General features: G+C 39.2%; 2 protein-coding genes across 2 annotated transcripts; one reads left to right on the top strand and one right to left on the bottom strand.

The window, feature by feature from the left end:
* Positions 1–23,502: 23,502 nt before the first annotated feature.
* On the bottom strand, positions 23,503–26,438 carry LOC129735227 (uncharacterized). The gene is made up of 3 exons (XM_055700644.1): positions 26,219–26,438; positions 25,241–25,292; positions 23,503–24,511 (listed from the first exon to the last, which is right to left on the bottom strand). Exon 3 carries the CDS (start codon positions 24,223–24,225, stop codon positions 23,512–23,514), a length of 714 nt encoding a protein of 237 aa, XP_055556619.1. The 5' UTR covers positions 24,226–24,511; positions 25,241–25,292; positions 26,219–26,438; the 3' UTR covers positions 23,503–23,511.
* A 9,285-nt stretch (positions 26,439–35,723) lies between these two features.
* KIAA0232 (KIAA0232 ortholog) lies at positions 35,724–107,415 on the top strand. The gene is made up of 9 exons (XM_055714201.1): positions 35,724–36,099; positions 54,871–54,912; positions 70,861–70,998; positions 85,212–85,278; positions 86,676–86,757; positions 87,986–91,283; positions 101,583–101,664; positions 103,706–103,803; positions 104,770–107,415. Exons 3-9 carry the CDS (start codon positions 70,951–70,953, stop codon positions 104,947–104,949), a joined length of 3,855 nt encoding a protein of 1,284 aa, XP_055570176.1. The 5' UTR covers positions 35,724–36,099; positions 54,871–54,912; positions 70,861–70,950; the 3' UTR covers positions 104,950–107,415.
* The last annotated feature ends 2,086 nt before the right edge of the window (positions 107,416–109,501 follow it).

Raw genomic sequence — 109,501 nt, 5'->3', positions numbered from 1 at the left:
TTAGGTAGCTATTCACTGTTGCAATCAGAAAGAACAAAACGTTTCTGAAAAGAAATGGGTAAGAAAACTGAGCAGCAATGTGCTGCAGGAGCCAGGAACTTCCTCTCCAGGATGTAAGTACAAGCACAGAGAGACTGAAGCAACCTGCAGATAACTGCCACGGTTTTAGCCTTGCTCCATTGTAGGGTTTAAATCTGATGGTTTGGAATCCCAGGATGGTGGGTTTGCTTTGGAAGCATTTTAATGTTCAAATATTTATTCTCTCTTAGTGCCGTGAAATCCTTGTTATAGTGATTGTAGCTCCCTTCTTTCTCTTCATTTGCAAACCCTACTCTGTAATTTAAGTCTGTGATGCTTTGACCAAGTAGCTTTGGATGAAGATGTTCTGGAAGCCACCAATACATCACAAAAGTAAATTTTGTGTTTTTAAATTAACTTCCTCACCTATGCTGACCTTAGACAGTTCAATTTCCCCATACTTTCCATGAGATTTCCTCTGTTAGTGTCAAGTTAATAGGTTTAAAAGGCCAATCAGTAAAACCTGCAGAACAGGTAAAAGGGCAAAGACCCTGTGCCCTCTGCTGCTTTTTCTGCAGGTACTAAGAGGCCTGTCTGAAATGAATATTTAATCTCCCATGACAAAACCAACTTCTTCCTCCCCATCACTGATATCCCAAAGGAAACAGGTGAGAGAAAGAGAAAGCCCAGAGATGCAGCTATAGGAGAGCTGGAAATGATAGAATAATATTATATATTTTATGATAATATATTATATATAATAATAATAAATAATTAAAAAAATAAATCCCAAGTATATCAGGGATGATGCTAGTTGGTCTCTGAGAGCCCTGTAGTCACAGGCAAAGATGCATGTCTTACCTGGGGCTTAGCCTGCAGCTGGGGCTGGGAGAAAGGGAAAGCCCAAAGCTGCAGTTTTAAGGTGCTGGAAAGCACCTTCTAGAGTTAACTTGGGGCTGCTGCTTGATTTCACTACTGCAGAATATGTGGTCTGAACACAGAGCTGGGTGCGCGGCCAAGTGCCACCTTACACTCCAAATTCACAGGGATGCTGAAAGCCTCTCACTTCTTAGGCTGGAGTTGTTCCCAGCCACCACCTCAGAGGCAGGAGGATTTTAGTCCAGTTTTGGCCAGGGTAAGTGCAATTCCTACAAGCCCAGCTACTGCCCTACTGGTCTTTCAGTACGAAGACTGTCGGCTTTCTCACATCACGAGGCAGCAGCAGATCCTCGCTGACAGTCTGCCCTTGCTAGCAGACTCTGCAGGCACATTGCCTCATCTCCACGAGCTGGAGAGGCAGGGAAGATAACAAAGGGCAGGATAAAGCCAAGGCAGTGCAGCGGGGTGAGGCAGACTGCAGAAAAGGGCCCTTTCCCCCAGCTCTATTTGAGCTGTATCCTTGTTTTACCCTGCTTTCCACATTTCCCCTCCTTTTCCTGTTTTCTTCCTGCCCAAATAGGAAGGAGCTTTTTAGTGGAAAGATGCTCTGTGGTGTATTTTGTAAATAATAAACCAAAGCATTTCGCTGCTGCTAAGTCCCCCAAAATCAAGTAAAAGAACTGTCCTCTTCTTGACAGAGGCGGCTGCTATTTTGGCTCACGGTTCAGGCAGCACAACGTAGTCCTTTCTACCAAGTCTTGCACTGCTGTGTGGCAGCTCAGTCTTTCAGCTCTCAGAGAATGAACACATTAGGAACTGAATATAAGCAATGTTTTCTTCCAATTTGCTCAGGCTATGCCCAATTACTTTATTAATGGACTGGTTTGCAGCAGGGTTCAGATAAAACAAAGCTGTGCTTTAGGTTTGGTTTTGCAGTCCTCCCAGTTTTTACAGCAATAAGAACGAAGCAATGTTAACTTTCTTTCTGTGGGATATTGTCTGCAGAAGCATTAGCTAAAGATCTCTCTATGGGCAGCCTGTCCTCTGCAGAGCTCAATGCTAATGAAAGCGGAAGGACAAATAATTTAATTTCTCTGATACCTTTGATTAGGAAAGGATGGCTCTTCAAGAGACAGTTCAAAAGCTTTGCATATCTGTTTAATAATTTTGGGGGTGATAATGAGTGCAGTGCTTCCCTGCACCAAGCAGGTCCAGGGTCCATTTGGTTCTCCTCCTGCAATCCCACTTTCAGATTAAATTCTCCTCCACAGGAGTGTTTCATACACTCGGGAAAGCTGTGGGAAGGCTCTTTAGAGAGATGCAGGGGATCTCTCGACCTGTAGTCTGGTGTATCAGGAATGTGGTTGTGAACAGCAGCATGCAGGCAGTGATAACTGTGCCTCAGAAAACATTGAGCAAGGCTGCTAACCCCTAAACGGGAAGGGGAGACAAGTATCACCCCCACCACCCACTGCCCAGATGAGGCCTTGAGAGTCTGGACAACATGATAGGAAGAGGAGGTAGCTTGACATAGGTTTCTACTTTTGTAAAGCAAAATTTTGGCCACTTTCATACTTTGCCTCTCAGAGATTAAAACATCCAACATGTGCTTGGAAAAGCTTTCTGTAGAAGTCAGTGCAGGCAGAGCCATCACATGCAGAGCAGTAAAAGACACACTGGAAGGCTGCTGTCTTGTGAGATGATGTCTGGAGCCTGCTATGAACTGGCCCCATGCCTGGATGGAGACTCAGCAGTGCTGCATGCTGTCCCCTCCACAGACTTCTCTGTAACTCGAGGAGGTCATCTTCAAACCAAAGGTTTTAGCAGTGGCTACTAGCTGCTGGGCTCTGTAACTGGTGGTGTGATCTCTACCTTTATTAAAATCTACCTGTTCTTTGAAAGAATCATCTTCAAATAAACATAAATCAATTATTAGTGTATTTACTGTCCTGTGGAGCTTATTACTGTATTTCTTATGCTTTTTTTTTTTTTTTAAGACTTGGGCTTCATATAGCATTGTAAAAATAAACCAGAAAACTGGGGTTTTGTACTGTCTGGGGAGAGCTAATAGGTCTAGCTGTTTTGCAATATCTTTTTTTTTTTTAATTTTTTTGCAAAAACAATTTTATTTTTTTGCAAAAACTTCCCTTGAATTTTTCTTTTTTTTTTTGTTTTGGCCTTTGAAAATGTACATAGTACTGAAGCACAGCTAGAAAAGAACATAAGAAGAAAAGGAGAACGCACAGAGCTGGTAAGTGTCACACTTTATAACCACATGATCTTCTCAAACAGCATCAAATGTGAGCTATATCTGGGGACCAGAGGCAGTGGCCCTCCTCCTGCCCGGCTACAGGAATGTTTATATACGGTCATCAGACAAGAAGTGGACCTTGGCAGAAAGGTGTGGGGATTAAGATTCTTGCTGGGAAAAGCCCTCAAAGTGATTTGAAAAAAGTGCTGCGTCCCCAATTCCAGTTGATAGCAATGAGTACTAAGTTTCACAATTGGTCAACAATATGGAGTGATAGAAGACAATTCATAACACACAAAAGAGCCTTAGATGCCTTCTTATAGGATATCTTTTGTTCTCTATTTACATAGTGCCTTTGTTTCAAAGTACAAATGAGGGATAACAGCAATGAAACAGAAAGCAATACTTGACAATGAAAGCAAACAAGCCATCAGCTCTGGATCTCAAGTGAGAACAATAGGTTGGGCTTGCAGAGGAAAAGAAAAGATCAAGACAGAGAAGCAGCATAAAAGAAAGAAAATAGATTCCTATGGCTATATTTTGAGATGAAATTGTGAATGATAAGGAGGTCCTTTTTTGCTGCATCACCTTGAGGTAAGATGCAGAGACCACATCTACTTTTCTTTGAAAACCACCTTTGCTGGTGATGATGCCTCAGTCTGCAATACCCCATTGTGATGGATGCTGCAAGTTTTAAATCATCTGCAGAGTACGTCTACCTTGCACTGATGTGCCTGCCCTTCTGCAGTACTTAGCAAAATCATTTTGCTTCGGTTTTGTCCCTCAAATACCTGAATCGTCCATGCCCTTTGCTCCCCTCCTTCCCCAAGGAGATTCTGCATCACCTTTGTCATCATCTACCTACCACCAGGAGAACTGGTACCCCTTTTCTCCCCTCCATGCTCTCCTATATGGTGTCTAGGGCTTATCTTCCTCTTCCCCAGGAACAGTCTGCAGCTGATGGAATCACTGCAGCAGCCAGGAAGACAGCAGAAGATGATGTGGAAAAAAGGACTTTTCTAGAGAGCATGGGGATGAGATGAGGATAGGGATGAGGAGGATCACCTTTCAGGGCATTAAACTAAGACAGCAGTCAGGAAGGATCAAACCCCTTCATTGTTGTCCAAATAAAACCAAATCATTAATTTCCATAGGCCACAGGTGAAGAAGTGCTATGTACAACCAGCAGCTGAAGGACTGAAGGCAGTGGCCTTGTTGTCCTGCAGTCAGTTCTATCCTGACACTCCGGATAGAAGTGGACTCTGTCTTCCCAGTCCACCCTGGAAAACCCTGAAAGCAAATGCTTCAGGACACATGGAGTAATACAGGGCCTCAAGATATGTGAGAGGTTCTGCAAAAGACAGGCAATGTTAGCAGAGACATTGCTGACTTCGGCCTTCTAAAAGCCCAGGAATTAAAATTATAATTAGTAGCTGTGCCAACAGGTTTTGGCTCCACTTAACAAGACCACTCCAACAAAGTCCTGAGCCTTCATTTTCTTTCCATACTGTCTTCTGCAAGATCAAGGACTATTTGCTGCAACAGGCTGGCCACTGACCTACATAGAAAAGCAAAGCTCGATGCAAAAAAAGGCAAAGCTGAACTTCCTTTTTAAAAATAATCTAAGTTTAGAAACAATTTAGATGCTGGTGTAGCCATATGACTCCAGAGCCTAAAGCCAGTGGTTTAATCTGTACCTGGCTCTTGGCAGACTGTGTGCTACTGCTAATTTTGCATCTAAAAAAAGCCTCTATTTAAGGTATTACTAGTTCTGAATGGCAGAGGCATAGATGGAGGCACAACCCCCCCCATATTTCTTAATATGTAACAGTCTCTAAACCCAGTATTTTGTATTAATTTAAAGAGGTCTGCTCTAATTTATGCATACTGCCCAGCCCAAAGGAGGTTCAAGTTCCCGACCTAGGCCTCCAGGCAGTACAGCAAGATAATGTTAATAATATCTCTCATTATATGTCTTTTAACAGTTTTCAGGGCTGAGATCTTCCAAACTGTTCAGTGTTGGTCTAACTCTGATCTTGTTGCTCCCAGTGACAGAGGCATTCATTTAAAATAGATCCCAATATGAATATATAATTTGGGACATAGAAGTACATTTTTTTCTACTCTTATGGAGTAATATTTTGCTTGTTAAATGGCATTAACTCAGTCTTCTGCCAGCCCTGAAATTATTCCTGTAGATCCTATATTCATCTTGCTGTTCTTCGAAGTGGTTGATGTTTGATGATCCGAGCATATAGTCAATCTTATAATTTCTTAATTTGTATCTGGAGATTTTTAACTGCAACTTATGACATACCTAGTCAAAAAACTCCTTACATGTGAGAAACTACTGGCCATCCATTTTGTGATCGAACACATAAAGCAAGATTAGTGATCATCTGTAGCTCAGCTGTTATTTTTACTGGGTTATCAAAGCCCTGGGGAGGATTTTGTAAAGCTATTTAGCCTGAAGGAAGGGATTAAAGAGGTTTCTCCCCATGAAACATCTGTTGCAAATGTACTTTCTAATATTCAGAGCAGAATGGTAAAATTAATCAGAAAGAAGAAGAGTGTCTTCGCTGTTCAGCAGCTGTACTCTCTGCCCAGCCATCCCATGGGTCAACCCAGTGTTTCTGTCCTAGCCCGAAGCAGAAGCTTGCCCCACCACTACAGAACAGAGGACTTCTTTGGATGCTGTGCCCCTCAACACCTTGATGGATTACTTCAGCTTTTCCCTCAAGCTCTCTTCCCTTTTGTCAATTAGTGAGAAACTAGGACTTAAAGTGACTGTTATAGTCAGAAAGGCCAACCATCCATGATCTCTTTCTCTTCTTGCCCTAATTCCCAGACTCTACACTCATGCTTTTGTGGTATATGCATTGCACACACGTCTTTTTCCCCAAACAGGTACCTGCTGGAACAGTGCAAAAACATGCCTACTTCAAGCAATAGCTGATTATTTTCCCAAATAGAGCCCATCATCTAAATCCCTCTATTTGTGTGATTTTAAAAAAAAAAAAAATCTGTGCTTCTGTGCTCACTAAAAAACCAAACATTAGAATAGAATGTTAAGCAAACTTGGGTACTACCAGTTCTGATACAGATGCAGCTGTTTCGTGTACCTTTTTTCTCCTCTCATATGGCTCTTTCAAGCCCAGTTATCCCAGCCTCAGGATAAAGCTTGTACTCTAGGGGCAAGGATAACTTTTTTTCTCCAGTAGCAGATAGGACTAGGTTGTGCTATGCTTTTACTGCTTATAGTATTGCTTTCTATAATATGTCAGGGGAAAGGAGATATCTAGTAATAAGCAAGCAGAGCAATATATACTGTGCAAACTTAAGTGCTAAAAAAAGTTGAATAAAACCAAATTCTTAGTTTATTCTCCTGGTTCGTGTATAGGAGATTTTCAGAGACATTGAGAAGATCAGATCTGACGATTCTCATTCTTAGTGCTTTTTTATTATTATCATGGAGTTTAAGGAAACAGTCTGATTGTTTTTTTTTAAAGCAAAAAGAGTAATTTAATTCTTCACCTCTGTGTAAAGGGTGGAAGAATGATATACTCACGCTTATAGATGCTGGAGTTAGTAAACTGAAGATTTAGGATGGTGGAGGAATGGCTTACTGGTAGCATCAAAGTAGTGGCCTAATCAGAGCCATAAGTGACACTGATCACACTCCATTTCTGTCCTCAGTTTATCCAGACAGGTGACAGAACCCTTAAAAAACACATCATTGTCGCTGGTGATGATGATATTCCACCAAATGCAAGGAGTAACACAACTATGGTGGCTGCTGAATGCTTGGCAGGACATACCTAGCCTTGTCACTCTGGGATCCCAGCTCAGAGGAAAAGGACTGAATTGTCTCATTTTCCTGGGCCAAGTTCACCTGCTCCAGGTGAGCTGCTGCCAGCAGACATGAGTGCAGCAGCAGTGGTGAGGCAATGATGCACCTACTACGCATGTGCTAAGAAATAATGAAGCAAGGATACTAAGGCAAAAATACTAAAGATGAATACTTGGGGAGCTCCCAGGAGGGCTCAGGACTTACACCCTGCTGTGATTCAGGAATGGAAGAGGTTTCTTCTTACAGACCCAGGCTGTGGCAACAGAAAGGAGAACAGAAATTTTTAAAAGGCTGTTTCAGGTTGATATATAGAAGAGTTAGAGAAAGAATTTCTGGTGCTGAGTATGAGGACAAGGTCATAAATAAGAAGGCAGACAGTAAAACAACAGCAATTGCCTGCGCCTAATGGTATAAATTGCAACTCAAATATTAACTGGTATAGGTATACCAGCCAAGCTTTTCTACTATGGCATGGGCTCAAAAATGTTCTTAAGCACTTCACTTGGTTGAGGTTGTACCAGAAATCCTGGTGAATACATCCTGAAACCTGAGAGTGGATACAGGGATCAAATGACCAGGATTTCTTTCCAAGGGAATGAGGAAGGGGTGACCAGACTTTTCCCATCACTAGTATGCACAGGCTATGTCACGGTAATTTGGGAGTCTACTTTCAGCACCTTTTCAGACCTTCTGGTAGAGAATAACAAAATAGTGAAACATGTGAGCTTTTGCCTACTAAAAACTGGAGTAAATCTGGACTAATGTCTCGGGAGCCACAAACCAGCCTGTAAATAAGTGCTGAAAACCTGGGCTATATTAGAACCGGTGATACGTGATTAAAAAAAGCTATCATTCCCCTCAGCCTCTGTGCCCACGTCCAGGTGACAAGTTCCCCCCTCTGCGGTGATGGCTGGGACACAGCAGTTGACTTGGCAACTGCTGCTGCAATAAAATATTTTCCCTCCAAATCAGAAAGTATGAAAAACATACCGGCAAAATGCACCCTGGATTTTTCTCATGTAATAAATCTGCTTTTGTATTTAAAGACCATACTTCTTCCCCTGGCAGAACATAACTGTGGAATATTTCTTTCCTCAGAAGACACTGTACCAGCCCGATTTCTGGAGAGCCAGTGAAGGGGCCATGCAGAAGTGCAAAAGAGGAGCTTTGTGCAGGTCCCTGCTGGTGGAGGCACAGATGTTCAAGGGACATCCATGGGCTTTGCTGAAGATACTGCCAAGAGCAAGCCATTATACAGGTTGCAGAGTCAGCTGGTTAATGGAGGATAGAGGTCTGCCAAGCCCTCCCTACCCTGGGAAAAGGACTGTCACTCAGTCATGTCAAAAATTTCCTGCATTCCCCACAGTGCATGGGCTCCCACTTGGCCCAAGGCAGGTGAGAGCATTTACTCACACTGTAAGACCCCTACAGAATCTACACAGGCTGTTGTGACCTGCTTTTAAAGTAATTTTCACTCAAGCTATTCAGATAATGCCTTCTGTTGAGGGGTGTGTCTATAAGAAAGAAGCTAAGACAATTTCCAGGTACACCCTGCCTTTTGGGGGCTGCTGCCTGGCTTTAGAGGACATGGAGCTGTTCCCTGAAAGGAGTAACCAGAAATAACTACAGCCTCACATGACATTTGCAGCCAAGCCTCAAACACAGATGACAAATATCTTGCCTTGAATATAATCTTGGCTTTTCTATTTAATAAATGCATCTATTAACTAATTATTGGCTGGTGGTTACACAGCACTCCCAAGCACTGCAGAATCGGGATTCGTGCTGTGAATGGTAGCTGCCTCTTTTTCCTACATTTTTTGCAAAATAACTCTGGGGAGGCAGGCAGAGAAGCAAAACATCTGAAACGCATTTAATTAGATAAGCTGAATCTGCAATGTAGAATTTGGAAACTGGCCAGGTTCAGGATGGTTAATTCAGTAATCTGGCTGGGTGATAGCAGACTCTGCTGATTTATGTGTGAATCAATTGCTGCTCTTCTGGGTTTCCCTTTCCCCTCCAGCCCAGTAATTCATCCGACCACCCCTTCTCCCATCTAAAGCTTCTGGGGTTTTTCACATTGCCATCCCTCTGCCCTGAAACACGCATACACTTGCTTTTTCAGGACCGGTTTTGCAGGGGTAGAGAAATACAGGTGCACAGATTAGCCAAGCCATTGCACTCACTGGGTAACAGGGCCACGGAGGAGATGACTTCCCAGGTCCCCAGTCCTATGGGATTTCTGCTGTAGCTTCTGAACTAAGAAGCTCCCTTTTCAAAGGGAGGGAAGAGGGCTCTGTATATCTCCTGCTGTTCCCCTCACTGAGACTTATTTCCCTGTAAGCGGGCTGTAGAAATAAAGAAATCAAATGAACAATACAACTGGCACAAGCTGAGAAGCTTCTTAAAGCAGCTCCAGGGCCAATCACAGTCATTGATATAGCCTGAATTAGCAGCACCATGTGTGTGTCAAAGGGTACCCTGACAAACAAACACCGATTATCCTTCATGTTGGCAAAGTAATATCTGGGAGAAGTTTGCACAGTATTATAATCTAGAACTCAAGGCGTCTGTGGCCCTTGCCTAGGTAATTGCATCCAAACTGTAGACTGCTCACAGGCTGAGCTTAATTCACTAGAAACCCAGTCACCATCTTTTAATATTGTCTGAAAAGTGCTGGAAGTGTGTCACATCCCCTGCATGCTCATATCTGGGGGCCAGAGACAAAACCCAAGCTGGTCCCTCAGGCTGAGGGCAGCAGGGAAGGGGCAGAGCTCCCAATGAGCACAGTGATGACTTCTGCTGCTGGAGGGAGGAGGGAGATTGGGAGCTTGGGGTGGGGGGCAGGGGGGAAATGTCTTTGATGGAGCACAGAAACCGAAGAGTCTTCAATTCTTGAAGCTGCACAACAGATTAAAAAGAGGACTCGCTGCATGGCATTTTTTCTATCAACAGCAAACTGCTGGCCAGCCACTGTGAAAGGAAACTCATCAGTTTGCTTACAGTATCACCTGGAGCTCTAAAATAATTTTTCTGTAGCTAGAAAATATTTGGGCTTAACTGACACTGGTAGTGCTGCAACCCCAGGGAAAAATATGATGAGGGAGGGGGAGACAGGGCTGAAACTGCAGGAGGCAGAGACGTGCTGTGTTTGCACAGCAGGCTGCTGGTCCCTGAGCAGCCTGTAATCACTCCTGCTACCTCGCAGAGCAGGTACTCGATGTGTGCGTGCTGAATGTGGCTTAGTAACACATCTGTGCTCCAGAGGATGCTTCAGTTTCATTGGCCTATGAGCAAGAATCAAGTCATGTCTTAAAAATAAATATTTTTTGAATGACAGAACATGTGAAGGCTGATTTCAGAGGGCTTTGTGTGCTGGGTTGGGTTATTATGTGTGTAATAAGGTGCAGGCAGTGACTGAAGCATTTCCTGCAGCTCTCTCCTCCCTCACATGAATTCCCTGGTACATACGTATATGCTTTCACAGTGTAATCTGGCTTTCTTCGAGGAGTACTCATTTTTGTCTGTACTCTTGCCTAAGTTTTGCAAAGCTGTAGAAGCAGGCTGTCTTTGAGACGTCTAACACTCAATTCCTTTTGGTTTAAAAGTTTGGGTTTCCATTTTGGGGAAACAGTTGTGGTGTCGCTCCACTGAGGGAGGGCTTTTTAAAAGCCCGATGTCTGACATCCCTTCAATTAATCATACTTCCCAAAAAAGTTTATTTAATATGTCAGAGCTAAACAAAAGTGCAAATATGTCATGCACATGCAATATAAATCACCTATTCAATTCTAATAGCATTCAAGCCTCATGAAATTCCTTTGCTGGTAACTGGACCTATTAGCTGAGAACATTCTGCATAAATCTAGTTTCTTCAAATCAGAACTGAATCCATTCTTTGGTGACAGGGCAGGGAAGGGAGCCTATATCTTACCATTTTTAATAACAGAACAAGAAATAACTCTTTTTCTAGGATTCTCCAGTATTTTTCACAACTGATACCTTTTCTTCTTTCAAAGTAAATATATCGCTCTTTTGCTGGTTGAAATATGAAGCCAAAGAATCTATATTAATTTCATAATTTAAAGCTGAAAAAACCACCTGTAATCTAAGATGCTAACAAGAATAGATAGTGGACCAGCATCAAGGTTTCCACTGTGATTTGACTCTTGCTGTGTGCCTGCTCTCCAGGCAGTTCTTTGACTACAAAGGCTGGAGTGAAAGCATTGCCTTTATACCACCGTGTATGAGTGCACTTCTGCTCAAGCGAGTTTAGCTGTGAACACATAGTGACTCCATTTCTTCTGACAGATGTTTCACTATTTGTCTCACCAACATATACCAGCATCTTTTCTGCAGAACAGTCACTCCCATTCCTGGTCCTGCATGTGATGTGCACATGTATGCAGCCCAAAGCAATAAACACCCCAAAGCAAGAAACTGATGAAGTAATAAGCAAAACCAAATGGCATAAAATGCAGGTACTGTAGGAATACACTGAGATTGGAATTCTTTAATTTGCAGTTCATTTACAGCCAATTCTGGCTAATTTCCATCAAATCTGAGAAGCAGCTCCAGAAGTCACTGGTGGGACTGACAGAGAGGTGAACAAGCAGACAGCAGGATCCTTACAAAACCAGAACAAAAATAAATTCATCCAGGGACTGCTTTGTCCTTTTAGGAGTCAGCTTAGAAAGCACCAGGGAAAGTTCAGGTTGGACATTAGGAAAAGGTTTGTCACTGAGGGGGTGGCTGGTCACTGGAACAGGCTCCCCAGGGAGGTGGTCGCAGCACCAAGCCTGTCAGAGTTCAAGAAGTCTCTCGACAACGCTCTTAGTCATGTGGTTTAGTTTTAGGTAGTCCTGCAAGAGGCAGGGAGTTGGACTTGATGATCCTTATGGGTCCCTTCCAACTTAAGATATTCTGTGATTCTAGAGTTTGTATGCAAATTTGGAAAAGGGCCGGCAAAACTTCTCTAGCAGGCGGAAAGTCATGCTGATATACTGCTTGGCTTTCTATTGCGTCCCCAAATCTTTTCCAAAACACAACCACTACCTGTGCTCCCATATGTATGGGATAGAGGCTTGGTCAAAGCAGCATCTTTTGTGCACAAGTCCTGTTTTCACCCCACTGAATTTACCAAGGATTAGAGTTTTAAAAGTCGGGGGGGGGGTGGGGGTGGCGGGGTGGGTACTGGCTGCCAAAGACTGGGCTATGGCCATGTCACTCCTTTGGGACTTGACTACCTTTGAAAATGGCCAACTGTATAGTCAGAACAGTCAGAAATATAAACTGCATGGGATGTGCTACAGATGTTTTTTACTGCTTACTCAGAGAGCATGAATTATAAAACAAACATTTAGGATTTTTACAGGTCAGAAAAGGTGAGCGTTAAAGACAAATGAAATATTATTGAACAGGTTTTTACATTTCTTAAATCCTTCCCACAGTCTCTTCTGCACCAAGATCAGACTAGTAGTGTAAGGCACAAAAAATATTTCCCATGAAGTCCAGAGGAAAATCCTTACATCACATCCAATGTAAATGTGTAAATCTGGGCAACATGCTGTCCTAGATATTTCCAGGCACAAATGTCTCATTTACACTAATATCTGCTCAGTGTCTCAAGGTTGCACCTCTAGCAGTGGCATATTCACTGGATTTGAATAGTTTAGCATGATTTTAGAGAAACCACAAAGCTTTTCAGGAATATCAGCAAACCCATATAACGTTAAAGGTTGTGTCGCACAAAGAGGCAACAGTGGAATTCAGCCATCAGAGGATCATCCTGGTCACAGATGCAATTGTGATTTAAAGGACAGTTTACGAGAGACCCAAGACCCATCATAGTGAAATTCAAAGAGAGATGTACTTCAGAGGAGTTAAGAACTTATTTAATATAAAAAAATAATGCAAATTCTATCCCAATACTATGAATAAAAAGATACTAAGAAGTTCAGAAGATCTCTGTTAAGAAGTACAAAGGTCGTAGTCTGGAGCCCTAAACTAATACATGTTAACAGTGGTTGGATGGTTACTATGTGCTTCCACAAAAGGATGAAATTATGTTGAAAAGTTTCAAATGCTGTCTACTGATGTATTAGTATGTGGTTTAGAAGAAATAATTTATTTTTAAAAGCATGCAATGGAGAGGCAATGCTGGAAGGCAAGGTGACAATCAGGCCCCAGCTGTGTGACACTTTCTCTGGATACCCTACCAGGATAGCTTTAAGATTACAGCCTTCCCTCCCAGATTAAAGATGGATTGATGGACTGTCAGACTAGCCCTACCCCTGAGCAGATTTGCCTTTCCCTTTTATCTCCCAGCTTTCACTGCCTTCTGCCTTTCTCCATCTGATCAGATGAATTATCGAGAGTATATTTTTGTGGTGAGCAGAAAACCCCATTCAAGTGTAGCATGGATAGATTTTCAAAAGAATGAGGCTTTTGATGAATGGAGAAGACGAAGCCTGCTAGTCCATGCAATGGGTCCACCACTCCTGGAGGTGAAACAATGGGCATTCATTACTCTGCAAAGCCTCCAACATTTTTACTTATTAAACTGAGGCTCCACCACTATCACCTCTATGTCTTCACTCCCTCCCCTGCTCCCTCCTGCTGCCCCCCTCCCCAGCCGCCTTGCCCCACATCTCTCCTGCTCCTGCCTGGATCTCCTGCAGTCAGGGCTGGAGCCAAGCCAAGCAGTCTTGGTGGAGTTTATCAGCTGGGATCTGCCAGCAATAGGTCTTGTCCCCCAGCCACGTACCTCACCACCAAGGCAGCCACGTACCTCACCACCAAGGCGTGCCTCTGCTGCCTAAGGCAGTGTGGGCATTGATGAGACTCAGTGTCACCCAAAGGCAAGACGGACCCACAGCACCATTCCCTCCACCATGCCATGCCACGTCGTGCAAATTACTACGTCTACATATCACAGCAATCTGCCTGTCAAAAATAGTAGCTATGGTCTTGAAGTCGGTATGAGGATGATTGATGCTGCACCCAGATTAATGAGCACACTCGCTCTCAGCAGGGCCAATTAGCCTGGTGGGTTAATTCAGTTCCAGAGCTGGCTTGTTTTCTAGCTGTGACCTTGTTTGCCTCTAATATGAGTGTCTTTGCATGCTGTCACACTACATCTTGAGACCTGGCAGCAGCATCTATGCCACTTCTGAAATGCCGCTTAGGCGTTTAGTTCATATAAGCCTTGTCACACTCAGCAGAGCTATACATAAATATGTTTTACATATCTGGATAACAGCACGCTTCTCAGGTGGTTGCAGGAATCTAGCCCACACAGACATTTAATGCCAGCCTGAGGGCGGCTGGTTGCTGCTTCATGCAAAACCTGGACTGACGCAGTTTGATGTATCTATCAAAAAAGTAATTTGAATTGTAGCAAAAAATGCAATAATCAAATAAAAATACCACTGATCACCATACTATCAGTTCACATGAAGCAGGGACAGCTAGAATGGGCACTGGGAAGACTGAAAATCCACCGGAAAAATCTAAGTTCAGCGACAAGCCCTGAGAACTGGTTATGTTTATTTGAAGAATAAAATCTGTTTCCCTCGTTTGCTCTTGAAGGAGGAAACTAACACTTAAAAGGTGTACATAAAGTCTTGAAGAAAACAGTTTAAATGAGTTGACTGTCTTCTGATGTACTTTGAACACAAACTCCATTTCACTGGCCTCGTAGTCACAAGGCTCAAGGCAGTGGCAGCAAAAAATTTATTAGGCCTTTACCATAAAGATACAACCTTAGCCATAAAAAGAGTTTACATTTTAAGAAGTCAGGAGAAAATTGCTTATTATAACTGCAATAATCTGAATTACTGTATCATAGCCATACTGTAGTATTACTTAGCCATCGAGGCTGAAATATCTTGTTGGTGCCATAATTCTCCAAGAAGCAATTGTATTACTAAAAACATTATGAGGGAAAAAAAAGTTTTCCTGATTAGTAGGAACAATGTAGCAGGACCAAAAAACCCCTGGTTTTACTCAGTATGTTTGAGGGATAGACAGAACCAAATTTCTGAAAATTTGTCTCTTTCATCGCAGAAAATTGAGCCTGTGATTGTACCTTAGGCCTTGGTACAGACTTAGTATTTGTATCATTGTTATGCGCTTCCTCTTTATACATATGTTAATGTGCCATTTTTTAAGTTTTCATAATTTTTATGTATAGATGATTCATTCTGAGCAGCAGCAAAGGAATCTTAAAAATTTTCATCTTTTTTTCCACACATTTTTGCAAATCTGGTCACAGCTTTGCACAGACACAAGGCTGTAACTGAATATTTTCAGTCTCCGTATTTACAGGAACTGTTCCGAGTTCACGTGAAGTAACCACAGCAAGCTGCAACAACCCTCGCACTCCAGCAAAACTGGAAGGAGATATTGAAAACGAGCTGCTGTTAAGAATAACTCTGTTAAATGGCAAATGCAGATGTCATGGCTGTGCAGGGCGGGTTTTGTCGGAGGCTTTGGGAAGGCGGGGGAAGGCGGGCAGGGTGGGGAGGTGCGATTAGCCAGGGTGTTGGCAGGGACAGGGTTATCGCCGGCAGGGACTCCTGCCAGGTCACGGGGCAATATTTCTCTGAAGCGGACAACCTGCAGGAGTTTAGTCGTAATAAAACAGGATAAAGCGTGTTTTCATAAACACGGAAAGGATGCAGGCTCGTGCCGTGAAAAGAGCTGTGAAAACTGTCGGCGTTTCGGAGTCTTTCTCAGTTGCAACTTTGAAGATATTTAATTCTTCATAGAAATTTAAACCAGGAACTGTGACCAGGAGTAGAAATTTAAGGTCTGAGTGAGGGGAAAAAAAATATTTGCGAGGGAATATATTGTTTGGGATTTTGCTTGTGCAAAGTTTGGCAAAAACAGAGGAAACAGAGGGAAAAAAAGGAAGCAGACTTTTTTCACCAGATGTACTTTCCCATGGAATGATCAGTGAGGCAGAGACATTCATTCTAATTTGTGCAAATCTCCAGTTTAGGGAAGTACATTGCTGTCACAGGGGGAGTTTCAGAATGAAGCATCTGGACCTCTCAGACCCAGACTCTGAACAGAGAAACCAAAAGGAAAACCTTCACTGCTGCTAGCACTTCCCAGATTACAGCAATAACTGCATTGCTTCACTCACCTTATACTCACTGTAGGGTGGCTATTTTTGCCTGCAGTTGTAATGCCGCAGCATAGTGATAGCTCACTATGAAAGTGCGTGGGGCTTTGCTGTGCAGTTTCAGCTGTGCTTGGGCTGATCTCTCAGCCTGAGCCCCACCAGCTGCCTTGGCAGGGCGCTGGGTAGCAAAGCAGCTTTAAAAACACTTTAAAATAAAAAATACACTTTAAAAGCTCTATTTCATACTATGTCTATGCCTTCTTTGTTGCTTATAAAAGTGTTTCCATTTTTAATGCCTTAACTCCTGCTCAAATTTTAGAGATTTGTCAAGTTAAAAAAGAATTGCACATGGGTACCTTAATGTTTAATCCAGTTCTTGTTTACTACTGGATGACTTAGACATTACTGCTATACTCTTGTACAAATCAGAAAGCTTGTGCTCACAGGTCACTTGCAGAACTAGGACCATACTTTGTGAGTTCAGAACAGCTCTCCGTGCTCAGCCATGTTTGGCTTTGGCATGCTGCATATGACAAGGCCAGCTGCACTAGCAGGGGTCTGAATGTCTAATTGACCAGAAAGAGCAAGAAGCTATCTCTGGCGTCCTCCCCCGTCCCCCAGCAGAACACATTTTTCCAGAGCCACTGATATTCTTGCCACACAGACCTGATTTATGACTAGTGCCTTCAGGAGCTACTGCAATGCACATATTAATTTCATAGTAAAAGTTACAGTAGCATAAACTGATAACATTTACAGAGGAACTTTCTGTCAATGACTTGTATTTACAGAAATAAATTCCATTAGTTTCCTATTTTCAGAAATTCAAAGCTGTGAATATGAATGCTCCTGCATTTTTATAAAAATATCCTCAAGATGCTCATACTAAAACATTATTGAAGCATGCACAAATATGTACTGATATATGAAAGAAACACAGTATGAGAATTAAAGAAAAGAAATACACTAAATATAATCTCAGAGAAATACATTAACAAAATACCTGTTTTTAAATTGCCTATTCAGCCCATATAACAGTCCAACAACAACATTCTCAGGCAGATGGTCCCCTCTGCTACTTTCAGCTGAACTTAGCAATTAAATAAAAAAATTGAGCTACTTTCTAATTTCCACGTGTTCAAGTACATTAAGCAATTAGCAGAAACATTTTGTGGATTAGTTTTTGCAGGCCCTACTAGGGGGATCTCACATCCTTAGCCTTGCTGGAACTGCACGCTGATGAGCAAATAAATATGTGGGTTAAACCTGCACAGCCCCATGCCATTTGCTGCAAAACACTTTGCATGAGGTAGTAGCATCTCTTCTATTAACTCCAAATGTTTTTAACATCTAGAAGCTATTTGTTTGATGGAGGGCAATAAAGAAAGGTGGAAAGTGCTGTCCCTTTGACCCACAGTGTAGTGCTCTGCAGCAGCGTGCAGTAGCCTCGGGTGGTTTTTATGTCCAGGATTAACAGGGATTGGGAACGATGCCGAAGCAGCATGCTGAATCAAGGGTTGGAAATCGCTTTGAGGGGCAATTTCTCCGGTAAGATTCAAAAACAATAATGATTTCCAAGTACAAACAAACACTCTAATGCCCTATATTCAGAATTTGTTTATTTAATCTCAATTTTTGTACAGTAAATGGTGCAGCTTGTTTGGATGAGCTGACAACACTGTGTTTTACGGCACAGAGGTTTGGCTGCGAGTGACAAAACTATCAGAAAATTTGGGAGAAGTGAATGCAAATAAGCTTGTTTCACAGCAAACAACAGAAAAAAAGAAAACTTGTTTTCAATCAGAGACATCACATCATACCCATTTTCCCTTATAGGGAAGGCAGTGAAGCATTTTGTTTATGCTGAACTTACTCCTGGTAGCTGTGGATACAATTAGTTTCAAATATGTATTCTTCTAAAAAAACTTTATCTCCCAACTACACATTGAACTTTGATGAAAAAAAGAATCTCTGGGATCCATTCTCAGTCAGACAGATTTCTACCTCTGGGTTTATTTTTTTCCTTATGTTCATTTTGGCCTTACGAAGGATTCAGTACTAAGGAAAGTGAAACATTTATTTAGCTGTGAAGTCCTCTCCTTGTAAAAGCAGCATGCCTCTTTTGTTCCTCATCCTTGATTCTCTGTCCCTTTGCTCCATTTCTTCTCTACAGTCTTCAAGCATCATAAAAGCCACAATTCTCTTTTCCCTAGGTTTCTGATAATTATCTCTTACTTCTTTCTACAGTCTTTTCTCCTATTCCCTTTAAGAAAATTGTCAACTCTACAAACTGCTTAATGAATAATAATGAAATATTTTATTGCACATTTAGCTGCAAGTACACTCATGAATTATCTAAGTTTGATTCTGAATGAAGATTTACACTTAACCTTGCCTCAGATACATACATGCATTAAGAATATCAGTAGTATCTGTGACAGACAGAAATGTCTCCAAGTTTTCTGTAACAAGGGAGAAAATCCTGTCTTGGTTCGCTCTTCAGCAGTCTCAAGAATACGTCCATGGAACAAAAGTATTTTTTTTTTCTCTTAGCTGAAGGACAGAGCTGCATAGCTCATCATGCCCAGCTAATATATTTATGGTCGAAAGAGCTCTCCTCACCCCCAGACTTCAGGCTTACAGTGGAATCCAAGTTATGTAATGATGCTATGAACATGATATACTTTATTGTAAACTGTGCTTTAGGCAGCTGTTAATGCCAGTCTAGCTTTCTGTAGTCTGCAGCCAAAGGAAAGTTGTCTGCAGCATATGTATAGCTTCACTTCACAGCATACTTACTGTGAAGTCAATGGCATGCTGAAGTAGATGCCACAGAACCAAAGAGCCATTTGTTAAAAGTCTTAGATTTTAACATATATTTGGCATCATTTCTCTGCCTAAGAAATATATTAGTTTCCTCCCTGCTAAATTACTGTTGCGGTAGTGTCTGAAGTCTTGCACAAAGATCCAGAGACGCATTGTACTAAACTTCATGCAAGCACTGGGAAAGATGGGCTGGCTCCAAAGAGACGAAAGTCAAAGATAGCAAAGAGGTCAAAATACATGAAGGAGAAACCAAGAACTACAGTGGGAAGGGAAACAAGAGACACACACTGACCTCCCCACAACTGCTGAGCAGATCAAGAAAGAAGGATTTGAACTCAGTCTGTTGATTCATGGTCTAATCTTCTGTTGTATGCTGCTGCTTCTGACAATCTTGGCCAGGAGAGAGATGCCTTACTATTTCAATATTACCCCAAATAATCTCTTTTAAAGTTGCTCTTGTTATTCAGACCCTTAAATTTTCAGCTTCAGTTTATGCAAGTCATATGCTCCTTGGTTAACCGGAGATCATTATATTTTTCACCTAGTGTAAATGCTTTCAGTGGCATGCAGCTCAACATCCTACTCCCTGCTTAGTTTATGAACGTGCAACACTTATGCACATGATGTAGATCCAAAAATGTGCACAGTGAATTTCTATGCAGCATCTCTGATAGTGGTTCTGGTCCTGAATTGTCAGGGAAGGGAATCAATCAATCTTACTGCTTTTCCTTGGACTCTTGCTCTCATTGATCTGCAAAAAAGAACACGAGTGATCTTTAAGTTCAGACCTTCAAAAAGCTAAAGTAGTGTGGAAGGATTGCTTGGTTTTATTTAAAAGCAACACTCCTCCTAAGATGTCTTCATAGGGTGTTTACTTTTGTGAAGCAGTATGACATTGTTGACTCATATGTGCTTTTTTTTTTCTTTTATAATCTTCACATCTTTTTCTACTGAATGGCTGCCAGAAAGCAGTTCCGATTTTTTAATTATTAATTTTAATTTATTAACATTAAATGATGTTTATCAGTACTTAAATGTACCTTGACTATGAAAATACCAAATGTAGTATTATCAACTATTATAACAAGTATTATATATTAACCTCATCGCATATACTTAGAGCTTCTCCCTATACTCCTATTTATGTGCATACATTAGTGAAAGCATTGGCAACATGTATTGATTGTACTGTGGATTAGAATTCAATTATTACAGTTTGTAGAACAAAGACATAATTAAGTTCATGCAATATACAATGGCTGTAGGATAACTCTGCCTTCTTTGCAACATCTTCTAGAAAACCTGTTATCTACGCTGTGACTCTGTTTTTAATCACACTGCCAAAATATAAAACTGCATTCATAATGCACATCTTCAGTGTGGAGACCTCAAGACCCTTATGGAGTGCAGGGGCATCACCCATGCTTGCAAAGAGGTGGAGCTCAGGCATGGACACAGCTATCACCTGCATCTGAATTTCTCATCTACAGAGCCAGCTATCAGGTGCCAGACTGAATTTCCAAGTGCACAGTGACAGGCAGACTTTGTGGACAAGTGATAAGGAGTAGGTGCAAAATTTGCAGCAGATCAATGTGGACAGCACAGACATGCTATTTATCTTCCCAGAGCTCCTTAGAAAGGGCTCAAGGCACCTTCAAGGGCATTTCTTCTTACAAGAGAGAAAGTGAGCACCTCCATGGCTGAAATCCTTAGTGATCTATAAAGGATGAAGCATTTGGCGGAAAGGAGAGCCAAAGTTCTGTAATGGATCTTTGGAGGAGGAGCACTCAAAAATCCCCACAGATTTGGTAGTAGCTGGCAAAAACTGATTTCTTGCATCTAGTACTGCACAGAAATATGAAAAGGGTGTGGACAGGAAAAGATGACAGCAAGACCACAGGGCGAAAACGGAGAGTAGGAGCTGGCTGCATGTTGAGAGAAGCAGAGGGAAAAGAAGGCAAAAAAGATATTGATGTCCATTTTCTTTCAATAAAATCCCTATTTTCTACTCGATTGTTTCCATTTTACCTTACTCTGACATTGGTGTCTGTTCATTCTAGCGATAAAACTAACCCACAGTTTCTAGATCCCACTATTTAACAAGATTTTTGAACTTTGTCATTTGATTATTTGCACATTTCTATCTGATTATTAGCACATTTCTGCTGAAGTATTTGTCTGTGTGACATTCTGACCACTACATCCATCATAAAACACACCTTGGAGTAAGTGTAACAGTGGGTTTTACTCACCTGAGCTTTTTTAAAATTGAAATGCAATTCCAAAAGAGAGGCTAATCTGCATGTGTACAACCATGAGACTGCTTTAGCATCCTGCAAACACATTTGGAGAAAGCAAAATTAAACATTTAAGCATGCTGATTAAGGCATTGATTCTGCAAATACTTACTACCAGGCTTAATCCCTTTGAAATCAGGGGGACTATTCATGGTCAGAAAAACTGTGTCTGTGAGTAAACATTTGCCTCTCTCAGCCCTTGAAAGCGATTGCAGGCAGTTTTTTTCTACTAGATGGACAGTGCTCATTCAGCAGCAGTCCACAACTATGAAATGACATATATTATAATTGTGAAAATTATATAGGACTGCCCCTAATAACAGCCTGTAGTCAGTAATTGGCTCGGTGGTGAGATGAGAAGCACTTAGTCATTCTGTGAAAGGCACGCAGGAAATGCCGAGATGAACTGTCGTAATTAGACGTCTATTATTAGTATTTATTAAAACACAACTAGTTACACTGGTTGTGCATATTCTGTAGGCAGACCTTTTGAAAAACTCAGTAATCTAGCATTAGCCGTGCAATATAGGCCTTGTTTACAATAGAAAGTTTTGCTGACCTAACTATATTAGTACAGTTAAAGCTGTATACCCCTCCAGTTTAGGGGGATCTGTATCAGAATAGCTTATTTTTCCTTAGAAGGAAAACCAGCCGCAGTGTAAAACGCCTTCATACCAGTCTAACCATGCATAATTTTAAATGGTACAATTAAATGGGTTGTAAAAATTCACACAGCTCAGATAACATAGTTAAATTGGTATATGATGTATGAAGAGACTAGCCTCTATTTCACAAATAAATGTGAATCAATGAATCCCACCCCTCTTGCATGTAAGGAGGAGGAGAAGAAGAGGGAAGTGAAAATGCCCACTGTTTAGGATAGAGCCTTTTATGCCTGAGCATCTTGTGACCTAACCAGCATTTGCAACTCAGTGAAATGCAATGCATTCATTTGGCGGCTGCCTGCAAAAGTACTTGAATCAGTCTGAACTGATTCTTTGAATAGGAGTAAAGAGGGAATCACTACGGCTGGAGGGAGAAAAGCTGCTCATTTAAGAAAACAGGAAAAGGTCATAGAGGGATAAATGTTTCTGCCAGCATTAATTTTAATATAATGTTCCAGCTTCTCATCTTGAAAATTGAAGGGATTTTTCCTTGTTCTTCTAGTCAGAGAAAGTAACACATATATATGAATAAGAGACACTGCATTATGGTGGAAGCTGGTTAAGATTTTTGTTTTCCAGTGATGACTGATGAACGCCACGGCACTGGTGGACAGACGGCAGGACCAGGTGGCAGACACTGGGCTTCTGCCTGGGACCCTGCCTCTGGCCAGCTTCTCTCCCTGCATCTCAGCTTCTTCCTTTGCAAAATGAGAGAAAGTCAATTTGCAAAGCACTTTGAGAAATAACGATGACAAACAAGTGCTGTATGTTACTTGTTAGTTTCTATACCTTCTTTTCTTGTGTAATAGCCACCACTAAAGAGAGAAATTTCAGCTTTGCTTACTTATAAGGTAACTTCCTAATTTTGGATCCAAATCTAAATTCAGATTCCAAACAAAGTTCAAAGCTTCAAATTATTGAATGTGATTTTAGTTTCATGTGACATAAAATGCAAATTTTCATGGAGAATACTTCAGTAAAACACATTTTGTTCCTATTCATTATCTCAAGTATCCAAATGGACACAATTGATCTGCTCAGCCATGCTACCTCTTTTTTAAGATTCCCCTCATTATGTATTTATAGAGAAATTGCTACAAGTAATTCCATTACTGATTGCTACCAGTAATTCCATTAGGCTGAATCACTGAGTAACCTTGTTTCTGACACTATAACCAGATACATCACATGAAGTAGCAAACGGAATGCATCACGTACTGTGTGGCTGCTGAGAAGGATATACTAAAAGTTAGGAAAAGAGAAAATAGTACACGGACATTGGACCTTACAAACCAAGCCAGGATTTGAAGCCCATTGTTCCTTACTGTATCTCTACTCATATTAAACTTGGGGGGTGGGCGGTGGGGGGTGTGTAGAAAAAAAGGCTTTGGTTTGCATAATTACCTGGCATGTGACAGATCTTTCATGTAGTCTTGAATATGGAAACAAAACTATTCACATGTCAAAATATTTTCAGGACCAGAACTGATATCATATAATCATAGAATGGTTTGGGTTGGAAGGCACCTTTAAAGGTCATCTAGTCCACCCCCGCCCTGCAATGAGCAGGGACATCTTCAGCTAGATCAGGTTGCTCAGTCCCCACTCAAAATGACCTTGAAAGTTTCCAGGAATGGGGTATCCACCACCTCTCTGGGCAACCTGTTCCAGTGTTTCACCACCCTCATCATAAAAAATTTCTTCCTTATACCTACTCTGAATCCATCCTCCTTTAGTTTAAAAATCAACAGGTCCATGTCTTTCTTCAACTGAGGACTCCAGACCTGGGTGCAGTACTCCAGGTGGGGTCTCACCAGAGTGGAGCAGAGGGGCAGAATCACCTGCCTCGACCTGCTGGCCACATTTCTTTTTATGCAGCCCAGGATACAATTGGCCTTCTGGGCTCTGGGCACACTTTGCTGGCTCATGTCCAGCTTTTCATCCACCAGTACCCCCAAGTCCTTCTTGGCAGGGCTTCTCTCAACCCCTTCATCCCCCAGCCTGTACTGATACCAGGGGTTGCCCTGATCCAGGTGCAGGACCTTGCACTTGGCCTTTTTGAACCTCATGAGGTTCACATGGGCCCACTTCTGAAGCTTGTCCAGGTCCATCTGGGTGGCATCCCTTCCCTCAAGCATGTCAACCACACCACTCAGCTTGGTGTCATCTGCAAAGTTGCTTAGGGTGCACTCAATCCCACTATGTTGTTGATGAGATATTAAACAGTACTGGTCCCAGTACAGACCCCTGAGAGTCTGGACTCCATCCAGACATTGAGCTGTTGACCACCACTCTCTGGGTGCAACCATCCAGCCAATTCTTCACCCACTGAACAGTCCATCCATCAAATCCCTATCTCTCCAATTTAGAAAGAAGGATGTTGTGGGGGACCATGTCAAAGGCCTTACAGAAGTCCAGACGGATGACATCTGTAGCTCTGCCCTTGTCAACTGATAGTCACTACATCATAGAAGGCCACTAAGTTGCTCAGGCAGGACTTGCCCTTGGATATTGTCAGGTGTTCCCATGTGAGTTCCAGGCAGTGTGTTCTGTCACTCTAAGATCGAATTTGGTGTCAGTTTTACTGCTTTAGTTCTGTAAAGGATCAAATATATGTAGAGTTAAACTGGAATAAAGGAAACAGAAGCTAGTCTCAGCTGTTTGTATACTAGGCGTGGAAAAATAGGTACTGTTGCGTAATTGAAATTGTCTCTATTTCCATTTTACAGTTATCTCAATTTTGTATATGCTAGAAAAAATATGCATATTAATTACACATTTTATATTTGAAATGTTTATATTATGGTATTTGTGTTGATATAGCACAGAAACTAATCTAAAGCATACATTTCAATAACATTATTTGTCACATTATTTAATCTTTCTCATAACGGACTACTCCTTTACTTTTTTCGTATTTCCTGTATACTTGGTATATGCAAGAAATTCTTTTTATATGGCACTGAATCTTTGAATTATAATAATACACTATTTTCTGTAAGATAGAAAATTACATATGAAAATGGTTTGTCCTGCAATTCCTGGTAAATCTTTGCACTATGTAAAGGTGTAGTCTTGAATAGTGGTAACCCAGGCCACAGTGGCTTTACCAATATGAATTTTACTGAGTTGTTTGCCAGGATGCATGTCATGAAATACATGAATAGCTTTTGTTTTATTAATTCTTTTGGATATCATCCCAGCATCTTCTGGCCATTCCAAATTGTGTTTGCTGGAGATGGGTTTGAATTAATTCTCCAAATTCAATGACTTCTCTGTTCAAGGAAGTTCAGAGGCAGGCTCTGATATATTCCCTTCACTTACTAATCTCTTGACTGTGTCCCTTCATCTTGACCCATGCAGTTATCCAAACACCCTGTGAAAATTGTGAACACTTTTTAAAAAGCTCTAATTTTGCCCAGATTTATATGAAAATGAATAAACATGTATAAGTGGTTGACGAGAGCAGTCTAGGATCTTAACAAGTTGTGCTCTTCCTGTTCAATTTGTTGTAAATTGTGTATCATTCTGGCCCTAACTTAGGAAACAACTTTGACCTGTGATTAAACCCCAGTGAAATCAAGATCTCAGCACACATTTAAGGCTTAGCCTACACTTCAGTATTTAGAACAACAACTTAACAATATGCATTCCTGAAGGAGTATTTATCATGGTAAACCAGTATTTCCCTGTGATTGGGACGGAGTCATCAGGCAATCCACCAAAGGAGATCTAAGAGACCATAGGACACTGAAAAATTTATTAAATAACACTGATACAACTTAAATACTCAGCTTTTGTGAGGTCTGATGTAGTAGGTTTGGTAGCTCCACCCTTTCCATACCCTGCAGGTGACTCTTGGCATTATCTCAGTGCTCCACAACCCACACTCCCTTATCATTCACCTTTCAAGAATTTAGTCAGTCTCTTGAAAAACACATGGAAATTATGTACACTTATACTGACAAATGCAGAGACGTACCATTCAACACTCCTATCTGTAAAAACCAGTATAATTTATAGACATGAAAATATATTAGCATATACATGTATATTTATGGATTTCTGTTTTTACTTTTATGAACCTGTGCAACAATCTTGGCAACACCAGTATTTTCTTCTTCCCAGGGGAGTAAGGGATTTGTCTATGTTAATCAGGTAAACATATGTTCACCTCTGTATAGAATCTTCTCTGATTTTGTTAAACTGAAAAAGTGGCTGCATCATTGTTATTCTGTGCTTTCTAGAAGTCCACAACCGAACTGTGAACATGCTGGAGGCGGGGAACTATTAGAACCTTACCTATATGCTATACCTTGTTGAAGTGTGGCAGAACTCATATGGTCCTTCCCCAGCACCCTTCCAGGCATTGGGGCTTACAGAGTACGTTCCCTTCTGGAAAATTAAATGTACCCCATATTGTTTAACTAATGCTTTATCTTCAAAAGCAGGTTTTCCAATACAATATAAATAAAAATATAAATATTCTGCTGTGACTTCTTGTGCTCTCCCTTGTATTGTAGTGTACAAATGGCTTTTTTGATTATCTGATGTCACGTGGAAAAGGGACCGAAAGTGAAAGTATTACTTACTTACTTCGCAAGACGAAAGCATTCATAGTTGTATGTGGTAAAACTTTCCCAAAGAGATAACTTACATTATGAAGCTTATTTTTTTTGTGGCATTATGTTAATCTCTTACTGAGACATTTAGCCACTGCAAACATGAACTAATATTATCTGCAAATATGATACACTACTGTGGGTGTTTTGCAAGCCAAATACAGCCCACAAGACAATTCCTTTTGTACCATCATTACCAGCTCATACAATATTGGAGTGGAGATGAAAGGAAATAACTAAGGAGGTGCATGAATCTCAGCAGAAGTTGCTGCTTCCACATGAAGAAGTGGTTTGCCATCACTTGGCAAGCAGAGATGGGTGTATTTGTCCAGCAACAGCTCCAGGGTTTAAAAAGTGGAGAATGCAAGTGCATGATCCTCTGATAAACCTTCTCAGCTCCTTCTGGGAATGGGTTGCTGCTGCAATAATATTATCACAAGACCCTGTCCGTAGAGAGTTCTGCTGCTGTGTGTGAGTGCAGAAATGTGTCGGTATAACCTCCTTATTCAGCTCTGGGAAGGCTGAGAGCCTGGTGAGACCAGTGGAAAGGCTGAGCTTCTACTCCATGGAGCAGTACCATACTGTCCGCTGCTATCTATGATGATGTACTCTTGACAGATGATAAATCATTTCAACCTCTCTAGCTGCCATAATGTTTCCATTGCAATTATAACTATGTATCTATTTATTGTGATGTTTTATCTTGTGCGTTTTAAATATGATGTATTAAAACACGGTGCACTGTAATCCAAATGCAATGAGGCAAGTAACTGTAAAAGCCAAAATTAGGATACAGAGAACAATGTATTCCAAATTAAGTGGGAACAAGATTACTTGTTAGCTGAAAATAATGAGCACCTTCAGTGCCTCATGTGCATGCAAATAATAGGTGTGCCAAACGAATATAGTATCAGCTGACATTACAAAACCTACCACCATGAAAAACAAGAGGAGTGCACTGGAGAACCTAATCATTACAGAATTAAAAGAAAATCCCCCCAAATCAATGTCACAAGCAAAGTAAGTACGCTGATCTAATGTGCCAATGCATAAACTCAAGGCCTGGCTGCCCCGGATGAGACCTGCCCCGGGTGAACCCCTGAAATGGGATGGTGAGCCAAAAAATGGAATGCAGTTAAAACGTTCTCTGTATCTTTGGGTGAAAAAAAGATGTAACAAGTCATAGAAGCTTGTTATTGTCTTATTTAACTGTAGAAAGCAGAATAGTTGATGCAAACAATCACACGTTCAAAATTTGAGACCAATCACAGAAAAATGTAAGCATTTATCATTCACTTTGGATAAGACCACTAACAGGAGTGAAATCAGGCAGTTATTAAATTTCAGATGAGCTATTGCTAAGGTTTTCTTTGTAACACAAATGGGGCAGTACTTTTAAAGTACATTTAAAGTACTTTTTCCTACCACTAGCTCGTGTAACAGTTTTCAAAACTCCCTTGTCACAAATAATGACAAGCACTGACTGTCTAGAAAAGTCAGTTAATGAGTTTGCTGAAAAGAAACTGCAGCTGAATATCTCAGTTTAGCTGCAAGATACATTACCAGACAGTTGGTGGTAAATCTATGAAACAAGGAACATGAATACTAGTGTCATATATATGGTTAACTTCATTCACAGAAGAAATACTGCACAGACACATAGTAAATACATCAAATATCTCAAGAAGCTGAATCCAAACTATGGGAATTTACCCCTCATTCAAAAGTGGGGTGACTGTAAGCAGGGAAGCTGCCGCCTTTTCCAAATGTGTACGTCTTGAAGATGAGAGAGCAAATAACACATTTCGGTTATAAGAGCCTATCTCTGCTCAATGGTCTTCCTACCAGCTTTGTAATAGCTCCAGTCTGCATGGTGCCTAAAATCCGAGAGAGCTATTCAGGTCACCTATTATCCATGGAAGAGCTTAAAATTTACTAGCATTTCCATGTTGGACTGAAAATTTTTCTACAAAGACGCACACACCCCCCTAAAAAGTATCCCAAACTGAACTCTTAAAGCTGTAATTGAGAACTAAGCACCTCAACTCATCCCCAGAGAGCCCATTTCCATACATAGCATCCATGAATAGCACTGAATTGAGCTCAAAATTCATTTAGTACTCACAGCTGACATCAGCGCACTCACCCCACCTGTGGAGCGAGCTCTTCCAGAAGACTGCTCTAACCAGCATTATAGCAAATAGCTTAGGATGAGGTCCATATCCTCCCTCCTCTTGACTCTTAGCAACACACTCATGAGATACAGTATTTGCATTTTGCATTAGAGTTGGGTAAACTGCACACATATAAATGGAAATACGGTTTGAATTCCAAGACTTTTAGACTTTTTATTTCAAACGGGTATCTTCAGCAACAAGATAGAGGGAGTTTGGGTCTGGTTTTATATTATTCTTGGTTCTGCCCTTCCTTTCTGAACAGTAACCTAGTTGCACCAAGAGGTATAGAGAGTGGCCTGTATCTTAGGGCATTCTACCATTTGCTTATTCCTTCAGAAAATCAGAAACAGTGGGTTCAGCTTATGCAAGATTGAAAAGGTCCTAGAAGAAACATTTCTGTCTTCCAAGACAAATGCACAAATCAACAGATTACTGTGCACAGGGCTGCCACAGCTACATCCTCCACTAGTACCTGCACGCTCTGAAGACACAGAACAGGATTTTGAACTCTGAAGTTATGTTTACAGTGGCATTAAACCAAGACCAGCACATAGGCTTTAACACAGGACTAGACAGTACTTAACTGTGAGGCCACTTGACCAATAACAACTGCCTAGCATCATCTGGATATAGCACAGGCCAAGAACCTTCCCCGATAGGAGATCTGGATGCAGCAGCCCTCAGTGATCTGTAGTTGTGGCCCAAACCTACCATCTCATATTCTCCTCTGATACACCACCTTGTGTAGCTTGATTAGCTTGGTCTTTAGTGCCTCCTCCTTGTATTATCCGATCACAGTAGGTTCATGATTTAGTTCTACCTGGGCCTACAAACAGCCTCAGAGAAAAGGAGTGTTGTTTTCTCAGGGAAAATTACCTCTGTCTTCCCTACACCTGGAAAAGCTGGCTGGGTGTAGGCATTTAACCGTTCCTTTGTTTCACGACCTCTTCAACTGTCGAAATGTGTGAGGGTTTTTAACATCAAGCCAGCAATTTTCATTCTGCCAGTTAAAGCTATGACTGCTTTTTTTGTCTCTTGACAGTTGATACTGATACAGTATCAAACTCAAAAGACACACCTATTTCAACACAAATTCCTAATGAAACCAGGAAACAAGTAGTTTTCATCTCAACAGAGATAACTAGCTTGAGAGAAAACACCTTTATAATATCAATACATAAAGTGGGCTTGCAAAGTGAGATCGTTTTTTCCCCATTAACAAGTCCCAGTGAGTAACTCTTCAAATGAGGGTCTATATATCACTCAATTAGAATTGCAAGCCAAAGTATCACGAAAAATACTTTAGAGAGTGTATCAGTGTAGTTGCAAAGTATTGAAATATTAGCTGCTTCTTGAAAGAAAAGTATCCCTTCTTCCTCTTGTGCTGCTCAATGCTTTCTATTTCAGGCTGACAGCCCTGTAGTCAATCACGTTAGCTAGACATCTCTCCTTAGCGCAGTTACAGGTTTGGAAATGCAGGTACCAAATCTTGGCATGTATTTCCAAACATTTTTTTTCTAAGATGAAAATAGGGTGTTTTTGTTGTTGTTGGGATTCAATACCCATTTTCAAATGCTGCTTTTGTCGAACTTGACCTTTTTTTCCTATTCTATATCAACTCTGTCATGGCTGCTGGTGTTAATCAGCCACTCTTAAACTCTTAACAGTTCTTTGATACCTATGGAATTAGCTGTTTTTAATGGTAGCACTTCCCAGCTTATCAGTTCTATCAGAAAGACAAAACAGTTACACACACAAAAATATACAGAACATGAGTTTATTACAGCCTGTAATTCATGCCTACAGATTCTCTTACCTGCCACAGCTTTCAAAACAGGTATTTCTTTTCTTTCTTTTTTTTTTTTTTTAAAGTATCTTAAAACATGCACTCTTTTTGCTTTGCAGTTTTTTGCCATGGGAACAGATAAGAAAGTTTTTTTGATCAGTCAAAACATAATGTCAAAGTGCCAGGACCATAAGCCATTAATACACAAAGGTTCTTTTCTTTTACTAGGGTCTGCAACAGAATATCATGTTAAGAAAACACTGATACATTGGATGAAAAGAATAACACCTTTGATGAATTACCTTAAGAACTCAATACATTTTCATGTGCTTCTTTTACTTTTTGTTTCATATAGATCATTAATAAAGATGGAATGACTCTTTTAGTATATTCAATCCAAAATCTGTGGCCAGATCATCAGCTAGTATAATGCTATCAACTCTGTTCTCTGCATTTTCACTGACTGAGAATATGACCACGATCTGAAAAAAAACCCCACTCAAACCCAAAAACGTTTGGTGGAATTATTGTGGAACAATAATTGTATTTCTGACAAGTAAGGCAAGGATTGGATGCTGATGCTGCAGGCTACTCAAGGATGGTTAATTGTATTCATGAACTATTTGTAAGACAGCAAGCTGCCAAAACCTCAAACATTTCCAACATAGTAATTCTGGAATGCTGTAGTAAATAGGAAAAAACAGATGTCATAATGTGTTTCATCTAGTTTAAAATTTAACATGTAATTAACTTAATGGCTTGACAATAGCTGATGTAGCAAAAAAAAAATGCAATTAAATTAGTACCTCATTATGACATCAAATTGTTTTACATATGCATTACAAAAAAAAAAATGAGATTTTGAGACATTAGTATATTTTACAGTGACTAACTGTCCTTAAAATGCTATTGCATGTAATACATGTTTTGTATTTCATCACTTGTGGAAATTATTTCATTTTTATAACACTGTACTTTCTGTAGTTTTTTCATTACACCACTAGTGAAAGCTGTTCCTTGGTTTATTGTTTCAAATGCTGTATCTAGGTAATTGGACTTTTACATTCATTAAGTAGTAAAAGCTTTCACTTTCTTTATCTTTTGTACCGCTTGGCTGTTTGTCCTAAGTGGTGTAGGCAATTATTTTGGTTCTTTCACATCTTCTCTGAGTCTTTCTTACGGTACATTTCAGGTGGTCTGTTGTATGCACACAGCAGCACGTTAAGAGAGAGTCCTGTTCATGTATTATTTTGGACTTCCCAAAGGTTTCTCAAGGTATTATTAGAGTTTCCCAATTGTTAGTGCTGCAGGATGGAAAAGGGTAAGAGTACACTGAAGTAGAATGATTTAAAAAAAAATCCACAGCAGAGTCCCAAAGAAATACCAACACCAAGCCCAGACGTTTTTGTTACAGAACAGCACTGTCTGACCTGCAGTTTCTGTGAGTTTCCTGTATGTAGTTTGCGTTCAAAGAAAGCAAAAATACATTTTGAGGTTATATAGTTGTATTCAACAGAAAATAATTTTACTTTGAATTATGTAACTGATTTTTCAAGTGACTCAGATCTTCCAAACTCCCCATGCTAGTGTGTTCCTATTAAAGATATTGAAACCTGTTAGAGAGAAGTGTGCAAGGAAAGAGGTTGAACTGTGTTCTAATGCAGATCCCACTGAAATTTAATGTGACTTTCCATTCACTGCAGTAGATGAGGTCCTTGATGCTGCCAACAGTGGCTCTCTGATGCTGTGGGTATCTACAGCTTGCTTTTTCAGTGAAGGGATATTATTAGGAAAGAGGGATCAGTAAAAAGGAATCTGAAACCTGATCTAGTGCTGAGGAATGCCCTTTGAATGTGTCATTTGAACCAAATTATTACTTCTGGGAGGTGTGAACCTTTTGCATGAGTCTTTGCTCAAAACCTGAAATGGACCGTGAAAAGTAGTAAAAAAGTTATGCAAGCCCTCATGCAATTAAGCAAAGTAGTTTCAAAGAGATAATTATATACTTCTGAAGCTAAAAGCACAAGTCCATCCGTCACTCAGATGTGGTTTAGCATTCTTTTCAACACAGATCATTTAGCCTTGATTTTCCAAACAAGTGCTGTCACCGACTATGCATACCCACCTAGTTGTTCCAGCTGTGTGCAGGTTGTCACACAGGGGCAACAAACAGGGTTCTCACAGACCTCCATCTCTGAGAGCAGTTCAGAAAGGAAAAGCCACTGATTGGAGTTAGCATGCTCTATCCCTACGGCTTTTTGGAGGAAAAGTTCATTAGCTGCTTTGCATGCCAAGGGACCAGCTGTCCTTCAGCACATGGAGCAGCTCTGACTGACCAAGAGGACAAGTGGGAAATAAGCTCACAGTGGTGCCAGCACGGCATATGGTCACGTACCAGCTGTTTCTGAAATGCTTGCCAAGCAGAGATCAGAATTGTGTTGGCTGTTAGGAAAATAAAACCCAATGAAAACCAACAAGCAAACAAAAAATTCCACTGTTGGGATTCCTGAGATCTGACCACAAAACGAGAACTGTCAATTTGAAATGTCACACAGCAACTACGTGAATATTCAGAATAATCTGTCATTGGCTTGCATGCTCTGATCATTAGGAGAACACCGATGTTCTGAGCATCTGTCCCTTCCACAGAGCTTTCAGAGAAAAAATGTTTACAGAAAGGGTGAAATAAGGTAAGCGGATTCATATTGGTGATATAAATCATTAATAGATTGAGAATGTGTTCAGAAGACTGAATGGAGATCGATTTAATCGGTACCAATTGTTATTACAGACAAACCCCAGGTGTCCCACATTTTACTATATTTTATTTCTGCCTTGAAAAGGGGAATTCAAATTCTGAGCTCATGAACAAAAGATTTGATTGTGATTGGTGCGAGTCGTATTACAGTGTTGGTGAAACGCTTCTGATAAACCAGTGAAATGACTCAGCAGAAAAGAGTCAGCAGGATTTTTCCCCCAAAGCTTTTCAATTTCAGCTTTTCACAACAAGAAAATAACTTGAACAGTAATTAAATGGTTCAGAGAACAACGCTGTTCTTTTACCATGGGGTTTAAAGCATTACTTTCTCTTCAGAGCTTTTGTGCAGCACTCCTTCAAGGTTTGGAGAAAGCTGCACTGATTAACTGCATGTTCATACAACATCAATTACTGCCTTAGCAGCTTTTAAGAGAATGTCAGTAGCTCATGTAGCTACACAACTCTGCATATTTAACTTTTGGCTAGCCTAGATCAAATTTATGACTAATTAGGTGCTAAGGATGTTCAGAAAAGGCGAACCCCAGCTAAAACAAAAATACGAGTAATGCTGCTCCTGTATCAGGAAATTTCTGAGTATATAAGCTGGGAGGCAATCGCTACTATCTTGGCTTGCAGTCCTATTTCTTACGAGATGTATTTTTATATACAGACTTAACTTGTCAAAAGGCCTAAACAGACTACATCCAGGGTGGGGGAGACCATCTTTTCAGAGATGAGCTTGATTCCGGTGACTGGAGACATTTACACAAAAGGAACAGTGTTAGCCAATGTAGATGACATACTGCCTTTTGGAATTCCAGGAGCCACACATTGAGCAGTGAATAAAAGGAAGAAAACCCTTAGGATTACACACTGACAGAAGACAGTTTGACATCTTACATGATATTGACTTTCCTTAGACCTGTATGCGTTCATGTATTTGAGAAATGTGAGGTGCCCAGTGTACGCTCAAAAGGGCGTTATTATTTTCCCAATTAAGAAGCCTAATTAGTACTTTGGTGTGTCTTGTCATATTTTCAGTCTTACAGTGGCCCATTTTCACCCATCTACTATGCTAAAAACGTTACTCTTTCATTACTCTACGTTCATGTAAACAGTTCTGATCAAGCTGGCATTTAATCAATCAGAATAAATTTTTCCTGCCTCCTGAGGAGCTCACCTACTAAACCCGACTTTCAATGGCATCAGTCTTCTAAAACACGACTTTCCTTCCAGACGGGCTTTCATTTAACAGCGAAATAAAGTTTATTTGCTAACCCTGCCCTCTGAGTCGTTAAGGATTTCAAAAGGACCTCACATTACAAACACCGCTACACTCCACCATTATCCCCCATTTCCTCCTTCGCATTCCCGCCCCGGCCCTGGGTGTTTCCCTCTCGCCGTACCACGCAGCCAGCCCTCCCGAGGGGCGCAGGCGGCTCCCGGCAGCTGGCTGAGGGAGCCCAGCCCAGGCCAGGCCGAGGGCCGCCGCCCGCCTCCCGCCGGCCCCCAGAGGCGCTCTGCCCGCCGGCCGGCCGGTGACTTTCAAACGCCTCACCCGCCCCTGTTCGCCTCATGCGCCCGTCGGACAGCGCGGCGCTCTGCCGCCGGGCGGGGCGGGCCGAGGCTGTACAACCAGGGCCGAGGAGTACTTCCCCTCCTCCTCCTCCTCCTCCCTCTCCTCCCTCCTCCTTCCTCCTCCTCCTCCCTCCCGCTCTTCCTGCGCGGCGGCCTGCCATGGAGCCGGCTCGCTGCCGCCCGGCCACTACCGGCCGGGGCCGGAGGGGCCGGGCTTGCCTGCCGACGCGGTGGAGAGCTCGGCCCGCGCCCCACAGCCCCGCCGCGCCACACAGGCACCCCGGCGCGGCCCCGCAGCCCGGCCCGCGCACGCCTGGGCGGCGGGATCCGGGCCGCCCTCTAGGCGGAAGGATACGGGGAGGAGCCTGCGGCGCGGTCCGCCGGGGCGCTGAGTCCTGTTGCCGGGTGACGGAGCGGCCGGCCCCCCTCCCTTCCCGTGGCGCTGGGAGCCGCCGCTGCCGCCGCCGGTTTACGTAACACCTCCCAGGGCAGGTCCCGGCTCCGTCCCGCCCGCCTCACTCGGGGACGGCAGCAGCGGGACGGAGTCCGCCGCCTCCTCCGGCTGCCAGAGGCCCCAGGGCCCCGCTCTGCGCCGCCACGGCAGGTAAATACCCGCCGCGGGCCCGGGGAGCAGAGGGAGGGGCAGGGCTGGAGGGAGGGCGGCTGCCGCCCTCCCCGTGGCAACGGGAGGACGGAGCCGGGAGGCAGCGGCAGCCACCGCGCAGCCCACCCCCCCCTATCCCCCCCACCCCCCTTCCTTCCCGCCTCTGCTCTGAGCGACGGGCGGACTCGACCCCCGGGGAGCGCCGGGCCGGCGGCTCGGGGCCCGGCCGAGGAGGCCCGCGCCGGCCCGCTCATCTCTCCCCTCCGCTAACAGCCCGTGAAGAGGAGGAGTTGCGGGGCCGGGCCTGGCCGGCGCTGGGAGGACGGTTTCCCGGGACGGCGCGTCCCGCTTCTTGGCGGCGCCTGCCGCAGCGCGGCGGGAGCGTGCCGGGGAGGCCGGGGGCTGGGCCGGCGGGAGAGCGGAGGAAGCGCGGCGACGCGGGGAGAGGGGCCGGGGAGGGGGTGACAGGGAGCGCGAGGGGCCGGGCGGGGGGGCTGGCCGCAGGCCGGCGGCGAGGCAGGGCTCGGGGGCGGGGCCGGGGGCCCGGCCGGGGTGCCCCCGTCCGAGCGCCAGCCTGGGAGCGGAGCCTTCCCGGCCTCCCCCCCCCCTCCCCCCCTGCTCCTCCATCCCGGCCCGGCCCCTGGGCTCCCGGCGCCAGGTGAGCGGCTTGCCCGGGAGGTCGGGGGGAGGTGCCGGCCTGGGGTGGGAGCCGGGGCTCTGGGCCTTCGGGCCGGGTCACGCGCGGGAGGAGAGGAGGAGGGAGGCGAAGGCGGCCCCAGCACCCACCCGCCGCGGGTGCCGGCCTGCGCCCATGTCACCCGCCGCAGTGGAAGGGAGAGCGGAGGATGCGGCGCTTCGGGTCAGGGTAGCGCCAACCTGAGCCGGGCGGCCCCTTCCCTGCCCAGCCTGACCGTGGGGCTGAAGTGACAGGGCTTCCCGCACCCCCCGGGCTGCTGCCATGCCCCGCTGGTGCGCGGGTATGGCTCACGCCGTGACCTTTCATCCTGTGCGTAATTATACAAAGCGCAGACAGCGGCTGGTGACCGGTGAGGAGGAGCTGGGAGATGGGTCTAAATGCCTCGGATTGGGATAGATGGAATCCGCCACTGGCTTAGCTGCGGCGTTCCGGGGTTACCCTGGGGCCCGATCTGGTGGGACTCGCTCCCCTCCTTTTTTTTTTTTTCCTTTTTTTTTTCCTTTTTTTTTTCTTTTTTTTTTCTTTTTTCTTTTTTCTTTCCAACAGCATTGTCCTTTAGGGGCCTATGGAAGGCAAAAGGCGGATAGAAAGGCTAGGGCTGCTGCTGTTTCAGGAGGAGGAGCTGGGCTGATAGGAGACTGACGGGAGCCGCATCCTATGGCCGCTCGGAGCTGCGCGCCGCCTGGGCGGGCGCGGCAGGGCCGCAGCCTCTCGTAGGCAGTGGGCGGGGGGGGGGGGGGGGGGGGACACGACAAGGTTTGGCGAAGGTTACAGCTGAATGCAGAAGTGACACAAACTGACACTTCGTTCCAGCAAACTCCTTTCTGTCTTCCTGCCGTGTCGTCTCGATTAAAAGTATACGTTTATTAAGTCGTGCTATTAAACTTTGAGGAAAAGCAAATGTGGGGTGTTTTTTTCTCTTTTGTCTTTGTTTTAATTACTCATTGCAGTACCTGATACTGATCTGAAGGGTGAAAATAGTAGGATTTGCTTATCCTTTCAAATAAAAGGCATGCCTGTGGTCCAGTGTTTTCTGTATATAAGTAGTCTGGGTTGTAGTTTATAGGCCTTGGGATCAGAGGACACTGTGGTATGAGTAGTTGATTTTCCTCTTGCCAACCCTTTTAAACGTTTAGGATTTTACCCTTCTGTGGCACACTGTGTATTACTTATGTGTTCCAGGAATGAGGAGGAAATCGGGGATCAGATTTAGTTTCATAGCTGTCAAAAGTGAGCTCGTGATGATTCAGTAGATAATTGTGTAAAACAAACTACTTCACTGCAGTGCTTAAAACCCAAGTATTGCAGGCTCCTCACAATCCATGGGAGTCTGAAATTGACATTTTTCTTTATTGTTGAAGACAGAAATATACTTTATGAATGTAAATGACATGGAACTTGGTTGTTAATTGACATGTAACTGTACAGATTTTATTTTGTACTAATCCTCCATCTGCTGTTTCTTGTCAGTATGGATACGCTAAAGTGGTAGTGTACAATCCCTCCCTTCTGATCAATAAAGCATATTGTATGGGTATCAAAGTCTTCTATTTCGATCATTGAGATAGAAGAGGAAATCTGGGTAACTTGAATAAAATCAGTAGTACGCTATATATTTGTAGTGTTTTACTCATTTTCAAAGACTAGGAATTTTAGGGGAAATCCCGATTTGTACACTCCATTGAAAGCATCAGCAGTTCATATCTCTGCCATATTCTGCTTAGCAGGTATTGCCATATGTACAGTAACATAACTTTGTAAGTTCATTTGTTCTGTGCACCGTGGAGGCAGTGATTCTTTGAGACCACAGTTCCTGCAAATTTGGATTGGGTACATGGCCCTCTGGCTTTTCTGCTCATCGGCAGGGGATTCGGAGGGAAAGGAAGGAGACCCAAGAGGAAAAATTGGAGGCCTTGGACTTCTCTTGTTATCTTAATATGCCTATTTCATAGTCTGCATTCCCCACTGCTTTTGTTGTTGTTGCTATTCATTATCCTTCCAAGTAAGAGAAATTCCATAGGGGTGAAATGATGTCAGCATTTTCCTTTGCTCGTTTGCTAGAGGAAGATCTGGATGCCTCTCTTAAATTCATTTTTTGTCCTTCCTGAGCATCTTGTTTCTAGGTGAATAGGGGGAATGAAGTAAGCAGAGAGGATGGTTTTATGCCTAACAGGTGAATTTTCTGTGGAATTTTATTGTGTTTTAGGCATAGTGCTGTAGAGTCAGAATAGACCTTCTATCTGCTTAGCTAGAATCCTAGCAAAATCATCTACCAGTTTGCTGCTTCTTTAAGCTTTGCGTAAGCAGCATACAAAATTTGTAATGATGGATGTTGAAAGTACTGTGCATTAAATATTTCCTTCAAAGCCATCTGAATGTTAATGTGTTCAAAATAAGAAATTTTACCGCTTTTTTTGTTGGTTTTTTTTTTAATCTGGTTTTATTTTGCAGCTTCTGAAAGACCCTTATTTCTTGTTATTCCATTGCAGCTTGTTTTTCTTCTTTCTTAAGACATGCATTCATGGCATAGGTTTCATACCTATCTGGTAGACTGATAATGTGAAGCCTCTAAAATCATATAATGGTAGGAACAACCAATAGCTAATAACTAAAAATAATAATTTATTCCTAGAATAAGATGAGTAAGAATGTCTGGTAAAGCAGAATGTGATGAAGACAGCATGAACTTAGAATTCCTGTAGGCTAAGAGAGGTAACAGGAACTCTCCCAAGTTATCTGCACTGCTAGTGGAGCTTGGAATACAAATGATCTTGTAGAAGCTATTTAATATGCTCTGTTTATTGGGATAATTTCTTCTGTATTGTGGAACAGAGATTGGAATCCTTCATTTAGTCCAAGAACAGTGACAGGCTGGTTAGGTAATTTGTAAATGTAATTAAAGAAACAAGTTGTTGTGTTGTGTTCATACCCCCAACCCCGCTCCAAGATTTTTTTCTGGGTAGAGTAAATTTCATTATAAAAATGTTTGATTGGATATTTGAATGCTCAGTTGCATTTCAGTACGCAGACAAGGAGGAAACTGGCTGATTGGAAGGAGAAGTATAGAGTATTTTCATAATTTAAAAATAATTTACCAGATTTTTATAGGCAGAAATATCAGATAACTGCAGAACTGTCAGAGTATTTTAGCAGAAAAATATCGAGGTGAGCTAGTTATAATATTTTTGCTGAAAAGCATCATGTTCTACTTTCCTGAAAGTTGGTTGGGTGCATGTGGATGCTGAGAGTTTGTGTATTTTATTGGGCCACAGTGGTGGTTGAGGTGGTGGTGGTTGGGGAAGGGTTGACTAGTTTGAACATTCAGCACAAAGATTTTATTTCACAGACTTCTTACTAGAAGTTGTTCCTCTGGCTTTATTGGAAGCTACTGAATATATTTAAATTTTAATCTGCCGTTTCCTTTATAATCTCACATGCAAGTGTTTGGATTTACCTGTATAAAACTACTCATTGTTTCTGCATCATCTGAATTCTGTTCATAACTTGGCTTCTGCATATCCACTTTGGTATCTGTCTTTTCAAGTGATTTATTTCTAAGGCAGTAGTGTGGAAATTTCGATTATAAAGTATTTTAAATGATTTTTCACAGTTGTGATATTACATGTAATAGATGAATTATGTCCTCCCAGGTTTGTGCATAGTCTGTGCTCAGGCTGGCTGTAACAATTTTTATTTTGAATATAATTTGGGGAATGTTTAAATTTCTCTTTTTCACTTCACTGAGGCAGAAATTTCAAGTATGTGGTCCATGCTAATTTTACTTTTGTCTGTAACTTTCTAGGCCTTATTCTAGAAAGGATTGCACATGAAAACTCATATCTGCAAAAAACCTTGTTAATAAATAAAAATAAATTGTTACAGGGTTCATACCGGGATAGTTCTGTATTCTTGTTGTAGCTTTTAAAAATCTTTCCCTAGTTACTATCAAATTTATATAAGGAACAAGGTCTGCTGCATAGAATACTGGACCGGGATTGAAGACACCTGCAGTGTTCTGTTGGCTCTGTCAGTCACTGAATTCAAGCAAATCGTTTTTGTCTTAATGTGCTTGTATTTAAGATGCTGTATGGAAAGGAGGAGCTTTTATGCCTTTTATATGTTATTAAGTTGTGTGAGAGTTGTTTGTTCTTGTTATGGTTTGGTTAGGTGAACCAGCTTGGTTGTAGAATTCTGAAGGGAGTCATAGTTCCATTGCAGACAAGGTTTTGCATGTGTATAGACCACGGAAGAAAGTACAGAGAGAGAAAAGAGAGTAAGAGGCTAGGAGTAGCTGAAGACCAGAGGAAGTAAAGCAACTTTTTGTAAGATTATATAGATTTAACATCAGAACAGCAGAGTTCACTTGCAAGATATATATGCTCTCTAAGGTTATTCCAGGTAGCGTTAGTTTAGTCAGGACCTAGACGGAGATAATAATAAAACATACACAGAGTGATTAAGGAAATTATTCTGGTCGTTTAGCTTGTCATATGTGCTTTTTAAGAAAATAATGTGTTTTATTAGCCTAAAGAAAAAAGGCTGCTTGAAGCATTACTAATGAACAAATCAGTAATGCGTATTGCTGCTATTGCATGAGTAATTAAATCTCTCTAAATCCTTGCAACTCTGTAGTCTGTTATTACAAACTTGAAATAAATTTGAAGACTCAGTGGCCGAGTGGGAGTGCAACATTAAAACTGCATTGAATTCGGGAAACTGGAGCATCTTGAAAGAAACAGCCAGCTTCCAGTGATTTGTCTGATTGATAACTTTACTTACAAACCTTCAGGAAAAACTACTGTTTCATGATATTTTAATTCTGGCTGAAGTTTTTGAGCTAATGACTATTACTAATTAGCTAAAGGTTGTGGTTGAGTGAATTTCTATTCTCCTGGTTTTGTCTTCTGGGGTAGAAGTTCACTCTGCTGCTTATTTCACTTAACAGTGAAATTGAATTACCTATAGTAATTTTTGCTTTATTGAATTTTTTATAGCTGCTTTGCTGGGAGTCATGTTGAATTGTGTGGAGTGACACGAGAGTTTTAAAATACTTCTGCAAGTTCAGATATTAGTCTAATTTTCATATTTATACAATTTTTTTACCAGCTTCTCTCTCTAAACAGGATATCAGCTTGAGAGAAACCTCAGGGTTCCAGTTTTTAGTAACTTTGTTCTTGAGTTGTGAAAGAAATGCCTTGGTTAACAGTAGAGTAACTTCCTTGAAGAGAAGTAATATAGTGCTGACCTGCTGTTTTTGTAAGAGGTTTTCTGGTGGTGATAGCTAAATATTTTGCATTTTAGTAAGGTAAGATTTCCAGCTGTCATTTGAAGTAGAAAACAGCAAATTTGTTATTTTAAGAGCAATATTAACCTGTCTTACCTGTTCATTTTGTAAACTTTTTTATTTTTTAAATAAGCAGTAGCATTTTTAAGCAACATACTTAATCATGAAAGTGGAGATACTATAGGGCAACAGACATCACAAATGTTTTTATGGAAAAAGAAGGAAGACAAGAGTTGTTTTCCTGGTGGTCTTACAACATCAACTGAATGCACTGAAATGCTAAAATGTATATTCTCTCATGTGAATTGTTATTGTGTTCTGTTACTCCTGCTTCTGATCTCAATTTCATAAATACATAGAATTTCATGTACCAGCACTTTGGTTAAAAATTAGATGCAGGAAAAAAGCATTTGAAACAATTTCCTTTGTAGGTCTGCCATATTTTCTTTGCTGCAATGTTGGTATCTTTTCTGCTGGTTAAGTCATGGAGCTTGCAAATTCAACTTTTCAGAACTCTTTGCGATTACTGAGCCTCTTTGTGGCTGACACATATTGTACACTTTTACACAGTTATTAATGAAGACATTGACTATATGTGACTTCCTACTGAATTTGTGATAACATCTTTTTCTTTTTATGAAAAGAGCTGTTGAAGAGATTATATAGTTAGGCAATAGTTATGTTTGGTTTTAAGCCCTTCGTGAGGCTATTTTAAGCTTTTCTAAAAGGTAGTAATTACCTCCTTGAATCACAGACCAAGTATAGAAAACTTCAATAGTAAGCATTCAGAGAAGACCTTCATACAAATTAAAGGCATTAATAAAACAAAGTAAAGTATATCGTGTGGTCATTAACTAGTTAAATGTTTATATACAGCTGGATTATTAACTTTGAAAGTATAAATAGCTGGAGAAATACCATAGCCTTCAAATGGGCAGTGGTTATTGGATCTTTGGAATTCATAATTCATCTCCTTTTCCCTCCTCAACTGAAAGATGCAATGTATGCCTAAGAATAAATTGTGTATTAATTAAAATTAATCCTATATGGTTGCACTAAAGGAGTGGCCATGGGGCTGCTTGGTGCTGCACTAGCATTCCAGCTGGTGTGAAGAGCACTGAACATGTTACCAGGGTGGTCTCACTGGTGGCCCCACATGGGGGGTGATTCCTTTTGGTGGCTGCCTGTGCCCTAGAGGGGGCTGGCAACACCTGCTGGGGCATGCTGCTGTCTGTGTCTGCACACTTGAGAAGTCGGGGAGCTGGAGGCAAGTTTATTTTAATGTATGCACACATAACTTGGTGCTCAGGCTTCCAAGCCGTTGCCATCTTGCTTGGGAAGGGAGTTCAAACACAGGCAAATAGTTGTTAGTAACAGGTAGTTTGAACTGCTCTAAAAGTTGAGTAAATCAAAGACATCAGGAGGGGCAGGAAGGAGACAGATCAGAATAGTCGAGAGCATATATCTGGTCTTCCCGTTACTTTGCATCCTCTGTTGCACTGTTAAGCCCTGCGTATATTCTAGGTGATAGAAGGATTAGTAGATATAGTGAGACACAAGTAGTAGAAAGCTTACAGATTTTACGTGCCAAAAGGCCAGAAGGTAAATGTTTCAGTGAGTTTAAAATGTGTGCAGCCTTTGTGATTCGTTTTTGGTTTTTAATTCCATTTATGTTTCCTTAAATCTGAGAAAGTGTTATAAGTGTGATGATGGTAATCAGTGATGTGTGATCTGTTGCTTGTGTACAAAGTAAAAGATACAGCTTTTGATAAATAGCATCCGTGTGAAAATTCTCATGGGACTGAACAAAAACAGAGTGTAACTGTCTCTTCTTTGAAGTTACAGCTAGACAAGTATTTCTCCCCAGGACCTCTCGGGCCCTGTAGCAGTCCATTCAGGCAATCCCTGTGTGTAATAGACTTGAGGTAAAAGGAGGAGAGCGAGGTGTTTGTCAGTGGCTTTGCTTTAGTACGCTGGTTAAGATCTGCAGTTTTAAATTGAAAAACTTAAATCATACTAATGTCTTCAATGATAAAAAGAAATGTAATGTAACAGAACAGTCTTAAACCTGATGTCAGTGATGCTGAAATTACACCAATGGTTGGGGAGTACTGTAAAGTATGAACTGAAGTGATGCCTACATTTTTGAGGTGTACATGTGGTGCCTTCTGCATCGGCGCTCATGTTTTCTCTTGGCTTCTCCACACTTTGGTGATCCATGATGTTCTAGGCTGGTTACTGTGCAACATCTGCCTCTCTCATACCAAGCTTGAAGGGAGCAGTAATTTCTTTGTCATTTTCAGGCTACTGTTCTGGTAGGATTCTGTTTGTTTTGAGGGTTAATATGCTGAATGATATAAACATGGGATACTGTGGCATGGGTCAGTAGGGAATTTCTGCAAAAATGTTGGAAGTACCCATCATATCTGTTGAAGTACCTGGATTGGCTTCCACACTTGAAGTTGCAAAGAGTAAGGGTGGTAAGAAAGACTTGCATCTGAGTTAGCTAAAATGTAGCCTCTGAACTGTGCCTTCCTGGTGTTTTCTTGTTATACTTAAGTGGATCTAACAATGGGCAACTACGGAAAGGGGCAACCCCGCTTCCTCTCTTATGCCAGATGTAGAAATTTTGTGGTAGCGGAGTGAGTTGATTGCTTACTTGTATTTTTTTGAAGGCTGGCCCACCAAAAATGAATTTTTTGCATTGAGAACAATCAGATCCAGATTGTCCTGCAACCATACAGTGAATGGGTTAATTAGAAGGACAAAAAGGTGAGAATGCCAGGAAGGGATGAGGAGAAAAACCAGTAAAACATGCAGTCTCAGTGGCAATATGCGGTTGTAGTGCAGTTTGTGTTATGCAGACTAGCCTTTGAGTCAGCCACACAGGTTTCACTGTCAAGATGCTGCTGCTGCTGTCGTTCTCCTAAAAAGTACTGCTGGTACAAACCCCATCAATTCTGTTTTTTACAAACTGCTACTTGTGCTGGCAATAGTAGTACTTCAAATTTTGTTCGTTATATGCAGCATTGTTTATCGTTAATTTTAAATGTGAAAATATTTACTTAAATTCCTTGTTATTAGATGCTGATTTGTAATTTCAAAATTATAAAAAATTACCATATTTCTAAGTTATGTGATGTGTGTACATTTGTCTTATTTCAGATAAGGTTAAAAAAAAAAAGTGGTAGAGGACTAAACTTTAGTTCAAACACCAGTTTTAAAGAAACTTGAAATTTAGTTCAAAATCTAGTCTGGGCAGTAACAAACTAAACTGGTAAAAAAATTTCTCATGGCAGTTTATATTCATCATTTTTTAAGTATAAATGGAATTATAACTATATTGGTAGCTGGATAACCTAGTTTGGTCAAATTCTTACTAAAATAATGTAAATTTTGCCATTGTTAATGGCAGCTGGGCATTTGAAATTAGCGAAGCAGTATTTCACTCCTCTAAATTCAGACAGTCTATAAATATCTTATATCTTTAAATTTACTAAATCTCATCAATGCTTGAAGGTGTTTTTAACAGTTGTAAGCCCCTTCTAATATTGAAATTTTTGAAGACACAATGTTTTGGGGTGGAGGGGCTGCAGGTTACAAGTGAGCTGTACTTACCCTTACCTGGTACAACTACACAACAAACTGATACCAGAAATTGTTTTATTTGTCAGGTTTTATTTTGTCAGGAATGCTCTGGGCTCCCGTGTATTAATTTAAATGGAAGTGGTGGCTACATGCTGCATAATGAAGTGCTTGATTTTGGTTACTTTTATGCATCTTTAATATTGAGTCTTGACTTCCTGAAGCAGTTTCCTGAGTAATGCTATGAAATAACAGTGCTTATGTCTTGAAGATAAAATTTACTTCCTCAATTACCAAGACACCTATTGAACCACGATCTGCAAAACTTGTCAACTATTAGGGCTTATTAATTAAATTTTTAAGTCATGTTACGTGTAGTGAAGAACCACTTCCTAAATGTCCTCTATACGGAGATGCTTTTTTACAAGTCCGCTATATGTAATAGGAACCCTTTCAGAAAAGCCTATGTATGAAGCCACTTTCAGACCTTCTTACAATTCTGTAAGCTGATGAAGTTTTGTTGTGTGGTGAATGTAGTATGCTGTGACTATTCTTCACAGTGTTTGTTGGTTTTGCTGCTGGGTCGTGCTTTTTCCTCTTTCCATCTTGCCTTTTTTTTTTTTTTTTTTTGTAACTTACAAGTTGTACATCTTCCATCTTATATTACGTGTTTGTTTTAAGAATGTGGGGAATGTTCAGATTACTGAGAATTTGAGGTGTTGCATATGCAGCTGAACCCCTAGTGCAGGTGCTGCACCTGCTAATTCTGCAGTCCATTAACAATTGTTTCTCATAGTTCAGTTTTTGCTCTCTTGACAGGACTGATGTTCTTGCTTCTTGTAACAAAGTTCATATCGTTAATAATGTGCAGCCCTGTGAGTGGATCAGCTAATTGAACTCCTCCAGCTACTGGTTTTTGAAATGTTGTTCTTGTGTTACGGTGAACATAAATGTTTTATAGGAACAGCTGTACTGGTTCAGACAAAGGCTTTGTCAAATCTGGTACTTGTCTGCAACAGCATCTGTAAGTGAGCTTTTAAGGACAAAAAAGAATAGGGAGAGCGTATGTGATATCTCTCCTGAATAGTCCTTCAGCCTCACACCGTTTACAGTCTAGGGTATTCCTGAACCTGTTGTGGTTTGTCTAGTTGGAAACTCTCCAGGGATCTCATGTTCAATTCCCTTTGAAACCCATCTAATTTTTGTTGGGTGTTTTTTTTGAGTCATCACTATCTTTTGGCAAGGAATTTCTAGTAGCTGTTGTGTAAAGTATTGTACATAGTTCTTATTAATATTGAAAAAAAAAACCCCAACTGACAAACATTGAACAGTTAATCTCTATCCATGGAGAGGCATGTCGTCTTTGGTATTGTAGGTCCAAGGTTGCATGTTATGTATGATATAAATGCAAACAATTAATTTAGTGAAGCAGCGTGACTTTGTTTTTTTCTGTGATTTGCTCTTTAGACTACTGCTGGGTTTGAGTTTCATGAAGTGTCTAACATGCTACTTAGGAAATAGATCCTGGGATTAATAGTCAGCTCAGAACTCATTGTTCTATGTATTCATAGCATGAGGTTATTATTCCCCCTGTGTCTTATTTCAAGTTTACTGATACTGAATTTTGTTTGCCTTTTTATTGCCCAGTCTGGTTTCATAAGGTCCTTCTTTGTATTTGCTGTCCCTGATAGCTTGCTGTCATTTGGTAGCTTCTTAACTTTGTCACCCATGTTATCTTCCAGGTTGCTTACAAATTTGTTAAGCAGTGCAAGTCCCAATGCAGAAACCTAAGAATTGTACTGCTGACTCCCTTGGTGTCATCTTGGTTATACCTCCCTTCTTTTTCATTGCTAACCTAAGTGAATGAGGCTTATATGGTAGCTCATGAATCCTTTGAGTAATTCCATTAAGCTTTTATACAGATTAGCAGCTTCAGATTTTCATTTGGATAAGTGTTATGAAAATAAGCTTGCAGATTTACAAGAGAAAAAATCCTGCAGTAACACCCACACACTGGTTTCTGCCTCCTCTGTGTGTTCTCTGACTTGACTTGAGTTATGCTAGAACTATAGCATAAGCCCAGCCTTGTTAGACACCAGTCAACTTTAAAACATATATCCATTACAAATGAGATTCTGTTACTCTTGGACTTCCCAATAATACTTATTAAAAAAGGAAGTTCTATGTATATCTAAAAGTTAATTCACAGGTCTGCCTTTATGCTTCAGTCTGCTTTTAGTGTTCCTTGCTTTGATTCCAGCCAGGTGTTTTAATCTGTTTCTCATGGCATGGCACTGCTTCTGAAGCTTTTTGGCAGAAGTTGTCCAGACTGAGATGGAGGCAGAGGTTTGTTTATAGTATAGGCATTATCTTTTTTGTTTGTTTGTTTTGTGATAGTATTTCAGGGCCTAGGTCATGAATCAAGTCCCTGGTCTGCTGTTTGTTGTACAATAACATCAAACATCACCAAGCATAAAAAAGCTGTCCTTGCTTTGAAGACTGTGCAGCCAAATTTCTTAGGTTATTGATGAATGTGATTAAAAAATAACAAATTCTTTTACTTCTGAATTCACATGTCTTTTAAATGCCATGTGAAATTTATTAAGGACACAGATGCCATTGTTTGCTGGACTTTAAATAGGCTTTGTTTCTGGGCTTTGACAGTGCCCTCCCCAGTGTGTGGCTGCTTAGTTTGTATGTTAAGGATTTGTTTAGATTTTTCACTGAAAGAAACAAAAGAAATGATGGTAAAATTGCTGATTCCTCTGTAATATACAAGAACAATTTTGGACTTCTGTTAACATCATATTATGTGACCATGCTTTTGATTATCTGTCTTCTAGAGGGGACTGAAATTTACTGAAGTGAATATGTGATTTCAGTATTCTATTGAGCAAACTTGATAAAATTTTAACTGTGATTTCTACTAATTAAGATTTGCATATTTTTCTATATGTAATTGTCAGGGAGAGGAAGGATTGTTTGCTTATAAGACAACCAATCTGGGAAAAAATAACTACTTCTAAAAAACTTTGTCCTGGTTAAAAAATGTGGACACACATCCACATTATAACAAAAAAAAAAAAAAAAAAAAAAAAAAAGAATTCTATGATCTTTCTTTTTTTTTTTTCCTCTGTGCATTGATAAATTGTCATACATTGTCAAAGACCATAGCAGGGAAAAAAACTTTTTGAAAATGAGAGGTGGTAATTGTAAACTGTGTAATGTACTGGCATATTTCTAAGAGTAATAGAGGAAACTTTGTATAAAACAGTCGCCATAACTATTGTGTGAGAATTTGTTTTGTCTAATTGCTAACATATAGCAGCAGGCAGAGTGAAGCACTGGAAATACACGTTATCCCTTTTGGGAATGGAAGGAAGCAAAAAGGTAGCATCTGTAGCTTTTTCCAAGAGATTGGCTTCTCTGTAGTAGAGGTATCAAAATGTGTTCTAGAGTAACTGTGGGGCTTGAGAGTTTTTATTTGCAGATTATACAAACAAATAAATAAATAAATCAATACATCAGTTTTCAACTTCCTCCAATATGTAGAACTTGTGATTTTTCTTTTCCACTGAGAGTGTAGACCCCAGTGTAGTGAATTTAAGCCTGCAGACAGTTTGCTTCCTTTTTAAGTTACCTTTTTATGATCTCCAAGAACAATTCTGCGAACCTTAAGTTTACCTAAAAAGGATAATAGTAAGGGATATGGTTTTTACTCTCCTATTACAATATTTTCTGTTACTTCAAGAGCTGATAGTAGGTATATCTTTAAGAAAGCTTGAAAGTTGTTAAAGCATTAAATCTACTTATTTTTTGTCAGTTACAAAAAAAATGTTCAGAACCTTGTTGTGTGGATGCATAATTTTCAGAGGCCTTTTGGTGCTGATAATACAGATGAGGTTACCTTAGATTAATTCACGGGGTTTTGTGGTTTGCCTTTGGTCAATGGTTTCCAAGATTAGAAACAACTGGAAAAAAGGCCTTCCTTTTAAGCCCCTTAAAAGAAACTTCTTTTTTTATATGAAGGGGAATTACAGAGAAAAAAATCTGTTGAAGTTGAAATATCTTGCCTGGCATGGGCTTTTAGTCAATCTACTCTTTCTGTTGATAATCTGATAAGAACAGTTATATATGCTAGCTCTTTCTTGGTGGGCTTGTGTCAAGCTTCATTGAAGAGTGACTTAATTACATCCTTTTAGTGCGCTTACTGGTAATCTTTGTGTAATTTTACACTATCATGCTGTAGTTGTGTAGATAATACGGTTACAAGAACATTTGTGTGACTCTTGTGATTGTACTACCAAAACTTTTTTTTTCTTTTGTAAATTATTTTATGTATTTGATGTGACAATACTTGTATTCCATTTCACTTAAGGAGAAGACCAGGATTATTTAATTTTCAGAAGAGGTCACTTACCCTGCAAAAACTACTCTGTTGCAGGGAATGCCCTGGAGTGTTCCAGCTTCAGTTTCTGTACATTGAACCTTCTTTTTGTTTCTTGCTATAGATTATTTAACGTTGTTGCTTTTCCTTAGCTAGACGTCAGGAGACTAAAACTCCATTATTTTCATCTGCTGTCTATTTTATGTCAAAAGAATGTTTAGTGACTATCACACTTGAGTAGAATATTGAGAAAGTGTATCTATTCTGAGATGGTCTAAATTGTAAAAATCTGAGTATTGTGTTCTCATTCCTTTACAAGACACTTCAGTAAATGGGCTCTTGTGCCTCTAGTGGTTAGGCTGTTGACAGGTTATCAAAAAGTGACCTTGCTGTGGTCATTGATTAGTATTACAAAAACTGAGATTACTTAAAAGGAAAAATTCTACAAGGGAGTAAGTAGAAATTATTTTGAAAGAATTTAATGTATTTTTTACTTTAGGATTTTTAAGTGATCTTATTTTGTAGTTCCCATTGTAAGGCATGTCCTCCATCATATTTTTTAGCTGGAAATGGAGAATTCTTTCCAACTTGGTGGTTAAAATAACTAGCATTGCACTAATTACTTAGGCTGTATTGTAGTCTCCCTGTTCAGATTAGCCATGGTCATTGTGAGGGTGGAGAAAGTTATATTAAACAAGACAGTGTGAAAAAGATTAAAAAGGAATGATAATTTATTTTTCAGAAAATGTTATCTCTAAAATCAAACTTCTCATCTGTTGGCAGAAATGTTCACCCTTTGAGTGACTTGTATTAATTTAATATGGAAGGCCACTCCCTAGTACTGGGATGGGAAAATAATCAGTTTGCATGACATTTTGTTAATTCTGATTCATAATGGAAATATGTTTTAAGACTTTCTGTAAAATGAAGTACTTGAGATGGTCTTAAAATGAGAAGTCTCAGATATTATTTCAGAATTTTTTTCAGCTTTCCAGTCTTCATATCACTTATGTATTTTGAAACTTCTTTAAAAAAGTTAAAGTAGGTAATTGAATATGGTATTTGAAAAAGCTGGACTGTAATATTTGAAGATCATAGAAATGTCATTGTTTTCTCATTTCTTAATTCCTATGATAACCTGTCTCTCTCTTGCTGTTTCTCCCTTCTCATCTAAAAAAGGCAAGACGCGCTTTAACTGGTCAGCCAAAGTCAATCAGGTTTTGTCAGCATAGGTCTTAAGAACTGAATATCTCAGATGCCTCATGAAAATAAGTGTTAAGGTAGAAGAGAGGGGCCACGTTATCACCTCATTCAGGGACAGGCTGAAGCGGAACTTCAGTTCTTACTAGGTGCTAAGGATCTAAACCATGTGTCTAAGTAAGTTCTGATTGAAGTCACTCAGTATCCAGAAGCCCTTTGCTTTGCTGTATCATAGAATCTGAATGGTTTGGGTTGGGAGGAACCTTTAAAGATCACCTAGTCCAAACACCCTACTATGGGCAGGGGCATCTTTCACTAGATCAGGTTGCTCAAAGCCCTGTCCAGTGTGACCTTGAACACTTCAAACAGGTCATCTGCAACTCCTCTGGACAAGCTGTTCCAGTGTCTCACACCGTCATTGTAAAAAATGTCTTCTTTCTCTGCAATCTAAATCTACTGCCTTTCAGTTTAAAACTATTGTCCCTTGTCCTGTTGCTACAGGCCTTTGTAAAAAGTTTTGTCCCCATCTTTTTTATAAGTTCCCTTTAAGTACTGGAAAGCCACAGTGTCTCTCCAGAGCCTTCTGTTCTTCAGGTTGAACAACCCCTTCTCTCTCAACTGTTCTTCATAGAAGAGGTGTTCCATCCCTCTGATTATTTTTGTGGCCCTCCACTGGATCTGCTCTAACAGGTCCATGTGTTCCTTGCACTGAGGACCCCAGGGCTGAACGCAGTACTCCAGGTGGGGTCTCACCAGAGCAGAGTGAAGGGGGAGAATCACCTCCCTGGACCTGCTGGCCACGCTTCTTTTGATGCAACCCAGGGTGCTGTTGACTTTCTGGGCTGCAGGTGCACACTGCTGGGCCATGTTGAGCTTCTCATCCACCAACACTCCCAAGTGTTTCTCCTCAGGGCTGCCCTCAATCCATTCTCTGCCCAGGTTGTATTTGTGCTTGGGATTGCCCTGACCCACGCACAGGACCTTGCACTTGGCCTTGCTGAACTTCATGAGGTTTGCATGGGCCCACCTCTCAAGCCTGTCAAGGTCCCTCTGGATGGCAGCCCTTCTCTCCAGCGTGTTGACTACTGCACCACTCAACTTGGTGTTGTTGGAAAACTTGCTGAGAGTGCGCTCAATCCTGCTGTCTTATGTTGCTGGCAAAGATGTTGAACAGCACTGGTCCCAGTGCTGACCCCTGAGGAATGCCACTTCTTACCAGTCTCCACTTGGACATCGAGCCGCTGACCACAACTCTGAGTGTAACCATCCAGCCAATTCCTTATCCACCAAGTGGTCCCTCCATCAAATCCATGTCTCCAGTTTGGAGACAGGGATGTCATGTGCGACAGTGTCAAATGCTTTGCACAAATCCAGACAGATGACATCAGCTCTCTCTCCTCATCTGTTAACACTGTGACCCCATCATAGAAGGCCACCAATTTTGTCAGGCTTTATTTGTCCTTAGTGAAGCAATGTTGGCTGTCATGGATCACCTCCTTATATCCCATGTGTCTTAGCATAGTTTCTAGGAGGAAACATGATCTTCTTGTTCCATGCCAGGTACAGAGGTGAGACTGACTGGCCTGTGATTCCCTGGGTCTTCCTTTTTCCCCCTTTTTTAAAAATGAGGGTTATGTTTCCCCTTTTCCAGTCAGTGGGAATTTCACTGGACTCCCACAACTTATGAAATATGGTGGATGGTGGCTTAGCAACTTTGCCTGGAGTTTCCTCAGGACCTGCGCACGTGTCTCATCAGGTCCCATGGACTTGTGCACCTTCAGGTTCCTTAGACATTCTCAAACCTGATCTCCTGCAGTGGGCAGTTCTTCATTCTCCCAGTCTCTGCCTTTGCCTTCTGCAACTTGGATGGTGTGGCTGGAGCACTTGCTGGTGAAGACTGAGGCACAGAAGTTGTGGAGTATCTTACACTTCTCCATGTCCTGGATAACCAGGTCTCCTGCTTCTTTCTGGAGAGAGCCCATGTTTTTCCTAGTCTTCCTTTATCACTGACAAATGTATAGAAGCTTTTCTTGTTTTCCTTGATGTCCCTGGCCAGATGTAATTCTACTGAGGCTTTAGCTTTCCTAATGTGATCCCTGGCTGCTGGGACAACTTCTCAATATTCCTCCCAGGCTGCCTGTCCTTGCTTCCACCCTGTGTAGGCTTCCTTTTTGTGTATGAGTTTGTCCAGGAGCTCCTTGTTCATCCATGCAGGCCTCCTGGTGTTTTTGCCTGCTGCCGCCTTTGTTGGGATTCATCGTTCTTGAGCTTGGAGGAGGTATCCTTGAATATTAACCAGCTTTCTTAGGCCCCTCTTCCCTCCATCCTTCTGTCCCATGGTACTCTACTAGACAGATCCCTGAAGAGGCCAAGGTCTACTCTCCTGAAGTCCAGGGTAGCAAGCTTGCTGTACAACCTCCTTGATGCCTAAGGGTCTTGAACTCCACCGTTTCATGGCCACTGCAGCCAAGGCTGCCCTTGAGCTTCACATTCCTCAGCAGCCCCTGCCTGTTGGTGAGAACAAGGTGCAGCACTGCACCTCTCTTTGTTGGCTCCTCTAGCACTTGGAGAAGGAACCTCCTGGATTGCTTATGCCCTGCTGTGTTGTTCCTCCAACAGGGTGATTGATGTCCCCCATGAGGACCAGGGCTTGTGAACGTGAGGATGCTCCTGTCTGTCTATAGAGGGCCTCATCTGCTTGGTCTTCCTGGTCAGGTAGCCTATGGCAGACCCCCACTATAATGTCACTTGTCCTTGTCCTCCCCTTGATCTTGACCTGTAAGCTCTTGGTTGGCTCCTGATCCACCCCAGGTGGAGCTGCACGCACTCCAGCTGGTCATTGACATAGGGGGTGACACTGCCTCCTTGTCTCCCATGCCTGTATCCTTCCATCCCAACACTTCGGTTATGGGAACCATCCCACTGTCTCTCTGTGGTATCAGTAAGATACCCATCCTGCAGGCATGTGCATGTCTCTAACTCTTGTTTATTCCCCATGCTACATGTGTTTGCACAGAAGCATTTAAGTTGGGCCCTCAATGAAGCTGACCTACCCACTGGAGTGGCTGGAATTCCTTTGTGCTCCGTGGGCTTCAGGGGCTCTCCTGCTGAGCAGTGATCCTTCTCCTGGCTCTGTGCATCTGTTCCTGGCACACAGCATATAGTTCAGATAGTTGTAGTAGGTGGTGTCTGTTTTGAGTGTGTTGGCCATCTTGCAGTGGGGTTGAAACAAAAGAGTAGATTTTGTTTAGATCCTTTAGTCTTTGTTTTCTTTCATTGAAGGGATATTTCCTGCTAGGATTTGAGCTTTGTTTTCTCTTGCTGAGAAGCTGGAGAGGACAGAAGGCCTACACAAATGCCAGACTGACATGTGGTTGTTTGGCAGACCAGTTCAAAAATGCCTTTTTTGGACTGCATTCTTCTGGGTTAGAGGGCAGAATGCCTACATGTGTGGTGCTTGCACCTTCTCCTCCTTACTTAGCAAGATAGATTTGGGATTGTGGATGGTGCAAGTCTTAGGATGGTTTGTCTGTTTTAGGGTATGGTTTAGGTAAGTTCTCAGGTAAGACTGGTGTATGCTTTCTGTGAAGAGGGTTAAATGTTAATTCTGGCACTGATAAATTCTATTCTGCTCAAATTTTGGAAGTTATTCCAGAGATTTATATTTTTGTGAGGACAGATTTTGGATGACAAAATACTTTGTTGTCCTGAGAAAACAAACAACCCCAAACCCCACGCCTGAAGATAGCAACTATTTTGTGGTAGGATTTATGAGACTTCGGGCCAGGTAAATTTTGTAAGTGAGTTCTTTTATAAAGAAGACACCTTTTTCTATTCCAAAACCAGAAATCACTGCAAAACAATAGGATTATATTGTGCTTTAGTGATACAAAATATACGGTCAGTCGTTATGCAAACTAACATAGATTGATTGATTGTTTCTCAAAGTGGATTTTTTTCAGCTGATAATGAAAGTAACAGAATCCCAGCTTTCCCATAAAGCTAAATCAAGCATATATTTCAATCAACGGATTAGTTGTGAAGTCTTTAATGAAAGAGTCTCTCTTCCTGTATTAAAAAGTACCTTTTCTAAGTACCTTTAAACTTGGAATTACTCCTGTTACCTTTCAAAATGACACTGAATAGGTATACTATATATGTGGAGTAAGCAGTATGTAAATGACTGCTCTCTACATTGGGTGGTTTTTTTCACTGTTTAATATTACTCATTTATGGATACATATTATCACAACTTATCATTTTTTCCTCTTTATAGGTCCTGCTGGGGACTTGCATCTGGCCTCAATGTGAAATTAAGGTAGAAAAACACATCTACATATGTGTTTGCTGTTAGGATTTAGTTTATTCACTGGTCATGCCTGAAGAGTGATGTTCGTCTCTAGACGGCTAACTGCCAGGAAACATAAATGATTGTCCTAGAAGTCAAGCCTCTCTCCTATTTACTGGAGTGAAAATCACCTCCAGATATCGACGGAATATCAACTACAGAAAATGCTTCACGTTATAAGGATGCCAACCACCTAGATTCATGCGCCCTATCTGTACAGTTGTTGTGGATGGTTTGCCATCTGAAAGCTCCTCAAGCTCTTATCCAGGCCCTGTATCTGTTTCTGAAATGTCTCTGCTACATGCTTTGGGTCCAGTGCAGACCTGGCTGGGACAAGAGCTAGAGAAGTGTGGCATTGATGCCATGATTTATACTCGGTATGTCCTCAGTCTTCTGCTGCATGATAGCTATGACTACGACCTGCAGGAACAGGTATTTACATATTTTAGATGTTGTCCAGTGAAAGTGAGTTTTTGTATCGGTTATGTTTTGTGTATTTATCCATGGGTATGGCTCAGATGGGGGGGTGGTTGTCTTTCAGTGTGTGGGTGGAAGGGGGGTATAAACCACATTGGAATTAAATTTGCTGGGTGTACTGACATTAATGTAGTTAGTTTGCTGTATGAGCAATTAAATTAAAATTTTCATGTTGCTACAATTGATTTCAGAGCTAACAGCACTGGCATGTTCTGTATCGTAAATGCAGACCATCAGTACTCATGATTACAAGGTTATTTGAGTATTGGAACATTAGTAAACTAATGTAATTCCTATAAACTGTGTCAAATTGGCCTGCTTCTCCCCATCACTTCTCATGGACTTAATCTTCTGCTGTTTTCAGTAAAGAATAAAAAAAGCCCCACCCTTTTTCTTTTTTGTTTTGTTAATAATATAATGCAATAGTGTATTTTAAATACTCATCTCTTCTAAAAGAACGTTCATGCTAAATCCTGATAAAAGACATGCAAAAGAGTTGTGGAACAGTGAGTTGCTACACATGACTGAAGCTCAAAAAGGGCAGGGGAAATAAAGTTGAAGCTATGTATCAGATAGGCACAACACTTACTGTTTCCGTGTGCCTTTATTGCTGTGGATTTTATATGTCACTGCAACGTACTTTTCAGTCCTGATTTCACCTTATTTGTGTTTTTGTTTTTTTCTTTCTTTGAATTACTCTGCATCATCAACCTGTATCAAAATACTTTTAGTAATGGAGGTTTCTGGATATAGGACTCGGGGAAGTTCTGGTGTTTTCAAGAAGGGATGAGGTTGCTGCTGACCATAGACTTCATCTTATAAGGTGGCTGTGATTTACAGTGGGAAGAAAGGAAAGCAAATAGCACTTATTTGATGGCTTAATTATTAGTTCTTTTTTGTTGCTGCTGTTTTGATTATACTTCATACATTGCTACCCATATATACTTCACACATTGGTTCAGAACTTCCACTTGTTTCTAGTGTACTTTTTTTAAAAAAACAGCAAGAGCAGGGCAGAGTATTGTGGGATAGATGTAAATGCAGTTGAAGCAGAAAAAAGTTCATGTCAGATGCTGCCAGTTTCTGAACTCTTAGCAACCATAACTGTGCATAAAAGCTTTCATGCTTCTGTTGTACAAAACAGAAAACTTTATGCCCAACACTATTTTTTGTTTTTAAGTTTACCTGGCAGCAGTGAAAGTCACCAGGAACAACCTCATGATTAATAAAAATAATAATAAATAAAAACGCCACCACTGTAAGTATTCTTTGGTACCTTAATAGTGAACTTACTTAGGCCTTGATTGGATGAGAATAGCTGTATTTTAGAAGGGGACAGAATAAAGTTCCAAAACCTGTTTGAGAGGAGGACGTGGGGCAAGAACAGGAAAAAGAAACCAAGTGAACCCACACCAGAATTTGAGGCGCTTCATAGATAGCTCTGTGGCCTTGGAGAAAAATTAAATGTTTCTTTTCAGTCCATTTTAGAGCATAGTCATAACTGAAGTCACTACTGTGATGATTTGACTGAAGTGCCAAAATTAGGTTTCTTTTTATCAGGCTTTGCAAGAAGCAAAGTAACTATATTATGAAAACCTCATTCGGTTTATTTCTCATTTTGATACCTTAACTGGGTGCTTTGTGGGTTGATAGCAGAGCTTTAAGGAATGTGTCTGTTCTTTTTCCAAGTTGATTATCTGAACCTAATGAGCCAAAGAGAATACCACATGCTGACAGGGTAGCCAAAACCTGTGTTGCTGAGCGGGTGCTGTAGTACAAACGTACAGAATGTCTTCTGAACAACATTGAAATTTGAAGAAGCTGGATGTTTTCCACCTCTTCCAATTTGATCCTGCTTATAACATACTTTTATTGCAATTATTCACTTCAATAATTGTGTTCTGAGTGTTGAGACCTAATATCAATTTAATTTTGTGATGATATTCTGTAATAATGATTGGATGCATGTGTTATGAAATACACTGCGACCTAATTCCTTTTTCAAATAGCTTACTCTTACAAGACTGCAAATACAAATTTCTTACACAGATAATTGATGAAATCTTAAAACACATGTGCTTGTTATTCTGTTTATTTATTTTATTGCCTACTGGTTATTTGTATGACCTGGTATTTTAAAATTAATTTTGGTTTAAGTCATTCAGAAACAAGAGAATCTGTACTCTAAAGCATATGTTTGCATATAAGCAGTTTCAATCCAGTTTTGGTGGTAGGTACATTAAGACAAAGGAGCAAAAAAAGTACTATGGTGTTGTCTACAAATAGAAGTCAGGGAAGAGTACAGCAATTAAACATCTAAATGATAAATAATTTAAGAGTAAAATACTGAGAGTTGCTGAGCTCCCTTAATTCAGATTAATGGCCATGGAAGAGTTGGTTCTTGGCATCTCAGGAATTTTTTCTCCCATATGATTCCTTTGATTCTTGAGACAGGTGACAGAATTTCCAGGGAAGGAACTGTTCTCTATAGTGGGTTTATTGCAGTGATTTTTCACCAACTTAGACGACAGCTACAAAGAGGATGGAGGCTTTCTCTTCACAAGGAGCCACATGGAGAAGACAAAGGACAATGGGTAGAAGTTGCACTGGTACACTTCTAATCTCAATGTGCGAGAGGTTTTTTTTTTTCTTTTCTTTAATAGTAGGAACACTTACTTGCTGGAACAACCTCCTCAGGAACGTGGTAAAGTCCCTATTGCTGGAGGTTTTCAAGATGCAGTAGAACGTGGTGCTAGATAATGTTATCTAGGCTCCGTTTTCCTTGAAAGGGTGAACCAGATGATTCCCCAACCAGGCCCTTTCCTACCTGGGCTGTTCTAAGATTCTTTGCTTCTAGAACTCTGTTTCTGCAGAGTGATTAGCCATCATTTCTTCCCAAAAATACAGCAATGACTTTTGTTTTGAACAGGTTAGATGAAATGTATGGTCTTTGAACGCCCAGAATGGGATTACACATATGAACAATACTAAATGAATTGCAATGTGGTTTTTTTGGGGGTAGGTGTGGTGAAGAGGATAAATTTAGGCAGTCTTAATCTTACAGCTACTGTAAAAATAGTCTTCATTAGAAATGTTGTAAACTGAAGTTAAGACTGACATTAAGACCTTTCCACCTTAGAATGTTGATGACAGTATTAGCACTGGTTTAGTTGCTTCAGGTAGCTTCCTTCCATGCTTTCTTTATTATATAGTTTTCTGGTGTCATCAACTGTAGCAAGGAGATGGAACTCTGAAGTCCTGGAGTGAGGTTCTGTCCGGTAAGTACAGAATGATATAAAATAAAAAATGAGTGAAAAATCATCCCCAACCTTACTAGGCATACCTAGTTATTTAAAATGTTACTGTGTTTATCAGTCGCTTCAGCTTACGTTTAAAATAGGTATCTCAAAAGAATACAGAAGTCTTGATTAACTAGGTCTTCAGGGTTATTTTTGAGAATAAGCAGGATATTCCCATCTGATTTGTTAGTAATATATAAATATGTTAGAATATTATTTATGTATTTATATTTTACTACTGCAGACTTCTGTGTGTTTGGTCCCTTGACCTCTTTTCAGTATTACCTGTCTCTGTATAGTGAGGTAGTTTGATATGTGGAAAGAAGAGAAAATGTGTTTGGGGTTTTTTTTTGTTTTGTTTTGTTTTTTCATTTTGTTTTGAGTTCTTTTTGGTATGAGTGTTTTTCTGGAGTCTTTTTTGTTGTGGTTTGTTGAGGTTTTGTTACTGTTCCATGCCTTGCCCAATTAGAGTGGTCTCTGTTGGGTATCATATGGATGCAGGCTCAATATCGGAAAATGATAGACCAATAAGTTGTGAGTTTTCAAAGAGTTGATAGGGGCTTCTTGCAGGTACTTGTGTGGAGGCCTGTGGAGGAAGACACAGTGCAGAAAACCGGTGAAAGTAAAACCCTAATACACTGCAAACAAATTTTACTGGAATGTTTGCAGTTTTTATTCTGACTTATTGGCTTAAACTGAAAAAATTATTAAAATAATGGGAAAATTGATAAGCAGGTATGTTTTGCCAAGCCATGTTTCAAAGTACTAGGAAGCTTTCAAGAAAAGAATCTTGAAAGAAAAGTATGAATTGTACTGTGGCCAAGACCTTCCAGAGCTGCGGTGGTTATATATGTTGTAAGCATTTACTAAGAATTACTGTAAGACCTGCTAAATATACACATCTTCAACGTCTTTAAAAAATACTCAAATACTGAAGTTAATTATCATTGGCATTTATAGCACAATTCTTATGCAAGTTATACTTTTAGAAATAAGTCTAAAAGCTTGAGATGTAAAAGTTCTTAAGCAGGCCTTTGTTCTTAGTGTGTGCACTTTTTTTTTATTTCCCTTCTCTTCCCTTCCCCCTCGCCTTGCCTTTTTTTTTTTTTTTTTTTTTTTTGTGGCAATGATATTGCTGGTGGGAGGGTTTAAGAGGGCAGAAGCGAGGAAGCTTTTTGGGATTTTTCCACATTGACTGATGGAGGAGAGAATACAAAGGCAATATGAATTGCATTTGCACATTTTCCTTGATTACTGTGACAGCAGGATGTTCATAGAAATAGCTTGGGGGCTTTGTAGCTAGTTAGTTTAGGTTTGTCGTATCAGGATACAAGTAAGGGCTTCAGTGGTACATTTACATGCACACACAAACAAGGGTGTTTCTTGCTTACAGTTGTATTGGAGAACAAGATTCTGAAGTTGATGTACACATAAATTAGATGTCTGCGTGGTCAAAATTACTACAGGAATCTGTGGGACCGTATTATGTAACATATTCATTATTGGGGGGTGGTGTATGCTTGTTATTTTTTTAAGATTTGAGGCTTATCAGTGGTCTCTGTTCAAAATATTTGGAAACCACTCCATTTTGTTCTGAGGTAGATGGCCTGTTAGATGCTTTTGGTCTGTTAAGGAAAACCTCATAAAATGGGTATGGATTTAAAGACTGGGATGGTAACTGAAGCACAGAATATTTCTGTTAAGTATATATGCTTTTTTCATGTGCATTTTATGACTGATTTTTCTTATTTTGGAGTAAAAGGTAAATTTAGGAGAAAACCCTGTGAAATTACTGACAAATTTCTAACTTTCAGGGACCCACAGAATTGCTGTTGGGGGAGATTTGAACATTGTGAGACAGCTCTTTGACTTCAGATTAGATCAGGCTGTCTCGCTTTTAGTTTCCTAATGTTAAACTAGCCAGGTGCTTTTAAGCTTTCTTACTTTTATTTAAATTCTAATTAAAAGTATATTTGTAGAGACGTGTTCTCAAACCAGTTTGTTATATAGTAAGTACTACATTAAGATTGTGTACCCTGTGAGAAGTGGAGGGCGTCACCTTAAAATATATTTTGCCTAAAATATTATTTCGTTGATCTTTGTTTGTACAGTATTAAAATCAGTGTTCTGTGTTGTATTTTTTATATGCTATTTGTAAGCATAGCTGTTTCCGAATATAACAAGTTCATGTTATATTTGCCTATAGACTGTTCTCCCTTTTGGTGAGACAGAGCCTTTATTAAAAAACAACCCCAAAACCCAAACCCAACAGCTCAACACTCTGTAAGATAAAGGCTTTGTTTGTAAGCCTTTGGTCATGCAGCGTGAACGTCTAAATGCATTTGTTACGCATACTTTCCATATCAAGTGTCTTGTGTTGCTTTTGATCTACTTCTTTCAACTAATTTTTAGAAGTTGGCATTTTTTTCTGACCCTCAAAAGTAAATATCCTAAAGAAACTTTTTTACAAGATAGTATTTTCTTAGCTCTCAGAATGAGGTAGCTGTTGTACTGCAAATTGTGTTCTTCTGTGACTAGCATAAGTTTTTTTCTTTTTGTAGACTGATTTGAAATACTTCCATTCAGGTAATGTTTTGCATGGAGGGGTTGAAAAAGTCTTCAGAAGGATAGCTATGTTATGCTGACTCTCTGATCATAGTTTTTATTCTTGCTTTTCCATCATTAGCACATACATATTTGAAGTCCAAAATGTAGTTTTCCTCTTTTCTATGAAGAGGAGAACGGAGTGGTGAAAAAAACACTTCAGGCCATGTAAGATAAATTTGAGGTCTTTACTCTGTGGTTTTATCTCCACAAATGCTTTTGGTCTATCACTCTGAACTGAGATGGGGTTATCATTGCCAACTGTTCTGTATTTGCTTAACGTGTGCCGGTGAAATGGGACACCTTTTGTGGCAGTACTTGTGATGCACCTGCTAGGTTCAAAGATCTAGTCTAATGTGGGGCTTCGATTCTCACTGCCATCCCATGTTAACCCAGTAGAGGGACCTGATGTATAGATTTATATTTTAGTAATAGCTATTCAGTTTTTCACATGCATGTTTTAGGGGGAAGAGGATGTGTTTTGTTGTGTTTGTTCTGAAGTGGAAAATCTCCTCCATAACCTCAAGATAGGAGGAGAAATGAGGATTTGGTCCCCTGTATTACACTAACCGAGTATTAAATGTTAATCTGGCCAGTATGCCTAATTAACTACAGATGACAATGCAGGTTTTAGTATAATTCCAACGGCTCTTTTATCATCCCTAAGAAATAACTGTGGATCATTCAAACGCATTTTTTTAATGTATTAATTTTTGTTAATTTTATTAATTTAATGCATTAATAAAGAAGAAAAGTTAGGGTAGGGTAATGCTGTATGACTGCTGCACACAAGTGTAGTTAAGTTGCAAAGTTCACCAGTAACATGTAGAAGTATATTTCCTGAATACAGAATATTTTCAGCTTAGTTTGTGTTACTGCTTATTAAGCAGTGTAACATTCCTGTAGTAACAATTTTTAAGGTTTTTCTGACCTTGTTTTTTTAATCATTACCCAGATTAAGTATGCAAAGTTCAAGTTGTGGAAACTGTTGTAGGAAGAATAGTTAGGTAGGAAAGGGAACTGTGATACCAAGACTTCTGTCTGTACTTTTTAGAATGGTTAACTTTAAGTTCTTAGAGTATTCAAATGTGTACATGTTTGCAGGGTTAGGAATAAACCCTCTTTTTCTCATGCATAAATGTGAAAACTGAAGAAATTTATCATATTTAGGAAACAGTACTATATCCTCAAGTTAATATGCCCATAAAGCTTATTTATTAATAGAAAATATTTTAAGTTTTGTAAAAGCTCAGATAAGCTTAAAAGTTTGTAGAGGAGAACTTAGATGTGGTCCTTGCTCGCCCTCCCCGCCCCCCGAGTGACTATCTGAGGACTATATAACTCATGCTGTCATATTTAAAGTTTGGAAAATAAATTTTTTGTATACAACATGAACTGGGTGAGAAAAATTGGGGGCATACGGATTCCTCTTCAGTTAAGCAGTGGAGGGTGGCTGCAATGGCTTTTCTGTAAAGGCATGTGCCTCAAAAAGCTCCCAGATACTCTCTCTGAACTGCTGCATGTGCGGCAGGGTAGGGCCTCATGTTTTAGGTCTTGGAGCAGACTTGTGATTCCCTCAGTGTAATGGGCTTTGTCCTGTGAAAGCACCTGTAGTTCTGTTTGTGAAGAACAGCTGCACCTATGGTTGTTATGCTGGTGCTGAAGTGGTTTCAGTTGGGTTCGTACGAGAGCTTTCAGCCAAAGCGGGAACAAAACTGGTGTAGTGTCTCTGTGGGACTTTTTCTTTTTTTCTTTTCTTTTCAACTTGTTAAATTTTAGTTGGCATTTGACTTGTTAATTTTGAGAGAGCTGCAATGTTTTGTATTTCCATCTTGGTGACAGTTAGATGGGGGTTATCGTGAACCATGCATTTGTATTCTTTTGTGGCAGCGATTGGAGCTCAGCAGTAGACTCCCAGGATCATTGTATTTATGCAAACTGTACAGGTTTCAGGGGATAGGGGTATCAGCTTTAGCTGATAGGTTCATGCAAAAGAAAAGCATTTGTTCTCAAGGTCTGTGGTTATCAGAGAGATTTTTCTTTGAGTCTGTCTTCTGCTTTTGTACCAGCATGAGTGATCATGCTTAAATGCTGACACCTTTGTAAGCATGTCTATTCCAATATGTGAATTGTCCTCTTCGGGACATCAAGCTTATGTAGGCTCTGTGGTGCCTATCTTGTGTACCATCCTATTGAGTAGGCCATCTGTGTAATACAGTTAAAATGTTATCATTAGCTTCTGCTCTGAGTAATCAAAGTTACCTTTTAAAAGAGTACTGTTACCATTTTGTGACTTCATGAGTAGCATCGGTGTACCTGCCTCTCTCTCCATCATGCAAAAAGAATTTACAGGGTCACCTTTTTAGTGTTGTGACTACTGAGGTGTTCTCACAAAGGCTTTCGTCATGCAAATACAGGCATACAAGTTACAGGCACAGGTGCTAGGCTGGTTAGTCTTCACAACAGCCAGGATTTATTTGCAGCCTCCTCTGTGCTGATTCTGGGGCTTGCTGAGATACCCCCTTAGTGTTCTTTGTTCAGTAGATTGTTGCCTGATGGTATGCTCACCACATGTCTCCAAGCATAGATGTATATTGCCTGTATTCTCCAAAATCAGATCATTACAGTGGTCTGTGATGCTTGCCACACAACTTTATTTTGAAGTCCAAGATAGTAACCATAAATACCGTGAAATAACTTCTCCAGTCATAACATGTCCCTTCCAGATATCTGGGACTCTGTAGTGGCAGTTTCTGTTGAGTTCTTGGCTTTCTTTTCTGCTAGTAGGTAAGACATGCAAGTAAAATGATGTCTTTTTAGCTGTAGCTATAACTTTGCTAAATTTTTCTTTTCTGCTTTTACTTTAATGGGAAAACTCTAAAGGCAGCCTGCTCAACAAACACAGAATTTCAACAGATGCAGCATTTGCATGTTCTCTGCTCTTGGGAGTGGGTGTGATCAATTTCTTGCTTGGTTTCAGCCTGGAGTAACTTCTTTTAGCGAACAATGCATAGACTGCCCTTTTAGGTTGGTAATATTATAAGCAAGAGTATATAATTGACGGAAGCTTAGATTACTGGATTTTATACTTGGGTCAGTTGGTTTTGATAGGTAGAGTTCTTCTCTGCCTGCCAGTAGTGGAATAATCAATCAGTCCTGAATGCTTTGAGGACCTTGAAGTCATAGCAGTGTGTGATGTGCTCTGATACATTATCAGCTGTGCTGTTACAGTCCAACTGCGTAGGATTGTACTGTTCCAGTTACAGCAACTGGGAAAGAGGTAACTTAGCAGCTAGATGGTTCTCTGGCTTTTCACAAAAAGTCTCTGATGAATTATTTCCCCAGTAATACCTAACTTTTGAGTAGTTATCTAACATTAGAGAGTATTTTCCAGTCCTCTCCATTTTGTGATAGCATGGCTTTTGAAATGGAGAAAACTTGTGCTGCTCCCTGAAAGTGTACTTACCTGCTGTTTGTCTGCTGAACCTCTTAGTGCATTTCTTTTGGAGAACACAAGATGAGTTTGTGCCACTGTTACTGTGTTTTCTTCTGAATTGCCTTGCTTGTGTGTTATCTCCTTGTCTCAACCTGAGGCAGCCTGTGAGGAATGTCTGAGCTTATCCTGGCACATTAGACCTTTCTCATCAATTATAATGAGATGCAATGTCTCTTAAAATTTTCACAAAAGCCATTATAATAAAGTATATATCTCTGTGGCTCTAAGCAGGCTTTGAGAGTTTTTTTCTGAATCTCAGTTTAGGAAAAGTATTTTTTCAGGGAAGATCACTGAAGGTATTTACACAGTCTACTGCTTGAATAATCTTAAAGGTGAAGTACACGTGATTTGTTGCAGATTTCTCCAAATTCTCCATTATGAGATCTTCCAAGAGGTAGTAAGGAACTATTCCATTTTGGGTATAATTTATGGCTGTTTTCTCCTATTCCCTGCTTATCCAAACATATCTGGAGTTCATTTTCTGAGTTCTTTGGATAGGTTTTTGGAAAAGCTTTCTTGCAGTGCACACTGGTTCATACCTGCCTATGTGAACATCAGATTTAATTAAACATCAGTGCTGTAAAAACTGTTGTTGCTAGAAGAGACCAGGACTGCTGGGCTACCTGCATTTTCGTTATGTTAGATTATATAGTCATCATCTTTTTTTTTTTTTTTTTTTCCTCCCATTTATTCACTACAAACCTTGATAGCCATCGCTGACTTAAAATATACTGATGATAGACTTAAGCAGGAAAATTTTGTGGACTGCATGTTGCTATTCAGAATTATTTTGGGTGGTTGTGTGTGGAGAGAAAAAGAGAATGTAAATGCTTTTGGAGAATGCTGCTGGCTTCAGTTGAGACTATTCTGTCTCAGGCACAGTAAAGATCTGCAAATTCTGTTGTTACATCCAAACATTTTGGGATTTGTGGTGTCTTGTACGATCTGTGACCTTGACATAGCAGTTGTTTTGGTGATCTGTCTTTTGCTGGTTTTGAACTTCTTTCTAAGGAACTACTATGACATATGCATTCACTATTCACTCTGCCCATATAAGCATTTGTTCTATTTTTTTCCTTGTAATTTGATGATCTATTTTAATTGCACTTGAGCATCTTTAAAAAAGTTTTGTAAGAAAGGTTTCTCCTACAGCATGGTAGAGGACTCTGCAGACTAATGCCCCAGTTTGGAACACGCGGACAAAATTTAATCTTTATTACTACGCTGGACAGGAGATGGCCAGCTGTTCAGTAGACATAAAAATCCAAACTATTCATGGCAAAAATACCGATCAACTGTGCTCCTGAGTCTTTGGCAAATGTTTGCCCGTTCTAAAAAAAAATGTGGGAAATTCCACACACCACACACACCCTCCTTCCTTGACGATATCTCTTAATGTGTTAAATGAGATTTTTAAGAAGGAAAAATTGTTCACATATGTTACTCAATCTTGCATGACTCTGCTTCATACCTTAACAATTTTGGGAATTCTTTTTCCTATTATATGATCTTGTCTGGGTGTTTGGGTTACTTATTTTGATGGTATTTATATTGAATTCTTAAAGGGATAGTCTGTGTGTGTGATTATTTTGTATAAGAACCTACTTGTTGAAGCAGCATGTTTTGGCTGGCCAGCAATAACTTTTACAAGAGAGGAAATGCCAGGCTGGTAATATGCTTGAATAGCAACTGGTTTGTGCTGAATTTAAAATGCTCAAAAAAGAGGTAGTCTTCAAAATTCTCTAATTCAAATATATTTTTTTGAATTCTCAGTATTCTGATCTCTCAGTATTTTCTTCTCTAAGAGAATGGAAATTCTTGAAGTCGGTCAGATATAATGAGAAATAGAAATGTTGACCACATAGATGATTATGGCTATTCAGTATGTTATCTGAAAACTTGATATACATTATATTTGTTCATTATCTTAGTGTGTATCTAATTCAATCTGAAGTGCATTTATGCAGGGAGAATCTTAGGGAATCAGTTTCCCTGAACTTACTATAAGAAAAAGAATCTGATTTTTCAAAACATGTTTTTCTGCTGATTTGATTTCCCCATTTGCAGAGTTTGTTGATAGAGTTATTGAATCTGATTATTTTCCTGTTTGTTCTGCTGATGAGGCAAAACTTAAGCCTGTTTACTTACCTGAATAGCAACTAGGACCTTGAGTCATCTAGTGTTTCTGCATCTGTGAACTTGACTCCAGCTTTTATGAAACATGGGTAGTTCCTGCAAGTTTGTTGAAATATTTTTTTAACGCTGATATTCCATTTATGTAGACTATGAGCTTCAAAACAATTTTCTTTCCATCTTATTGCAAGGTGTTATGTTTGTTCTCTTACTGATAGTAGGTATTTTTCTTATCTTTATAACAAATGAAAGTAAGAATTGCTACCAAAGTTGCCTTTCTTTTGCTTTTCCAATTTCTTGGTAGTGTGGAGAGAAGTGGTATAATTGCTGCTTTTGCGTAGTTGAGCAGGATAAAAAATTTAGAAATCTCTTTCTAAAATCGGTGCTTGTATATTAATTCAGGATTGACTTAAGAACTCCAAATGCTGGATTTCTTTAGGCAACATTAGTGTAAAGAGTACAGATACTTCATCAACATTTCTTTAGCCACATTATGGTTCTTAAGTTATTCTCATCATGAAACTTTGTACCTTTGGTGTCTTTACAATTAAAAAATCTCTAATATGAAATTATCTAGTTACATAGTAAGTAGGTACAGTAGGACTCTGAAGAATAGATGCTTAAATAGCAGTTTAGATATTTGAACTTGAATTTTTCCAATATCCAGATGGCCTCAGCTTCCTGTTGGTATTTATTTAATATTGGGTGGTCTCTTAGAAGTTTTAAGTAGTGGTAGTCTGTTTTAAATATGAGAATTATTTAAGCCAAATTTCAGGTTTTCTTCTGTGTGTATACAGACTTTTTAAATCTGTAAGCTTGGGGTGGCATTGGTTTTATGAAATGTTCAGTGACCACAAACATTAAAACGAGCATTATTATATGAACTCTAGTTATATTAAGAACCAAGGTAATTGAATTCATCTTAGCTGAAGAGAAGTCTGTAGTGATTCTTTCCACATGAAGTAACTACCTTACTTGCCTTCGTGCATGTAGAAAGTTCTGTTGAACTGCTTTCCTTCCAGTTGGTCATAGACTAAATGTTTTCCAGTCTAAGGAGTGAACCTATTAATGGGCTGCTGACCACTGGAGACAAAGGGGGGGAAAAAACCCAACAAAACCCAAGAGATTACTTTCAACCACTTGGAACTACTGGATTGTCTTTTTTTTTTTTTTATCTATTTAGTTATCACAAAAGCAGAATTCCACTCACTTTTTTGTGTCACACCTCGAGTTCTACAAACTCACTCTCTGGGGCATGTGACATGTTCTTGTTTTTTACCCGTTCCACTGTAATGCACTTGGCGGGTTTTTTTCGTTATTTGATTTCAGAGTGGTTCTGATATATACGGCAATTACATGTAGGATTTTTTTTTTCTTCACAGCTCTGTAGTGTTTTATGGATGTGGTGTTTGGTTTGTGTTCAGAAAATGCAAAGTCCTTTTTTTAATTTAAATTTAATGTTAAATTTAGGCTATATCAAACAGGTATATGGTGCTGATAAACATTGTAGTTACATGAGGATTTTAAAGTTCAAAATTTTATGTGGAATAACTGTAACCCATGGTGTTTGCTAATCTTGTAAAACCTGAGGCTATAAAATTAGTGAGTTCGTCTAGGAAAAAAAATCCAAACCCTCAAGTTTTCAACATTTTTTTTCCCCTATAAAACTTAAAATGGTGGTGTAAAGCACTGGCAGCCAAGTGTGATTGAAAACTGTATGTTCAGAAACAAATTTTCTGTGTATTGTATAAAGAGGTAGAAAGTAGGAGGGGATTTTACTGGAGCTCTGTTCTCAATCACTGCATCCTACAAGATGAGCTGTGTTGTTCCCAGAATGCATGAACAGTGTGCTTACTCTGGAAGGAGGGACGAGACCATGATACTTGCAGCTGTGGAGGGGGCTAGAGAGAGAATTGCATTTAGTCTCCCTGCCTCCATTTAAAAAATTGGGTATTTGTTGCAAGGATTAAATTTTTGAAGATTGACAAGTGTCAAAGTTTGTAGGCAAGTGTCAGATATCTTTAAAATTATGTGTGTGGAGGGCTGAATGAAAAGCTTTATAAATTTCTGTAAGCATGAAGGTTCTTACTGCTCTGGTGGCAGACTTCTAGCATATGGCTAGTGAAGCTGCTCTTGCAGACGTTAGCTTTAATGTACCAGTACAAAGCAAAGTTTTGTTGGTGTAGATAAACCAAAATAATATAGAGCATTTTGGTAACGTTTTCCTATTGTAGATGGTGCCTTAATGAACATTCCCCCTAAAAGCAGAATAAATGAAGTTAACCCAGTGTACGCTTGGTGGCATGCCAGGATTTTCATTTTGAGTAGTGTGTTGCAAATGGGTATGTATTTTTTCAGTTGTAATTGTGCCCATGTGGATGAGTGGGACAGGCTTGGGAAGCTGCTGGAGGGTAGATGGCTCTAACCAATTTGTATACTTTCATGTGAATATTGGGAAGAGTTTGAGTGCTATACAGCCTCATTGTGTATAAGTGGAATGTAGATGTGTACAGTCTGTTGAACCTATTTTCTAAGAATTTTCTTGGGATTTTTTTCTGTTTGTTCTTTCTGCTAGCCCTAATAACAGAATAGTAGTCTGTTCAAATTCCTTGTTTTAAATGAATCACTGGCATCTTGCACAAGTATAGGGAAAAACAGATTGACTGGTATTTAGTTCTGAAAGAACAAAAAGCTTTGTTTCTCCAGTTTTGATGATGAAACAAGACTTTAAGAAATAAATGCAACAAATTGCTTTACTCTTTCCTGAAAGACTTGGTCATAGAAAATCACGAATGGCAGCCATTTCAAAGCCACTTCTGAAGGTGATTGGTCCCTCTCCACCCCTTTTTTTTCTTTTTTCCCCTCATCTTACTCTTCCCTGCCCCGCCCCCCCCCCCCCCCCCCCCCCCCGAAACAACTAGTTTCACTGACAACCTGGTTTTACTTCATTTTGAAGACATGTGAAATTGGGAGTTGTTTTAAATTATGATAGGCCTTTGCCTGGATTTCATTAGACGCAGTAACAGACATGTTGAAAAGGTTGAAACAAGTGTTGAAAAGCATCAGGTGTTTGTGGATCTCTCTAAAGAAGATGATGATTTAGACCAGCATACATTAGAAGACATTAAAGATGATTTTCTTAGTAGCCAAAATATTTCTTTGAGATGAACATGGGAAATCATGTGTTTATACGTGAATGGACAGCAAAGTATAAGCAAATGTGATAAATTTTGCAAATTATGAAAAGCCATGTAAAATGGATGCTATGTATCTTCAGATGATTACATATAATACAACAGCTTTCTTCTTTGATTTTATTGTTCTTAATTAAATGTTCTTGCATGTATCGGAATGCAAACACCACCCCCAATATCCGATTTGCTTCTGAAATTAGTTCAGGTTCATTTTAAGATAGGCACTGCTATCTCTAGTCATAATGATGTTCATTGTGAGACTAAGTTGCAGGCTTTGTGATCTCACATTGCATTTTCTTCTTTCAGCTTGTTTAGCTTTCTCAAGTTTAATCCTAACTCTGAACTACTTGCTTTTCATCCAATAAGGATTCAGAGATCAGCACAACTTTCTAAAATACTTTGTGTAAATTACAATAATACATTCAGCCATAAGTTGGCCATAAAATGATCCTTATGGATATGCTTTGCAATTGGGAAATACTGCATTGAAGTGTGAGTAGCCTCGATGTCCTGTGAAAAATACGTGTGCTTTTCTGAACAGTAAGTGTAGGTTTTCTGTAATCAAACTTATATTTAATTTGGCAAAAAGTAGTTTTTAGTAGATAGGATGAGGTTGTTTTTATTTTGAACAGTATGTTTTTTGTAGTTCTGTTCTACTATAATACTGAGATATTAATGTATTTTAAGTAATGTAATTTCTCTGCTTTCATTTTAGGAGAATGACATCTTCCTGGGCTGGGAAAAGGGAGCTTACAAGAAATGGGGAAAGAGTAAGAAAAAGTGCTCTGATCTAACGCTAGAGGAAATGAAAAAACAGGCTGCTGTCCAGTGTCTTCGCTCTGCTTCTGATGAAGTAAGTTTGGACTATTTAATAATTCTTAAAACTTTATGCCCCTTTTTGTGTTGGACATTATTTAGCTTGTGATGCTTATCTTTTAATTTGTGGCTTCTTAAAATGCGAATTTGCCAAGAGTTCACTGACAGTCCTTTATTTTTCTTTAGGAAATTATGAAATCTGTGTATGGCAGCAGGATTTCACAAAAGATTCTGTACTATGTAGTGTCATGCTTTCCTTTCTGTAAGCTCTCACCTGTTCTTGGCAGGGACAGTTGCAATGCACTGGTTTGTGTTGAAATTACCACAAAGCTTTGCATAAAGAATTTCTTAAAGTTCTAAATTTACTTTGTGGTGTGTGTGAGCAGCAAGGAATGGAATATTTGGACAAAAAGCCATCTTGCTTTGTGCATGCTGTATGTGTAATTCAGAATCGCTAAATAAAATGCAACGTACAGTAGCAAATGTTCACTTTCCGTATTACATCGTTGAATGGAAGTAGAGTTGAATTGCACTGACTAGGGAAAACGAGGAGAGGTAAAGGCAGCAGGTTGGAGGAAGAAGCTACCAGAGGCAGCAGATACCATGTAGCTCAATGGAAACGTGGAGAAAGTGAGAGACTGTTAAAGCAAATATTTGAAAAGAAAAAAATAATCTGTACCACAGGTCAACGAAACCTCTCCAGGGGGATTTTTCAGATAGCAGAAATGAGAAGGTCTGTCTTTCATTTTACAGAAGTACAAATGCTCTGATCTGTCACTACTGTAAGAAGAAACTATATCCAACCTGTGTAGCCTCGTTGCGTAATTGCTCCATACAGCCTTCTAGTCACAGTTTGTGCTTGTGCAAGCATTTGTGTGGTTGTGTGGAAAACTGTATTGGGAAAGTGAATCAGTTTCCTGAGATTAACCTGGTTGAGGTGAAGGAAATGTTAACCCAGAGAGGTTTCCTGGTCAGATTTGTAGCACAGACACTTGTGCCAGCAAGAGTGAGGAAAGTATGTGGCCAAGAATAGTGAAGGAAGTGGAGCTGATTTGTGTGGTTATTCCCACCACCACCACCTTCAGCAGCATTGCCATTATATACTGGCCTAATCTTTGTGAAGCTGCGTCAGCATTTGTTCAGTTACTAAAGTGCTAATTGACTAATTGGGAGATTTCTGAACTCCCATTTTCTCATTATTTACTATCCTAACAAAGCAATCCAAAATAGAACTTGTTTGGTAATTTGTTCTGCTCTTATAGTTACAGAATATTGAGGTCAGCACTCAGACTACCATAAAAGTTATTTTAGATATGAAGCAAATATGAAGAAATAACTAAAAGGAGTAATGTGTTTCTTGAGTATATGGCTATCTGTGTACTCATTTTATGAACAACAAAAAGTAGTAGTCTCATATGTAGACCACAAGAATACTGACGATTGGGAATTTACTCTCTTGATGCATCTTCACATAGCTGAAAATCAATGAGCATCACTTAGAGCTAAGTTTATATTATTACATTATGTTACATATAGAAAGGTAGTTGAAAAGAAGGAGGAATGCGGTAAATTTATTAATAATCCCTGGTTTGCCTCCACTTGAAATTTTGTATAACCTAAAACAAGAAGGGAAGAAACCCTTCAACTAGAATTTTGAAAGATAAAAAGATGTGTGATCTGAAATGTTGAATAAGTAAATTCCTCCTTTGATTCCTGCCACCTTGTCAGATTTTTATTGTTCAGCAGTAATCTATAATCTACAACCTGTAGACTTGTGTTATTTCAGGGCTATTTTGACTTCTGTTGCATGCTCAGACAATTAAGGTTGCATATTTATTATCTTTAATGAAATTGTAGGTCATAATTTTTTATTTTGCAACACAGGGTGGAACCTTTGAATGAAAAGATACTTAAAGCTGTTATGTATGTAGTTTAACATGTGTATTGCATAAGAGGGAAATACAGATTGATACTCATTGATTTTTTACCCTGGAGTTGAGGAGAATGGTGATCCTGCTTTGATGATAGTGATATTTTAAAGTAACTTAGGAGTTATCTTTTCTTTCTGCTTTTCAAACACATTTTGTATGTTGCCTGGTTTCTGTACTTATGTTTGTGTGCCAATCTGACAGGAATAATCAGTAATTTTTGGACTGTGAAACATAATGTTAAAACACTGTTTCTGCTGAGGCATTCAAGCTGCTCCATGGAATGTTCATTATTTCATCTCTAGAAAAAAGATTAAAATATTCTGTTACTGTAGTCAGAGTTGATGGTTAGTGGTGTGTGAGTGAGGACTGGTTATAAAAACTGTTGAGATACAAGTAAATACTTTCTTTTCCAATGCTGCTTGAATTTTTAAATATTGTTTTCTGAATCATTTGAAAATGTTTATATTAGGGATTTTCAAAATATTTTCTTTTGGTCAATAAGTAGATGTTTTCATTAGGCTCTTCAACTAGCAGCTTTATTCTTAACAGTTTTTCCTTCTTGCAAGGGGTCTGGCAGTAATTCACATGGGCAGTTCTGGAGCTTGCTTATAGTTTTGCTGTCCTTCTGTGATGTAGATGGATACAGAAATACCATTATCCTCACATGGATATGGAGCTATTGCTCCTCCAGCCTAACCTCCTCTTTCAGCCTTAGCACTGGAGCAAAGCAAGCAAGGCTGAGGGAGCTTGGGAGTAATCAAAAGAAGTCTTAGTATATTTAAACTTAAATACAATTTTATTTGAATATACTTAAGTGAAATGGTTAGAATGTTTACCCTATGTGTGTCTGTAGAGAGAGTATATATACACACGTATGTGTACAGAGACACACAATTAAAAAAAACCCAAACAGGAAGACAATTAAATGAAGACATCAGGACTCTGCAGCCTGATCTATTTTAGGAGGAAGAAAATGTGCAGAGGATGAAAAGGTATTGAGGGCTAATAATAACTTTTCTAACTCTCACAGGAAGTGACAAAGATCCAGGTACTATAATTCTGATGTTTATGTTTAATTAAACCGGTAATACGTTGAGAAATTGCAGACAGTCTGCCTACTGCCCCCTACCAGTAATCAAAGGTCTGAAACAGGGTGATCACTTCAAAAAGATGCTTGATGGGGAGAGGAAGTCCTAAAACAGATTAGATGAAAATTTGCTTGATAACAGTAAAAATTATTTAATAGTTGAAATAAATATTTGGAAACCTTGTATCTTGTGGATTTTTATTTGCATAGTATTCATTTTTAGGGGGTACTTTATTTGGTAGCTTAGTTTTGTTTGAGTTCAGGTTTTTTGTCTCATTAAAAAAAATAATGCAAGACTCTAGTTGTAATTTTATGGTGCAGAAAACAAATATTTGTCTTCAAAAAGTCTACAGTTAGGGAATGTTGTAGAAATAAGCACCAAAGTTATGGAGGATGATAAGTCAGAGAAGCTGCAGTCTTTTGACCGCTCTGTCACTATGGCTTGCAGTGGCAAAGTATGTTGTGAATTAAGTGCTTTTGTGAGAGGAGGCCTGATTTTGACAGCATATGGTATATGTAAGAATGCAAATTGTTAATGTATGTTCATTCTGAGGACAGTATTTTTTATGTGACAAGCATTTCGGTGTCTCAAAGTATCTATATTTGTATATATCTTTGGCTGCAGATGCTCTTGATGCAGTCAAAAGTAGAGAAAATACAAGTACATTGCAACTTGCCAGAAAATGAAGTCAGAACGATAGTGAGAACTTTTAAGACAAGTGCTGTAATGTAGCAATCAATTGCTATTCTTACTGCAAATTCTGAAGTTTTTTTCCAAACCACTTGAATAGAGCATAAATAACAGTTCAAAGACATGCTGAAAAATCACTGAAATCTTAAAAAGCTTGTTAATATTGACCTTGAGTAGAGATTTTATCTTAATTTTTATCCTGCTGAATTGTAGAAGAAATTTTAAAATGTTTGCTTGCAATTAACTAGCAAAGTAGGGGTATCTGTTCTAATGAAAAGTTGGGTAAAAAATAAAACCTCAACAACTGTTTAGGAAAATAAGAAATTTTATCCTGAAATTACTGCCTCAAATTTTAAGTAAAACCAACTGTTTCTGTTTCTGTCATCATTAAATGACTTTTTTTTGGTTAGTAGTTGTTTTAATTCCCATCTGGTACCCTTAAAACTGAGGTCAGTTTGTTCATAGTTTCTGAGATGTGGGGTTTGGTGGTTTTTTTTTGTTTTATTTGTTCTGGGTTTGGCTGGGGTGGCGTAATTTTCTTTTTAGTAGCTGGTGCAGTGCTGCCTTTTGGGTTTGGTGCAAGAACAATGTTGATTGTTCTTCTGTTGGTTTCTTCTTGTTGATTGCTGATGTCTTAGTTGTTGCTAGATAATGTTTATAGAAAGTCAAGGGCTTTTCAGTTTCTCAGGCCTTGCCTAGCAAGAAGGCTGAAGGGGCACAAGAAATTGGGAGGGGACACAGCCATGACAGCTAACCCAAACTGGCCAAAGGGGTGTTCCATACCACAGAACATCATACTTAGTGTATAAACTGGGGAGAGCTGGCTGAGGCCTGTCAATCAGTGCTTAGTCAGTGGTGAGCAGTTGTGTTGTGCATCACTTGGTTTTTTTCCCCTTCCTTTTGGTTTTATTCCTTTCTCCTTTTCCTTCCTTTTCATTGTATTAGTAATTGTTGTTGTTGTTACTGTTTTGGTTTTTTCCTCCTATTTTATTTTAATTATTAAATTGTTCTTATCTCAACCCTCGAGTTTTACATCCCTTTCTGATTCTCCTCCCCATCCCTCTTTGGAGGGGGCAGGGGTGAACAAGCAGCTGTGTGGTACTTAGTTTCTGGCAGCGGTTAAACCACAACATTGGTTTTGGTTTTATTTTTTAAGCCTACTAATTCTGACAGTCTAGACATTATTTTGGATTTGAATAATGCCACTTGTCAGTAGCAAGACAGAAAACAGCATCTTTGAGACTCAGAAGTTTAGTAAAAAAGTAAGAGTTTAGAAACTCACCTGTGTTGTATTTTTATAAGGAGAATACTGTCAGAGCAAAAATGGAATTAGAGGTTAGCTGTTGAGACTGATACATGTAAGACTTCTCAGTAGATATATTTCCCAGTAACAATATTGAAATTACTCATGCTGCCTTTCCATTGGTCATAGATCCAAGCTTGATTACCTTTCAGCTGACTAGTTTTTTTGCTAAAAGTCGCACTGCTCAATAATAGCAGGTTTTCAGCTGTGTAATTGCAGTTCCTGTATAATAGAGTTCATTCAGTGAACACCTGCAGTATTACATGTGAAATTTCACCCGAAGATGGTGCTAGAGTTGCAGTTAGAGCAATCAGTGTATCTGTTCTGCTGAACAGTATGAGGGCATCTTAAGAATGAGCAAAGTGGACTACTTCATATGTATCATACTTCCTGCACTGATGAAAGCAGATCTCCCAGATTCATTCTTTCTGTGTCTATAGGTGGCCACTTCACCTCCGCTGTGCCACAGCACATACTGAGACATCAGTAGTGTCTAATGCTTCTGATCTCTCAAGGGGTGTATGTCCTAAATTCAAGGGGTTCAGGCAGTGTGGTCCTTTTCTGAACTAACCAGGCTCTCAGACTCTGCTGATGGCCACTAGAAACAGTATATGGTATCTTAAAGTAAGAATCAGCCATGGTTAATAAAATTACATAACAGATTTTGAAAGTGTACTGCTGTCATACATTTGACAAAAGCAAACAGTGCCTTCCAGCCTGCTGTTCTGAGAAGTTGCTGCTTGGGAGTAACACAGAAACATAACCGGTGAAACTTTGTAATGGTAATTTCTTCCCAATGTAGTCAGGTGTGGGCATGCTGTTACTTGGAGCGTTGGCTTTGCTTACCTGGAATTACGAGGGAGGAATATGACCCTTCTCGTGTCTGTGTATATGGACTGTATGGGAACACTTAGAGGAACAAGTGTGGCTCTAGCGAACAGTGTCGTGAAACATTTGAAATGGTCATCTCAAACATATCTTGCTTTTAGCACAGATTTGAGATGTGTCAAAAATAAGATTAAGTTGAAAATTTCTTAGCATTTGTCAGCTTTCTTAGATTTTAAGTGCAGAACTGTCAGACTTTCCATGCAATTACTATAGTTCTGAACATAAGCTCCTGACCAGGCCATACGAATTGAATTGGTTATGATTCCATGTCTGAGCATGTTTTTGTTGATGGGTTACTCTGGCCAACTGTTGTAACTGTGTGCCAGTTAGACCAAGGCACTATTGCATAATATCTTGCACTTTGCAATAGCGATGCGCAAGTATTGAGGCAAAAGGACTTGTGGAGCCTGTAGTGCAGGGACTATGTTTCTTTTCTTTTTACGTAGGGTGCCGGATTAAGTAAATTATTTAAAATTGGTTTCAATCACTGATTTATTTCCGCCGTTCCCTGCTTCTCTGATGTAAACTTCTCTGATGTAAACCAATATTAATTGGGTAATACACACTGACCACTACGCTGGGGTAACAGGCAATCAGGTAGTAAACATTACATGGTTTGTTAAGTGATTTAACTTATGCATCTTCATGTAACTAGAAGTGACATGAACAAAAGCTGGGTAAAAAAAGTGCCCAATATGCTTTTGACTTTAAGTGAAAAATGTTAGTCAAAAAGCCCAGTGAGGAGTATAACAATGTGCTAGGATGATGTCAATGCTGAGATAAATATGTTACTATAAAGATGAAGGAAAGCACAAGAATGAAGCAAGTGGTGTAGAAGCCATCTTAACAAATCAGAAGGATGAAATGCTGAAGTTGCTGTTGAAAAGTTTGGGTTTATTAAAGCAAAAAAATGAAGTTAAGGTTCCAAAACAACCATAATGCTTCTTGAAGCATATATCCTGACTAGCTCAGTAAGAAGCATTTCTGTGTGTCTGAGGATGATTGTTCAGAATATTTTTTCCAGGAAATGCCAAAACTTTACAAAACCAGTGAAGTTTTATTATCTTTCTTCTGGGCTGTATTGTTGGCTTTCTGGAAAAGGATATACTAGCTGTTTAAAGAACGCACAACATAACTCTTGAAAAAATTTAAAATCTTTTCCTAAATTAGGAAACATTTTGGACAAGATGCATGTTTTGAAAAATAAAATCAAGCTAGGACTGATGACATGCAGCTTCTTTTGTGAGAAGGCACCATAGGGTTCTTCTATTTCCAACCAGTCATTGTTTTTCTATGATAACTTGTTTGGTATTGGTTTAAGAGGATTTGTATTGGCTCTGTATTATCAAATCCATTGGCTTCAGAAGTTTTCCATCTTTCTCCATTCATATACTAAATAAGCTATACAGTATTGAATTTGGCAAAGTATATTAGCCTGTGTTTTATAACTTCAGTTACCATGTAGAAAATTGAAGTGAATTTGTCTTGCCAAAGTAACAATCACAGAATAAAATGGTTACGATAATTCCTTTTCACAAAGACTTTGGCATTTGAATAGATAGTCCTAATACCACTTATCTAATTTGTCAGGTTACTGAAGCTGCTACCGTGAGTATAATAGTAACTTTAATAGAAATTGACAAAAGTTTAATTACTCCAATTTTTGTATGAGTGTTCTTGATGTAGAAAAAGTATATATCAAACTGGAGGAGCTTTGTGGGAGCTTAGTCTACACAGAAGTTGCTTCATAATGGTTTTTTGGGCATTTGTTTCTCAGGTTACATCAAGCCAGCAAAAGTAAATTAATGCTTATCTTGTATTTCTTGTATTCAAGTATCTCCCATGGTATAGGTTGCTTTGTTTTGGAGGCTGAAAGTAGGTGTTCGGTATGATTGACTTATTTTACCTTGCATGTGCTCCTATATGATAATGGGAGCAAAAATGGAGCAAGGCAGTTCTCTTTCCAGCAGCTTACCTTATAAGTCTGGAAAGAAAAGTTTTAATAACTTTCATAAGAAATTTTGCATATGCATGTCTTGAAGGGAGAAGGTGGCACAATCTTTCAGATACACAAGCATGGCCGTGAAAATGCTGAAGTCATTGGTTACACAGCTCTCCTGAATAATGCATTGTGTTTAGTCACAGAACGATGTTATTAGATTATAATTTTTCTTAATGTAGAACAATAATTTTCACCAAAAATTTGAATTGGGGTCCATTATGAATTCTTACCATATGTACAAGTAAACTTGACTTAATATGGCAGAGTACCTATTGAGAAATTTCAAGTGTCCTTTCTGCATTTCACTTGATGCAGAAAATAACTTTTGCATAATTGGTGGGAACACACTTTAAAAGTTTCTCCCATTTCATTGATAATACAGATAAGACCATTTCAACATCTGCAAGCTGAAGTACTGTGATTAAGTGAAATCTGACAGCAGCACTGCTTACAAGGATAGTAAGTCTTTTCTGGCTTTGAAGTCAGCATGTTTGTTTATAAGCGATGAATAATAATCAAGAAGAATAGTTTCTAGAGTGGAATTATCCCCTCTTGGAGGGGTAACTTTTATCTCAATGTAGCCCTCTATGGCAGGGGAGCTACGAGAATTAAATTTAAATAACAGAAGTCAGATTAGCTGCTCTAGTAACCTACATGTAGGGATAGCATGTTCATTTTAAGTTAAGTTGAGCTGGTAGTTGCCCTTTTTTATCTAGAGTTAGTTAACAACATGTGCTATTATCTGTCTCTCTTAGAATGTGTGGTGGTGTCGAGTGGTGAATTACAGCTCTGAAATCTGAGCCTGATCCTAGATACGTGATTTATCTTTTCTAATGTTGCTTTAATACAGAAGATGGGACTCTAAGAGTTGCAAGAAAGTATTTTTATCTACTTGTTAGAGAGCTGTTGCTCTCTTATTGCTTGGATTTTTGTGATATTAAGTCAGTTTTCATGGAAAATAGATATTCTAAGATCACGTATCTATTAAAGATTATTTGGATCATGAGCCCCAAAAGAGAAGTTAATAAGTAGAATATGTTTTCCTGACTGGGCCAATGTCTTTGTTACACATCATTATGGAGTCAAGTGAAAAGATAATGATTTAATTGTGTTCTCACTACTGAAGGGTCAAAAAGGCATTGAACAAATGCATACTCTTAAATGTTTCTTCGTGTCGTCCACCTTACTATACTGGAGGAAAAATGCCGTAAAATCTCATAATGCAAACTGGAATGTTGTTCTGTTCCTTTGAGCTCTACCTGGATTGAACACCCAAGAGAGGCTGCTTTTTTGGTGGATTTATTTATTTGTTTATTTACATAGTGATGATCTTGGGGTTAGGCAGTTAGGGTTTTTTGGTCCCTTTTTAGTCTGTCTCTTGAGCACCTTGTTTGAGAGTTATTGTAATCAGGTGAATTACACTCTTTCGGAATGCTAGAAAATGAAAACCTAGACTTTTATCTAGGTCTCATCATCCTACAAAGTACAGAAATAGATGTGTTGTTGCAATGAATCACATTTTGTGCCTTACTCAGTTCATGTGGCTTCACAGCTGATTCATATAGAACAGCTAGCTAATCCTGCTCTTGGTGCCAGGCTACATACAAAGAAAACAGTCCTGGTACACTACAGTCAGAGTACCATATCTGGAGAGTCCTATGACCTTTAAAAGAATGATTTGAAACTATGGATGTATTGATTTACTTTGATTTCTAGATTGTTTGAACATGTATTGAAAGGAGCGTCTGTATTCTGCACTAGCTGATGTGCTTGAGCAGGAGTTTGGACCAGACAATCTCCAGAGGTCCTTTGCAACCTAAACAATTCTGTATGTCTGGGAAGGTGACAAACGAGGATTTGCTTTAGAAGTGTAAGCTAGAAAGCTCTCAAAAACCTGAAAGCAAATGAATGATGATTTTAATGGTTGAAGTAAAGCAAATTGTAATACTTCTGTGTTTTCAAAAAGCTTACAGAGGAACAAGGAACTTTCCTCGTACCTTACAGGCTTGAAGTTACAGGCCATATTTAGTGAGTATTTATACCACACAGGTCAAAGCTTCTGGAGGAAGCTATTATGTTAGGCTAGAAGAAAAAAAAAAAAAAAGGAAAAAAATAAAATAAAAAAAGAAACCCTCAAAAACCCAACTGCAAAACAAAACTCAAAGAAACAACCCTTCCTTTTGAGTTGTATAATCTGATGGAATTTTTCAGTTTCTGTGTATATATTCATGGTATGTCAGGTATGGAAAGCTCATTCTAAATACTGGCTATCAGAACTTTTGTTTTCTCCCCCCTCACCCACACCCCCCCCCCCCCCCCCCCCCCGTATTTTTGACTGTTGCATATGTGCAGATCTGCAGAATGAAATGGCATTTTTTTGGGTAGAAGTGTAAAAGCCATAACTGGACATCATTACTAGGTGACAGGAAGGGGTGAAAGCTCTGCAAAATGAAAAATTTTGCTGACCGATTTTGTCTTCAGTTCCATAGAATAACTGTGTGAAATAGTGGTGCATGAACATTTGTGATCAAATTCAGGAAAAACTTGTTATATATCTCCCAGATGGTGGCTGGCTGCACATTGCTTGTTTGCAACATTGCGAAGTAACCCACTAGCAGAGATGAATGTCAACAAGAATTAAAGTGATGTGTCAAGAATCTGAGAGAAGCTAATGTTTCACAGCTTCATACTAAATACTCTCAGAACACAGAAGCCAATGCCCACTGTTAATTTAAGCAACAGGTTTTAGTGGGTATGAATTTGGTGTACATAATACTGTTTTGTTTCCATGGTTCACAATTGAACTGATTATTTTAAATTTATAAAAATATTTCAGAAGCAACTGAATTTATAGATTTAATAGCTTCTGGGAACATTTTCTGCAGCTATACAGGGGGGTGAATATATGTACAAAAGCAGTTGAGTTGCTTTAAGCTAGTGAGTTATCACTTGTCATCTCTAACTGTTCTACTTCCAGAGTAGAGTATATTTAAAATACCTTTGATTTAAGATTTGACATTACATATATGTGTGTGTGTGTTAAGAAACAAATCAAAAAGAACCCCCAAAGCCAACATTTTTACATATGTATATGTGTGTGTGTGTGTGAGCTTTGCTGTTTTTTTGAATTTCTCTCATTCCTCTGTATAATGTACTTACAGAACCACACCAGTTTGGCTCTTAATAGATCAATGTTGATCAGTAAGGAAGACACTGGCTCTTAGAGTCCTGTAACTCCAGCAGTCAGATTGACTGTTGTTGTTCATGCTGGGTGAGTTCACAAGCTTAATTTATCTGTTAGCATGGTCACTCCTATGCCAGTAACATAACACCTATCCTTTATGTAATCCTTCCCTTGCTTCAGCAAGCTGATGAAAAGCCAGAAAGAAAACTCCTGATGGAACTAGATGTAAGTTAAATCAGGGGAAGGAAATAAAAATATTGGGAACAGTATAATAGAATAAAGTGTGTTTAGTGTGGAGGAAGTTTAGTTATGCAAAATGAAAAGTACAAATTAAAAAACTTATGTGCTACCCTTTGTAGTTTGAATGAGAGAAAAGGGTTAGTAGAAATCTGGGTCAGTAGTTTAAATACTCTTATAGATAATCATGAGGTTTAAACCTTTCATGTTGGAATTACAAAAGCAATCATAATTAGACACTAAGACTTCCATGCTGAAAAGTGTTTTTAAGGTACTCCAGTAATGGCACTATTTGGGGACTGTCTTTAAATTTGAACATAAGCAAAGCACTTCAGGTAGATCACTTAACTTAACTGATTGTGTCCTATTGAACCAAGCCAGTGGCTGGAATACTTCACTTTTTGGCAGTGAGGTTGCCGCAACTACAGCGCATTAACTTAAACAATGAAAAATTGTAACTAAATCTTGTATTCAGAGAACACCACTGTCACACTGTCATATACCAAATAATTGCAGAGGGACTTGTTACATTGTCTGCAGCTTGTTATATACTGCAGTAAAGAGGTGAGCAAGTGGTATTTAGAGGCTTGGCATTCTGTCCAGTGGCTTCCCCCCCTGCCTCCCCCCCCCCCCCCCAGTCTTTTTTTTTTTTTTTTTTTTTTTCCTAAGCTAGCACTAGCTACCTCTGTGCTATGCAGGACAGCACGCAGTGTGTCAGCTGACTCAAGTATTAGTTTCATGGTACAAGAGGAAATGAAGCATTTGATTCCGAAAGTTTTCACTTCTTCGGTGTAATGGTGAGCATATTGTTGCTGGTTTTGGTTTTTTTTTTTTACATGATATTGTAATTGAGTTAAGGAAGTGAATCTGTGTTCCTTAGATTTTGATTATTTGCTACAGGTGTCTGTTCAATTAGACGGTTTGGAGAGCTAAGCGAAGACAAGGCCAGCTCCTCCTCTGTTGCCCTTTTGGGGGGAGGAGGGGGGAGTCAGGAGTGGTATAGGTATAAAGTGACAATTATTACAACTACATAGGTTTGTCCTTATTACTGTGCTGCTTGGTTCTTTCTAAGCGATTTAATTTATGTTGGTAGATTTACTGATACAGAAGATGCCTTCTAAAGTTTTATATTGCTAAGTCATCCTCAGTTAAGTATGTGGCATAAAGGTTTATATTTAGCACTTCAGTGCAGCAATGCAGTTAGGAATAGAAAATTGCTTTCTCACTTGACTGCAAATAATTAAAACTTAGAAGTCAGCATATAAGTAATTTCTTCAGTATGATTTTTCAAGTGTGTGTTTATGACAGAATTAAACAAGCTAGTTTAACTGTATAAATTAGTATTACCTTATTAATTTTGTTTTCTTGTACTTTAGCAATGTATATTCATATTTCTCAGCCATTTCTAGCCAGTAATCAGGAAAGAGGAGAAACTCTTAGATCCTCGAAATATGAAATCTGTATACCACCATGGTGACACAGCAAATCAAACTTTTTTATGCCTTTCTATAACTTGATATTTGATCTGCAGTACCTTTGGAGAGAATGCATATTCTATGACTATATGCACACAAGATCATGTCAAATTCAGAAGGTGAGATCATTTTTTAGGATGTTTGTATATGTGTCAGAATCTCCAAGTGTGATGGGGACAAGAAGCTGGAGCTGTTATTGAGGGAACTGTGCATAGGATACAAGAAGCTGCACAGTGCTTCCTCAGTACCATTCCCAGCTGTATGGTGACGTGCAGAGGATTTCTTGTGTCCTCCTCATTTGCTTCAGATTGCTGCGTTTAGCTGTGATTCCAGCCTTCTCGTCACAGTTAGGGAAAGTGAAAAGTGTAATCTCCAAACATGATTCCTGGGTATCAAAATACTAAGAACACTAATATCTACACAGTACCCACCTCACCTCGTTTTCCTTCCAACAGGAATGGTCATTTCAGGCTGTAGGTTGGTATTTAGTATTTCTCTGACTGGCATTCAACTTTTATCCCATTAGAATAGCACAAGGTTTTCTCTTATGGGACACTGGTAGTATATTGTACTGTTTTTTGTATGTGTTTATTCTTCAGTATTTTGCTGTTCTGGTGCTGTTGCTTTATCTAGAACTGCTTGCAAGTCTAGGCAGATATTAAAAAAAAAAAAAAAAGCAGACGCATGTGAGAATAACACTGAAATGGGATTTAAAAGAAAGTGTGTTTGGAAGGTTTATGTGGAGAGAAGTAAACGAGGAAAATAGAGGCTTACAGGAAAGATGTTTATTTTTTCCCTCTGCTCTCCTGAGCAAACAACACTGTTTAAAAAGAACAAAGCCTGGGCACTGTAAACTGGCAAAACTATGGGATAAATTTTGCATAAAGATACTGTGGAAGCATTTCCTCTCCCTCTCTGCCACCTATAGTACATGTCTTCATGCTGTTATCCTTTTCACCTTCACTCCTGCTTTTCTGTATCTTTTTAACAGTCCCTTACTCACAAGCATAAATTGTGCAACCAGAAGGGTCAGGCTTAGCTTTTTAAAATACATCTTAGTGATCAGTTGATTCTTGAACTTTTATCCTGAGACTCCTGGCTAAATCCCAAGTGATACAGGGCAGTAAATGGGACTGCAGACTTTGCAAAACCTTGGATATATAATAATGCAACAATGTGACTTGTAGTTTGAAACCTCTGTATGAATGTATCCACATGTTTTGTGGAATCATTTTGACTTCAAATTAGTGTTTTTCTCGGGATGGATTTATACCTAGCAGTGGGGGGGTTTGTTGCTTTTTAATGTGTAGTTACCATACAAAAAGAAAAAGACATGTCTGCTAAGATTTATTTACTGTATTGATGTCTTTTGATAAAATGAATGTTATTTTTAGTAAGTTATGTTTTTTCTTCCCCCCTCCCCGCCCCCTCTCTGATTTTGTTGTTGTGCAGAGCTCTGGGATTGAAACGTTAGTGGAGGAGCTTTGCTCCAGACTGAAAGACCTTCAGAGTAAGCAAGGTGAGGAATGAATCTTTAAACCTCTGAGGCCATATATTGTATTTATCAACTGTATAATATTCTGAGACGGGGGGGTGGGGGAGCAGGCTGTTAATTCAGTAGCTTTTAATACAGGCCATGCAATTTTAAAATACATTTGAATAATTTCATTCAAATAGTTTAAGCAATTCTGTATTAGTATGCTCTGTTTGCCTAAGAAATAGCAATTCACAAATGGAGTTTTCCTTATGAAAAGCCATAACTGTTCATATCCAGCTGTGCTAGCTTTTTTTAGTAAATATTCTATATTCAGCATCCCCCCCCCCCCCAAAAAAAAAAAAAAAAAAGAAATCAAAATAAAGTAGGCTTGATTCTTCTCCTTTTGTGTATTGATAACTTGCAAAGAGTACATTGGCCTCAAAAGTAGTTACATACTAGCTATTGCTGTGAAAAGCATCTGAGTAGCCCATCACAGAGAGGTGTGCTTAAAATTTCCAAGTTTTAGAGGAATGATAACGGGGGACTTTATGTAGTCAAGTTTAGGGCAAGGAGATTGTGGTGTCTCAAGTGAAAGCTTATCACACAGAAAAGTTTGTTTAGGTGCATAGCAGCAGCCTTTGACATTTATAGTAAAATTAATATGGGTATTGTGTAGTGTAAATAGCAATAAATAAGGGATAAATATTTAAGTGCTTAAAGCCATTATTTTAGCTGTTTCCATTCCCTTTTTATGTTTTTAAACCGTAATTACTAGTCAGCTCTTATTATTTCATAGTGCTGTGCTGTGACACTTTCTTACTGAGCCAAGGTCATGTTGACCATTTATTTGGAGAAAAAAGTAAAATTAGTGTGTATCTCACAGCATTTACTTGGTATTTTACAGATTTTGGTATAAATAATCAGAAATCTTTAGAGTCACCTCTCACACAGGAAATATGCTTTACCCAAAGCACAGCGACTACTGCAGGGGTACTTTCTATTCATGAAATACATGAGAAGTTAGATGCAACCAGTCATAAAAGCATTTAGTTAAATAGTTGATTTTGTTTTAAAAAAATCTTTTTTTGTATGTAGCAATGCAAGGAATGAAATAAGTGAAAAGTCCATAGGAAGTCTCCTGTGGGCCGGGGGGGACGGGCATTGCTAACCATGAAGTTGTGTGCAGCTGCTAGCCAGTCATGTTTGGTGAAATTTGCAGGACTTAACAAAACAATGTAGAAAATTTGAATCTTTGGTGGTAACTTGTAATTTCTTTATGTATAATAACAAGACTATAAATTGTTCTGTTATTTACAGTGTTTTATGGAAATTGACTACTATTACAGGTACATCATGGTGCTTTTTGTTAAATACTGTTACAGAATAAACTGGCTTTTTTAATTTTTCTGTTAAGCATTTTGGATTTTCTTCCAAAACAGAGGAGAAGATTCACAAAAAGTTAGAAGGCTCTTTGTCTCCTGAGACTGATTTATCTCCCACAGCAAAGGATCAAGTAGAAATGTATGCATTATTATTCTTATTCTTCTTATTATTATAGATGCTTTTATCTTTTCTCCTTTTACTGCCATGTTTTGACAGTTAACCTACTGGAGAATCTGGAGTTTTGTGGGTATGAATAAATGCATTTTTTCCCCTGCCATCTTTTGTTAATTTTATATGTTTAAATACAAGCATTTGGTACCATGAGCTAGTTTAATTTCTAGGTAAACCCTGACTGCTTTCTTTTGACTCTATGCAGAACTCAAACCATACTGTGTTTTAGTTTCCTTAAGACCAAGTGAATTAGACAAATTAAAAGCCTTTAAAACAGCATTAATTGACACTTTAGACTTGCAGGGAGAGAATCAGTTTCCTGGGTTCAGAACTCTTTGTTTTCTGTTGCAGAAATGGGAAGGAAACTCTTTTATAACTTCTAAACTCTTTATTACCCAAGTGGTGTACCAGTTGCCAAGTACCTGAGTCCAGTGTTACTGAAGTACTCGGGAGTTTTATCATTGACTTCTCTTGGAGATGTGACCGCTACTGTATGTCTTAATAAGCATTGGTAGCAACAGTCTAGTAGAACGGTTGCTAAATCAGTGATACTTCCTCAGGGATTGTGCTAATGTGCATTTAACTTAATTACCTTCTGAATGTTTTTCAACATGTTTTCACTGAAGTACACGTGATTCAGTATAAATCTCTTTACTGTCAAATATATACTACTTTAAACGTTGCAGAAAACCATATTTTAATCTTGTCCCTGTTGCACAAAGATGTTAAGCATCTTAAACTACTCAAGAACTAATCTTTTTTTGCAATATCTTTTTTTTTTAATAACTGCACGATCAGGCTATGTTAGAACTTAAAAGATAGTGTCTCATTTCATAAAGGAGAATTTAAAAAACTGAAATTCAGGACTGAACGGAGTGAAACTCACAACTTCCTCATTTATACTCTAAAGCAAATATGGTGACTGTAGTGAACTGCTACATTATCAAATAAATTGGGAGTCAGGCCTTCACTGTTTTAGGCATCCACAATTTCTGTCGCCTGTGAAATCTTAATCTCCCTTTTGTTATCATTCAGATAAACAGGGCAATGATTGGCATGTGCACATATAGAACAAATTAGGTTTTTTTGGCAATTAGATTGGTAGTGTTTTGATATGTTTTTAGTAACGCTTTCTAATCTCAATGCCTCTCTGAAGTTCCATGACCTGAATGTAACCTTTTTGTTTTGCTTTCAGGTACTATGAAGCATTTCCTCCTCTTTCTGAAAAGCCAGTTTGCCTGCAGGAAATTATGACTGTATGGAACAAATCCAAAGTATGCTCTTACTCTAGCTCCTCATCTTCATCCACTGCTCCACCAACTAGCACAGATACATCTTCTCCAAAAGACTGCAATAGTGAAAGTGAAGTAACTAAAGACAGAAGTAATAAAGTATCTGCCACTGTACAGGAAAGAACCCAGCAGAAGAAAAGTAAAAATGAGAAGGAAAACAAATTTAGTAACAACACTGTTGAAGAGAAGCCTGTTTTGTACAAAAAGCAAGTCCGACATAAGTCTGAGGGAAAGATGCGTCCTCGCTCCTGGTCATCTGGATCCAGTGAGGCTGGCTCAAGTTCTAGTGGTAATCAAGGTGAATACAAGGCATCAATGAAATGTATTAAAGTAAGACATAAAACAAGAGAGGTTCGAAATAAAAAAGGGCGTAACGGGCAAAGCAGGCTTTCAGTGAAATCTGGTGAAAAGGCTGATAGAAAAGTCCACAGCGGAAGCAGTAGCAGCAGTAGCAGCGGGTCCATCAAACAGCTGTGCAAAAGAGGTAAAAGGCCATTAAAAGAAATTGGAAGAAAAGAAGCTGGTGGTAGCGATGGAAAAGATTTGTATTTAGACAGCAGAAATGAAAAGGAATATAAAGAAGAACCCTTGTGGTATACTGAGCCGATTACAGAGTATTTTGTTCCTCTTAGCAGAAAAAGCAAGCTGGAGACTACATACCGCAACAGAGAAGATATATGTGGTGTAACATCAGAGGCTGTAGAAGAGTTGTCTGAATCAGTGCATGGTCTTTGTATTAGCAACAATAATATTCATAAAACATACCTCGCAGCAGGTACTTTCATCGATGGTCACTTTGTAGAAATGCCTGCAGTTCTAAATGAGGATATTGACCTCGCTGGGACCTCAATATGTTCTCAACCAGAGGACGACAAGTATTTAGATGATGTTCATCTGTCAGAACTAACACACTTCTATGAAGTGGATATTGATCAATCCATGTTGGATCCTGGTGCCTCAGATACGATGCAAGGAGAAAGTCGGATTTTAAATATGATTCGACAAAAGAGTAAAGAAAAAACTGATTTTGAGGCAGAATGTTGCATAGTGTTAGATGGAATGGAGTTGCAAGGGGAAAGTGCAATATGGACAGATTCGACCAGCTCTGTTGGTGCTGAAGGGTGGTTCTTGCAAGACCTTAGTAATTTAGCTCAATTTTGGGAGTGCTGTTCATCTTCTAGTTCTGGTGATGCAGATGGGGAAAGTTTTGGAGGAGATTCTCCGATCAGATTCTCCCCCATCTTAGACAGCACAATGCTTAATTCACACATGCTTGCTGGCAATCAAGAGCTCTTTTCAGATATTAATGAAGGGTCTGGTATAAACTCTTGTTTTTCGGTGTTTGAAGTGCAATGCAGTAACTCTGTTTTACCATTTTCTTTTGAAACACTCAACTTGGGAAATGAAAATGCAGATTCTAGTAGCACTGCTAATATTCTTGGGAAAACACAGTCTAGATTGCTAATATGGACCAAAAATAGTGCCTTTGATGAAAATGAACACTGTTCCAATCTTTCAACAAGAACCTGTAGTCCATGGTCACACTCGGAAGAAACCCGTTCAGACAATGAGACTTTAAATATTCCGTATGAAGAATCCACACAATTTAATGCAGAAGATATTAATTATGTAGTTCCTAGAGTGTCTTCGAGTTATGTAGATGAAGAAATTATAGATTTTTTGCCAGAAGAAACCTGCCAGCAACAAGCTAGAACTTTAGGAGAAATGCCTGCTTTGATTTTCAAAAAAAAATCTAAGCTAGAATCTGTCTGTGGTATTCAGCTAGAACAAAAAGCAGAAAGTAAAGACTATGAAACTACACAAGGGTGTAGTGAAAGCAGTCCACATGGAGATGGCTACAGCTCAGGGGTTATTAAAGATATTTGGACAAATATGACAGATGGAAATTCTGCAGCGATGGTAGAAATAGAAGGAATAGAAGATGAATTGTTTTCAACTGATGTAAATAACTATTGCTGCTGTTTGGATACAGAAGCAAAAGTTGAAACCCTCCAAGAGCCCAATAAAGCAGTGCAGAGATCAGAGTATCACCTTTGGGAAGGTCAGAAGGAGAATTTAGAGAAGAGAGCCTTTGTGTCAAATGATTTATCAAAAGTAGATGGTGGTGACTATACTACACCGTCAAAACCTTGGGATGTTAACCAGGATAAAGAAAATTCATTTATACTTGGCGGTGTGTATGGGGAGCTCAAAACATTTAACAGTGATGGAGAATGGGCAGTGGTGCCACCTAGTCACACAAAAGGGAGCTTATTACAATGTGCAGCTTCTGATGTAGTGACAATAGCTGGTACAGATGTTTTTATGACTCCAGGTAATAGCTTTGCCCCTGGTCATAGGCAATTATGGAGGCCATTTGTATCATTTGAACAGAATGAGCAATCAAAGAGTGGAGATAACGGATTAAATAAGGGTTTTTCTTTTATCTTCCATGAAGACTTACTGGGAGCTTGTGGTAACTTTCAAGTGGAAGAACCAGGGCTTGAATACTCATTCTCTTCCTTTGACCTGAACAATCCATTTTCACAAGTTCTTCATGTAGAGTGTTCGTTTGAGCCAGAAGGAATTGCATCTTTCAGCCCTAGTTTTAAACCTAAGTCAATTTTGTGCTCTGATTCAGACAGTGAGGTTTTACACCCCAGGATATGTGGTGTTGATCGAACGCAGTACAGGGCTATACGGATTTCTCCAAGGACTCACTTTCGCCCGATTTCTGCATCTGAACTTTCTCCAGGTGGTGGAAGTGAGTCAGAATTTGAGTCAGAAAAAGATGAGGGAGGTATTGCTGTCCCTTCTCAAGTAGATGTATTTGAGGATCCACAAGCAGATCTCAAACCTCTGGAAGAAGATGCAGAAAAAGAAGGGCATTATTATGGAAAATCAGAGCTTGAATCTGGAAAATTCCTTCCCAGATTAAAGAAGTCTGGAATGGAGAAGAGTGCACAGACATCATTGGATTCCCAAGAAGAGTCGGCTGGGATGTTGCCAGTAGGAAACCAAGATCCCTGTTTAGAATGCAGTATGAAAGAATCTGTAGATGGTAGGGTGATGGAGAGCTCTAAAGTCAACTGCAGAATAGTGGAGCCGCATGAGGAGACTAGCAGATTTTGCAGTTGTAAAGCAGGGTGCCATTTCCCCACGTACGAGGATAATCCTGTTCCTTCAGGAGAGCTTGAAGAGGTATGTGGATATATAAAATTGTGGAATTTGCGGCTGGCAGCTGATAACCAGCAGTTTGTCATGTGACAGTTCAATTTCAATGTTTGTAATTGTATAGCTCTCTAGAAAATAGTTTTTTAGAAACACTGGAGATTCCATCTGAACATAAGAAAAAACTTTGTTACTCTAAGGATGACCAAGCATTGACACAGGTTGCCCAGGAAGGGTGTAGAATCTCCATCCTTGGAGATGCTCAAAAGACTTCTGGATGCAGTCCTGGGCAACCTGCAATAGGTGGCCCAGCTTGAGTAGGGGGAGTTGAAAATGATGGCCTCCAGAGCTCCCTTTGTACCTTAACCATTCTGTGAGTCTGTGAAAAATTAACTATCTTCAGGCATTATGGTGTCATCTTGCACACCTTTAGAAATATATGCATGTGTATGCTCATTTGACTTCAAAATCTGTTTACTGTAGGTTTTTAAGCTTATCTGATTTGCATATAATATGTTAAAATGTGCATAAAGTTTGAGGAATGAGATATTACTGATTTTGATTCAGACCTGTTTCGAAGAGGAAAAGCTGAAGTCGGTCTTTTCAATAGAGTTACTTCCAAGCAGAATAATTTGGAGCTGAATTATTGGATGTAAACTTCAGCAAAGAATGGTTTGTAGAAAAGCTTGATTGTCTAGAAATCAAAATATTCTCTTGTCAGCACAGACACAGAAAGAAATAAAACATGGATGCAAAATATCCATCACTACCACAGTACTGCAAGGAGGCTTAGCTGTAACTACAGGTTAAGCTCAGACTTTTCTGTCGGGTAATTGTAGCCATAGATTAAGTAATGATCAAGAGCAAAAATCCTTTGCAGCCAAAAATATCCAAGTTTTTCTTGCTGTGAGCTCGCTCTGCTCTTGAGAATAAATACATGACCAACAAAATAATTTAGTTGTGCAGCCAGCCCAGAGATACTGTCTTGGATAGTTGTAAGTTGCATCTTACATTTTCTTTTCCCTCTTCAGCCTCGTCTTCCACATACTCAGCAGTGGTAGTATCTACATCAGGAAGGAATTTTTTTCATTTTTTCAACTGAACAGTTGCATCCAGTTGGTATTGTGCTATTGTATAGTCAATTAGAAGTTTGAAACACTAATGTATGGGGAAGCTAACCTGTCACTTTCTAAAACTAAAACCAACCTTTTTGTTGAATAGAATCAGAGTTCCTTATTTTCCTTCTTCCCCATTTGTTTCTCCTCTCAGCCTTCTTTAATTGCTATTACATCTTCTTTTCCCAGTGTCAATAAGTTGATGTCTGCTGCTTGCACAAGAGAATCAAATTTGTAACTTCTCCAGACCCTTTCTAGACATCTTGGTTCCTGCTGCTCCATTAAGTTAACGGAGATTAGGTGGCTCCAGAAATATTTTCTGGAGTCTGGGAATTGTCTGTATTTGTGCCAGGCCTTGCAACAAGAGTCACCAAAAAAATTAATTAACAAACTTAGACTGTAAGTCAGAACAGATTCTGGAATTACCTTTTACCAGGAGTAAGCCGAACCTTAACTTTGTGCAGTAGGACATAATGAACAAACAAATGCTATAATCCAGGTATTTGTGGCAACGGGAGTCTAAAGTTCCTTCCAGCTCTTCCAAGATCTCCTTTCTGGATGCACAGTGCTCCATGAGGATGTTTATTCTCATCTTCATTTCAACCACTTACTCATTCAAGGAAGTAGTAAGTGTCTGGTATAAGATGAGTTCACAGTGGTTTCATAGATTATGGGTAGCTAAGAGGCTTGGAAAAAAACCTTAGGTATAGAACAGTGCTCAGTGAGCTCTGGTATTTTATTTCTTTACGTTCCTTAACTAACTGTATTTTATTTCTTTAAGTTCCTTAACCTAACTGCTTCTCTTGCTCAGGTCACATAATTTTGTTGGTGTTTTCATAGCTTAAAAATTATAAGCCACTGAGAAGTACAAAGGGCAAATCATTATCTTGGCAGTCTAGACTCCAATTTGGTTTGCAATCAAGCTCTTTCTAGGGGGTTTGAGGAGCCTGATTACACCTGAACTCAGAAAGACTGGGTTAACTAGCCCTCCTGTATCTAGTGTGTCTCACGAGGATGTGCGCACACTCTGTTTTTCTAAGAGCCATTAGCATGCTTGTGAGGATAATTTGGCTCAAGAATATTTATCTGAATGTATTATTGTAAAGTCTATCTGTGAAAGAGGTTTTTTTTTTAAGCATTAAAACAATTCTAGTATGTTGGTTATGAAGTAAGTAATCAGTAAAGATGACTATATCGTGTGCGGGAAGGGGTGCAAGTGTCGCGCAAGTATGTCTTCTGTGTGTGAACATTTCATTTTTTTATGAGTGATACTGATTATTTTCATGAGCATTAAACAAAATCAATACAAAATACTTAGAATTAGAACAGTTTAGGAGAAACATCCTTCCTGGACACTCCACGTGTACGTGCACAGGAAAAAAAAAATTAACTTGATTAGAGGCTAATGGAATTGACTTGTTAGTGTAGATCAATATTTGTAAAGATTTTTTTAAAAATGAAACTTCCATTCTTCCTTTTATTGTCTTACGACAAAAGTTAAAGTTACTGTTTAAATCACTGTTACCTAACATAAAGTTTGAGTTGTGTTCTGAGGTATGTCAAATATTTTTACATAAATAATGGATGTGAAAATACTAATGTAAACCACAGTGTAATAGTAACACATTCTGTTTTGCATCACATAAACTTGAATTATATACGTGTTGCGCAAACACACCCACCTTTGAATAACTCCTATTTATAAGACTATAGGAGTTCTGGTTCACTTTCCTCCCACTTACCTGCTATATTAGAGCACTTCTTTTAAAATTATAGCATATTTTGCAGCAGGAATTTGCTGATAGCTCCTGCAGAAGTTCTTCAAAAGTGTACGATAATTACGTATCTAGCCTTAAGATTAAAAGAGAAAAGGCTAACCACAAAACCAACCAACCAACCAGCCAAAACCGAAAAAACACCCTCAACCACTGTCCACCCTCCTTGCTGCCCACAACCCTCCACCACCAAAAAAAAAAAATAAAAACCCCAAAAAACCCCCAAACCCACCAAAACACTGCAAAAACACAACAACAAAACCCACAAAAATTACCCCCTGGAGTACAGTCCTTTTTCTTCCAAGTAAATGCTCTTACATTTAGCTGTGGAGTCACGGGTAAGTATGCGGTCTGGTCCAGTTAATGGTCTTCTGAATACAACAACGCTGAATCTCTTGGCACCAAATTTTATATGGGCTCTAATCCAGTAGGTGTGGCCTAAGAGTGCTTATACTATTGCGTCCTTAAGATAGATGAAGGGACTTGCGCGTTTTGTTGGGATTGGTACCAAACTTTTAAGGTCTGGACATGCCTAGGACATGTGTTTGGGGATGAGGAAATTTTACTGGCAAGAAACATGTTTATGGATCTCATGCCTTAATTGGCCTACCGGATTTGGTAGGGAACTTTGCCTGACTGGAGTAATGCGGTGTAAGTGTATTAACCCCTTTAGGAAGGGCTGTCGAGAGAGGGAGGGAAGGGGGGTGCCTTACATACATTGGTTCTGAGGTCAGTAGTGTAGGAGGTAACCTGCCATAAACCTAGGTAGTGATAAGAGGGACAAAAAATTCAGAGGGATCTGAATTGTGCTTTAAAATCAGGAGAATCAAGTGGGAAAAACCTTAAAGAGCACAAAACAAAGGACATAATTGTAAAAGAGTAATTTTGGGGCTGTCTGAGAAAGAATTGGTCTGGATAGTTCTTGGTAAGTGCTGATCATGGCATATGGTGAAAACACCTACAAAGAATCTGAGCTCTAAGTTGATAATTAATAAGACATTAATTTGCTGAGATTTTGAAGGGTGAAAGTATCTTGTATGAGAGGACCTTAAAAAGATAAGAGTTCACAATGACAGTATAAAAATTGTGAGGAAAAAAATGAGGCTTAAAGTAAGCCAATAAAATAAAAATTTGGTATACCTGAAAGTCTTAGAAGTAAACTAGAAACAGAAAAGTGACTGAAGGTTATTTCTGAGAGACAGGACTAACAAGCCTGGAAACCTGTAAAAAGATAATGTCTAAAGTATTGGTTAGTGCTTTTTTTAATTTTTTTATTTTATTGTTTGAATTGTTTGTGAAAAGGCAATTAAGCAAAGGAGTAGTACAGAAGAATTACACTGTTCCAGATAGTCATAGGAATATTCAGCTAAATATCATGAGGAGCAGCAACTAATTTGAAAAAAGCCAAGTAGAACACACAAAAGATAGGAAATATATAAAAGGCAAACACATTTCCATCCTTTTAAAGAAGAAAATGGAACCTGGGGTATCATTAATGACTCTTAAATTCCCTAAAGAAATGTTTTAGACCATAAATATCATGGATGCACGAGAAACTGAGAAACTTTCGAAGTATTGGTTTGGCAAAAAGATTCCACTCTCAAAATAAGAGTTGGTGGCTTACTAGAGGAGAAGGGAGATGATTAGTTTTTCTGGCCTGGGACATAAAATACATGTTTATGAAAATCACTGATGTTACCAAACTGAGAAGCTCTGCAGTTACACTGGAAGACAGGATTAGATTAAAAAGGTGGTTAAATTGGAGAAACGTTCTGAAAAATAAAATGCAATCCAGCAGGGCCAAATAGAAATTTCTAAAGAACGTAATAATCCTCTTCACAAGCACGGTATGAGTGACAGGCAAGAAAATGACATGAAACGGAAAAGCATCTTCAAGCAGATCATAAGCTGAGCACAAATCAGGAATGACGCTGCAAAAGATAGCAATATTGTGTTACATAAGTAGGAATGCCCTTCTCTAAGAGGGGAAGTAGTTGCTTCTGCTGGAGCTGGAAAGTCTTCAGCTGGAGTAGTGGGCTCAGCTTGTCTTCCCTTTTATTCAGTTGTATTCTTAAAACACTGAATTGCTTTTCCGTTGTTATGCTGGAGATCAAATGCACAGTTTAATATGATCATTATAGATTATGGGTAGCAATGAGGCTTGGAAAAAATCCTCCGATAACTGAACAGTGCTCAGTGAGCTCTGGTAATTTATTTTCTTTAAGTTCCTTAGTGCAAAAGGAAAACTAACTGCTTCTCTTGTTCAGGTCGCATGATTTTGTAGGCATCAGGAAACATGTCCTGAGGAGAGCAACACAAGTATCACTACTTTTGAAAACAGAGCGAAGGAACTGGGGTTATTTTATCTCAAAACAAGAGAAACTTGAGGAAGAACCCAGAAGTTTTGCAGAAGCCACGTTGATAGTTACAGGAAATAAGGAAAAAGCTGTGTTTTTCTGTAGGCTCTGGTAAACACAAAGGAAGTGAATGTAACGACCTTAAATCACAGCAAGGGAAATTGAATAAGAATTCTAACCAGAAAATTACTTACTGTGGAGATCAGTTATTTTTAGGGAAGCAATAGAAATTCTGTCTTGAAGAGATTTAGAGTGTAGGAATAGTGTATTTTAGCTGATAACAGCTTTGTGCAAGAGTAGACTAGATGATCTTACAGCATCCCTTACACATACATTTTCAGTGAAATTTGAGAATTAGGTGACTGCCAAGTAGGTTTTAAGAATATAAAGTCTAGACTCTACTCCCTTTGTTCATTTGTGACTAGCTTCTTGAGCCAGATGTATCTTCCCTGGATAGCAGGTGAACTAAAATTACAAACGGATCTTTTGGAAGGAGTCTCAATGGTTTTATTGCTGCTTTGACTTCTGAATTATTCGTGAGTTTCCTGTATTCTTTCTGATAGTGGCTGCAGAGCAGATTCAAGGAAATCTGTACTTACAGATTAATATGACTTTTTTCTGTGATTGGTTATGAAACTGTTAAGTGTAACACTTCAAATAATACTCAGAACTTATGAGTCTTTAGTCATTATTCTCTTCAGATTCTGCAAAACTCTAGTCACTGCCTCAATCCTTGTCAGCATGCATTCTGATAGAGGAGAAATACTAATTAGAAAACACCAGCATTGAGTATCTAATGCCCGAATAGTCTATTCTGAAAGGCATATCAATTTAGATGAGATATAATAACTATTTAGATGGGTAGCTGGAAAATTAAATATTTTTTTTTCATAAAATACTGGAAGTGCCCTCTTTTTGAGATCCTCAGGCAGATGGTCCTTAAAATTGTAGACCCCAGCTCTGAGAATACGTTTTGCAGAAATTTTGCTTGAAGAATAAAGTTCTGACCAATGCAACATTTCTAACTAGCAAATGACTAATCTTCCATATGAACTTGCTGTGGACTTTTATCTGTAACTGTAGGGAAAAACCTGTGATGGAAGCAAGGAAATTAATAAAAATTATGTCCAACTCATACAAAATTGTTAGCTGAGGAACAGAAAAAAAAATAATCACACTAATATTTCCCCCTATGCAGAGTGTTGATAAAGTAAGATTTTTTTTAAGCACATCTTATACCTTTCTTGGTAGAGGAAACTGTGTTGCATATTCCTAACTGCTCTCAGAGAAATTTATGTGAGGTTGCAAAATAAAACTATCTGTTATTTTCGGCCAAGAAGAAAGAATAAAATAAATTCCTAATGAACTACTTGTATGAGCAATCAAGCTTTTATCTGAAGAGAAAGGTATTCTTTTTTTTTAAACATACTTAACAAAATATTTTAAAAAATATGCTTTGGGGTTCCTGTTTTTGAGTTTTTTTGTGGTGGTGTTTTTTTAAAAAAAAATGTATCAATATGAACTTGCCTTTTAATACACTTGTATACATAAGAAGAGGGGGAAGGAACCCCACCCTCCTGCCCCTTCCAGATTTCTCTTACCTTTTGTTCCTTGGCTTTTCCATCACAGCATTTATCATTCAGGTAATCACACCTCATATTGCAGATGTGACAGTACCAGGTTTATCACTTTATTATATGACTGGGTCTTTCTCCTTGAATTCTGGTTTCATACTTCTAGACCTGGTCTTTCCCAACTTTGGTAGCCCTTGTTTCCTCACCTGCCTAAATGCCTCTGTCAAAGATGGTCCTAAAAGCTGGCATAGTATCTTGTCACACAGAAACTGCAGAATTTCAGCTCTGTCAGCTAACTTAACAGTACCGCTCAAATGTGCTGTTTTCAGGGTGCCTACTGTTCACAGCTGAAAACCATGGCGTTGGATACATCCCTTGCTGTAGTGAGTATGGAACACTTTACGCAAGCAAAATAAGCAAAAGAGTAAAGTGCTCCTCCTGGGCATTCATTCTGCTAGGCCCGTCTACCCAGTCTGAAATGTATTCACCAAAGCAGCTTGTCCTTTTCCCCAAATCGATATAATATGATATTCTGCTGCGTTCTCATAGTATGGCTTCATCAGCTAATGAATTTGGTTTTGCTGTCAATAGCAGTCTTCTGAAGAAAGCAGCAATACAATAAAACGGTGTAGAACAGTAGTCTTCCTTGGCTGCTTTATTTCAAATATTTGTGTGAGTGGAAGAGGAAAAATCCCATTGGCTGTAGGAAATACCGTTCACGGTGCAGGAAACATCTTTCACTTCTCTGCTTGTTTTCTTTTTTTTCAGTTGTATCCTTAAAACACTGAATTGCTTTTCCGTTGTTACGCTGGAGATCAAATACGCTGTTTAATATGGTCATTATCCACCTACACTCACAAAATTTCTCCTTCATGTTAGCTACTTTACTCCAGCTAGATTACAGAGTTGTTGCACTGTAATTTGATCTTTGAAGCAGCAGTAGATTTTTTTTTTAGTTGGAAAAAACCTAATACTTGCTTTTATTCCTTTAGGAAGTATTTTTACTGATGTTTGCAAGGAATGGTTGTTCTTTTCATGTGAAATTTTGGATGAAAGGCCCAAGTGGACAGCCCTGCTGTTGTATGAAGTTCTTAGGAAGATTGAGAAGACAGACATAAATTGATGTTGGAAGGAACAAATGTGAGCTAGATGCCAATGAAAGACATAAATGCTACTTGAAGTTTTGAAACTAATTCAGTCTTTCAAACTCTTATGCAAACAATAGCAAACATTAACAATACTTTTTTCTGCTGTTGGCTTAGCTCTCAGTATGGGAGAGGTAATAAGGGGACAGAAGCAGAATTGGAGTTTTAGTTTCTGTATGTAACTGCACAAGTACTACTTAAAATTCATAGACAGTTGTGGTTTAAATCAGTCAGGACTTGGGGCAGGAGAATCTTGCATAACGGTAACATTACGGCAGTGTTTATGCTTGTGAATGCTGAAGTCCTTGAGTGATCTTGCATCACCTCAACCAGGGGCTCCAACAGAAGCCTCAGTTACCATATGCCTAGCTGTAAAGCAAGAAAGGAAATCCATCAGTCTGGGAGTGAAACAGCATTGCAGTAGGTTTTGCATTATTGTCTTTGACCTTTATTTTTAAGTACAGCTCAAATAAATATGAATAGTTCCAAAGAGGAGTGACTTCCACTTGCAACTTCTAATACCAGTACCATTGAGCGTAATAGCTATTTAGATAGGCAGCTGGAAAATTTAATAAAAATGTTCATAGGACACTGGAAGTATATGTAAGTATGTGTGAGGGGGGAGGAGACATAAATTGAAAATGCCATTTTAAAGGGGGAAGAACACCATCAAAGGAAGGTCGAGTCGTGGTACTGTTCTGGTATGGCATTTCATATTTATTAATTAGGAGTATTTAATTCACAGAATTTTTTATGATGACATACTGTGCATTTATAGTAAACATCTAAGCAACCGTAGGAAAAAATGGTGTTTTTTCAGTGAATGTATAAATGGACATCAGCTTGTATCCTCCATCTCCTCCCAAATGAAACGATCAGATGGCTTTAGTATGGATAGCGGGTCTTTTTACGTTTATCATTTTGCTTTACACATCTGACCTTAATGCTGGTTTAAAGTAACACATGTCATTCTATGAGGGTCAGTGTACGGCAAGAGGTCCAGCTCTGAGCTCGCACTGAAGTCCTGCTGAGCTGTTTCTGCATTCAGCTAGGAGATGTGTCTCTGGCTTTCTCCAAGTCTTCTGGTGTTGAGGCAGTGGTGGAAGGACACAGGAGCTGAGGCAGCCTGCAGCCAGCATCAGTTCAGCCACTGAGCCATCCTGAAGCAGATATGTAGGCTCTGGCGGTGACTTAGCCTGGGTAGCAGGACTGCTGTAGCTTGTTACACCCTGCCAGACTCAAGCTGGCTTTGCTTGTGACTTGCTGTGGATCATCCAGCTTATCAGGTGCGCAGACGTGACACCAGCAACGTGAGAAACTTTGAAGTTAATAAAGCACTGTGCCTGTGGAGTTTAGATGCCTCTATCTATAGTCAGCAGCAGAGTGAGGCTTCCATGACTGAATTTATTTGTAAATGCACATTTTAATTAAGTCCTGCTTCAAATACCCTTGAGCTTTCCTTCCTTCTATGGTTTAACTTTTGAAGAACTCCCTTTTCTGGAGCTGGGGTTTGAGCTTTTGGAGGGTGGTTCCGAAAGGACTGTTCCTTGGTGTTATGAGAGGAAACCAGCATGGATAAGTTCAATGTTCATTATAGCAGAATTTCCACAATAAAAAGTTCAATCTAGCACATGCTTCTGAATACAGCACTCTTGGGTTGCTCATTTGCTTTGAGAGGGACTTCTCTTTATTAAGTAATAAGTGTTTCTAAGTCTAGGTTCTATAGGTGTGTGGTTCTGCAATAGCTTAAGGAGGAACTTTAAGGAGGTTCATTAATTTTCCATCCTTAAATGTTCTCAGGTTTTAAAATAGGGTGGGAAGGGAGTATTTAGGCATTTTTAGTGAGTAGATTGAGATTGTTTTTGGCATAAAGACATTATTAATCCTTATAAGCAGTTTTTCCTCATGTTGACACATTAATTCTCTAGTTTAATTTTATGTTATCCCGTTGATGACTTCAAACATAAAATTTTGTTGCCTGTTTGCCTTGTTTTCTGTTTTGTTTTGCACTGAACTGTTTGTCATGTTGACTAATGTTGTTTCAATGTTCTCTTGTTTTGTAGTTAGGTTATAAAGTGTAGTGCTGGAATTAATCTTTTTGCTCTGGATTTATACAGCTGTATGTGGGCAAAGTATGAGCCCCTGCGTAGAGCTCATATTGCCTATGAGAGTTCAGATAATGGATTTGCTGTTGTAGTTTTGACAGTCCTTTCCGATTAGTATTAGAAATTGGTGTGACCTGTAAAACCTAGCAAATTGGTTGTAATACCAGTTTCCTCCTTTACATGTAAGTATATTATTTATGGCATAATGAAGCATGATTATTGTCTAAACGCTTTCCTATATTGAATACTAATCTGCAGAGAATGAGTGGCAGCCAGGAAAAGCAATGCTGGTGGGAAAAGGCGCTCTATTCTCCCCTTTTTCCTGCATCACAGTGTGAAGGTAAGAAGCTATGCCTGTTCGAACTACCTTGCTGTTGCACCTGCGTTGGAATGAAATGCTTTTTGTTGCAGACTGGAAGTGCTGCAGGTGAATTGGAACTACTATCTGTATTTAAAAACAACCAGTAAACTTCCACAGTGAGTTCTCTTACCCGAGAGAGAACTGGGATGCTTCAGTTACATTTGTAAGAGATCTCTAACATCCTTTAAGTAGTTTTTAAATGAAAGTGCTTTTAAAATAGTCTTAAAATGTATGCAAATTTACCTAATTCCAGAGCCTGGAATTAAGTAAATAGAATGTTAATGTCTGACTTCGAAAATACTTTATTACATTTTTGAACATGCTTCAACCTGTGTAATACTACATAGCTAATTCTGTAAGAATGTGAAAACATAATTACCTTTTAGGAGTTTGCATAAATAATATGCCAGTTACTCAGTGAATGTGTGCAGTTTCTGTCAAGATGGGAAGACAAGGGATTTGCTTCTTGGCCGTTCCTTTCTCAGTGACAATCTGGGAATTTTTCTATCCCACACACAGATTGAGTCCAGTCTTGGTAGGCAGGCTGCTTGCAAGTGGAAGCAGGTGTGCTTCCAGCATTCTGTTGCCACCTAAGATTTCATAGCATCTGACACCTGGCCCAAGCCCAGGTTTTCACTGGACAAGCAAGAATTAAAGACAGCTTGGTTTTGCCTGCGTACCAGTTTACCTTTTCTGGAGAAAAGGCAAGAAGCTAAATAACAACATTCTGCACACCGGATTGACAGGCTATCTGATGCTTTTTGTTGGTAGAGGTGCAGTGCAAAAAACTTTTGATCAGAGACCTGGTTCCTTAATAATCTGGAAGTAAATTGGCCAGTAATTATTAGTGAACTATTTTGGCATGCACCTTGAAGTGCAACCAACTAAACGATGTTCTTGGTGCCTAAATGCCCTTACTTTGGTGTTTAGGACAGTTTGGATTACTTTCAAGAACATCTTAATTTACTTCACTCCCAACTGTAGAAATAGTGTTTGCACAGTTTGAGAATAGATTGATACCTACAGGACTTAGGTTTACCTCCTGGATCGGTCACAGAACCTCCCATATTAGAAAAAACCTCAGTATTTACAAAGTAAAGATATTTAGTGTCCTTTCGTAAAGCTGTGGAGTGTTTTTTCACAGTGACAATTGCAGAGATGTTACTGGTCTAATAGCAAATGCAGTGACTCACGCTCTTGAGTACCTGTTTTAGAGAGTAATCCCTGAAGTTCTGTGAATTGTGTAATCTTTTTGCTGACATCTGCTGGTGAACCTGCATAACTCTGCAAGTGTGTCACCACCTTACTTCGTCAGAGGAAGACAGAATACACAGTATAAAATACTGTGAAGTCCAGAACCTGCTTGATGCAGTGGCAGAATTTCTGTGAAGCAGAATAGTTCCAGGATTTCCTCTTCTAGATTTAGTTTAACAAAACCAGAGCTTTATCCTCAGAGCTAATTTATCGTTTCACAAATCTTTAGCTGTATCCAGTTTTATGTATGGGTATTTTTTATATATGGATATTGATGCATGTGTTCCATATATATTTATATGATGCATGCTGTTATATATGGAAGTTTACTCTGGTAAGTAAAAACCACAGCCATTCATGTCAACTTGTTTTTTTGAGCTGCAGTCAGGATCAGGCTGCTGTTGTAGAATATTTTATATGGGTATAGAAATAAGATTTGGAACACTGTACAGTATCCGAAGTACTGAAGCATTTATGATTAAAAAGTAATTCTTGCTCTTTGTACCTTACTATTTTAGATGTTTTCATTAACTAAGTAGCTTCTTTTTTTATTATTTGATTATCCAGGTAAGATTGATGAAACTTCTGTAAGGTATTATGCTTATCTCTTTTAAGGATGTCAGGCTGTAAAATCCTCCACAGGCACAGAGTTTACATGGCCTAGAATGTGAATTTCAAGAATACTTCTCTATGTAAAATAATAGTATTCCTCAATTCTGGTTTTTTGTTTTTTTCCTTTTTCCTCTGAAACACCTTACAAACACAGAGTGTTATACAAATGCCAAGGGAGAGAATGGTGTAGGAGAATTTGCAGATGTAAAGGAAATATCCAATGATGATGAACATCTTTTAGATTTTAATATGGTAAGTTTGTCATTGGTTTGGGGGAGGAGTTTTTTGCTTCTTTTGTAAGGGTGTGCTACTACTTCTTTCCTTTCATCACAGTTTTCAGTCTGGCCTCAAATGAAATTCCTATGAAAACCTTCGAAAGCTTTTCTTTCAAAAGCTTTTCTTTACTTTTTTTTTTTTTTTTAATCTCCTCTGTGTCTTGAGCATTCTTCTGAAAATTCCTCATAGTGTTGTACTTCAGATGGTTGTACTTCTGGTAGTTAAGCGTACTCAGTTTCCTTTGGGAATGCTTCACTTTTGTTTGTCCTGTGTGTTAAACATGAGACTTCTTTTCCTCAACTTTTAATTTCAGTAAGCATAGAGTGGGCTGATGTGCACCATGAAGGCAGAAAGGACCAGTAATTAAAGGCATAAACACAATGTATGCTGAATTCTGTCCTGCTTACAAGCAAAAAAAAACCCTGATTTTTTTCTGTATGGAAAAAATTGTGTGTACACATGCACTTACTGATTTAAACTTTATAGTGATGATAGCACTTGAACATGCACCATGACATGCTTGCTACAGCTTTATTGATCCAGCTGAAAATATATTGGGTTTGCTTGAAGCTTAGTCAGATTTGTGCTGTGTTTTCTTGATATTTAATACTTACTACCAAATTTAGAGATAACTTGTACAGTAATCTTCTAACGTGAGCTGTGATAGGAACACATTCCAGCTGAGTTCACTTTTGATCCTCTTGCTGTTTTTTACAAGTCCTAAAATCAAGGAATAGGAAAAAATAATAAAAGCCCTGCCTTTTTTCCCTGCTGTTCTGCAGTCCTTTCTACATAGTGGACTAAGTCAGGAAAGAGGAGGACTTGCCCCATAGTTGTGTCATCTCTCTTGAACAGCTGCAAACCTATATAACCTCCCAGCCCAGAAAAAAGCAAGCGTGTTCTGTATTGTTCCCCATCAACACTGTCAGTTTAAATCCTTAGGTTTCTTCTGTTTATGAAGCAAGATGTGCAGATGATATAAATGCTGAGGCAAAACCAAATGGCTTCAGGAAGAAGATCTACTCCAGTGATAGCTCCAGCTCTGAAGACACAGCCTCAGAAGGTGGAAGTGAATGGGCTGATCCGTGTGAGGAGGAGCTTTTTTCTCGAACTCAACTATAAAAACTGCAGCGTAGAACAGATGATTTAAAAGTAACATGAGATGGAAAACTATCCTTCTTGAGGGTCTGTAGCTCTAAAACAACAACTTGAGTTTCTTCTTCAGTTAATGGATTCAGATGTGTATTTATCTTTCTCTTCTTGCTTATTTTATAGATGAGGACACAGCTGTCCTGTTGAAGATTTTTCTTTTTCCCCCCAAAAAACTGTTAAATTCTTGGCTATTTGAACTAGACTAGATTGTGTTGTCAAATCAAGAATGGATGTGCATGTGCTTGTCTTAGTAGTACCACTGCTTTTTTGCATCTTAATTGCAGTTATTTTCATTCGTAACTGTAGCCCTACCACTATTACTATCTTCTTAGCATCGCAGTGTCTACAACTACTTCTGCTATTCAGAGACTTCAGCTTTCTGCACATTAGGCTTTGTTCTTTAAGAACTGGGAGATAAATACTTAACACTGTAATCTATCAGTGCCTTTCTGAATGCAGGAGAAAAGCATGAATGACTTGTCCAGTCTTCATTCAGTAAATCTCATAACTTTGAAGTAGGAACAACAGGGTTGTGCTTTAGAGACTTACAGAAACTGTGTTTTCTATCCTATGATTCCCCCCTCCCACAAACCAACACTGAAGATACCATGGTTTGTATTTTTGCTAACTGGAGAAGCCAAGGATTTTTTGTAGGTATGGAGGCAATGTGGGCTTTTATTTTCCCTTTTTTTTTTCTTTCTTTTTTTTTTTTTTTTTTGTCCTTTTTAGCAACTTGCCAATGCAGGGCAGAAGTTTAAAAAGTAACACCAAAAATAATAAACCACTGGGGTGATGTGTGGATTGTTGTGAATTTTGTGGCGAGGAATGAGAACGTTGTCTTGTTGCAGATGATGGCATTCATGTAACCTGCAAAAGCATCCTGTACTGAACTTGAGCCTGAATGACTGAAACTTATCTTAAAATGCTCAGAGTGTTCAATGTTTTAAACGCAAAGGGTCAGTGCTTCACTTGAAAGAAATCCTGTGGCTGCTGCAGTTAGCTGCTGTTGTGGCTGTAATTTAGTAAATCTCGTAGTTCATTTTGTGTTTCTGAGAGAATGTGTGGGGCAAGTTATGTGTGTGGTGGGTGGGGGTAGGGAAGGTGATGACTTACAACATACATGTGTGATTGCAGTAGTGATTGTTGCTTTATGTGACTTGCTTTTAAATTTTATTTTGTTAACTTAGTCAATACATTGTCAAGTTGCATCTGTACAAGACTATCAACTCCTTGTGCTTTTAACACATTATGCAAAATGTATAAGCCAGGAGGAGCAATATTTGCAAAACTAAACATCCTAAGTTTTTACCAACTCAGTTTAAACAACAACAACTAACTAGTCTATACAATAGCAGCATGTCTTTAACATCAGGAAGTGCAGAAAGTCCAATACTGACTTGAAAAGCTTAACCATTAATTTTGACAGGCAATAAACCTCATGAGAACCGTGGCCGTTTGAAATGAGAGCTGAACTGCCTTTGAAATATGTTCTGTGCTAGAAAGGTTTTCTGAGTAACTGGGTTTTGTTGCCTTCACTCAATTGATAATGTAAGAATTGAAATACATGGTTGGAAAACCGTGCCATTCTTTGTGCAACACTTTTGTTGAGATCCTTACTTCAAATTGGCTTGGTTTGTCCTTACCCAGGGACTTTCTTTCGGTCCTCCTCATAGACTATGTTTTAGGGCTTGTATTCATACGGCAAATTTTTGACACTTTACAGTTTCTTTTCTTAATTTATTTGCAGACTTTGGATAGATTTTTGTATATTTTACTTTCTTCTGGAGCTTCCTTGAGAGGTTGTTTAGCACCTGCACTGAGAACTAGTTAACTGTAACATGAAAGTAAAAAAGAACTTTACACACAAATTCTTCAAATCACTACAGTGAAGAATGGAATAGAACTTCATTTGAGAACAAGAAATGACCAAATGGACATATTTCAAACACAAACTTCAGCTCAGTTAATTTTGGCTAGAGCTGCTTCTTTGGTAAGAAAGGGCTCAAAAATAACAAAGGTGTTGCTCATAGTTACATTGTGGCATGTAATAATTCCAGCACCTTTGGGGAAAACGAAATCTTATATTGAGCTTGGGCAATAACAAATTGTCTTTACTTGTTTTCATAGTTTAATGGCTAAAGCTCTAAAGCTTTCAGTAAGAGTTGAAGTGTGGTTTTTAGTTTTTCTGTATGGATAGAAACACACACAACAACAACAACAAAAGCATTAAAGGTTGGCATACGCTGAACCGCACTGTGGTATGAAGCGCATTGCATATCCATAGCACTGAAGTATCAGTTTTCCATTCCTGGGCTGAAATTTGTTTCTACTTTTTGCTTCAAGTGGTTGTATTGTTCTGATTTCACGTACACCAGAGTAACTGATTTTGTTTTCTTGTGGAGTTACTTAACACCGAATAAAAATATAAAAGGACAATTGGATGGCGTGTGTGTTCATTTTCTTTGGCTAACATATATAAAACTTAGGTACAACATGGCAGTCAAGCATTAAACATTCTGGAGAGATAGCAGGAGGTATCTAATTTGGAAGTCCTTTTCAGTGCTACAGTGTTTTAGTCTATTTTTTTTATTTGTTTTCAATACCAGGGAGGAAAGTGAAATACACTGCATGTGTTCTTTAGAAAAAAGGAAGACAAGCAAACAAAATAAGCTTAGGCCCCACTTAATTATTTCTGTAGACTATATCATACTGTCATTCCAAAAATAAATTTGTAATGACAACTTCACGTTTAGAGAACATGAGACCCCTTTAAAAAAAAAATAAATTTAAAACCCAAGCAAACCCAGACCCTCTCTCACATAACAGTTAAAGAACTTTTATCTAGCTGTGGGATCTAACATAGCAGATATTTATTTCTGCTTTCAATTTGTGTTCAGCCATCAAATGGTTAGTATCTTACTTCTACTTTTAGGAAAACTGCATCTGTGACAAGAAAATACACACTATGAACTCCATGGCCGGACATCCTTTTATAAAAAGGAAAAAAAAAGACTCAATTTTCCACAGCTCACACTCAGCTTGGTGGAGACACGTGCATTATGTTGCTGTAAGTTTACAGCCACAGTGACTTGGGATTCCATGCAGAATGATTCTGACTCCCCTAAATCAGAAGTGCAATGAAAACAGTATGTAAATACACCCTTGGGAAATAATGGAAAATAGTTGCTCTGTAAGGCCTGTGGCTGAATACTTTTGTTTGTAAGTATCTAGCAGGCTTTAAACTTGGTACTGAAAACTTTCAAAGGCATAAATTATTTTTAATTATTTCTTAAATGTAGCAGCAGGAGTATATTTTCATTGTGTTTACAGATGATGCTTGTTAAGAATTCTGTTTAATCAGCCAGGCCTTTCAGTTATTGTGTCTGAATCAATATTAACTCCACATATCCTAAAGAGTTAGTTTCCAATGTAAACAACGCTGCTATTGTGCAAAAACCACTGCCTAGTCCTAGGCAGCAATTGCATCTGTCAGTGGTGGGGCAGGCTTTAAACGCATGTCAAACGATGACTTCACGGGAGTGCTGTCTGCCGTTCAAAATACATGGACAGGTACTGCAGCTCTGGGAGTCTTCCCAGGATTCCCTGACAGTAACTCATTCTTTTCCTGCCGGGACCAGCATATTTAACTATTATCCCCAATGAATCTTTCATCTACCTTTCACATATGGCATCTTACATAATTTTCTTTTATGACCTGTGAAACTAGTAGCAACAAGACTCCAGGCATTTGGGACAAATGAGACTTAACTGATACATTTTAGCTTTATACAGCAAGATCTCTTTTCCATTGTTCAAGTTGCTCTTAAAATGTATTGTAACATGCAAGTGCTTAGAAATTTTATGAGCTACCTCTGTGTTCCAATGTGATGATAATGGAATTAAAAGGCAGAACAAAGCTGCAGAGCTGGCACTGGGTCAACATGCTGCCAAGAAACAAAACATTGGGTTTCCTGCCCTCCATCACTGTGTATAGCTTCACCTATAAAGAACGCACCAAGGACAGAAACTAGGATGAGAGAGTTCCACGTGCGCTGCCTTCTCCAACCTGACAGCCTTCCTGCAGGGCAGCGTGTAGGTCCTGGAAGGACCGTAACTCTCACTGTAATGTATTTGCAACTGCAGAACCCAGTTAATCTGAAAACATAAGGTGCAATAGCAGTAGTAAGTTTCTTATTACCCTCTCGGTACAATGCAGGGCCACTTTTATTAACAGCGGTAACAGCTATATAATGCTGCTACAATTGCTTTTCATATAAAGATTGTAGAAATTTTTAATGAGGAAGGCTTAACTGGCCATCAGTTCTGTGTAGATCAGTTTTACTCACTACAAGGAAACAAAAGACACAGTCAGTGTAGCAACTCCTTGTATCACAGAACTGAGCAGTCTCAAATTCTTGAATTTCTTCTAAAATCAATCTAAACAATCAAGCCTGTTAAAGTGTAGATGAGTATGTTTTCATTTTCATTTCAGTGCTTTTCTTGTTTGTAGCCATGGAAATGC

The sequence above is a fragment of the Falco cherrug genome, chromosome 1 (genome assembly GCF_023634085.1).
Source record: "Falco cherrug isolate bFalChe1 chromosome 1, bFalChe1.pri, whole genome shotgun sequence".
NCBI classification, from domain to species: Eukaryota; Metazoa; Chordata; class Aves; order Falconiformes; family Falconidae; genus Falco; species Falco cherrug.
The sequence above is the reverse complement of the archived record's forward strand: the minus strand, read 5'-3'. Positions and strand labels throughout refer to the sequence as shown.

Bases quoted from the DNA above. Each gene is read 5' to 3' on its own strand.
- LOC129735227 (XM_055700644.1), bottom strand. From the start codon at position 24,225: ATGGTTGCACCCAGAGAGTGGTGGTCAACAGCTCAATGTCTGGATGGA.
- KIAA0232 (XM_055714201.1), top strand. From the start codon at position 70,951: ATGAAAAAACAGGCTGCTGTCCAGTGTCTTCGCTCTGCTTCTGATGAA. The intron at 91,284-101,582 runs GTATGTGGATAT...ACTAATCTGCAG, and splicing joins CTTCAGGAGAGCTTGAAGAG to AGAATGAGTGGCAGCCAGGA. The intron at 103,804-104,769 runs GTAAGTTTGTCA...TTAAATCCTTAG, and splicing joins ATCTTTTAGATTTTAATATG to GTTTCTTCTGTTTATGAAGC.